Source organism: Atractosteus spatula, chromosome 16, assembly GCF_055471065.1.
Source record: "Atractosteus spatula isolate fAtrSpa1 chromosome 16, fAtrSpa1.hap1, whole genome shotgun sequence".
NCBI classification, from domain to species: domain Eukaryota; kingdom Metazoa; phylum Chordata; class Actinopteri; order Semionotiformes; family Lepisosteidae; genus Atractosteus; species Atractosteus spatula.
The window spans coordinates 5572793-5702575 of NC_142721.1; the positions used below are offsets into that span (position 1 = coordinate 5572793).

Consider the following 129783-nt stretch of genomic DNA (forward strand, 5'->3'; position numbering starts at 1 on the left):
AATACTCAACAATTTAAGTTAATTAAAATTATAAAATGGATGGATGGAAAAATCAGGAAAGATTACACATCCTTTCTTATTGAAAATCTGGTGCACTATCTGTATAAATTACTGTATGTTTCCTTTGGAGAACAAATTAAACTTTATGGAAAGCAAAGTGATTCAGCATGAACTTTACAATCAGCCCAGTCTAATGCCTTGGGTGATGCTACCTGAGCAATAATGAGAAAACAAGGTAAAGTGGTAAATGTTTCTAGGTTTGGGTCTTGGTGGAGAGTAATTCAGAGTAACAATGAATAATGAAGCATTTTTTCCAAATATGTAGACATATCGAACACATCATTTACAGAAACACATCACAGAGCATCCAAGCAGATTTCTTTAGGCCCCTGCTAACTACTTGACTCCCCTTGTTGATTGCACCCAGCTGAGCACAGAACACACTCTCTCTTAACCAGAAAGGTGTTCCAGATAACACTAATCATTTACTTAAATACCAGCACATTAATACCAACTTAAACCCTTAAGAGGATATTAATTATCAATCAAAATTGTCAAGTCTACAGCTTGACAGTTATGACCAGGCAAACATACACATATATATATATAGTATATGGCTGTTGGTACAACTCAAAATCATACATCATTTGATACAACTCTATCAATTATATTAGCAATATTTGATTTCCACAACGTGTGCATAACACATGGTCCTAACTGTTAATTTTATGATTAATAAAGAGCATGCAATGAACATCAAGTAAGAAATTGTAACCTTACCTTGAAACGTCTCTTCTTCCACCTTGGCTTTGTCTGAAAGGCCAAAACCTTTGCTCAATCGAAGACTATGAGTGGACCTCAAACACACTGATAAAATCAAATCGATGAAGTTTTTAAGATACAGCAGTGAAAGAAAAAGAAACACCAATGAAAAGTATGGGTAAATGCTCTTCAAACAGAGAACACACAAAAGCTGTCAGAGTCTGGAAGTTACACAGCCATATTGTTGAGCCTGGGTTCTCTAATTAAACAACCAGATGCATTATCTCAGATCAATTATCTTCTAGCAATGGAATGAGATAAATGAGCTGAACAACCTCCTTTCATTTGTAACCTTTCTTATGTTCTATGGTGGAGCAGAGTGGGCGAGACCATGGTAAGTGAAAAATAGTCCAACTAATTGCCACTTGTCAGGTTAGCGGAGTATTGGTGTTTAACAGGAGGACTGGGGTTCTGTAGGGTTAGAACAAAGGACAATAATGGGCTCATGTGCAATAAAGTACTTGTAGCTGCAGGTATCAAGGTTAACTTTGACAGCTAAACAAAATTACAAGTAATTGTACTACAAGGATTAAGTTTCTTAGTGATTTAGATTGCACTTTTAATTAAAGTATCTTAAACCCTGCTAATTGTATTTCATACTGACTGCATGAAAACAAGTGATGAGACAGATAAAAAGTCCTCAATTCTATCATTGTATTGAATAAAAACTCACATGAGGGTTTTTATATGCTCAAAAGCAAAATGAATTCCTTTTTACCTGTGATTGTTTAAAGTCCCAAAACTTCAAAGGAAATCTAAAAAAGTGTCATGTTTGTAATCCCTCCCCCTAAAGGGTGCTCAGGCTCTTTCACATTTTAGTTGATTTTGTGCACCTGCTCCCTGTTCCAGCTTCCCTACAAAAGCCAGACTCTCAGTCTCTTCTGGGCTCTGCAGTGGAACACAGATACACCTGAGGGCTGGCCTACCACTGAGTCTCCCTGTGTCCGTGGCTCGAGGGCATTGGAATCCTATTGGTGTCCTGACCAGCTGAGTCCGGGACTTGGAGTGCCTGGTCCAGTTGCCCTGTTTATCTCCCCAACCCTTCACCGGCTCCCTCTCTGGTTTTTAACTTTGTCATGTCTGTCTTGGATTGGATCACCCGGCTCTGGACTTTTGTCTGCTCTGGATTTCCCTTTGGACTCCCCTTTAAATGTTTGCCTGGACCATGCCCCCCCCCCGAGCACCTGCACACCTTTGTCACGCCACCTAATCATCTACCAGACCTGTTGCTCATCTCCTCCCCATGTCTGTTCCCTCCCTTCCAGATTCTGCTGTCTGCATAGGGTCCTGAAAAACACTTTGTAACAAAGGAATGTGCAGAAATGAAAGATGTTTAACTTTGATACAATTTGAGAAAGTAGCTGAAGTTTAGTGGGAGAAAAAGAAACAGATGGTTTAAAAATGTATTATGCAACTGCTTAATTAGCAATGCCAACAGACTCAGTAAAAGAAACACACTGAGAAAAATATTACTGTAAATCGCACATTAAGAACAGGCACCATCACCTAATGAAAGACTGTAAACAAAACACTATGTGATACCATGGGAAACGTGAGACACGACAGCCCAGTTAGGTCACTAGTGATATCGGCAGATCAGGATTAATCAACAGTCCTGAGCATCTGTGTGGAAATCGGTGATTATCCACATGCAATTCAGTTAAGGGACGTTTACAGAAACGCTAATCCCATTAATTGATTTGTGCACTTATAAAAAAGGATTTTTGTTTAACTGAAACATTGATATAGCTCAAGCCCTGATGACTGGCACAGCTAAACACCATTCTCTTTAATCTCCTTTGCATTCGGTAGGTCCTTCTCTCTCCTCAGTCTCCCTTTCTTACAAACTATTTAATGAATGTCTTTTCTCCAATAATTCTCATAAGAGACCCTTCATCTTTCCTTTCCTTAAAATAATTCCCTGAGATATAATGCTCAGTTCATTGATGCAAGAACAACATATATTTGCATTGAAGTTGAATTACTGCCCTGGAGAAACCAATATAAAATATTTTTGGCTGAGTTTATTTCTGGCTTTTGTTCTAGAACACAAAGTATAAAAAAACTCCCTGATTATGTTCTTCAAGAGTGTTCTTCCAGAAAGTTTTATTTTTTGCAGCTCCTATGTTCCCCTTCCATCCAAAATTTCCACATCCCCATCATCTTCTTTTACTCATATTATATTTGATGTTTTCCTTGACTAAACTAAACATAGAGAAACAGAATTAAGTTTTTTTGGGTGGTTCTATTTCTAACATGAAATGGTCACAGTGATTTAATCTCCCATAATTAATGGCACTTTTTTTTTGATACCCTAACTTTGAATGTTGCCCACTAGAAACAATACTCTGCTATGCAGATCAAGTACTAGGCTAAGTAGAAGCCAGCCATTAGGTAAATCCATCCCTTGAAGATGGATCAGCAATGTATGGTATTTAAAATAATGTGTTTACAAATGCATACATTTCAGAGAGAAAATCAATGAAAGACATTTTCTGTATTATATTTGTACTTTATGCCTGATCCAAGGCCCATGGTACCTATGATGCTTGCAGTCCTAAATTCAAACTTTAGGCACTGGGCAGTTTTATGAATCAGGTGAAGTTTGCCAGTGTATTATCATGCGTAGTTAGGTTCTTTGACAGTAAATGGCTTTTCTGAACGGAGTACTGTCACTTTGAAAAACCATTACTTGCCCGACATAGGAGACGGCTGATTTTATGAATATAGGCCTGCGTTCTTAAACTAGCATTGATTAATTTAATTGTCCACTTTCATTGTGTACCCTGGGGACACTGCTACAGAACTGATTGGCAGGAGATTAAAGAAATACTTCAGAATGTACAAAGCCTAAAACATGAAAAGAAAGTTTGGATTTTTTTCTGAGGAAACGTCTTACTTATTATGCTTTATTTCACCTGCAGTCTATGTGAATAGATGCTGTTGTTTCAAAATTAAAATAATTCAGAACAACTAAAATAAGAGATGAGGCCCATGTGATGGTAAAATGTAAAGCATTGAGTGCTGTTCTCAAAGTAATAAAGGGGAGATGTTAAAATGAAAATAACAATCCAAGGTTCACAACTGACAGGCTGTAACCAAGGGAGAAAAGCAGCTGTTCTTCAGGAACATTTACCTTTCGTGAGACAGACTGGACCCCATCCCGGGAGCAATGCTGACTGGTCCTAGCTGTAACTCTAAGTAACATACCGATTCAATTGTACTTTTGGTATGGAGTTCTTTGTGTCTTAAGCAGTGCTCACATGATCTTGTCCCTGGTGAAAAAAGGGGTTAGGAAACACTGAGGAGGATATCCTTGACTTGTCACTCAGGATACAGATGCTGTGACTTGCACAGTGCATGAGAGCTTGCTATGACATCAGAGACTTGTCACTTCACCAATCAGTGCTATCTCTCCTGTAAAGCACTGTGGAGCTTATACAGTATCTTGTCAAATGACTAATAGAGCAGATTGCTGGAGGACAGTGCATACAACTTCTCATTCTGCCACTGATTGAGCAGGCTCAGGCTGCTGAGCCAAGGCTGATTAGCAACTGGTGATTTCATAGTATAATTGTATGTTTCATTTATAATTGTACAATCCAAACTAAAAATGTTACAAAGCATCACTGTCAATAATGATGAAACAGATCATTTTTATTTCAAAGCTTTTTCCATTTCAGGTTTTCCCTGTTTCTGCAATACTAAGTTCTGTTGAAACAATGAGTATTTTTTTTCAACTGGAAAACATGTGGTTTAGGAAAAAAAAGCTATGTAACTGAATAGTCAGGAACTTGTGCATTGGTGCATATTAAAGGCACACACCTTGTACTTGCTGTGTCAAAATTTGTGTATTCATTTTTTTTTCCTACTACAGCTAAAGATGGAATCTTGATATAAAAATAATTTAAAAATCATATTCTATACAAAGCACACAGCATACTAAAATTACTGATGATTCTAGATGTTTCATGAGGTGTCTCTCTCACACATCTTTCAGCACCTAACACAAAACAGCACCTGAACATTTCACATGACTGAATACATAAGAACTTCACATTTCAGGCAAAGCACATTTACAGTAAGTCATGTCTGGGCAACATGAAGGTCCTCACAGGTCATAAGGGGACAGGGTCCTCTTAAAAATGTAAGCAGGAATAAGGGTTCTTCATGTGTTCATAGTTCAGACACAGAGGGGATCCTGAGTGGTTCAGCCAGTAAAGATGACTGGATCACAGGTTGAGCCAGACAGATCAGAAGTTGCAGGTTTGAATCTGGGTAATCAGTATGGCAGACATCTGGACCAGCACCACCAAAGCTGGCTGGGTTTGAGTCAGTCAGAGTTCCCTTGATTTGCAACACAACAGAATGTCCTGACAGCTCCCCGTTAGCCCTGCATGCTTGCACTGCTCCAGTGACAGAAACTTCTTCAGTCCATGCCCTCTCAACTTCAAGGCACTGGAGAGCTTGCAGGATCCATCAGAGGAGTGAGTACTCAAGTCCTCCTTCTCCTTGTGCACTACACGTTTTGCAGCCGTGAGTCAAACTGCTTCACAACTGGCAATTCCTGATCGGATGTATATATAATAAGTGGAATTGGGGAATAAAACAAAAAAAATGTACTTCTGACAGGATCTTTCAAGAGTGACAAACTGATATTTCAAGACTTGGTCATTTCAAGTGAAAAATACTCTGGTGCTTAGTAACTTTTCTTTTTTTTAAATAAAAAAAAACATAAGTTTAAATGAAAGCAGTAAAAAATGCTTCATGAGATCAGTCCTAATAAGGTAATCCATGAGGTACAGTAAGGGGAAGTAAAAAAAAAACCAGGCAATGAATGACTCACTGCTAACACTTCAGTCTAAATGTTCAATGTTCTCAAGATGACAGATAATGCTCATTTTTCTAGAGCACAAAACCAACACTTCTCTTCTTCAAAGGCTTGTAGGTTGACCAGCTGCTAGACTTTTACTTTCTCAATGTCCAGGTCTGTAATCTGAACATCCTCGTCCTGAACAGATACTGTGGTGGTATGCTGGCCACAGATGTGCTGATGCTCCTTCCAGTCCTGGAGAAAGCAAGAAGGAAAGCTCAAGGTCAACAATCCGGCATCATCAGACAGCAAGAGAGCTCCACTGCCTGAGCAGACTTCATACTTGCTCCGCAGGGACTGAAAGCACAAAGCTGTGGAGTCTTATGTTTGTAAAGAAAAGCTCAAATATTATACTGATCCTCTAACCCACTAATTGTTTTTAAAAATTGAAATAGTTAAATTGTGGAAACTTCTAAATGCAAAGCCACAGGCTAGATTTCAATTGTAAATCCAAACAAATGTCTACAATATTACAAGTTTTGCGCAATTACATACTTGCAATTTCTAGGAGCATCATGCACCCCTGATTTTCGTTAATTTGATCATGGAAAGAAGTTTCTTCAGAAAAGAGCAAAGATGCACTTTTATGTAGTTAGTTTCTTCTACAGAGTTGCTGTCAGCTTTTAGACGGCAATGAAGAGGTTCTTGGAACTGAGGGAAATGAGACACAGCAAAAGTCTTCCTTTACCTTTCTTTGGCAGAAAATTGAACAGTAATTGACCTTGTGGCAGCCAGTGCATTCATTCATGGCCTCTCGCCCACAGTTTACACACATTTGCTGTAGAAACAAGCAGAACAAAAGAGAATTTAAACACTCTACATTTCAATCGAACATCAGTTCACCCACTAAGGTTCAGACTTCAGAATCGCCTCAGCTCCCATACAAACACGTGTTGGCTTAACACCATTACATTTTAGCTCTCTATTTTTTTTCCTATTTCCTCAGTGTGGCATGTTTTTACAGAACCCTAAGCAATGTAGAATATTATAACTTTACAAATGGACAGCATTTGTGGAAAAAAAAAACAAACGTAGTGTGGGAGAAACGTACAGTACATGATCAGGACTTCATGAACCGCAGATACTGATCATTTTGTTCCCATCCATCCACTCTCTAACCTCTTTTTCCAGGGAGCCAGAGCAATGGGCATTGAGGCGGGATACACCCGGATATTTTGTTTCTTGGATTCGATCAGGGCGCTCTGCACGCACGTGAAAGGCATTATCTAGCCTGGAAACATTATATACAGAACAACCCCTCAAGCCAAAGGTGACTAGAGCAGGGAAATCTGTTGACATACAACAAGCGCCAATTGGCCAAAGGTGGCTGGTGATGCTCTATCCTCTCAGGCACGGCCTAGTACAAAAAGTGAGCTAAGAAGTAAGGTCCTGCACGACTCACGCGCAGCTCATTACGAGCAATAATGATGTCAGTAGAGCTATAATAAAGGACATTAATTCAAGTACCATCTTCCACCATGAACTGGTTTTACCTAAAAGGAAACAACAAGAATAGACTTCTTATTCTCCAGCTTAAAATGTGTATGTATCTCAAACGGTTGGTTTGGTGTTTTTAAAAAAAGATGCAGTATACTGAAGGCTGTCCCACAGCAGACAGAGAAAAGACTATCTCTAAAGCTGTGAAGTCACTGTAGTGTAGCAATGTCCCACCACGTTTAAGATGCAGTGATTCAAAAACTGGTTTCTGAAAATTGCCCCAAAATTGGACTAATTTACACATTTAATTTGAGCTAAAATACATTGACACAAGTCAGTTTTACAGTATACTAGAAAACGAAATTTATGAGCACATAAGCTTATTGATCAAGTATCTGTTTTCACATACCATTCTTCTTGAATAATTGCCCTAATTACAGCACAATTATCCATCAAATGCTCAGTCTGATCGGTACTTATTATGAATTTCATAATATATTAAGAGACAATTAGATAATGCAGTTATCAGCTCAGATACCGTTGTAAGGGTCAGCTTGGAGCAGGATTATAAAGCTTCCTCAAAGTTTACAAAGTTACAAGGCCAAAACCCAGCCACTGTGCACTACAGCAATTTTAGTAACCTATACTAGGGAACAATCTTCCCATGTTGGATTCAAATGGAATGAGGGATTCTTGAGGAAATAAATCTGTAGCCTTTGTACTCTTCTGCACACCTGGTTATTAGTTATTTGCCACAACAATTTCATTAGTCTTCAAATACATCAGATTACCTAGTTGCATCCCTGTGTTATAAATACCATTCAGAAGCATTCAAACACAAAAGGTATGGTAGTTGTTCAGGCCAGGCAAATATTTTTTCTGCTGTTTTTCCTGCACATAAGAAGACGTTCAAATAAGGTGCTAAACAGTGAAAACGTTATGCACCAATGACTAATAATAGTGAATTTTATTTTTTAGCCCACATTGTAACTTATTTAAAGGTAGATTTACAAAAAACACCACATGGGAGATAAAAAGCCAGCAGGTTATTATTAGCCTGTTGTCTGCTTGCCTTAATGATGATCTCAGTTTTTACATCTGTGTCCTCTGTAGGCTGAAATGATATTTGATTCTGGAAGGCCTGCAATGAGAAAGGAAAAAAAATCAAGGTGAAAGAGTGGGTAAGAGGATAAATCCAGCTATTTTCAGCATCCGAAGAGGGACACAACCAACTGGAGAAGCCAATTAGAGAGTAGTAGCTATTTCTGAAGACAGTGAAGAGGGTTTATCTGTTCTCTGGAAGAATATAAAAAAATCCAATTTGAGGCTGACAGCTAGCTCCCAGTCTTGATTGAAATGCCTGGCATCATTAAGTAGTAAAAAGCAGTAATGCCTTTATTTTTCTCTTTAGGCCCACTGCATTAAAAGGCTTTAACGCCTTCACAGGACCCTGGTGCTAAGCTAAGTTGTGTAATCCTCCTGCTCAATAAGACAAGACTACAAACTCTTGGCAAATATAACAGCCCCACTGAACCCTCTTCAGACCTATTTTAATCAGGGTACAAAACTCACTGAGGTGACCTCCTACGACTTCACTCACCCATCTGGTTCAGAAGAGAGATCCCTGCGAGCACAAATGATGGACTTAACAGTAGTCTCTGAACTAATAAATCTATATTCATGATGTACACTTAACTTCTCTGCAAAACAAAAGGACTGTTTAGCTAGTGGTATAAACTCAGCAAATACAGAGGACAGCAAATGAAGAAAAGGCTAGCATGATTAGTTATGGTAAATGTGCAAATAGGTTTTGACAAGCTGTTACAGAACAATGTGCATTAAAAGAAAATGTGAAAATATCTGTGATAAATAAATCACAAACAAGGTTTCTGGTAAAAACTTCTTTGATTTTCTGTACTCCATAATCAGTTCATCTGTGCTGGAGAAGATCTGTTATTTAAACTGATTTATATCCTAATCCAGATAAATATGATGTGGCATTCTCATTTAGAGTTTCCAAGCTTTTATGGAGTCAAGCCCTGGCTGTTTTATTAGACCTTACTTCTAACTATAATATTTATATAGTCATGTCAGGAAATATGAGTCTAGCATCTAACTATCCATTTATCAGCCTCATAAGTCGTTTTGAAGATGAGGCACCAATTTAATATGCAAGATTTTTTATACTTTAATTTCCAAGATTATACAAGCAAAAATAAAAAAGTAAACTTTACGTCTCAGTTTTTTTTCAAAATCTAAATATGAAGCCAGACACTTTTTTAGCTTGCAGCTTAAATACTAGGCTAGCTGACAATGTTATGAAAAAGTCCTGTAAACGTAGCAAAACTCCACTATACAAATACCACTATACACATACTGTAAGATCAACTGTGGAGCTTTTTTGTAGTTTTTTCTTTGAAACCTATAACATAGCTACAGTATGTCAACACTAAAATGAACAAATATACTAAAAAAAACTTTTCACCAGTGTGACTACTAGTAAATATTCAGTCATTTCTCTCCTATTTTTTGGAATATTGAAAATGGAGAAACTGCACATGTTAGATATTTACTAAGAAATGTACAATATTTATCCTTGGTTTTTTTCTGTGAGTACTTTCACCTTCCGTTTATAACTGGAGCTCAATCCACAAACGGGTTTCACTCATTTTAGGTCAATGAATCTCCCTTTGGTTTGAAGACTCAACGGACCACAGCAGACCACTGTGAAATTCACTCTAAAAACTTGATGAAACGTGTTACATCAAAACCAGTGACAATGATTTCAGTCAAAAAAGGGGAGGAACTGTATATTATTGCATTAGGACCTCAACATCTGCAAATTCGCTTAGTCGTGACTCGGTCTGGCTGACAGGTTCTCGAATGCAAGAAAAGCAGAGCGGGATGAAACCAAGCTGAAGACTGTCAAGTACAATTTTCAACTCAGCCGCACAACAGACTAGGATCGTGAGAGGAATCCAGCTAGCAAGCCTCTCCCTGCTTCCTGTCCACATACCCACATCTCAGTGGGGTCTTGTTTTTATACTGGAATGAACTCTCCCGGTTCTGTACAGGCCGCGTGGGGAATGACAGACTGGAGATGACTTTACAGGCTCGCTGACAGTTGTATTGCCTTTTGCATTGCAACCATAGAGCAGAGCAGTAGCTGTGAAGGCAGAAAGAGAAAGTGCAGGCACCCTCTGTAAGGATTCATATGATTTTAGCTGAATGCTATATGATTACTGTTGTTTGTTTTATTTTAACAACATTATTTTAATTAACTTAAAGCCAATGCATTAGTACTTTAGTATCATATAAGGGAGGGTTATTTTATACCTTTTAACCACACATAATATATGCTGTAGTACATTATGTGACAATATAAGACGGACGTGGTTATGAAAGAATGTGGCTATTCACAATGGTTTTCAACACCTCACGCATTTCCAGACCATACTGTACATTACACAAGATTTTCAACGAGTGTTACTGTGACAGACAGACCTTAAGAGCAAGTCTACTAGTGTGACAGAAGAAGCTTTTAAGAGAAAGGAAAATAGTTACAAATAAACCTCGCAAAACAGAGGGAAGATGGTTTAAGGTGAAATGTTAATGCAGATCTTACACTTTCAGCAGACTTTTGCCACCTTTATACATGCCCAGATTTGAAGTGACTCTCAGAGGTTCTGTAAATCCCACAGGATTCCAGGAGATGTATTGCTATTTGGAGGTTACTACCAGCAAACCTGCAGCACCCATTTACTGTATTTTATTCAGTGAACATGCAACAGCGGGCCTTCCCAAGCAAGGCAGGACCTGAGGGCACGAGCAGGAATCACACTGAGGAGCAGAGGGGCAGAGGACTGTGGGAGTCCCATGCCATGTTGCTGAAGCTGTCTCCATTGGATCCTTTAGGATATGACTACAGCTACAATAAATCAAATGAGCCAGAATGAATGACCTCTTCTCAGTAGTAACGTTGTTTTGTTCTTATGTTCCAGCTGTGTATTCTACAATATTTGCACAGGCGTGACATGGTCCACCTTGGACTACCAATGGGATGTACCCAAATGTACCCAATGGGAACACTTGAATGATTTAAGCACACACACATATATATATGAGGGTGGAATGGTAATGCAGCGGTTAGCATTGCTGCCTCGTAATACTGGGGCCCTGGATTCAATTCCTGGGGTGGTTTCTGTGTAGAGTTTGTATGTTCTCCCCATGTTTGCGTGGGTTTCCTCTAGGTGCTCCAATTTCCTCCCACAGTCCAAAGACATACTGGTATGTTAATGGCTTCTGAGAAAACTGGCCCTTCTGTGAGTGTGAGCCCTGTGGTGGACTGGCGTCCTGTCCAGGGTGTATCTTGCCTTGTGTCCTTTGAATGTAGGAATAGGCTCTGGCTCCCCTGTATTGGATAAAGCTGTAAGAAAATGGATGGATATACTCTACTGTACACGTGATAAAAAAATTCAATTACAATGATGATTAAACCTTTCAATTAGTCTCCTTTTCCCACTTCTTCTGTTAGGTCCCTTTTTTGTATTATTTCGGATTTTAATGTTAGTGATTTAAAAAAAATGTTGATCTTTACTGAAGATTTGACTTTCCAGGTAAATTACACCTTAACGATATACACGTGCACTCATTTTGATAAGGTTTGGGCACTGTGAACCATGTGCCTTTGCCCCATAAAGGCGAAGAATAAAAAAGATGTCAATGGAAGACTTTTGACCACTTGTTGAACAGTACGTCACCTTCAAGACACACAGATGACGCGTAGATACCAGCACGTGAGCTTAACATAAGGACAAAGAGCCTGCCGCGACACAGCAGTGCTGGAGACCGGAGTCCAGGGGGTCTTACTCACGTCTTTCCTCTCCTGCGGCCCCTTGGCTTGCGTGAGGGCCACCTCTCGGCTGGCCAGGCTGGCCTGCTTGGCCTGCTCAATGAGGACCTTCAGCTGCTGCGCCGTGCTGATCAGCGAGTTGGCCATTTCCTCCAGGTACAGCCAGTTCCTCTGCTCACTCACATCCAGGCCATTGACCAAGCTGGGCGACACAGCTTTGGCTGGGATGGACTGATTCACGGCCAGAGCAGGAAGGGATGTCAGGACTGGATGAGGGGAAAAAAAAAAAAACAACCACGTTGATTTTGAAATTGCACCAGAGCACCTGTTACTCAAACCCATCTTCAACACGGAACATCAGCACCGGCAGGGCAGACGGTGCAGTTATGATGAGAAACTGCGCTTCAAAAGATATTCCAGCGGACCATGACAAAAAAAGATTTCAGACACCGACTTTAAACTGTCACTGCTTTGTTTTATATTAACCAAGTAGAACATTTGACTGCAGGGTCTGTGTTCCATCAAGATGGAAACCTTATAGATAAAAGACCTTTTAAATGAAAATAAAAAGAAGAAAGAACTGGAATTAAGTTCTAGGAATTCCCCCCCACACCCAGTACGAGACATTTATCAAAGAACATCACAGTCTAACTAAATGCTTCAAAGATCACAGATACTGCAAAGAGGTGCTTGATAGTTAAGGTAATAAATATAAAATAAAGCGTAATTCAATCATGCTTATGGAAATTTTAGACAAGATCTGAAAGGACTGAGTTTAAACCATATTTTATCTTTGACACTGTTACCGCTAGAAATCTCTGTAAGACATAACCATGCAAAACATAAGAAAGGGTATAAAAAAAGAAGGTCATATGGTCCTTTTCAGGTCATTTAAGTTGCTAGTAAGTAACTGATCCAAGGATCACGTCCAGCCGTTTAATGGAAGAAGCCATCGGTTTCAACGGCATGATGGGTAGCTAGTTCCAGAGTTCCCAAACCCCTAACAAGTGCTGCTGTTGTCAGTTTTAAATGTATGTCTTACATTACATTTACTTTATATGTCTTAGATTCTATTGGTGTCCCCTGGTTTGTGCCTCCCTCTCAATTCTGTACTTTGGGTTTGTCAGTGCCTTTTTGCATTTTAGGTACTTGAAGCAGTCTTCTATTTTTGATGAAGTATTCAATGTATCTGGGACAAATTCACTAACTTCTTTAACAAGTAAAATGAAAGTAGGGAGTAGAAACAAACTACAGTACATACAGTACAGTTTCATTACAGAAGGACCACAATGGAATTGACGTCTTCTGTCACATTTTCACTCAATATTTATTCTACAAATTACCACCTTCAGTTTTGGTTCAATTCTAAAAGTCAAATATCAGTTCCACGACTACTGAGAAACCAGGTTTTATTTTGCAGTGTTGCACAGTAAAAAACTTTTTTTAATTTGTATTAGACTTCAGAGGGTTCTTCAGCTACCATTTTCATCAGTAGTTTCTACATCTCCTTACGAAAACAGTCAAAAAATATATGACCAACTACTGGAAAACCTGAAGTTTTTTAAATCCAAGTGAATTAAAAAAATTGTAGTTTTTCTTCTATTTTTAAACCTTTTATTTGCTAAAATTACGAGAGGGAAAAAAGTCAGTGATTAAGTAAAATGGCACCTTGCTTTTGTGAAAAGTGTTTTTATCTGCAGTTGAACAGAGTCCATAATGATTTTGCAGATGAAGTTTATTTCAGAACTACAGGATGATAAGATGAGTAGCAAAATAACAATAGCAGTATTATATTTAAAGCAAAATGTAGCCTTGCTAAAAGATTAAAGTAAAATCAAAACAAAAAATAACTGAAAGCCCCATTTTCAGCAAAAGCATCAATGCAAATGTTAATTTTAGCATATATACACCATTATTGATTCACTGTTCCAACTATATTTGCATTATTCTTCTCTTTCCACACTGCTTTCACTCTGCAAAAACAATTCAGTGGTGATCTGCAACCATTTTATGTCAAACTAGCACTTCATTCTTGTAGATCCATATTTTCCCGCACAAAAAAGGAATTGTTTGGGTTAATGGCTGTTTAGATAGGAGCAAATTATATTAAGGACAAGGAATACCTAACAATGAATCAATTAGATTTGATCTATAAATGTGATGGATTAGTGACTACAACACTTCACGTTAGCTATTCATGTATAGTCTACTTTTGGTTGCTGTGATAATGCTTTTGAAGATTCTGCTCAAAGACTGGTGATTGCTAACAACAGGCTTAGCTTCTTCGCACCAGAAATAAGCAGCGTTAGTAGCACTCAGCATTGTTATTATAATAGAAAACCCCAGTGGGGCTCTGAATAAAAAACTGCCAATTGTGCACACATTGTAGCTCTAGATGTAGCTCTTCAGTGATGAAGGGGTTAGTCTTGCAAGACAAAGGACCAGACTTTAAGAGACGTTAACATTACCGACTCAGTGTAACATTAGACCAGTCACGTCAGTTGCTGTTAATGAGTGGCACAATCTGGATCAAGCTTCCCTATTTCAAGTTTCCAAAAAAACAGATCTCCAAAGAGTGTATAAAATTAAACATTGAGCACAGTCAATACTGTAGGAGCTACATTTTCAGTCTTTGGAGATCTGAGGGCTTGAAGTTAATTCATTTAGGGAATTAAGTTAATTAAAAAAAAGAGAAGAATCTTACTTGAAAGAAGGAAATTCCCAGTCCGAGCAGAGATGTCAGAGAAGTTACCATCATAATCAGACATGATTTAGAAACAAGACAGATTCAGATGACACAACCCATGAAGTCTTCTCAACCTCATCTTGATCTATGAATCATTTTACAGCAATACCCAGGTTAGACACCCAGGGGCCTGTCATCTTCCTGTGATTGAAACAGCTATTTTGAGACCGGTTTTCCCTTTTCTGAAATAATAAATGACCATCAAAGCAAGCAGATGTTCCTCTCAGAGTTCAAAGGGATACTCAGTAACAAACTAGAGAAAATATGATAACAGGCAGAAGTTCTTAGAGTAGCAAGTCAAATGTGTCTTTCCTATGCCTTGTGCTATAGTTTTAAAGTCTAAGATTCCTTCAAGTAATTACACTCTAAAAGACAAAAAGACCTTACTAATTACTAAACACAGGTTAACTAAAGAAGTTTAGAAAAGATGTCTATTTTAAGATCTCCTTACTGTGAAGTGAGAAGGATACAGGAGAAACTCAGTTGTTGTTTTTTTCAACTTTAATGGATGCAGATTACACTTAATTAAAAAGCCTTACAATAAAACTAGAAACTACTATTAAAATACCAGGCTCCGTGTAATTCTGATTACACCAGCTTGCATAAAGATTGGCAGTTCTTATAATAAGTTATTATATATTATAATAATAGTTTTGTATTTAAAAAGCTAGATAATAATAGCATTTTAATAATGATATCAGCAGCAATAATAATAAAAATGACTGAATAACGTTTACCTTGCATTTTTCCACAGGAATAGCCATATGTACAAATCCAATGAGATATTACTTTGCCCTTATGGTCAAAAGGCTTTGAGTGCTGTTGTACTCTGAATATTAGGTAATCTAAGACAGAGCTAGAAACTGAATTTGTGCTGCAGTGTAAGTGTAAAATGCCAAAACAGCCTGTATTTCCTCAGCTCCAAAATAACAGGTCATGGGAAAGATTCATCACCTCATCAAGCAGCAAGACAGAACCAAAGGGTGGACAAATTACTTTGTTATGTGGAATCAGGCAACAATGATTCATTAGACACTCTGAAACCAAACACAATGCACCCTTGGGGTACACGCTGCCTGGAGTACATTAATAGCTGTTAGGGCACTGCCAGTGATGGATTTCTAAAGCAGACACTGACATTTCTGAGCCAGTTCCTGCTTAAGAAATAAATAAGAAATACAGATGATTATCAACTGATGAGGCTGGGACAGACTGCCATTAACATTTAATACTTGAAAGACAAATAGAAAATAAGACACAAACATACTAATACTGATGCCTATTGTTAATGTTCTTCGGCTCAATGGAAACAAAAGGTGGTGAGGGGAATGCTATTTACTGCAGCATAAAACTGAAATTGAAATCATGTTCCTTAAGTATGATTTTCTCCTGATATTCTAAAATTCCAGCATTGAAATAATCCTGAGGTGAATTACCAGTAATCAGCATATATGTAATGCTTGACGTTAATATTTCTAAAATACCTTAAAATTAATTACACACCACATAAACTAATGAACAAATAAAATAATTTATGCCTCAAGTGCAATTACATTAAAACAGAAAAGAATGAATACTTCTCTGGGATGAACTAACATTTTTGCTTCAGACGGTTCAGAAATCCTTTTCTTAGACCTTTAAATAATTAGAAATCATTACTATACTGGTGTCATATGTACAGCAAATCAACTAGCCTTCTCACACACCCTAAAATAAAGTGTCTGTCTCCTGTTTTACTTGTGCGAACATTGAAACCAGGTTCAGAAACTTGCAAATTACAGAGAAACACGTGGCTGTGCCCTGCTGTTACCACAGGGAAAGTTCAGACTCGTTTTTCACAGCAGAGCTGTAAACGAAGTAACGAGTTTAGAAGTGGTAGAAAAAGTGATAGCTTGCACCTTGCGGATTGTCAGATGAAAAGCTTGTGATCAGAACTCAAGTGCAATATTCTAACACTGCAGGGGGGAAGATTAACATTTGCTGTGGCAATGACAGAGACCACATCTTGAGCTGAAGGCTGTACACAAGATGATCTTGGAAAGCCCTAACTAAAGGAGATCTAAAGGACAACCTTAAATGAACAAAAGCCTTGTGTTTGAGTCTTTCCATGCTATTTCAAACCTTATTTAGCATACACACCATCATATATTGGTAATACAGTAAATGTCAAGTGTCATCACTTAATTCATCACTTAATCATGTGTCCTTATGACTTTTGGGAACGTGCTTGTCTTGCATTCTGAACGAGTCTAGCCAAGTAATTTTCAGTTGATCATGTGCTAATAGTTGAGTCCAGTCTATATCAGACAGGCTGAATTTTTGTTAATCTGGGTTCTTTGAAAACAGATCCTCAACAGGGCTTGGTCATTAATCTTTACCATCGTCGCATCTATGCAATGCCACTTATACCCCTTTTTAGTCAGCCAGGACCTTCTTAACATTCATATTTGGTCTTATTTTCACTTATATTATACACATTTCTAGCTTCATGGCTTAGTCTCATTTCTGTACCAGAATTTATAGCACAATTGCAGCAGTGAAAGCACAACATTGTTCAAAATCCTTACAAACCTCTAACTGACCATTTTTCACACCCGAGGAAAAAAAAAATCCTAATAAATGGCACAGAGTAAATTTAAAGCAAATAATTGGAAAAAAACTAAATCAGCCTCATTGTAGGACCATGCTGCCAAACAGAGATATTAAAAACAATTTATCTTCATAGCATGCTGAGTTTATCCTTTAAAGATGATGATGAAACTAATAGCATGTCCAAAACCTATTCTTCAATGCACTTCCCTGGATATCTCATTAAAAACAGACACAAATTCTGTCATCAAGGGCCCCAAGTAGCTCAGATCACAGATTGAGCCCCACCACACAGATATCACAAGTTCAGATGCGGACAGTCATTAGCCAGCTGTGGCTGGGATTTCCCAATAGGTGGGCTTAGCACCACTGAGGTTTGGTAGGCTTGGAGTGGCCAGAGTATCAGAACCCTGGGATCTACCAGATGCCTCTGAGCTTGCAATGTTGCCCATAAGAGCTGCCTCACTCTTTCCAGCCGAATCCAACTCTCCTGTAGACTCTGTGGGGCTGACAGTGTGACAAATAGCAGACAGCGCACCAGTGCACATTTCAGAGCAACACATGCACAGTCCTCATCCCTCCCATGCTGGTGCAAGAGTCATTGAGCCCAGGATTGAAGAGTGAGCCCAGGCGATTTACAACAGCACGTTCCAAACTGGGCGTGTGTGTGAAGGGGGAGTTATACAGAAGAGTCACAAAAAATCTGCAAATAAATACCACCCCATCACACTTTTCTTCCACTAAATAAAAAAAAAAATGATTATGGAAAAAAAAGTGTTTTTCCATAAACTTAAATAAACTTCTCGTGAGCACACAAGAAATTAAAAGTTAAAGATATGAAGCTGAGAGCATGATTGCTCAGGTACCCCACTGTAACACATCAATAAAAACAAAGTGACTGGTTTTGCGCTGTATTACTGTTCTGGATTTCATTTTGGTGAAAAGCACTCTGAGAGGCATTAAAAACACAACAAATGCTACTGGTTCCAGTTCTCATTTGCTACACATTTGTACCTTTGTATAATAACAGCTTAAGAATGGTGAACTTAGTTCCTTAGTTGAGGTACATAACTAAACAACGTCATTATTCTATCTAATATCTAATGCATAAGAAGGACCAGCCATTGAAAAGAGATTCTAGTCCAGAAATCCAGAGAGTTTAAGTGATGGGGGAAATCAGTTAGTTTAGAATCCTAGCAGCATGTGACCTTGCTTAACCTTGACCTACGACCTGTTTGCCGTTTGTTGTGGGAGAAAGGTTTATAGACAAAAGGAGAGGAAAAACGATAAATATTCCCAATGAAAAGTATTCTTCACTTTTTATTTCAAGATACTGTATGAAGCCCCTAGAACAGTTACAAATCCATGCCATTTAAACCTTTGACAGAGAAATATGTGAAGCCTCACAGGAGGCCATTAGATCAGGCAAGCAAACTGCACTGTATTGCCATGAACAGATTGCCTTTGTCAAACTCCTAGGACTTTGAGGAGTCTGTGAGATAAATGCCAATTCTACAGAGATCTCACGTGTGAGTGGAAAATCCATTTTAGACCCAAAGTGCCGCCATTCCTGAGGGTCACTTAAAAAAGTTTACAGCACGCCCCTCATTCCTCAGACCCCTCAAAACAAACCTGAAGCTGGGAGGCAAAATAATGGAGTACATCCAACAGCCTTTTACACTTCCAGTATACTGCTGTTTATGTAGTGAGGAAGAATTTTAGCGTTTACCTTTACTATAAGTGTATAAGGTAACTATTTGTCCTTGCTAACATGCCTTTTTTACCTAGCAACAGTATGAAAGAATAATTGCAAGCGCATTACCTGACCTTTTGATGCTAATGCTATATCCACAGAATGTCTAGCTCAATTTCACACCTTCTATTTAGATACTTCCTTTTGTCTATAGAAAGGGTAAAATTGCTTCTTAAGCATAAAGTGGTCAATTACAAAGAAGTGTTTGTAGAGAGAAAAACAACTCCTATTATGGAAATTTGGAATGAGCTAAGTGACCCTGAATTTGCTGTATAAAACCCCTTACCTTTGCCATCATCACTGAGAGGCTGCTCTCAGATCTGTATGATTGTATCCTCTCCATGCACAGGAATAAAAGACACACCTAACCTGAGTGAAGAGTTTTCTTCATAGTAGACAGTGCAAAAAGTAATACAGATTACTTAAAACCTGTTCAGACAATTAGCTAAACATTTATTTTGTGGGACAGATTACTTCTTAAAGATAATACAACTGGATTTCACTGAAAATTATTAGTTAGAGCACTGAATTCCAATATTCAGTTTTTTTATCTTGAGAAAAAGTAATGAAAAATGCTAGTGTCGCAAAAGTCATACAGTATAGCAGAATCACAGTCTGAAGAAACTAAGGAAGGAAAATATTGTCTTTATGTATGTTAAACAAGGCTGATGGCTATAGTCAGTTGTTACATACAAGGCCTTTGGAACTGTTCATAAAGCAGTTATGAAAAGTTAACTATGTTTTCCAAATGATGCAGTTACCACTGCATTTTTAATATAGTATTACAGTATCTGAATCTCTTAATGAGGTGGTAAAAGTCAGTACTCACAGAATTTTGTTACAGACATGTTTTTAAGTTATTTTACCTTTGGATACAAAACTGATAAATTACTCATATGCATAAAATACTGAAATAACTATCACCATTATGGAACAGAGTTCACAGTTATCATAATTTTAGAGCCGATCAGAACATTTGAAGAACCAGAACAAACATCTAACACTATTTACAGCTTTTTGGTAGTCCGGTACTTCAGTTCTACAGTTCTATTGACAAAATCTTTCGTCAACTGCATTGTTAAGCGCCTTGGGGCAACCTTGTTGTGAAACATCACTAATTATGTGTTTATAACTTATTTATAGGAGGTTATAATACATACCTAAAGATTGATACGTTTCTGACTTGGATTGTTAAATTGCTAAGGTTTATGTCTCTTATATTTTATATGTCTGTCTTTAAAAACATTATTAAGGAGCTTAAGACACAAAACAATGCAATTAAATCACTTCACTGCTGTACAATTGTTTTTCCATATTTCTTGATGTTTATGTGGTTTGCTTATTGGAATCCCTATTAAAAACGTGAATGGGCAAAAATGATCCTTTGTCACGTGTCCTTGGGTTAGCAGTAAAAAATGCTTTAAGCAGAATGCATGATACTGTATATTTCCTCCGTTTCTCTTGGAATAGTTTTTCAGGCATGAGCTGAAGAGATCTTGTGTCGATGTAGATTCACAAGGTGATGGGCACATACACTTACAAACGCAACTGACTCCCTTGTGGCATGACCAAAACTATCGAGCTGTGCATTCATCTCCATCTAACATATAAATCGCTATCATAGACAACGAACCGCTGTCCAAGGACTGACAGCTTGAGAAACCACAGCCTCACCTGTTGTCCCAGTGAACACATCTGCTTGTGCTGGGCTCTCAGAAATGATCGTTGTGGTGTCACCTGTGGACGCTCTGTCAAAGGTCAACGTGCCTGAGGTCGTGATCTGCCCAGAGGGTGAAACTGTAACTAAGAGAAAACAAAAAAAGACTACAGATGCAACTTTAGTCTGCACACCCTGCATGTTATATCATAAAGCACCTTCTGTATCAACACAAATTTTTCAGAGAGTGGTCTTTGGTTTTGCAATCACACAAGGAGCACGTGTGATAAAAATTCATTTTCAATTTAATGAAGAAAAAAACTGCTGTTCTTGATATAGCTGTGTTATCTCCAGTCCCTAATTTGAAATTAAAACTTGTGATCCAGAAAAATGAGACAAAAGCTTTAAACAATGTGCGGCCAGTCCAAAGGAACTAAATTTTGTGTTTTGATGCCAGCTACAGCGTGCACATTTCAAAATGAAACGAGCTATCAGGTTCAAGAAAAAAAGATAAGGTTTAATAATTAACTCATCGAGGGAGACTGGCACTTACTCACTCTGTTAAACTGAACTTGTTCTGAACTGGAAACTGGTTCAGGAAACCAGAATACAACTCAAAAAGAAGTACTGCTCCATTTCTCTTATAGCTAATGGGTTTTAATCTTAGCCCCCAGCATAGGACCTGTGCCAGACACAATACAAACTTCTCAAGGAGCCAAAAGACCTTCCATTTTAATTGCTCACTCTGTTCGGACAAGCCATAATTGAAATAACTCCCTGTTATGAGATAGTTTTAAGTAGAGAGTCGAGGAAATTGAACTGGGAGCTTGGTTCAGTAACTCTTAGCAATGCCAGACCGCATATTAAAAACCCAAGAAGTAATATCAGGCCGAAAAAAAGGCAGAACAGGAAAGAAATAAAAGACGTTTTCAAATCTTTAGCACATTCAATGGGATGGCTCAGAAGAAACATGAGCTTCTTCTCAGAATATTGATTCACTTTTAATAGAAATGTAGCTGATGTGAGGTTATATTTAATGGCAATCGGAAACACATTAGCAATAGATGACAAAGTTCTTCTTTCTCCAAGATAATAACCACAGTCAAGACACCTCTACCCCAGGCTTTCGGAAGCTCCTGGGTCAAAATGTTTCTCAATACAACAAAAAAAAAACACAAAAAAGCCAGTCTTTACAGTTAGAAATATTCCTTGCAGATTTTCACTGTTAATTAGTGAATTATCATCATAGTGGAACTCACCCAGCAAATGCCTATCTCCTTTCCAACATTTATGTTTCACAGAAATATCCTTGACAAAACAAAGTTATTTGTTTATTGAAGAGGACTCTGATATATGTTAATTAAATTAACCCTCTATCCTGAGAGTGGGGATATTATCTGCTAATTTAATAAATTGTAACTAAATCTTTTTTTACTTCTTAAATGGTTTGAATCCTATAACTACTGCTGACATGCATAATTATGTTTCATCATACAGAAAGTGACACACACCTTTGTAATCTCTCTGGTATGATGGGTTACATTAGAATATAAAGTGATGATTATTAAACTGATTCAGTCCATCACTCATTTTTTAATATGTTCAGACGAGCACAATTATACAGGATGACAGAATATTAAACCAGTGAAAAGCAGAAAAACACAAAAGATTGAATGTATTAGACAGTACGTGTTCTTCCTGCAGCTGGTTTATGCCTGGTTACCCCAAGTATAACTAGAGTTATTCCTCCTAGTGCATAGCTAACAGTCTAATTCTTATTAAATAAAATATTGAATTTCAACTTCATACGATGTAACAAAACCGTATTCACTCTTCAAGTGCAGAATATTTGAATGCCAGCAGTAGTTACTGCTTGACAATAAGCAGCAAACCATTAATTCACTCACAGGTCGTCCCAGCTGCTGCGGGGAGGAGGGTGATGTTCTTGGGGGACTGGGACTCCTTCTTCTCCGGTATAGATGGTTGCTCATTGTCTTTCTTCCGTCTTTTGTATGGGACAAACAGCCTTACAGGACCAGTCTAGTCACAAAAAAGAACATACAGGTATAGACATTCTACTTATTCTGCCATATTAATAACCCCACCACCACAAGCAGGTCGGTCACACTAAGCAGAGACTTACAGTGGAACTAAGAGCAAAATACAAAACTTGTGACCTTTGTGTTTCACACATGACATGTTCTCCAGAGCAGAATTAGTTTTCTCAATGTACCGCATTGTTACTATGGCTCAAAGGATACTTCACGCCAGAAAGCTACATTGACAATAATTACAGCTACTAGCAAACATTTTCCCATTCTTATTACAAAAAAGAAGTATCTTTTCAATTGTTCCTGTTTCTATTTTGACACTGAAATATATGTACGTACCAAATGTACTGCTTTGTTCTCAAACAACTAAAAACGGATTTTCACCTTCACTGCAATAAGACCTCTTTTTCTCTCTCTTTGGGCCATGTCTGTCACACAGTACGTTGTCAAATTTCTAAATGCTGGCATTCACGAAAGTGAGAAAAAAAACCCAAATGCTTCGATTCAGCCCTGTGAGTCCTGTGTTAATTTAACCATGCTCTATAAAAAAGTCTTGGAAAATAGCTCCTATATAATAAAAAAGTAGTCAAAAAACATGTAGCTCAAAATAAAACTGCAAGAACTTCTACTAGTTGTTTCAACCCCTGTGGCTTACAAAAATTTAAACTTCTATTTCTCTCTCAATATACTGTATAAATGTTCATGTGGGTCTGCTACTTTTCCTTTGGGGTCTACTACTTTTCCTTAGATCTCTGTGTCATTTTTAGGGTGGGTAGATAATCACGAAATCCAATTACCATATTTATGTTCTCCCCTCTCAAAGATGGCCCATCCCCATTCTTGGTGCACTGAAAAAATATTAGACAAGGCGCATAAGGGGAGAGACTGAGCTCGATATTTGATACCTTCACATTCAGAGCTAACGTCAAATTCAAAACTGATTTGACAGTGGGTTATGTTAATATGTACTCATTACTACCACAATGAAAAGCTACATGTTTTGAATGAGATTTCTGATTTACACACTGTTAGCACATGAATGAGAGCTTTGAGATAGTTTTACTCTCAGCATTTACACTGCACTGTCTTTGAAACCACCACAAAATATCAAGCAACACATCCATGATAACCACTGTGCTCAAGGTGGACCACAGAGGCATGTGTAGGCAACAGGATGAATGGAATATAGCACCATCTAGTGGACTGAAAAAAAAATAAGTCATACATTTTCATTTTCATAAATATGAATGTTCCAAAGGAGTAAGAGGTTAACTTCAAACAGTTATGTATTCATACTTGAACTACTATGGTCTAAGCAAAAAACTTCACTTTAAAAACTCACAAGCAAACAAAAAGGGCCATAGAACAGCTCTGAAAATCCAGGTTCGTGTGGCAAAAACAAATGGAAGTTTAGCTAGCATGATAAGTGTGTATAAACAGTGTCTTAGAACAGATGGATCATTTTATTTATCACAGTATATTTCAGGAGCTCACAGGTGTGGGGTTAACAGCAGTGTAACAGCAGTAACAGCAGTGAGAAAAGCCCCCACAACAGAGCAATGATTTCATTTTTTTTTTATACAGGATGCTTTGGTCACAGCTGATGTCTGCTGCCATATTTTCCAGATCGTAATCTCGGCGAGTCTTTTTCATGAGGGGAAGCATACAGGAATAAACCCAAAACAACCGAAAATGAAAAGGGAAAAATCAACAAATACCCAAAGTCACAACAGGTGCTGAGGAAGGACTGTGGTGACAATAATACTGAGCATTGTTACTTCTCAAGTTGGATAGTGCACCTATATAAAATGGCTTTACATGAAATCTTGGACATTTTATAGGTCTGGGAAAAATACAAGTTATGCTAAAAAAGAGACGCAAAAGGAAAATGATGAGTGCTTTCTTGGAATGTAGTTGAAATTTGAGAAATCCCAACTCCAGCATTACTGCAGGTTTTAAAGCGAGAGTGGACTAAGACTGCTCACCAAGGACAGATCGTCACAGCAGGCAGCACAGGTACATGAGGCAGCATGAGGATTCAGGATCCCATCCTAGCAAAAAAGAATCGGCCAACTTTATTCCCAGCTTGCTTTATGACCAGTGACAAAAGAAACTCTTCTCACTGAAGAACTAATTCTGATCTTATAAATCCTTCATTTGTTCCTTAACACATCTCACAATAATAACATGACGATTTTTAAGGTTGATTAAAAATTATTGTTTCTGCTTATATTATCCAGTGCGCAGAAGAGATTTCTTCATATTAACGGTACAGATACTAATTGACTTAGTTACAGTTGCTACGTATTTTAAGAATGGTTGTCTACACAAAAATATTTATTACTTTATTACTGCTTATAATCTGTGTTTATACATATAAAAAATTATTAGGCAAGTAAAACCTTTTTTTTCAGGTTATAATGAAGACTGTAAGAAAAGTTACAAACAAGAAGATGCTAGTCAGTGCATCTTCCCCAAACGTCCTGTTAGATTCTCTTGGTCTTGCAAAAGCCCACAAGAATCTCTCAGCCTCAGTCTGGGGCTGCTGTGTAACATATCAGTTTTGCCTTTGTCAGACTTGCTCCTCTCACCTGGATCAGACACTGCAAAGGTCTGCCTGCGTAACGAATGCTCCTCTTCCAGTCTTTGCTACTGGCTCTGCCAGACATGCCCTCAAACTCAGTGGGGGTGTACCAGTTATTGTTGTGCTTGATACAGCGCCCTTTCCCCCCTGTGGTGAGGAAAGGAAACAGGAAGCACTGCCTTGTCACCGGCATTCACTCCTCATTCAGGAAATTACAAACATTACCCATTAGCAAACATTTTCCACAACACAGACACTTTAGAAAATGTACTCCTTTGTTTTCAAACAACTTAAAACAGATTCCGCACAGACGTACTGTACGGTTCACTGCAATAAGACTTCTTTCTCTCTGCTTGGGCCATGTCTGTCAAACAGTACATGATTACATTTCTAAATACTGACATTTGTGAAAGTGAGGGAAAAACAGAACAAAATGCCTCAATTCAAATTGAGCCCTGTCCTAATTGACCTATGATCTGTAAATTGCTAAAAAAAAGTCCTCTAAAGTCCTCGGTTTCTCTTGCGTCCACCAGATCTCAGTGAGAACTCTTTTTTCCTGCACAAATATTGCACTTGGCCTATAAAGATTAATGCAATTTCATAACAGTAGATAAAACTATCAATAAATAATTATTGAACAAAAACTAACACTATATGCAATGCATTCAGGCTATTGTATAGCACTGATGATATGTACTTTGGAAGCCTAAGACAGAGCACTTGAAAGCGTAATTGTTTTATTTTTATTCTTGCACCATATCTTCATATTACAAATGAACATTTCTGTCAGAACTCGCAGGTTCCTGTTACCACTAAAAAAAACTTCAAATCATTTCAATTAGCAGACTTGGGGATTTTTAATTAAAGCTGTAGAGTTCTGAAAAATCAAATTTAGCCAGAAAAACACTTTACAAATAATTCAAGAACATAAGAGATGTTATTCATATTTTGAGGCCATTTCAATCTTAAATAAATATGAATTTATTTTGTTAGTTGCAAATGTACATAAATGACACAGGTTTCTTGCAATGAGGCAACTGAAAGCTACAAGTGTTGAAAACCTGAAAGCACAGCAGAAGCAAATTTACTTTTCTAAAAGGGAAAGTGTTATCACAGACATAAGCATTGAAGGACAGCGTGCATGCTTTAATTTAAATAACAGAAAGAGAAAGCAAGTGTCCAAATACCACTTCTCTTTAGTTGTGGTCCTAGAACTCAAGTAACTTACCAGAGCCCAGCCTGTTCTTATACAGCAGTCCACTGGTGTTTCTGCATCTTACAGGCAGCTCATTCTCATACACAGAGGGGTCCCAGTTATACTTTGTCCCATCTTTCTCAGGACCTGGTGTTATTGGAGTTGATGGGGTCTGTGGACCTTCAGAAGAAAACAAAAAGTTGAAAAACTTCACACAGGGTTTAGAACATCTTTCACAAACAAGAGAACACGATTATCTCTCTGGTGAGATTTTGGATCACATCGTACCACTTTAAGTAACGGCTTACCCAAGGCCAGGAAGCCAGTGCATCCCCAGGCAAACACACAGACAAACATGCACACGCTCACACCAGAAGCCAATTAACCCACCAGTATGTCTCTGGACGGTGGAAGGAAACTGGAGCACCCAGAGGAAACCCATGCGAACACAGGGACAACGAGCAAGCTCCACGCTGATAGCACCCAGGGCCCCAGCACTGCGAGACACAGCAGCAATGCGGACCTCATGCGCCACCATGCCACCAAGACTTCAGATAATCATCAAATATTTGTTCATGTTTATGGAGAAAATGTCAAATGTAAAGAGAACAAACTGGTTTATCTGTGAGTCAGGTATTGATTGGTTCAAAACTGGGTTATTTCACGTCCTTAAACTGTGACGCACAAGTGGCCAAGCGCCAGTGGGATAGGGTGGACAGACTGCCAGGAGCCTCTCAGATTCCAGAGATACCGCAGCTCTTTCTGGATCATTAGCTGGCTGCCTGCAAGCTTGCAGTGGCAACAGTGAAAGATGTGCTCCTCCTCTAATAGGAGATACAGTATCTCTCCTGTAAGGCACTCTAAAGCCTGCTCTGTGTCAAAACACAAATAGCCCTGACAGACAGGAGTGGGTCTGTCAACCCCCATGCAATACAGAGGTGTCTGCTGTAAAGAAATGGCCGTTCACACTGAGTAGGCAGATACTAAAACAATACAAAACAAAATCAGGTTTATAGTTCTTAAAAACACTTCATACCTGGGGAAATCGGTGTAGCAGGTCCTTTCAGCCCTGAAGTATCTACAATGCTACCATCGGTGTGAACCACAATCAGAGTGGCCTTCTGGGTGTTTAGAGGGTCTCCTATCTGCAAGGTAGTCCTTCCAGTCTAAAATACCAAAGCAAAACAATGAGACCTCAAGATGAAATTGAAATTAGAAACCCTGGATTGTGATAATAACTGTGCAAAGAACAGACATCTCATGAATAATTACACTAGTGAAATACAAATGGTCTTAATTCTTTGCAGCCCCTCACTGGTACTCCAGCAGGCCCTGGAAGTGCAGAAAAAGAGCTGGGGCTGGTTGATCTGCAGTCCCGATGGCTTGGGTCACTGTAGGTCTGCAGCAGTAATCTCGGTCTGAAACTAGATTCAGTCAGTCTGTGCCTACAGTGATGCCGAAAGAGTACAGCAGGTTTACTGAAGGATGTACCCCAGCTCACACCACTCACACAACACTAAGTGAAACAAGAGGGAGAGTCCATCGTAGTCCGCACAGTTCTGGGTCAGGAACCACCTTACAGTACACCCATTTACCAAGGGTGTCCAAACGCAAATTCTATATGAGGAATTAAATGCGGTCCTGCGAACCAGAATATCCTTAGGTGGCACCACAGAGCACTCATCACACTCTTCTTTTGATAGTGCTGTATTCTGTTCAGGGACAAACAGGTGCTCTTTCGCAAACTGTGGCCTCTGCTTCCATTCGCCTCTCTAGGTATCCTCTGACAAGAAACTCCTGTACTTCTGTTAACAATACAGTCATCCTACTTGTGCTGACCACAAAGTACTTTTTAACACCTTCAATTTCTAACTGCGCAGATCAAGAACTATGGCATTTGAATCTTTTTACACGGTCATACTGTAATTTAGTATTTACAGTGTATGTGTACTGTACATTACATTAACCACTGTACATGCCCAGGTAAACCTAGGCTGTGAGCAGGTCTACACTGCAAATATGGAAATATTCACAACTCTTTATTACAAAAACAAGCCACTCAGCTCAATAGAGTTCTCCTTTTTCCAGTGATTCAATCAGAACTGCAAATATAGTCTTGTAACCTCCACTTCAACAGTACAGATTGGTAACTTACCTTGGGCAATTTTGTGTAATAGTTTTAAAACAATCTTCTTCACATCTCTGCAAAGAGGGAATCGCCTTTTTTTTTCTTCCTTTTCTTAGCCCTCCAGTTTGGAATTACTGATTATTGATCGACGTGGCTTATCTCAAGCCTGTCCCAGAGAAACTGCACAACCACAGAGAAAATCCTGGTCTTGGTCAGCTCAGACCAGCGATGCCTGGACTACAGGCATTAACCCATGAGTCTGGAACTGCCTTCTGTTAAGTTTTCAGTGATGTGCTCAAGGCAGCTTGCAGAGTTCAACACAAAAGGACCTCAAGGGTTAGTCTTATGCATTTGCTTTAAAATTAAATTTACAAAAAAATACTTACTGCAAATTATCACATTCCTTAAATCCATCCCCATAACTCATCCCCTTAAGCCTTTGCTTTTCTTCTTTGCCGACTTTTTATTCTGAGGAGAAAGCTGGAGGCAGTATGCTAGCTGTTTTTGCTAGGGCACCGTACAGCTGCAGCACCAAGGGGACTACCTACCAGAACATGCTCAGAAATGGAGGCTGCGCTCGCAACTGAAGTCGTGAACACGTTATCTCCCGGACCTGCCACATCTGCCACAGTCACAGTGGTCACGTCTGTGAAACGAAACAAAAACGTAATTAACATAAATCTTCATTTTCTGAAAGAAAATTCGCGCCTTGAAAGAAGAATATATAGGCACATCTAATGGTGAATATATACATCAGTAAGAGAGAATCATCTACGTATCAGAGGCGGCTGAATTGAACTGAAGTGTGCAGAAAAAGTGTGACAAAGAGAAGACGTTTAAAAACGATTAGGCATTGTTACAGGACGTTTTAGACAGCAACTCTTCTTCCGACACAGAGGAAGGACTTTTGTCCCAAGGTCCAGTCACAAAAATGAAAAATCCCTTAATCCTTGGTTTCAACAAACGCTGATGTTTTCTTTCATCTTTTATCTGTATATGACGAAAGGGCTGCTTTAATAAGATGAAGTTGGTAGGTTACAGGAAAGCCATTGATTAAAGGCGTTGTTGTAGATTTGCTGTGAAAAATAAATACAAAAAATGGCTCATGACATTTGTTTATATTAAATGTAGTCGTGCAAGTAGAGCTGATTTTATATCCTGCACTCTGAAACTTCTTCATATACGTTTACTATTTTTTTTTTCCGTAAAGATGTTGATCAATCGGTAGGTTAATGTCAAGGTTTAGGCGTATTTAACTGTACATCTTGGGCATTTTATGCTGTATGCACTTTTGCAAACAAGACAAACCCCGCACTCCCGAAACCAACAGCCAAATGATGTGCATTTAATTTTGAATCACGTACGTTGCGTGGACAACAGTAAATCCCAAGTATTTTCTAAACCGTATCGGAAATCTGAGGCTTTGAATCATTCGAGACCTCCGCGGCAGCGCACTGCAGGACGAGGTCTGATTTTTTTTTAAAAAAAAACTTTCCTGCAAACGCCGTTTCGGCCTCGTCTGGGTTCGGCAAGGACTCGGCTCCGATCTCGATGTGCCCCGGTTCACCCATTACTGTCATCGCTGTAACTTCGGCCTCCGATTCAGTATCCGAGTCCTCCCCCTCGCCGGGCACAGCAGCAGCGCTTTCGGGCGCCTCCTCTAACCCGAGCCCCTTCGTAGCCAATTCAGATTCATCCATTTCTCCGGCCACGACCGAGTTAGGCCGAATATGTCCGAGCGAATCCGGGAGGTAAAGTGTCCACTCTCCAAAACAGCGTAACGGATGATAGCCCTTATTCTTAATAAAAACCCAGATCGACAACGTGTTGGTTCGCAATAGTACGGGATGTTTGTTTTTTTCTTTTTAAAGTATGTCGAGAATAAACAAAGCCGATAGGAAATGGCTTCTTTTTTTTTTTCTTTTTGCGGGATCAAAACACAGGAAGGAGGCCTAGCGGAAATTACCGAAAGAAAACGAGTTTGTACGAAAGAGAGGCTTCCGAGCGCAGCCAATACGGAACACACCAGTGAAGTGTTGTTTTATTCATCGATACGTTAACCCGTTGAAGCCAAGGAAAATTAGATGCGTTACGCCAATTAATAATCATCATAACTCCTTTATGTAGATTTTCCCAGGCTAAAGAAGTCCAACGTGCTTGCACACAGAAGGGGACCCACTTCACCAACCTTTTGTGCAGCACCCTTCTGCTCTGTGTGTAGGTGACAGTCATTCAGCACCAGCAACCTACTGCAGACAGCAAATGGAAACAATCCTTCACCACTTGAATTCAGGGGGAACTAGGATTTCCAGGTTGTACAAGAGTGTACAAGGGTAAACACCTCCTACAGCCCTGAGTCCCCAATCACTGCTCTGGAACATCGTCCTGGAAATTCTGATCCAGATGGAAGAGTCCACCAACATCATTTTCAGCAGTAACCTGAATTTCCTGCAAGGTTTTGTACCCCAGTGCTGATGCCAGTAGCTTCTAAGATCCGATGAGAAGAGGCTACAAGTTTGAAACCTTACTGCAAGTTGTTTAACAGGTATGCCATTTAGAGAGTCTCGGCTGCAGACGTGTGGAACAAGCTGTCCAACCCCACTTTTGAAGGTGATAACCTTGTCTTCTCTCAAGAAGCAGCTGGATGAGCACTTTTGATCAATTAGCTACAAACTACCAAACAAGCCAGATGAACCTAGCTTAAATGGCCTCCTCCTGGTTGTGACTTGAATTACTGCATGTATTTGTACCTTCAGTTGTGTTCATGTTTTTTAAAAATCTGACAAATATTTTTACCTCCAATGTAAATCTCTTTGGGATACCCCAACTTATAAATTACAATTAAATTCTACCCTATGCATTCTAATCATGATCAGCTTAATTTTAATTATCTTCTTTAGCTCAAATCTCTGATTCCCTACAGAATTAATTAACCATACCACGGTAGATTTTCAACTCTCTGTGAATGCAGAAATGGTAAAATACCACAGATAAATGTAAAGAACCATCCAAATTCTAATAATTTACAAAGAAGCTAAGTACTACCCATTTATTAACATAGCTAGCCATATCTGGTGCAGTGGACATAATGTGCAAGACAATTGTGCTAGTAATGTTAATTTCTATTTTAAGCTGCAGACACAAAAAGCACTAACAATGGTATAACTGTAACAATAAAAACAAAGAAACCAGGAATGCCTGACTAGAATATAAGAAAACCTCAAACTATTTAATCCTTAATGTTCTTGACCTGAAACTGACTTTATTCGACATGTTCAGTCTAGACAATTGTGCTTCAGAACCTTTAGCAATGTTAACAGTCTTCAGTTTTCTGTGATTTTGCTACCCCAAAATACTTTTATTTTAAAAAACTACTTTTATTTAAATTACACTTTCCTTTAGAAGGAGCGTTTAATAAAACATAATACATTGTGATTTGTATTACAAGCAATGTTCACCACCATGGTGACTGTAAAAACCCAGAATATTACACATTTTTGTTTCCACCTCACATATTACAGACATTTGATAAAGAATTAAGCAGGCACAGAACATATTAAGGGCTTGACATTTTACCCTCACTGAACACTTATTTTATTTTTTAAGAAGTTTATTACAAACATTCTATACATTAAAAGAAATATAATCATTAACATGTTAATGCTGCTCTGAAAATTCTTTCAAGACTGACAATCTGACAAATTCTTAGTCTGCGCTGTTTCAATATTTCAATGAAATAACACAAGGAAAGTACAAACTTAGTCAACGAAATGCATACTCAGTACCATATGCTTCATTTGCCTGCTAATGGCATATTTTTCTTAAGCAATCTGTCATACTAAAGGAAAACAAATGACACAGCAGACAACAAACTTGAACGCTGGTTTTACCATTCAAAAATCAACATTGCTTTGAAGCTTTTCTTTACTTCTCTTTGAGGTTTAAAAATATTATAAAAAGTATCATGTAAGATTTACCTGAAAAACAACTGACAAAACAGTTGGTATCAATGTAGAAACCTGATATATGTTCCATCAAGAGCAAATCACAAAGCTGATTATGAAGCTTGTTTTATGCTATGCTTATTTGTTAGAAGTCATTGAGACTACTGTTCTGGGTCTCTATTACTTTATTTTTGAATAAAAGCCCCCATTGATTGTAGATGGCACAGCTAACAGCATCAAAGATGTATACAGAAGTACAATATTTATTTGTTTAAACTTTTCATATAGCTGAAGTTTGACCTTTTAAAACCTTTTATCTGGAAAATAATTACTGATCTGTTACTAATTAGAATGAAGCCCTTTGATAATGGTAAATAGATTATCTGTATCCTGAACTTCTACAGTCACTTTCTGCATAGAAACAACAAAGCTGCCTTATTATCTGTGTGTTCAAAGCAGCTGTTCAGATCTAAACCAACTGCAGTTAAATAAGGACTTGTTTAATTTTTCCAACAGCCAAAACTGATAATCACCTTTATTCTAACAAAAGAAAAAAACTTCCCGATTACCCAAAATAAAAATATAATTATCACAGTTTATAATTTAAAATTTAAACTTAGAAGAATAAATATTTCCATGTAAGTGTATTCTGTATTATAATAATAACCTTGTGCCAATGTTGAAATATAACAAGGTCCTAGATGTAGCTGCAAAATACTGAATTTCTTTTCTACAGCACACCTTCATTCACCTGCCACATTACAGCAGCTATTAATTGTGTACTCCCCCTGTCTTAAATATTTTAAAGACAAACAGATCTGCTTCCTTCTTTCACCACTCTAAAAACAACCAGTAGTTCTTCCCATTCCTGCTCCATTTATCATCTAGGATGACTTCATAGGAGTATGTTTTCTGGTGCTCTCTAACCTTCGTTTTCATTTCTTATAATCTTAAAATTACTCCTAGGTATGAGAATATTCCAGAGAAGCAGAAACGCACATGAGGAACACCCACTCCCCACAAAGCAAACCACCAAGAAGCATTCTGCAATCAGGATACCAGCAAACTTTCTCATTCTCTTTCACAGGATGGAATTTCAAATTTAAGAACGCACAGAGAAATGTTACTATAATCAGGGTTAAAACTAGAAACCTTTGTGTTTCAATGTACAGATTATATTGCGTTCTGTGAATTTCAGTTTTACTGGGAAAAAACGGCGGTTTTTCAGTCTTTTGGGGGCGCTTCACCAAAACGATCAGAGCTTGTTAATGAAGCCTGTATCATTAGGAAATATTTTCAATTTCTCATATAATTGAGAAACTCATTGCAAGCCCCTTGTCAGTTAAGGAACAAAACTTTTTCCCCTTGTCCACTTTACGTCTGTGTCCTAGAGACTAGGTAGTAAAGTATAAAAAAAACTAAGACCAGTCCAATTGAGACATAGCACAAAATCTTCCGGTTGTCCCTTCCAGAGCGAACCATTGTAGAAAACCTCTTCACACTTCCTGTCAAGAGCCCTGTGGTGCTCAAAAAGTTTGAGTCCTTAAGAAAACAAAAAGAATGTGTGAATACAGCACAAGTCCAATTAAAAACAGGTTTTAGCTTTTGTAGGAATACATGTTAAGGGTCATGTGATTCACAAAATTCTAAAGCTCTAGGTAGTTAGAAACGAGTGGAATTAATATTTTATTGCTAGTCTGCAAAGAAGATGATTCTGTGTAGGAAAAAGTGGTTGAACAAAATACACCTCAGTATATAACACACCCCTATATACCCACAAGTGGGAGAGAACATAGAGTTTGTAGGCATAAGAATTGACACGACACAAGTGGAATATTTCAGACAGGCAAACCAAAATAACCGTTACTAAGACATCTGCAAAAGTTGCAAACCAGAGCATGGCTTTAAAACTCTTAACTGTCATGACTCCAGCTCCTATTATTCCTATTATTATAACAGTACTATAGAGCTGTTATCCCCCATAGCTGTTTCCATAATGTTTAACAATCCCCCAGAAATGTATGCAATGTAAAAATCCCCCAAAAAATGTTACTAATCATCAAAGTCATCAGTTTTTTTTTTTTCTGGTGGAGTATATTCTTAGGCCCTGCAAATTGCTCTTACCATGCCATCAAGATAGGAATTTTGGTCCTCAGCTTCTTTATCTATTTCAAAAGCCAGCTGTTAAATAAAAGCATAGAAACACTTATTAAGGAGTACGCAGCAGCAGTATCTGATAAACATTCATCTTATGCAAAAGAGACCTGTAGTAAATCTTTTGTTTCTGTATCATACGACTGGTAAACTGCATTCTTAGTTCTGATAGTAAAAATGCTGTGAAACAAAGTGAAGCCCGGGTGAGCAGTGTATTGGAATTCAACACTATTAGAGAATATTAAGCTTGTCTCTGTATCGGTCTTGAAAACGGGCCGTTCACAATCTACTTTTGCAAATAAAAACATTGAGATCATAAATCTATTACCATGTTACTGATAAATGTTTTGGAAAGCTTTAAAATCATTTTAAAAACACACATATGCCACAAGGTGTAGTAAGAGTTTTAAATACATACTGATTTTAGTCTGGAGACTTTAGTGGCCAGATTGTCTGCCAAGAGCTTATTCTCAACATCCAGCATCTCATCCACAGCACCAGAGCCATGTCCTTAACACGAGGAAAAACAGCAAGAAAGAAAAGCATCACAAGCTTAGTGAGCACCCGTTTCAAAGTCTGTCTCAAGGCAGCACGAACACAGTTCACAGTGATAATATAAGCATGTTTGAAGACAATCAGACACACTAGAAACAAATTATATAACGTGGAAAAGGAAAACCATTTGAATTAATTATGACCAAGTGTGCGTGCCAGACGAAGCCTTAAAGAAAGCAGAGCTCTGCTCACCCTTAATTACTCCGGTTGATGCCACAATTTAACGACCAGAAACCAGTTTGATACAAACTACTCTGTGTGATCAGCGTTCCTTGAGTCATTTTAAGTAGATTAAACGAAGTAAAAAACTGTCTGAATAATGTTTAGGACGCTTACAGCATGCATATCAACAGCTAAAATGCTGTCTTTATTTTTATGTCACGTTTGTAACAACCATTACACTTGTTACATTTATCAGTTATTAGCTTGATGAAGCATAATAATTCTATTTATTTCACTTGTTCTAGTCTAATTTACAACACCTAGTATCCACAACTTTATATACGTTTAACACACTTGTCAAGAGAAACTTTCAGACTATACAACCACAAAAACACTATTAAACCAATAAAATATTATTTAGAATTGACTACGTGTCCACTTCCTACCTCTATTCCAGTCAGCCATCTTTGTTGACTTCCTTCTTCTGGGAAGAGGGTTAAAGGTCAAGTAACGGAGACGTCACATCCTGTTACATTAACAGGGTAATTAATGTTTGAAAGGAAAAATGTTATTAATGTCTCGTCCATATATAATGCTAATTTTATTGGAGTTGCCCTTTGGAATAAATAGATTGGAACATACATTGGCCTTGTCTTTCAATAAAAAAAATAAGTGCACTATAAAATAAACCTAAAATATACGCAACTAATCTGATTGCTTCGTTTCTAAATTTAAAAAAATACGTCATATTTGTTATTTTCGCCAATCAGGAAGAAAGAAATATCTTTTTGCAAATTACTGTGACAATAAAACAGAGTAAAATTATAAAATCAATTATAATTTAAATTCATTTTGATATTAAGCAGAACTGCCTAATTTACAATAATTTTGATATATTTGTAACTATTAATAGTTAGAAAAAAAGCCAGAAGACACATCATCCTGCAGCTCACAACTGGCAGCCCACTGAAGCTAAGCAGGGTTAATCCTGGTCAGTACTGGGATGTGAGACATCCTGGGAAGCTATGGTTGCTGCTGGAAGTGGTGTTAGTGGAACCAGCTGGGGGCGCCTACCCTTCGGTCTGTGTGGATCCTAATACTGTAGTGGGTGCTGTCTTTCGGATGAGACTTTAAACCAAGGTCCTGACTCTCAGCGGTCATTAAAGATCCCTGGGCATTTCTCGATAAGAGTAAGGAGTTATTATAAAAAGATATAATAACTATAACTGTATATAATAAAAAGGTTTTTTCAATGTTACAACAGCATAAGAACAGATACAGATTTAAATTTCAGAAGCTTTTAGGAAATGAAACAGAAAGAAGTGATATATTTCTTATTTTAGAAGGGTTGTCATCAGGATAGAAATCAACAACATTCCTCAGGCTGGGCAAAGGCCAAGATCTGTATTAAATACAATTAGCATAGAAGAAGTGGTGGAGTTGCAGGGATTAGAAGCTCCTAAAATTAACAGATAGGCCAGCCAGGGCCTAATGGCATCCTACTAATTGGTTTTAAGAAAAGGAGAGAGTAACTATTAACCCTGTAGTGCCAGATTAATTATGTCATCCCAATTTGAGTATACATCTCTTATTTATATCTCTTTTTTATCCTTATGACCAATTTTCATTTCAAGGCTAGAATCTGAGACTCAATCTTTTATGAGGACCATTATTAAAAACCTTTCTGAAAATCTAAATATATAATGTCATATGTCACATCCATAGCTGCTGTTGTTTGTTCAAACAAGTCAAGCAAGACAGGCTTAACTAACTGCATGGTGACACCCTGGTTAGCATTGTGGTCTTGGACTGCTGGAGCGCTGTGCTCAGTTTTGGACCTGGGAATTAAATACAGATCATTTATGATACAGACTTACTGTAGGTGTGTACATCATTTATATGTGGGGAAGGCAGAGAGTGAGTTAGAAATTATGATTAAATGTCTAGAATGTACTGTAAATAAAGAGATGTTTGGGCAAAACAGTAAAACACTTTAGCTATTTTTTTTGTAGAATATTGTGAACATTTTGTTTTTATCAGCACATTATAAGAACATCATTACTGCTCTTGAATCATTCCAGAGAATGGTGCCCAGATACATTCCCATACATCTGTGAGTGTCATATACTGACAGGCAAAATATTTTTAGTCTTGAGCAGGGAATACTACAAGGGGAATGCAAAATCCTTAAAGGCAATCCAATTGACTTCTTCAGATTCAATACTGAAACACAAACCAGAGAACATCAATTAAATTTAAAAAGCAGAATCCTACACATTGTATAAACCCACAAGTTTAATACTACCAGTAAAGGATCTCCCTTTCCACTAATACTTTCCATTTTTTACACTGTATTGACCAAAAAGAAGGAAAGAAGGACACATAACAACTGAGAAAATATACAGACCTCTTGGTTAGTGCAACTGTTAATTTTGTTAAGGAGAGGAGTAAAATGTGACCTGTTAAGTACCATATGTTTAGTACCACGTACTGATTGGAAAATCATATTTTTTTAATAAACAATGTATTTTAAAAAGTCTCTACAAGTCCTTTGATCCAACACTTAACTATCATACACATAGAAAATCGGGAATCTTTAGGAATTTTTCCCACCTGAGAATTGATATTGAAATACTTTTGTACAAGTCGAAAGAATGTTAAGTGACTGGCAACTTTGTGTTTAGTATAGTTTTAGCTTAGTATCGTGATGAGTTTCACTCTGTTTTGTTGCAATAGAAGTGCTATTCCTTATTCCAAGAGGGATAATTAAATGAGTCGTGTTGTTGAATTCAAATGTAAAAGCTCATCAAGTGTTTGTTAATAAGGCTGGTGAATCGCAGGCTCACTTTTCCAAGCACTTTTCTTTTATATATGACGATTTGTGGACGGTATATTCACCAGTTAATTGTAAGAATAACAGCAGGGAGAAAGGGAAGAGATACACAAGAAAAAGAGCAAAAAAGAGTGCGTATTTGCAAACCCTAAATGTACCCTTTTTTGAAACAATGTGAATATGTCTATCTCAACACCTCGCGTTGTATCAATACATCCCCAGCATATTGTAGCAGTATTACACCTAAAGACTTGCACCTGATCGTGTAGAAACAAAAACGAAAAACTACATTTCCCAGAAGTCCTTACGCACGCTTACAATCCTGCGTTAATCTTGTTCCAGGACTTTCGAGTTTCAGGGATAAGAGCTGGAAGAGTAAGGTACGCGGTGAGACACATCGGAATATTACCCAAAGCAAGGCGTGTGTGTGGTTGTCAGTTTGACTTGAACAACAATAACTGCGTCTGAAATACAGCAATGAAAATGGAATTCAATGCCATCATAGAAACGATGCGAACAGGAGACCAAGATGCCGCATTGAAGGCACTGCAGGCTTACAATAAGGAGGTATAATTTAGTATTTTTCATTTTTATACGTATTTTGTTAACATCTTGTATTTCTATATATACGATTCGTATCCGTTAACCGTGTTTCCATGTGTGGGGTTCGAGATACAGGATATACAGTATCCGTGATTTGTTAGTCTGTTTAGCCGAGTACCGTCTATTTTTACAGAAATGCATGTTTTCTGTCATTACCATCCTGACATGATGTGAACATCCTAAGTGTAACAAATTTAATAGCATCGATGTGATCTGGATTAGGGAGCCCTGCGGTTGTCAGCTTTAATGCATTTAATTTTATTGAATGAAACTGCCATTCACAATGATACAGTTTGCATTTTTAAATTTTTAATGAAAATAATTCGCCATAACAACAGTGTAATAAAACGTGGGCGTATATTCTTGGTAGTAACTTTTACATTTATTTCACAGCATTATTTAACTATGATTATTTTACATAATGGTACATCCACTCCCTGGAATACAGAGTTTGCCCAGGCTATTTTGTCATTGATACCAATGCTTTTGGGTAGTGCAATGCAGGCAGAAATTTAACATTATTTTTTATATCAATTATCACCATCACAACCTTGAAGAACAAAACGTATTAGTGGTGATAATACTTAAAATTATCTAGATCTTTGTTGTAAGTGACAGGTTTTGAGATACAGGAAGACTGGGGAAATGGTTTTGGGCTGAGAGTGCAAGATACAGGTCTGTGTTAATAGCAGGTGTGTATAGCACCTTCACCATAGTTGCCATTCTGATAGTGTAGCAAACTATTGATTTATTCTGTGCAGCTGTTACTTCAAGTGTAGTAGTAAATATCTTAATTGAAGTCATTATTATTTTAATATGTAGCTCTGGAACCCAAGCTTCACTCCAAGTTCCTTCTAGCAAGCTGAATAATACATCAGCAGGCAACTTTTTACTAATATTTTTACTTAATGTTTTTTGTGAACCGTTTTTAATTATCAGAGTAGGTACTCCATACAATTGCTTTGATGCAAGTACTGTATATAACGGTCTCTGAAGTTGTGAAATCTGGTGTTGAAATGAAAATACTTTGTGTGTATTTTTTGTTTCTCTACATTGTACACGGTATGACTTAAAGATCATTTAATGCAACTAGTTATCACTGTTATAATGAGGGTGTAAGAGCCTCTTATACTTTTAGTGCCTAAATCTGATAAACGTTTTAAAGAATATTAACAGCCTTAGAGTAGATCAATACCATCAGATGCTTTTAATCAGCAAGGAGCTTGAAATCCACAGTTAAGATTGGGGTTGGGCTTTGTCCTTTTCTTTTTCCATCTCTTGTCAAAGGACAACAGCATTTAAAATGCCCAATGTCGGCATTTGTTTATGAATGTATCTACTGAAAAAGGTTCAGCCATTCAATTCTGAAAATGATAAAAAACGGTGGAAAACAGGTCAACTGTCAACATGATAAAATCTGATTTAAATCACACTTAAAGATACTTCTGCAACAGAACATTGAGGTAATTCCTCAATATGCTGCCTTTCTTTGACCTGAATGTCAAGGAACTCCTTTCATCCTGCCCAGGAAGTTTCTGGTCTGTTCTGCGTTGCGTGTTGTGAAAATTGGATTAGATCATTGAGCCATGTGCTGCTCAGCTCATCTGAACTGTCCTGTTATAGACCAGTAAGTCACCTGGTGCCTCACAGAAGTCACGTTGACTACATACCCCTGAACAGTATCTCTGTTGCTCTTCTTCTGGAAGGAACGCTCAGCAGAATGTGATGCTGCTGGATCTTTTTGCCCCTAGCACATCTCAAACAGCAACAGACAGAACAAGCTGTTCTTTCAGACTGACACCAGCAGTATCCTAAAGCCATATCCTAATTGGGTTAGAAATGTCATTTCCTGTTGCATGTTGATATACCCTAATTAGCTGTACATAGTGTGGGACTACATAAAAGAGCAAGCATTTACTTTTGTTGACATTATGTGAAAAGTTGTTAAGTTTACATGAATGGAAGACAAAAACTCATCCCCAGAATACTTCTGGCTTCAAACTTAACTTTCCTGTTCTACACGATGGGTGTCATCTAGGTTATCTTTCTTGAAAGGTTAGAATAAGGCCTGCAAGGAGGTAAAACGGAGATACCCCCAGACCAAAAGAAAGAATAAACTTTTTAGCAAGTCTCCACGATACAAAACTGAAAAAAAAGTTTTTGGTTTTAGACAATTTGAAGAAGAACAATGCAAAGATAGAAAGTTGTGGATTGTAACAGGCCATACGTAGAAAGTGATACCCCTATTTAAACATGATCCCAAATTTAATCATGATCCCTAACTAATCATTATAACAAAGTAAGAGTTGCAAAAATAATGATTATTTCTCTTTCCTGAGACAAAGCATTAATTTGTAAAACATTCTGCATAATTAACAAAAAACATTTTGTCAGTTATGAGTGATTGCTCTTAATAATGCATGAAGGCAGAAAACAAACAAGCTGTTTTTTTTCCCAGCAGGATGTATTTCTCCCATCAGTGGTGTTTGTACACGAAGTTGTTAATCAATATCTATCTTTATTCATGGCACCTTTATGTATGTGCCAACAAAAATGGTTATTTTTTTCTTCTTGGTGTCTCTCATAAATGATGACATTACCTGGATATAAAATGAGTTGCCAAGAATTGTTTATATATATTTTTTGTGTCTCTGTTTTAGAAAAGCCAGTGTTTCACATTTGAAGCAGATGAGTGTGAAGAAAGACAGGTATGGTTACTAACTCTTGTTATTCAGTGCAATTATTTAACAGGCTCAGAGAAGTAATAGATTAGCATGCTCTGTCATCACTTTTCTGACTCTTGAAAAGTATGAAGGCAATGTCTCTATCCTCTGCTTCTTTGTCTTTTTGTCAACTAACCAAATTGCTATAGAGAAATGCTGCTGAACAACAACAAAAACAATTGTTTTAATTGTTTACCAGATGAATTATTTAAAAAAATCAAAACACAATACTTCCAGAAAGCTTTTGTCTTCAGTTTAGAGCAAAGCCCCTGATGATTAAAGGAGTTCATTTAGAAAATATCTATCAAATTGTTGTTCTGTATATCAGAAGACATATTTACTAACCTTAAACTTTTTTTCTTCCTTTTCTTGCATGCTTTTTTGTTAGGAAGAGATCCTGGAAGAGGTATAACTGTAGAATAAATAGCAGTTATAGATAAACTTTTATAGAACCCAGGGCTTATTTTATTTAATATTGTTGGATAATTGTATAAAGTAGTTATCGAATATGGATCAATTTGAACTTATAATGGATATGGACAAATAAGCTGCATCAGGCCACACTTCACATTTAAAGGCACAGTGAATGATATGGTTGTGGTCATAAGAGTAAAGAAACAAGCAAAAGCATCAACTTCCGAATGGGAAGAAAAACATACACAGTCACCTATCATTGTGAGGTGGCAAGTTTAGTTTGTATGGGGTAATAATAAAATAAGGCCTGGGTATCCACACTCCACTTCAAGATTTTGAACTAGTCAGTTTACTGTCTCTGTAGCTAAGTTTTCGAAGCTTTCAAGCAGGTTTGCTCTGTTATGCGTACACAAACACGAATCGAACAAGCTAATTGAATGTCTGTAAATATTTTCCCCATTTGGCACTGAAAGTTTTTTTTTTAATATGCGATAGATTTGCCTGTAACATTTCCTTTTTTCAAAGCACCACAGGTTTGTAGAACTGGTGGAACTACATCGACACATGCTAAGGAATCGCATTAACAACAGCTCCCCTGAAGTCCCATGATCCCAGGGGATTATTCCATTTAAATAATTGTTTTGGATGCTATTTATGTCTTTCGACATTCATATTGGTTTTATTTCAACATTTGTTTTATAAGTGTTGGTTTAACTGGTTTTATTTAACAGTGTCAGTCTTATAAACCAGGCTATGAAATAGGGTAAACTGGACACTTTTACTAAATTGCAGATTTCTAACTCTAAGTAACTTTAAGTAAAAGCATAAGACTGACAAACAAAAATCTGCCAGCAAGTACTCATTTGTAGTTTGTGACTGGTTTGAAGTTTTGATTTGATCTGGTCTTTAGTATAATAAATATTTCTCTCAGACTGGATCCTTGGTGTTCATACTGTACGTGATATACTGTAGATACCCTGTGGTTTTGTACTGCACCTTGTCAACAGAGGTCTCCAGACAAACGTCTCTTCAGCTGAAGGGTTCATTTTCTTCTAATCTAATTGATCTGCAGGATCTGTTCTCTTGTCCACTGGAGCAACTTGAGATTGTGTGATGTGAAACTGTAAGGTTGTTTTGCTGATGCACAAAGAGGCAACGTCGTGTGCAGAGCATTTTAAAAAGCATTGTACTCAACACTCGGAGTGTTCTAGTCCTGCAATTATACACCATTTTTCCATGTTATTACTATATTGATCTAAGCTAATCTGCAATATTAGCAGCATTGTAAGGAATTCATTTAGCTGAATACTTCTGGTCTTTAACCAAAACTTGCATTAGCAACTTGTGCTTTGCCACACGCTTCTGCTGAGGCCAAAATATTTCAAATGTGGGTTTGTAGTTTTTGTCATCATTCTTATTCCATATGTGGCCAGCAGGGGTCAGCCGTTACGGCAGGCTGGAGGATGGGAAAGTGGTGTGGTTCGTTGCCTGACTTATTAGGACACTCGGGCAGATAGCTCACGATGAGGCCACACTGCAGCTAATGAATGTTCTTCCCACCTGACTGGATCATCGGTAGCAGAGTGAAAGTCATTAAGCATTTCCAATTAGCTGATACTCTTAATGTGTCAGGATTTGTTGGTCCTAAATGTACCCAATGCATTCTACAGCCAATCCTACTGTGGAGATAGGGGATCATTCCGCTTAAATTATTTTGTTTTTTGGACGCCTGCTGTGTTAAAACCCCTAGTGCTCTATGTGATGTCCCTGCACTGTTTGAAAGTTCTTGCAAATGTTTCTTAAATGGTTACCTATTAGTTGCAACATTTAGTAAGGGACTTTGATGTGACCTAGATAAGAAGCCCCATTTTAATAGCATTAACTGAATAATTTGTTTTGAAATAGGAACAGAAGAAGAAGAAGAAACTTCTTTTTCCAGTGGCATAAACAGTACAAAGCAAACATGATCATCATTACATTAAAAGTTGTCAAAGTATGATAATAATTTAGTTTTGTTTGATCTGAGAAGCTCATCTTTCTGTTTCTTGAAAGAATCCAGGGTATGAAGCAGAGTTTGGAATCTGGGTCTCCTTGCTTCTGCATTACTGCAGTCTCAACAGTACGTTTTGTTCACAAAGTTACCATCAGACCACAGAGCCTCCATCTGTGGTCATGTTAATGAAAAGAGCCATTTGGCAACAAGCATTAGTCGTTAGCATAAAATCTTTGTCTGAAACATACTTACAAGGTCGGTAGCTCCCAAATGTTCTACAGTTTTGACTCATGGTTGCCCATCGCTGAAAAGAGTGCATGTAAGAGAAACTTTCAACTTTTCCATACCTTTTCTTGTGGAAGTCTGGTTCAAAAATGGAAAGCAGTCAACCCTTCAATACTTCACTCCAATGGAAAATGTACAGTAGCAGACAACACAGGTTTAGCTTTACTTGTCAGTGCCTCTGCCCCAGTAGTCATAATACTGGTATGCTAAGTGGTGCTCTCTGAGCCTCTGGCACTGTGCCACTGATATCCAGATTGCTTTCCCTGTTGCTGATACGCTTTTACACTGAAGATGTAAGAGGGTTTACCATGTACAGTATAATGGATCTGTTAAGGTGATTTGACCTACAGTAGAAGGGCACAGGTTTTGGCTGTCTATCTTAGGCCCTTAAAGATACACTGCACTCAGTGGCAGCGGTAGGATTCTAAGGTCCTACTGCATATGTTATACAAATACAGTGTGTAAGAAATTATACTGTACATTTAATGAATGCTTGATCTGGATCTGTAATAATGTTTGTATAACCTTCATTTTAAAGTCTTCCCTGGATGTCAAACTTTATAACTGAGAGACAATTTGAAGTTAGCATCTTTAGATTTTTAATTAATTGTCATTAATGTTTATATAAATATGTACTATTCATTGAAACTTTAACATTTTGGTTTTTAGGGTTTTAGTAAAAAGTTTAAGATTACTGTAGCGGGTCACCAGCTATACTATAATCTTGTCACCAAGATTGTCACTGGTGTGTTTTTTGTTCCAGCCACACGATGATTTTTAATTCCTTTTTAATCATGAAGAGCAGAAGAACTGATTATAATCACAGCTCTCCCTGAGGCTAGCAACTCAATGCATCTGCGCTCAAATGTGAAAGCTCCTGATGGTGTAACTTCTGCCCTCCACTGCGAACTGTTCATTGCTGTAGCCATTGTTCTGTCTGAATCCAGTGTGTATCTTTGACCTAAACAACCATAAAATAATTATTTAAATTTATTTATTGCTATGATTTAATTGTAATATGTAAAAATGTTTTTTTTACAAGTCAGAAAATAAATAGAAAACTGAGAGAAACACCTCCTTATGCACCCCAAAAATACAAAGGAAGCAGAAGGCAGTGAGTAGTGCTCATCTTTGCTTGAAACAGTAAGTCACTGATGTTGGTGCTGGTGTTCCAGAATGAACAGATGGTGCACAGGAACAAAATGAGCTCCCTCCTGGCTCATCTTTGAACTTGCAGGCAGATTTTGCTTTGATTTTTATACTTTTGCTGCTTACGTGGTTTACTTCTTGTGGTGTAATATTTATAATTTTGCTGTCTCTGTGTTCTGCAGACTGACGATCTTCATATTTTCATCCCTGCACCCTGGAGCTTGTTTGTGATTTCACTGAGGGTTGTTTTAGGGGGTTCCTTAGCAGCTCTGTTTATTTCTGGGTCATCAACTGGTCAGCCCACTCTTGTCTGAATAATTACACCTGTGGTTTCTTTCTTCTTCAGTAGTTTCCAAATTGTCGTTATTGCTATGCAGAATGTTTGCCATATAGCTGAGATGTGCTGTGGTGCCGTAATATGGTCAAGTTTTTCATTTCTTTCACTTTCTCCAAAACACCGGTTGAATTGCATTATGTTGATAGGATTGTCCAACAGCAAACGTCTCTGACCGTCAAGAGACGTTTGTCCCCATAGTTTAGTTCCTTCAAAATAAAGAGGTTCATAATATATTAATATATTATTTCACAAAATACTTAGAAAGTGCATAAATAATAGAGTTCATAGTGAAAATGAGAGTTTAGGCATTACTGTCCCAATACATTTGGGACTGATACAAATATACATATTAGTGAGTAACATTCAATAGATCCTTTAATCAGCGTTATTTCAGGCCCTGAAAAACAATTAGAATTGGTAAATCCAGTTTGACCTCCTTCAAGAAATGGCTGGACAAAATCTTAGTATCACTAAGAAAATAAGAGGGTAGTGACATGGAAGACTGAATAGCCCCCTCTTGAATGAAACCTTTATTATTATTATTATTATTATTATTATTTATTTTCATCCCAGCCAAACCCAGTGACAGTCAAGTCCTTTGTGTCCCCAGCGGGATCCCAGTCGCAGACGGCAAAAGACAAGGCTCAGATCCTGCCCCTCCACCCTGCGCTATAAGCCATGACCTTTACTCGCCGAGCCACGCTGGAGCCCCTTGCTGTTGCCATCTGCACTGAACAGTGCTAGTATCTCCACACTACCATGTCAATAATAGACAACTCAGTGCCTCTCCCAGGAATTCCTTTTACAAGAATGTGGACCAATTTTGTTTTATAATTGTGCTTTCCTCGGTACAGTATATTTTACTCTGGCCAAGCATCTGTTGGCTAAACCGAGCTGAATAAGATGGTGTTTTTTTTTTTACTGCAGAATGATGAATCAGAATGATGTCTTTTGTTAATGTTCAGTGTTTTAGCTTTACAACTAATCTTATTACTTTTCCGAAAATGCTTTGAGGATTACAAAGCTGGTCCAGATCCCGTTCCTGTGACCTCTTTGTGCAGCTCATCATGCTTATTGGTTTAACATGGATTTTGTTGGGGTTTTTTGGGGGGGTCCTCCAGAGGCTGGGTGAGCTGGTGTTGGGGTTCCTGGAACGGGACCTGCAGCCCTCCTGCCAGCTGGCCTGCCTGGAGACCATTCGGATTCTGTCGCGCGACAAGAACTGCCTGGGGCCCTTCACCACGCGGAAGGCCATCCAGACGCTGAGCCGGCACGCAGGTATAGAGCACAGCGAGGGCGTGACCCCCGAGATCCCGGACCTGGACGTGATTGTGGAGGCCCTGAAATGTTTGTGCAACATCGTGTTCAACAGCCCCACCGCGCAGGAAGTGGGCGCGGAGCTGCGCCTTATCGTGGGCCTGACCGAGCGCCTCAAGCTCTGCCACGACCGCCAGTGGACCCACGAGGTGCGCTTCTTCGACCTGCGGCTCACCTTCCTGCTCACGGCGCTGCGGGTGGACGTGCGCGGGCAGCTGGCCCACGAGCTGAGAGGCGTCAGCTTGCTGGCCGACGCACTGGAGAGCACCCTGGGCCTGCGCTGGCTGGACACCTTTGAGGTGGCGCGGGCCGATGGGAGCGATCCCGATGTCCCCCTCCCGCGGCAGGAGACGGAGCGCGCCATGGAGATCCTGAAGATCTTCTTCAACATCACCTTTGACGCCAACCGCCGCGATGTGGATGAGGTAAAGCGGGACAGAGGGGGCGCGTATTGCCCATTTTGCACAAGTACTGAGAGGATCGCCTGAACGCTTTTACTTCCTCAGAAACACTTTCTCCATCTCATCAGTTGGAAGACGGACGCCCTTGATTTAAAGAAAGAAAGATCTGTTCAGGAAGTAGGAAAGAATTATCAGGGAAATTATCATATAGAAAGTGTAAGCGAACACGTAAAAGACCACACATAATCCTTAAGACAAATTTCTAAAGCTGTTTCGTGACACTTTTGTTCACTTTCACACCCTGGGCATTATCTCTTGATCTGCAGGAAGAAGCGGCGCTGTACAGACGTCTGGGAGCTATCCTGAGGCACTGCTTGATGAGCAAAGCAGATGGTGAGGACAGGACAGAGGAATTCCACAGGTAACAGACTCCCTTTTCACAAAGCAACAAGCAAACCTGTTGCTGCTTTTTTCAATTCAAAATAGGCTATATGATGAATACTTGCATTGGATGATTCAGTTAACAGAAGGCTGTTTTAAAATGTTTTAAATGTTTTTCAATCAGCAAAGATTAAACAGAACAGCCATGAACAGAACTAACAGCATTCTAAAATAACCATGGTATTCCCTTTGAAAATGTTCTAATTTGCCTGTTCTACTGCCTATTTTAACTTCTTGTATTCTGGGAAGTTTAACCAGTTTGGGGAAAAAAACATGAATGAATGAAATGACGGTTGGGACGATGGGCAGTCCTGACAGCTAAGAGAGAGTTTCTGTTTGCTTTGAAATGGCTAGGCTGCCTGGAAGCACTTTTCAATAAACACCATCAGCAGCAGCACCAGGGGAGTTGCAGCTAACAGCACAGCTCCAGCTTGTTTACCAGAGGCTAGTAAGGCGCTTGTCTGCTAAAGAGACTAAACCCTAGCAGCCATCTGTTGGCTTAAAGACCTGCTGTTCTGAAATGAGTGACTTTCACAGAAAAGCAGGTACGGCACATTCGACTAATAACTATCTTGTGCTTGCAAATCATTCTTCACTTAAGTAGATGATTTCTTTGTCGGTTTGATTTTTAATTCACTGATTTAAAAAATCTGCAAATCTGCTGCATGGAAGACCTATGTAGAAAAAGAGAAAAAAGGAAATAAATGGTAAATAATAATCTTCTCCATTTCCAAATACAATTTGAAATACAGTTTGAAAAGAATTTGACTAGTTCTGTGCAGGAAACATCTTTTTGTCCTGTAAAATCTTATCTTATGCATTATCTAGTGCATTTTTCTGCACTGGAGTACTTAAACTACACCCATAACTAGTACATTTCTGTGTTTTAATTTTATGTAATATAATATCTGACCAAGTTGCATATTAGAATCAGATGTTAGTGTGGGGAATTGAATTTTTGTGAAGGTTATAAAAGTAATTAGCAGAAAATTTAAATTTCCTTGTCTCTTAGATAAGGACAGTTTGTATTGGGGTATCATGCCAGTCTAGTGTCTGGTGTCCCGTCCAGGGTGTACCCTGCCTTGCGCACGTTGCTTGCTGGGATAGGCTCCGGCTCCCCTGCGACCCTGAACTGACCCGTAAAGCAGTTAGAAAATGGATGAGTGAGCAGGCTAATGTGGCAAAGCAGCACCCTTTCTCCTAAGAACGTTGTGAACCTTACATATCATAGCTCAGCAGAGTTTCTTGTCAGTTTCTTTGAGAATTCAGCTTATTTTGTGGCATCATTTAATTATCAACACACAGCAGGAGCTTCTTCCAGCTTTTCGTAAAGAAGCACATTTACCTCGTGAGGATACCCTGTGCCAAGTGACTTTATTCGGGGAATTAAAATCAATGAATGTTTTTATTGATGCATATGATGCCATACTAAGGATAATTTCATCATGTTATTCTACACGAGACAATGCGGGTCATATAATAGTGTGTGTTGTCAAAGAGTGAGAGTTAAGTCTAATGAAATGGTAGAATTGTGCCCCTACACTGTGCATCTCTCTTTTCCTGACTTCCAGTCCAATTGCTCATCCAGGCCGAGTAACTAAACAAGAAGCAGACGGTAAAGTGCTTATTAAATCATTAGGTAATGTTACCATATAGTACCACAAGCATAGATCAAAACAAGGATAGGGAGGGGGGTCACAACAAAATTAAAACAGAGAAAGACGAAAAGGCAAAACAGGTGCAGTGCCCTATCATCAAAAATATCACTTACAGCATAAAACATTTTTGAGGACTTTGGCAGAGAAGTAAAAGGCCGTGAATTAGTAATTAAGAGAACAATATTCCACATTGGTGAAAGTTTGCAAAATTTTGACTTTGCCAAGAATGCCATTGACTTTTTTCCAGATGTCCAGTGAAATTTTGCTTTAATTTGCTCTAATTAATCTCACATCAAAAGAGACAGAGTCCTGCCTCTTAAGGGCTAGAAAACGACTCTAGACTACATTTCTGATTAGACAACAGTCTGAAGCACATCTAGGTTTAAAGAAATCCAGTTTAGATGTACAGAAACCCACCTTGGCTCAGCTATGATCAAACACAATGTTTGTTTATGAAGGCCGAATTTCACAGTCTAGGATTTCACTTCCAGCATCTGAGTGCAGGGTCTATGTCTCAGTCACACAGTGAATCTGCTGGGGAACCTGCCCCTGATGTGCCTGGACGTGCTGCTTATGCCCAAGGTCCAGCAGGGCTCCATTGAGTACATGGGGGTTAATATGGACGCTGTCAACATGCTGCTGGACTTCATGGAGAAGAGGCTGGATCGGGTGAGTCCTCCGTTCTGGGGTTGGAGATTATTCCCCCACAGTGACCCACAACCCTGAATTGCAAGAAGAGATTAGAAAATGGATGGACGTAAAATTAGCTGTTCATGGTTTTTGCTGTTCTCTGCAATGCATATTCTTACATGAGATTCTGTTATTATCTTACCGTCTCCTTGCATCTCTCAGTGAAACTCGAACAACATACAGTAAGCCAAATGGCCTCATCATGCTTATCTTTTTTTTAAAATGAAATATAAATGTTTCTTCTCAAACTTGGAGTTTCATAAAAGGGTCTAAATACAATTTAAATTTAAATTTACAGTTTGTCTCTGTAGTTTTTTCAGTCTTTTAAGCTTATGAGGAAAGCTGAAGGAGGTAAATATGACAAATGATGGTGTTCAAACCTAAGGAAGCTGTGCTTGAAAGCCTAGGTTGCCTTCCAGCTTACTGAATCCCTCTGAATTTAGGAAAAGGCACCCAGTGAGATTTTTTTGCCTTGGAGAGTATCATGTTTTTGTACGAGAGCATCTGCAAGGAGCTGCACTGATTATTTGCTTGATTGCCTGTGAGTGTTTTTAAGGCAGGTATTACAACAGAGACTGCATTACAGATGGGCCCTGGGTATTCAGGAAAACAAACAGGAGCTGGAATTCTCATTAAAAGCAATTTCAGTATTAGCTGGGTTAGTGAATAACTGTCTGTTGTACACGTTTCTGGTTCTAATACCTTTTTTTTACAGAACACAGATTTTCGTTTTTAATGCATCTCGGTATATATAGTCCATTTGAATTATAAATGAAGCCCTCGTCATGGGGCCTTACTCAAACTGACTGGAGATTCTCATTTTAAAATCTGCTTTAAAACTTGTAAACATTTTTAATATACTATATATATCTTAAAGATGACATGGTATAGAGTTTTTAACTGACAAACTTGTAAAACATTTGGATACAAGAATTCTGTACTCAACACCAGCTCTGTCTGTAGTGGTGTCACCTATCTTCTTATGGACAACACTGGCTCAGACCACTGCCCGGTACACAACTGTGCATGACTGTTTCTCCTTTTCTCTGTTACTTTTTCTAAATCGAATGCTTTTCTTTTTGTTAAATGCCAGGGGCACAAGCTAAAAGAGACCCTCACCCCCTCCCTGAATCTCCTGACAGAGAGTGCTCGCGTTCACAGAGAGACCAGGAAATTCCTGAGGATGAAGGTGAGGCCTGCTTTTCTGCTACGACGCCTTGTACTTTGTTAACCAGTGGAGGCACTGTTACCTTGCAGTGTTTCTGGGGGCAGCAGCCACAAATGACTCCCTGTTCACTGTGGTTAACTTTCATAGCTGTAGGTCTCTCACACTGCCTCCTTCAGCTCAAAGCCATCGTATTTGGCCTTCTGTTTTTCGGCTGTGCGTCCCGGTAGGTTCTCCCTCCACTGCGCGATGTGAAGAACCGCCCAGAGGTGGGCAGCGCCCTGCGGAACAAGCTGGTGCGCCTGATGACACACATAGACACCGACGTCAAGCACTGCGCTGCGGAGTTACTCTTCGTGCTCTGCAAGGAGAGTGGTGAGTGGAGCTCCACAGCTGGAGCACAGACTGTTATGTATTTGGAAACTGAAAGAAATTCAGTTATTGTACAGTGCTCTGCAAGAATGACCTTATGACCGGGCTGGAGTTAGCCTTGATGCCAGGTGTGCTTTAAAAAATATATATATTTTCCTGAACACTTTCTTGGTTTGGTTTAGATCATTAGTATTTACCGTGTAACATGCAGTAGTTTAACCTTTTTCATCGTTTTTTTTAAATGGGAACCCTTTTGTCTTTTTGTATAGTTTAAATCCCTTCTTAAATTGTACTCTATCAGTGAACTGAGTGAATACAGCTCTTGGTTAACATCCATATGCATTTTTAATCATTGAGAAAGATATTTGATCTTGGCTCATTGTGAGGTGTGTGCATTATAAGCCATCCTACTATTCTGCTTCAAGTTTCTGTTTGTGAACAGTCACAGGTCTGATTTGTTTGGAAACACTGTCTGGTTGGGTTTAAAGACCACAGGCTAGGAGAGCACACTCGGTACAGTAAGTGCTCGTTTGAGCTGGGACACTTGATATTGACCGTAAAACAGTGTGGTCCCAGCGGGTATCCACTCTTGCATGGTCAAGCTGTGGTTGGCTGTTTGTGGAGAACTGGCCCGGCTGCTCCTCAGGGCCTCCCTCTGTCCTGCACTCAGTCTCCAGGTTCGTCAAGTACACTGGCTATGGCAACGCCGCGGGCCTGCTGGCCGCCCGGGGCCTGATGGCAGGCGGAAGGGGCCAAGGCAGGTACTCGGAGGACGAAGATACGGACACGGAGGAGTACAAGGAAGCAAAACCCAAGTAAGCAGCACCCTTTACCCATGACGAGTGAAAAAAGGTCGAGCGAAAGTCCAGACCAGAGCCACAACAGCTATTCTGGCGTGAACATATCCTGGTTTCTACTGCGTTAAGAGGAATAGAGAGCACATGTTCTGCCCCCCGAGCCTGGATGGACCACTAGTCCATCACAGGGATGACCCCCGCAATGATGCTCCCCACTTATACAACGGGGTGACCTGGAGCAACTGGAGTACAGCACCTCACTCAAGACAGCAGTGTCTGCATGAGGGACTCGAACCCGCAACCTGCCAGTTGATAGCATGAAATACAGACTTTGTATGGTCTGTATTGCATCAAATGCAGTGAAGTATTACTATTTAACAATTTTCACCATTAATATAGGATCATCATCTGTGGTTTCACATCAAACATGTGCCTTGTGATGGTGACCGAGAAAGCTGCTTTCAGTATAAATTCCATTTCTGATTGTGTGATTGATGATGTACAGTCAAGTTTAAAATGGAACCTTAATCCAGTACTGAAAAAAGCTGCTTTCGAAAAAGAAGCAGTTCATTTCTTCGAGATTGGACCCTCACCATTAACTGAATTCAGGATGATGTGTTGTAATAGCAAATGGCATTTTTTCAATCAGATCGAGCGAGCGCTGTGCTAGCTTTTTCCAGCACACTTTGTCTTCTTCGCCTTTAACTTAGAACTTAGTAAGCACATCACTAGAATATTTCATGGCACATTACTGTATGTATTAACTTCAAAGTCTATAAATCGCCTTTAGGTAAATTATTATTTTTTGTTGTTCCTTTTCAGCATTAATCCAGTGACAGGCCGTGTAGAGGAGAAACTACCCAACCCCATGGAGGGAATGACAGATGAACAAAAAGAATATGAAGCAATGAAGTTAGTCAATATGTTCGACAAACTCTCGAGGTAGGAAATTGCACTACTGACAGACAGTAGAACAGATGTCTTTTGAATCATTTTCAAAATTAGCAAATGTTGTGGACAGTATAGAATTTATGCTTTTCAATTTCACAGCTGTCAAGCAGAAGAATCTTTCAATCTTTTTGAATTCTGTGGCCCATGGTGCCTTCCTCGTGCCCTTGTATGTGATGACTCTCAATTACATTGAGAGGATTTACATAGAGAAACTGAGAGCAGATGAGCATAATTTTAGAAATGTCAGGAGGTTTCGTAACACATTTGTCAAGGTCTCCAATGTTGGCGTATTTTCATATCCACGTTGAGAAAACGTAAGGCACGGTATGAATATCAACTACAGCACATTGCATCTGACATAAATTGTCATCTTTTTTGCTGAAGGAAAATACAGAAATCAAGAGAAAAAATGCATTGCAGGTACCTACAGTAAGCTATACATTAACTGTACAGCTTTTAAGTTCCATACCTGTAATCAGCAATTGATGTTCACTCATTGTTGCAACACTGCAATGGGTGGAAATAACAGAAGACTACACTGTCATGCTGTCTAACACGAAGTGTACAACATGCCACTGGTGCTGCTGGCAGTTTTTGCGGTCTAATTTCTCTCCAAGCTCAAACATGCTCAGTATTGATTTTGTTCATACTAACCCTGGCCTTTTTGTCTGAACACCCTGCTCTTCAACACGCTCTCTTTCACTTTCACATTGTGAAGTGAAAATAAACATCCAGGAGCGCGTTGTTGACTTCTGATGGAAAACAAACACTGTTTGAAGTTGCTAATGAAGCTCTGTGTGAGACAGGATGGGCTGCAGGGTATTATCCTGATCTCAGGTGTTTGCCTCTTAATCTGATATGCACTGGGTAACATTGCCAGTCAGACATAGTTACCAATAAATACCCCTCCCTGTGGATTTCTGCATATTTCAAAACTTTCAGCATCCTCTAGGATACCATGGAAGTACAGTATGTCATTCATAATGCAAATAAATTATAACGTGTCACCTCTGGAGTACAAGTCTTTGATTAGCCTGACAGCCCATGTAATGTGGAGTCTGTCACATCCCAGGCTGTCATACACACTGATATGTCGTCTCCTTAGATTTAAATGTCATACGCACACCATGCCTTTGCTAATAAACAAGTGCCTGCATGCAATAAGACTGTAGATGTATAGGACCCTCTCTGCAGGCAGTGATGTTGTTACACTGTACCCATTAAGAAGCTCTAGACAATCAATATACCAACTCTATTTTTATTCATTCAGTGCATCTGCTTATCATCAGGTCTGGAAAATGTCACTCCGACTGCTTCCTAAGCTTTCTGCACTGACGGCTTGTGCAACTAACACGCTAACTTCCTGTATATGGGGTAGCAGCTCATGGAAAACGACGCTGAATATCCCAGTTTAGACTCAAATCCAGGCAGCAGAGCAAATATTGATTTTCCATTCATCAGGATGTTTCCTAACGTTTCCTAACGTTGTTAAATATAATTTATTATTATGACTTAGATGAAGATCAGGTCCCATTTTAGGAGCCATTCATGCCGAAATCCCGATAATTCTCACAACTGTAAATCCTGCCAGCTGTACTGTCCTAGGCAGACAGGGTTGTGTCAACCAGACATTTGGCGCTGATGTTTTCAAGTGATCCTCTTATGCAAATGGCTCGCAGCGTGAGGGACGACTGGAGTGAGGGGCAGCTGTCACTCCGGCATGACTGACGGCATGTTAAGAAGGCAGGGTGCGTGGCACTGCTGCTGTCCTTTAAGCACTCTGCAGGGTACAGCTCACCTGCTGCTCTGGGCTGATATACTGTATCATTAATGGACACTATGCAGTTCAATAGCAACCTGCATTCAGCTGAGAAAAAAAGCCCCCTGAAGCCGATACTGTAGATGAACATACCGAGTAGATTAAAAACTGTTTTTTTTTTTAAAAAAAGGTAAATCCTCCTTTATATGGGCAACATAAACATTTGGTGTAGTCATCCATCCATTTTCTAACTGCTTTATCCCATACGGGGTCACGAGGGGGCCAGAGTCTATCCGGGCCAGCAATGGGCACAAGGCTATCGTCCTGGTCCATCACAAGGCAGGGGGATCCACACTCCCACCAGGGCCAGTTTTCCCAGAAGCCAGTTAACCTGCCAGTATGTCTTTGGACTGTGGGAGGAAACCGCAGAACTTGGAGGAAACTCATGTGAACATACAAACTCCACACACACATAGCACCCCAGGAATAGAACCCAGGGCCCCAGCGCTATCCTCTGTGTCATTGTGTGCTTGTCAATTAAATCTTAACCCTACAGATTTCATGTTGATTTGCTTTTGGTTAAAAGCTGCTCTCTCTCCTTTCAGAGAGCAGGTGATACAGCCTATGAGAGTGGGACCGGATGGCAAGCTGGTGACGTTAGAAGAAGACATGCACAGAGTGGCTGAGCAGAGGCTGTCGTCTGACTCGGACAGCGATGACAACTAACTGGAACCACACTTGTTCAGAGTTTGCTCCATACAATACTGGTGCTGTGTAACATGAGCCTGAAGGGAAAAAGACTTCCTGATTCCGGTTAATTGATTTTACCTTTTTTTTTCTGGTGTCCTGTCTGCTGTACATTGCAGAACCCATTCCAGCAAGAGGATAAACACAAGGTGTTCATTAAATACAGCTCCCATCGAATGCTTCCTTAAAAGTGTAAGGAATGGCATGGAGTTTCCAGAAAAAAATACTGAGAAGTGCTGAAATGCTCAAGTGGTACTTTGCATTTCTGTAACGAGAACTGTACTCTTTCCTCTACGCTTTATAACTCTAAAAAATCCTGTTTTGGTTATGTGAAACTTTTGAATCTTTGGCTAGTCATTGACAAAATACAGCTTTGTAAAGAACATGAACTAGCAAATGTTTCTCAAACCTTTCTCAGTTGTGCCTAGTAAGTTGTGTTTTAGGTGCTTAATTCTTTCCTTAAGATTAGGCTGTTCCTGATATGGCTGAAAGAGTAATGTAAAATCAAAAATGTTTTTTCTGCATGTCCGTTAACTATTTTTTAGCGATCAATCCCTCTCGCCAATTTTGAAGAAAAAAGGAACAAAACTGTAGTTTTAGAATCTCTTTTCACAATTCTACTTTATGCTCTGGCTTCACTCTATTATCTTGTACTGTATTTAACATTTATGTTGAAGATGTTTAAAGTAAAGAGCAAAAAAAACAACAACAAAGTATGCTTTCTTCCCCATCTCTGAAACAAAGGAACCTTCCTCAGCAGGCTCTGTTCCCTGTAGCACTAAAACCTTTTCACCAAAGTTTTGTAATCTTTTGCAGTTCCGATGCTTAAATGGTGTTGATGTTTTCTTGCCCTTTTATGTTCACTATAAGGACTTGGCACAATCCGTGACACTCTCTATCTTCAGTGGGTCTTGCAGGCACGCTGAAGCTGCAATATTGTCATCTCCAAGATACCTGCACACAGTCGGTACAACCGGAGGTGCCGAATCCTGTCTACATTGTGACGAGCCATGACTCCTCTCCTAATGTACCTGAATTACTATGGGAATTGGTGGCTTCATTTAGAGCAAAAATAGACATCCTCATTAATTTATTAATTTGAAACAAAGTCTAATGTGAAATATTGAATTAAATGTTTTTGAAACCCTCTTCTTAGAGTTGTTCTTTCTGGACATAATAATCCATTCAGCAAGGTCTAGTATGGCACAGTGAAAGTATATTAAATCCAAATCAAGACTATTGTAAAACCATAGTAAAAGTGCAGAAATTCTATAGTAAATTAACCACAGTAAACCTTAATAAAGACATCTTGACTGCTCTGCCAGCAATTCTGCGACACTCATTCAACATGAATTCACTATCCTGGTACCATGGCAACATCCAGGATATCGGTCAGCTAATCACTAGTATGAGTTGCTTCCCTTGCAGGGGTTATAAATCCAATCTGTACAGATCACCACAAAGTACTTCAGAGCCCAGAACAAGTGAGCAGTGGGTTCATTTAAACACTGTACCTATGCTTGCATTTATACCTGTTATATAACAGTTACGTACTGTATGAATAAAACTGAGTACCAGTTTGTATAGAAAAGAGATTTTCTGTTAATTTGCCTTCTTTTGAATGTTTTTGAGTGCAAACCAAAAACAGTGGGAGCAGGTCTCATGGACCTAAAGAAAACAAAATGGCTCCTGAAAACAGGTCTGTAAAAATCAGCAGTTGCTACTGTCTTTATCCAGGTGCTGGGACAGCTCAAAATATACAGAATGGGGTTAGTTCAACACAACTGTGTAGTTTTGGAAGTCATTATAAAATATGGCAACATGCTGGAATTATTGTTAATGAAGAAAGATATTCTACACGTATGGCTGTATTATAGCTTGGGCCATACTTCCCAATTCTTTTGGGCTAGTTTCATGAGGTCAAAAATGAAAATACAAAAGTATTAAGTAAAAGGCATTAGTACTTCATTTTTTTGGCAAAGCTCACTGAAAGACAAATTATTATTAGCTCAGTTCCTATTTTTTTCTAGTTTCTAAGGTTTTTCAACTAGCATCAAAAACAGAATATGAATGAAAACAATTCAGCTACAGGCCTTTCCATTTAATCTAATTATGCTACCTATAACAAAAGAAATAGGAAGGACATTATAATGAACCAACCAATGAGGACTATTAACATACTATATTGTATGTTAAAAACATTGTAGTACTTGAAACAAGGTGATAACACCATTTTGTGAGACGTTACACATCTTAAATGAGGTTTGTCCAGGATCAAATCTGATTAGAACTACATATTGGACATTAAAACTATTATTTTGATATATAAAATAAAACATACAGGAGCTCTATGAAATCAACATGCCCCCATTTGTAACTTCAGAATAGGAGTGTAATACAAATGACAAATGTCCACAACTATATTTACTGTAGCTATACCAGATTATGATTGTGCAAATACAGTATAATTATGTGCAAAATTCCCTCTGTGCCGAAGTACCTGATACTAATGGTTTCAGCCCGAAGGACTAGCTCCAGCACCAAAGGAATCACTTTGTTCTCTCCATTTGTAGAAGTGTTTTCTCAATGATCATACAGATTGAGGGGGTAAAAATCATGTCAAGTACAAACACGCTGAGTCCGGTTTAAACTCCTTTCTTCCACAGCTGGCACATTCATGGGGAAGAACTTGAGCTTCTTCATTTCTCCTTCTTCTTACCCATCTGCAGCTGTAAAACACACACAGTAGGCTCAGCTGGTGCCATTGAACCTCCTCCTGGTAATTATTGTCAGCTATGAGATTTGTGCTGAGGTTAAGCAACAAGAAAACAGAACAGTGATCTCTGGAGCTTACAGACCCCATTAAAATCATGTCTCTGCTTTTCCAAATTAATTCTGGAGTTAAAAGGTAGATTGGGAGCTCCCATCCTCAATCAATAAAATTTCTCCTGTGTTGCACACTTAAACTCTATGGTCCCGATATCACCACTCCAACTTTGGGATGTCATAAGTCATCTGTAAACGGCATTCCTCAGACAGCAGGATACAATAGGCTGATATTTCAATCAAAATTGCCCCCCAGGATTTCTGAGATGTCTGAGATACAACACCCTTGACCCTTGCAGCTGGTCAAAGAGAGCTTTCTCACCCCCCCAGTCAAGGCAGCGCTGAAGGGCTCAGGACTCCAAACCTGAGGGTCACAAGTTCAAAACCTGGCTGGGATGTTGCTGTTGTACCCTTGAGAAAAGTACTGTGCTCAGATTGCTCCAGTGGTTGCTTTGCTGTATGAATAAGTCTCCAGCTTGTCTAGTTGCTATACTTCAGCAATGTGAACTGTCCTAAACCACAAGATCATGATAAGCACACATCATCCCAGGTATCTCTAATCAAAGGAAACTGCTAAAACTGTAGTTTGGTAGTCTTAAAGGCCATGGTTTTCTACTGTTGGATCTTGCATCTTTGCATCATTCATTTCTCATAAGCCTCATAACCCATACTGCTGAAGATGTTTAAACTCCACTGAACACAACAGGAATAACAAAGAATTGTTTCTCCTGTAGAGGCTGACATACAACATGCACTGCCACTAGATTAACATTGACTACTTTAGTCATCAAGAGATTTCTAGTGTTTTCTGTATTTCCAAAAAGTCTTCACTCATGCATAATTCTGTTAATGTAATACCCAGTTATGTATTAATTAATCCTTGCAATACATTCACTGCATCTCAACAGAATTTATTCATGAAGACCTTTTCTGAGCCCAGTATGATACTGAACACTTTCCATGTCTCCTCCTAATCCTGCTGCTAAACTAAACTCACCCAAGGCTTCACCCACAGGAATTAATTACTAAAAAATTATAAACTATTTAAGAACCTATATATTCAGCCACAGAGTCATAAGAGGTGGCAATGCACTACGGAAAAGGACAGGTTACCACAATGTATTTAATGAGTTGTCATAAGATGCAATATATCATATTTAAATGTATGTACTGTTCTTGGATGTAAAGATAAATTGTAAAATTAAATGCACTACATATTACATGAAGTATACTCAAAGGCTTGGAACTCATACTTAAACATATATACACCCAGCTGCCTTGAAATTAGTCTCTAGCCTTTAGTTTGGTTGTTTGCCGTCATTGCTATTCAAAAGAAAAAATGTGATAAAACAGAATAGGTGAAATGCACTGTTAATATAGGCATGACTGCTTAAATTAATGTGAAAAAATGTAAAGTACAAAATGGACATGCAAAGTTGGAAAATGACATGGCCCAGTCTCAGACTAATGTTGTACTGTAGCTCTGAGTAAAAATCTTACTGAGTCACTAGAGATTCCTTGTATTAGAAATTTGCCACAAATAAGAGAAACATACACCAGGACTATCATTCTCTCCTTGTAAGTTAACCTGCTATTCCACTTTCTTCCTCTCATAATCACTGGCTGAGATGAACCGAAGGAATAATAGAGTCTAAAGTTTAGCAAACCATTTTGCTAAGAACTAAGCCCTCCGTTAAGAAGCTGAACTTTGGCAGCAAATTGCTATTCCAGTAGGACAATGATCTTAAGGTCACATCCAATTCTACAACAGGATGACTAAAAAGGAGAGAATATCAAAACAAAGACAAGAATCGTAAATGTTTTAACCAAGTTGATCTGTAAATGTAACACTTCACAATTGATTTTACCAATGATAATACAGTGTTTCATTTTCCCTTTAAACTGTGAAATGTGGCCCTCACATTCAGGAGCTCATTACACTAAAGCCATACCTTTTCGGTTTCCACGGCAATGAGCTTATTCAGTTCTTCTCCCCAGCCCAGGGTGTCCACGAACTTCTGCACCCCTGTAATCACGTCTCCCTGCTCCACCACATCGTTCGGCCTGGGGGAAGGGTAGGCAAAGGGCCCCACCAAGTCTCTGTTGATGAGAACTCGAGGCACTGAGCTCCGCACCGCACCCGCCAAACTGGCAAAGGGCTCCACCTGCACAGGCAAGGAAGAATTCACAATAAGTGGCACCAAAGGAACGCTGGGAATTTTTTAAAAACAAATGGTCAAGTAACAGGAAGGCCAATGTTCCATCCATTTTCTAATTGCTTTATCCAATTCAGGGAGCCAGAGCCTATTCCGGGAAGCAACAGCAGAACAGCAGGATACGCCCTAGACAGGAAAACGTTCCATCGCAGGGCGCAACAGACACAAACACAGGCACGCGCACACTCACACCAGCGCCAATTTTTCCAGAAGCCAATTAACCTACCAGCATATCACTGGACTGCAGAACGAAATCTGGGCACCCAAGGAACCCCACAATACCAGAGTGAAAACACACAAACTCCATACAGAGAGCACCTCAGGTCTGAAACTGAACCCAGGGCCCAGCACTGCGAGGCAGCCATGTAAACCACCCACAAATATTCCAGCATTTCTGATCATTACAAAGCTTATTATACCAATTTCCTTCACATTTTAAACAAAATGTAATATGAATATAAAAATATTAATATTAATATATAATAATATTAATAAAAATAAATATCTGCTATTAATATGCTATTAAATTAAATATGCTAATATTTTTCCCCGTCCTTCATTTTTCTTAACAGTATACAGTATTCATTTTAGTAGCCTTGGCAAGTCACATTAATGACTAAATTAAATTGAATGCTGGCACTAATTTAAGATGAAAGAGGAAGCCCTTATAATGGCTTAAATAAAGGATGGGATTTTAAGTTTTTATCTGACTGGTCAAGTCTCCAACATGGAGAGATAGCTCAGTATAACATCAATAATTCTGTACAAGTGTTGCTGTTTGATGGAACAGAAACTGTTTTACCAGCCAGTTCTCAGCAACCCATACAGTGTATCTGTCCTCTCCACACACTGCTGGAAGTGTGAGAACAGCATTCAGAAAAGGTCAATCTCTAGTCATTCAGCCTGTAATTATTCTAAACTTCCTCTCATTTGTGTTATCTCTTTCTGACAAGGGTGTCTTGTTAATTTCATGCAGATTGAATCCATTGACTTTTACTGTAAAACAGAAAAGATGTCAGTCTCTGCCTTTTCAGACAGTTTCTAAATATTCATCTTAATTTTCTCAACACGGATACACTTCTGATATTGAACCAGAACGTTGCCCAGTTAAAGTCTATCAACAGAGTGCACGGCGTAAATACTTCAAGGCCAATATAAGAGATGTAATTATAAATATTAATTTTATTTCGAAATATTAAAAGATTTTTACCTTAGAAAATACTCTTGCAATCTTAACAGGTAGTTTACTTTTTATACAAAGGAGCGGATTTTACATTATCCCCTGAAAAACATGTTTCTCCAATACATAAGCAGCGTTTGAAATAGATTCGGTTTATAAATTACATGGTTAAATTGCTTTTGCTCACCTAGATATGAAATAGTTCCCGTACCTAATCTAGGCCCGAGCCTCGACTGTGTCTGCCCCTCACCTCCAGTGAGGTTCCCATGACGATGAGCAGATCGGCCATAGGGAAGTCAGTAAGGTACAGAAAGAACTGCTGTGGGAGCTCCTCCCCGAAGAACACAATGTCAGGCTTCAGAACTCCTTTACAGCTAGGGCATTCTGGGATTTTACTCTCCAATATTTCCGCCTGACAGAGAGAAGACAAGAAAAAAAGCAGAAAGACAAATAACAAAACTAAAGAGGAGGCCAAAATGATTGATTTCAGAAGCAAAGCACACACCACAATGACAGGTTTGTGGTGTGTAGGCTACTAATGCTAGCAACAACATTTCTTTTGAGAGAGATTTTATTTACAGTTTAGCGTGAACAAAAGCTAAATGGCTGAACCGTTCATAGATTCTCGGAACCATGTGAAATCACTTGTAAAGCCACGAGCAGCAAACACAGTACTATGCATCATCACCTCACCTCTATTTCCCCCCAATATTTCTATACAAGCAAGATGCCTGTGCTGGGAGGATCACAAATCAACTTTTGTCATATGCATCTTGCCAATAAACAGGGTTTAAGAGAAAGTCTTCCATGCTTTCAGCCTTGAGCGTACTGTTACCCGACTCTGACAGAGCCTCTCTTCAGCCCTTTTTGACCGGGACAAGACTAGCCCTTCAATCTAATCTGCCACTGCCAGGCCAGCCACATGCCAGGGGGACGGCACCGCGGCACATCACCCACTCTGAGGGCCTCCCCGGGGTACGACGTCCGGCACACAGTGCAGGTGGCAGTTGCAAAGGTCCCGTGTGCTTCCACTAGTTTGCTGGAAGGAATACCTGCCACTGGAGAAAAAGAACAAGAGCAAGACCCCATCACAATCTGTCAACAGACCGACGATGGAAAACCTGAAATGGGCATTCTTGTTTTACAGGACAGATTATAAGATGCCCACAAAAGTGTTGCATTGTAGCATTTTCAGTATATTTCTCTTTCTTTAAACACTACTGGTTGACACTTGCCTCTGCCCTCTTTGTCACAGCTGTCTGAAACACTGTATTTGTAGTGGTCAGCCCTCATCAGGCGGAAAACCAAGAGTTCAGCAAATACTCACTTCTCTCTAATCCATCTATGTTCTGGGTGTACATTCTGTGAAGGAGCCCCTTGTCATGCAGGAGCCTGATGAAGAAGTGAGTCAGGTTGGGAAGATAATTGCCTGGATAGAGCTCTTTGGCCAGGGCAAAGAATGGCTTTGGGTTGTGGTGAAAATAGTTGATCTCAAATATGGCTTCAGCGTAAGGCAGATCATACTGCTGAAGGTTATCATACAGGCCACTTCCAGGTGATCTGTGAAGAAAGTAATAACACACTGAATAACACAAATAAGATATGCATACAGAGCAGTATAAATACCAAAGCTGCCAACTGCTCAAGAAGTGCTCAATTCTACACTTCATCTCAACATTAACAGTGACATAAATCACAATCCAATTAGACATTTATTCATTGTTAAAAAAACTGCAGCTTAATGGATCTTTTCATGAAACATAAATAAAAGAAAGCATCTTTTTTATTCAGTTTGCGTTTCTTGGTGTCTGTGGGTCAAGAATCTCAACAGTCACTACATAATTATACATGTACAATATTGCAACAGTCTAACCCTACTTTAACCTTGACAAAGCCACTCCTGTGGCATCAGACCAATAGATACCCAGTCAGATGCGGGTTGACTACAGTGTGCAAATTCCAGTTAGACTACCTGAAATCTGGGATTCCGCTAGGCGTGCTTATGCCAGCCCCAGCCATGACCACGATCCTCTTGTACTCCTGGTCTCGGATGAACTTCGCAATGTCCTGCAATGTCTGCTGCTTCCGGCTGCCTCCCCTTCCTCCAGACAGCCCTCTTGTGAGGCAGTGGGTGGAATAACATCTCCTGAGAACCAAGACAGGGGGCTCGGACAGAGGGAGAGGACTCGACGTACTCGCATCACGTAAAGAAAGAAATGTTTTGTACCGTATGGAGACAAATTCCAATATCCAAAGACAAAGCACGAGAAACACATCAAGACAGATACACAATTGAGCTTTTTGGTTTGGTTCTTATTTCTTGAGTCGCCTTAGATTGGATTTCAGCAGTAAAACATTCCCAGTAGGTCGCTGCGTCAGCATGCGTAGGCTGCAAAGGAACAGGTAGAAGTTTATTCCATGCTGAGAAGAGACACAACAAGCACCTGGAACACTGTGTCTTTTTGGTTTCAGCATGGAATAAACCTTCACCTGTTCCTTTGCAAAACATTCCTAGCCTATACTTTATAATAACCTGCAATGCAAATATTTCTCAATACTCCTTATAATTACACACACCAATTCCCCAGGTGTACTGCAAAAATGCCTTTAGCCTTAGCTAGTCCCATTCTACATACTGTACTTTTTGCATTCTTATTATAAAATGTTTTGGTATTAGAGTGGAGCTGATGGTGGTATTCATACTGCTTCTACCGGACAGTTAGGTTAGCAGAGCGGACAGCGGCAGGGGTGACCAATACCACCGTACTCACCGACTACACCATGCTGCCTGGAGCTGAAAACCGACACAGCCTTGGTGCCAGAAACAGCCTGTCTTCTTTGGTGTGACATCAGCCAGTCTCTTAGACTTTGGACCATGAAGCACTGAAACAGAAAGCGAGGAGGCGGCATAGCCTTTAAACGTTAAAGTATTTGGTTGAATTTCCTACTGAGACACACTCATCCATAGATGCAGACAGGCACTGAAGGCATTCATTAAGCAAGAAATCCAATTAGTTTAATTTGATAACCCAAAGTTCGGCCAAATAAATTTGTATTAGATGTCCCTATATATGCGGACTTTATGAATACATACTGTAGCACGAATCGAGCGGGCAGAGAGCGCGTCTTGATCTAGCTAAAACCAAAGCAATCATTTTTGTTATTTCCTTATTGTGTCATTATTTTGGGGTGATCTGTAATTTGACGTATGTGTGGAAGGCAGCCCTACCGTTGAAAAATTGCGCATTTCACTCTTTTTTTTTTAGAAGTGGCATGAATGTAATTTAGATTGACATTCGGGACATTTAATATGTGTTCAGCTACGTAACTGCAAACTGTGTTTTCCAACGAAACAATACGACAGGAAAACGAAAACCATTACAAACATAACGACACAAGACGTTTACGTCTGACACTGCAACAGTGTTAAGAAATAAAATAACCTTTACCTTCAGACGAGGTTATTCCAAATATTCTTAAACTATGGGCTATTTTGTTAGGGACTAAGAATCTACATAGCTCCTTCAATGAGGACGTCATTTCTAGTCAAATTAGCAGAACCTCAGAAATTAATGGCATAAATTAAGAGCTTTACATTGATAGATTCGTTGTTTAAGTGCTAACCGGATACTCTTTTAAATAGTGTGTAAATTAAAACGTCCTAATACAAGTCTTTTCGCAAATTACAGCTGCTTGCATGACCTCTTGACGAAATCATAACCTTTACCGTAAAACTGATACACCTCAGAATTAGATAGACCTAAGAATTATGCATTACATTTGAGTCTTTTGATATTGATTCTTTACTAGGTACGTAAAAGAGATACGTGTTTTTTTTTATTACAAAAATATCTTTTGTGCATATTTTATGTTATTTTCTCCCTTTGTAGAACAGGAATGTTATTTACAACGACCATATAGATAGATACGAAGAAAGAATCGTCAAACCGTACCATAAATCAGACAATAGAGAAAATATCCATGAGAAAGCCAGGATTACATTTTCGAATATGTGTTTCAGTGTTTGTTTTAGGTAGTTTGTTGCTAACTTCACTAAATAAACTGACTGAAGTCAGTGAGGTGGACAGCTGCCCGTCCATTAGAAGGACTACGGTAACAATGGCGGTCGGGTCAATTCCCGGCTTGCTTTGCAGAAGCAGTGTGTATGTTTGGAGGGGTCAGGACTCTTCTTGTCGGACGTTTTCACAGTTTGTAACATTGTTACGATTCGACTGTAGCAATGAAGGATGTCATCGGGTACCTCAAACAGCAGCAGAGCAGGAGCTCCACTCCTGAACTGGCCACAGAGTGGCACACGCTGGAAGAGCTGCACAACAAGAAGTAAGAGAAATTAAAATGCACTGATCCAGTCTTTCGTTAGACATGCGCTGAGTCATGTAGCAGAAACCGGTAGAAAGAGCTCATCAGAACAGGCCCTTCGCTTGAGAGTGCAGTGTGAAAATGGGATTTTAAACTGAAATAAAAATTCATTCTGAATAAAGTGTTACCTCTTATTGCAGTCCACAGTAATGAATCAGAATCGCGGTGAAAGTGTAGCGATACACAAGGGTTTTCCTTGGACTGTACCTTGAGACTTTAGTACGATGATAATGAATCTTCTATAGCTACACTTTTCACTTAGCGACTGTTTAAGATTTAGGTACAGTGTTTTATTAAAATTGTTGATTAAACTACACAGTTTAGTTAGTAAGTAAACCGTTGAAATAGTGTTCGCACGTTTTAAAAACATTAGCAAAGAGAATAAAGGATATTGTAGCAGAGCCACATTCTTAATTACTACAACAATAAAGGGACTCTAAAGACTGAAGATATCCCCTATGATCTCAGAATCCGTTAATAGAAGATGACAAAATGGTAAAGGTCCATTCATTTTCATTCTGCTCGTCTCATGAATAATTGGTGTCTGGTGGTATTTTCCAACTTGTATTTAAGGAAATGAGGGACGGTTTTTAAAGACCCCTAGACAGGCTATTTCACAGCAACATCTATTTAGAAAATGGTGAACAAAACAACTGTACAGCCCTGTGAGTCTTCTGCTGCAAAAAAAATGGTGGGTTAAAAGATAGAGACCTACTGTAGCTCTTTTAAATGTACGTTGGCTAGCTTGCAAAAACGATACTTGATACCACCAAAGTGAGATCTGTATTAATAAATTAACAATATAGATTCGGGCATAGCCTGCAAACTATATTTGTAGATACAAAAAAATTATAGGAAGTGACATGACACCAAAACAGCAGCAAGAGACTAATACTACATAGACAAAAGTGATGAGTTCTGGTGACAGCTTGAAGATGAAGTTTAACATTTAGAGGTGCAACGGCAATGAGATTTGTGCAGGCAAAAACACACTCTGCATATCGCATGGGAGATTTTGAACTAGAAAAAGCTGTGTTTGGAAGAGATAGTATAGCAGTTGTCTGTCCTTTCCAAGATGATACAGAGAAGGCATAAAAAAAGCAAACAGTATTCTTTCTGTATATCCAAAATGTGCTCATTGTCTGCAATTCCACTACTTAGAATATTGTGTTGTGGTACAGCGGATAGCTTTGTTGTGCTACCCTTATTGACATTTTATTAATCTTGTTATTTATTTTATTCTTTCCTTTGTTGTTCTGCTTAATCCTAACATTTTCTAAAAATAAAAAATATGAGCTGCTAGAAAGGTTTCCAGAATGGCATAAGACAGAGAATTGTCTTGTAGAGGCAGGCTACAACAAATTTTTTTGGGTACGGCTTCAGACTTAGTTGCCGAAGCAGGGCACGGCATCAAGTCTGGAAACTGAAACAACTTTCACTGATACTGGTGACTGTAAAGACAATTGATTGAACAATTAGTTCTGATGATGACAAACTGAGCACAGATGATAAGAAAACCAGATTACCTCTGTGCTTTTAGGGGAGCAGCCAGTCAAACATTATTTGCACTTTCACTCTGATCCGGTGAAGCTGGAGATGGCAAACTTTAGACTTCAAAGGTTTATTTCAGCTGCTTTAGAAATTTGCTTTCCTTCCCATGTCTTCAAGCTGGACATATGGATTTAATTGATCACTGTTCCTTAATAGAGGTGTGTTTGTGTTGCAGGTGATTACGGTACATGAGGTTCTAATCAGTTCTGTTTCTTTGGAAATGTCTAGGCTGTGGCACCAGCTGACACTCAAACTGACAGTGTTTGTGCAGAACCCTTGCTTTGCTGCTGGAGATGGCTTACTCAAGGTGAGATGCTACGTCAAGGACCAGCAATCTTTATTTCTAAAAACAAGTCGGTTCTTAAAGAACATTAATAGCTCTCTGTATTTCAGTGATTTCACTTATTTATTTCTTATTAAGAATAACAGGATTGAAACAGTTTAATGAAAGGTGATGTATAACTCAGTTTTTCTTCCATTCACAAAGCCACAAGTTGGATTTCCTGCCTCTGTGCTGTTGACTGTGACAGTCCTTAGTGTGAGTTCTGATACACCCCTGTCTTCTTTCCCTTACAGCTGTATGAGAATTTCATCAGTGACTTTGAACACAGGTAAGTCTTGCTTCATCTATTCCGAAGCAGTTAACAAATGACAGTCCATCTGTGTACTCTACAATGCAGAGTTTTATCCCCTTCGATATAAAGTGTGTAGAAAGCAAGCATCTCAAAAAGCAAAACCTTTAGAAAGGAACAAATATCGGATGGTACACTGTACAGAAATACAATGGATTTGTTTGTATTGGGACTGTTAATGTTGTTTATTTTCCTTTCAGAATCAATCCATTATCCCTTGTAGAAATTATTCTCCATGTGGCAAGACAAATGACAGGTAAGAACATAAGAAAGATCATTAGGATTCCACTAACATTCCAGGACTTAATAATTATTTTAATGTTCTGTTTATATTTCCCTATTTTCCTTTTTATACCTGACCAATTGTATTTATTTCCAACTGGTGCTTATGAACCCCATGTACTACACTGCATGGTAAGGATGAGAAATTGTTTACCTGTTGCAGTTATTCATCATTTGACAATCTGCAAGCTGCACATTGCTTTACAGGAGAGGTAGTATATCTCCACCTGTCATACGAGCTCATAGATGCCCAGCCAGTCCCAGGACTCAGTGTTGCATGGCAAGCCGAAGAACCTCTAGTAGCACTTGGTCAGTTGTGGATCAATATGTGGGGAATCCTGATTTAGAGGTAGCTAATACCCTAGTTGCTTTGAGCCAGCAACATCTGGAATCTAAGACTCATCCTGTATGAGCGCCTCTTCTCCTTGAACTACTGAAAAGACAGCACAATTTCTGTTAATAATTTTGGGGGCTTTTTTGAATCCCAGTTGTGCTCTTGAAAGCTAGAAGACGTTCCTGTGTCGTAGCTGCAAATTAAATGAAAGGATTCTGCCACTAAACACTTTTTTCTTTTTCCAATTAAGATCCCAATGTTGCCATTAGTTTCCTAGAGAAGACAAAGGAGAAGGTAAGAGCGAAGCTCTGAACCAGCTGTGATTTACAAATTTGCATCTGTTACATTCCAAATAACTAAAAGCATGACTAAAGACCTGTGTGCCATTTCTGTGATGTCCTCCTTATTCACAGGCCAATAGCGCTGCTGTTTTCTAAGTGCTACAGTGTGATAGGCTAAGTACTAAAGTGGCCTGTTCTTCCAGAGTTCTGAGGCTAGGTTTATGTATGGATACCAACAAAATTGGGCTAAGACAGGGGCTTTTACATAGTAGGATTTTCAACATAAATTCATAGACACCAGAACCCCATAAACAGAACCTCGTAATGTTTGCTCCATTATATTTGTTTCAGGTCAAAAGCAGTGATGAAGCTGTAATTCTCTGTAAGACAGCCATCGGAAGTCTGAAGCTGGAAATAAATGACCTTCCAGCGACAAAGGTAAAAAATCTTACATACAGTTAGTAATTCTGAATGCATTAAAAAAAACAACAACACTCCCATTACTGAAAAATAACCTGAGGTACAATATCCTTTCCCTGAGCATTTCAGTGTTTTTCTCACTGTATTTATGATATTTCAGTTCTTATTTGACTGTGTCAACTTTTTGAAAATAATCATAATTGTAGGAGTACAATTACTGGCACATTGTATGAGATTATTCTCTAGTTTAGTGAATTAAATACTATTTATGAATCCTGTTGGTTATACCTTTAAATTAATTGATTACTCATTCATTCTGACAAGTGATGTTCTAAGTAATTTAAGATGCAGGATTCCAATACTCTGTCAGTGTGTTTGTGTGTGTAACCATCCATATATGCTTTGTGTGTAGAAGTTAATCGAAGAGGTTGAAGAAATGCTGAATAACTTGCCTGGGGTGACATCAGTCCATGGGCGGTTTTATGATCTCTCCAGTAAATACTACCGCATCATAGGGAATCATGCATCCTACTACAAAGATGCTCTGCGCTACCTGGGCTGTGTAGATGCCAAGGACTTGCCAGGTAACATACAGCACCATGCACATTTTTTAGCATCTCTTGACAGAAAATGTAAATCTGAGCTTATGGCAGTAGCAAGTCTGTCATATAGGTGCAGTCATGCTATATAATATTGTGTGTGTCATCAGAAGTACCTGCAGGTAATATAATGAGGGAACTGTCAGATAATACATTTGTTTGAGAGATGGAGTGCTGTAGAATCTAGACCCTCTTTTGTTAAAGCCGTGAAGTAATATTTTGAACAAGCTTCACTTATAAAAATAAACACTACAGTAGACCAGAAAATGTAACTGTAATTTGGGACATTAATTACATGCTTTCCACAATAGTCTCCAGCTCCTCCCAGGACCCTGAGTTGGATAAAGCAATTAGAAATTGGATGAATGGTTAATTTGGGACATAACAAAAGACCTGTCATCACAAAATGTCTTAATTTCGGTTATATTCTCCAATTAAAATAGGATGTTTTATAGATTATCTTAAAATGTTTAAATATTTAATTGTGGATCCTTCAGAAAATGTGAAGTTGACAGGAAAAGAGGGTGTCATGACATATACTCTTATTGGAGGTAGAGTTGTGTCCAAGTCTTTATCTTCATGATTCTGCTGTGTAATGTATTGTGGTCTTGAGTACAAACTATGAAACTTCTAATACAGCATATTGTCCATGTTCCTGTCATGTTTCTAATTAGAATGTCATCCCTCAGCATCTTGCTTACTGTTCCAGTAAAATAACTGCGTGTTTGGTTTGGTCTTCCAGAGGCCGAGCAGCAGGAAAGAGCCTTCACCCTGGGGCTGGCTGGGCTCTTGGGAGAAGGGGTGTACAATTTTGGAGAGCTTGTAAGTTACAACTTGCCTGAAACACATAGAATTTGTAGCTAATGTTCATATTACTTAGGCTTGGTAAAGACAGGCAGCTCGCAAGGCCAGTTAATAGCCTTCAGAAACTGTTATTTAAATTAGTTGTTGAAGTGAAAGGGGCTAATCTTAAAAATCAGGCCTTTTTAAGAACATTTATATCTACACTGAAATTGTTTTGCTGGAGAAACTCTCAAATTGCTGGTAACTGTGTTGTCTTGTCCAGCTGATGCATCCAGTACTGGAGTCCCTGAGGAGCACAGACAAGCAGTGGTTGATAGACACGCTGTACGCTTTCAACAGTGGGAATGTTGAGAAGTTTCAGGGTTTCAAATCAGCGTGGGGACAGCAGGTGAGGGTCTTTGTACTATAACCCCCAGGCATGCTTTCAGCAAAAAACTAAAATATATATATATTACAACCACCCAGAAATACGTTTCCCCAATTAAAGAAGCTTTGGGTATGACGCTAATTGAACAAAACCACCAGACTGATCATCTGAAAGCCTTTGTCTGATTTGTTATAAAGTTTTTCTGGGACCCAGCCAGTGCCACTGGGGAAATCGAGGAAGATTTTTTTTCAACTGGTAGAGTAAGAAACCGAGATGAGAGAGTTCTTTCTCCTATTAAGAAACTGTGGGACAGGCAGTGGGCTGTACAATAGCTGCTTTCCTGACACGTTGGAAATGTAACTGTGGCTTGTTCACAGCCCGATCTTGCCGCCCAGGAGTCCAGGCTGATGAAGAAGATCCAGCTGCTGTGTGTAATGGAGGTAAGTTGTGATGGGGCTGGTTGTGAACCTTTGAAAGAGGGTGTGACAGCTGTGTTGGCTTTTCTCTGATCACCTCAGACGGTTAAGGCTTAAGGCTTAAGTTAAGGCTTAGAACGTTTTCCCTACATTTGAGTACTAAAAGTTTAGTTTTGCTTTCTGGAAGCAATTGGCATGTATTTCTAAAGAGAAATTGATATTGTCATGACACGGGTCCCTGAAATCAGTTGTGTGGAGAAGCAGTGTGAAGAAATGCAGTGGAAACAAAATACTTATACTAAAATAAGCATTCAAAGACTGTTTTTCTATATATACAATTAGGAAGAGTAATGTTTGTAAGACCTAAGTTAACATTTTAAAGTTGGTCTGTCCACATGGTGTTGTATAGCAGTGGTAGGAATGATGAGTGATGTTTGTTTTTCTTCTAGATGACTTTTACCCGTCCAGCCAATCACAGACAGCTGACATTTGAAGAAATTGCCCAGAGTGCCCAAATTCCACTTGATGAGGCAGGTTGCCTATTTTACACCCTGGACTATTTTTGAACGTCATGAAAATTCAGGAAACAAAAAGAAAAGACCTAAAAAAAACTTTTTTTTTCAGCAGTCTTTTAGAGTCATTGCAGTTTTACTCTGTAAGGGTATATACAGTATGAGAGCTAACATGAATTGTTCAGTCACTGTCAAGGTGTGCTTTTTCTTGAACTCTGCAGGAGAAGAAAGTTGACAGTTTGTTCTGTTTAATAGTTGTAAGTAGTACTTATAGGCAGTGGTAGACCTCATTAAAAATCCTATAAACATTTTGGATACAAGCAGCTTTCCTGTCTTTTTCAAAGGAGCAGATCTTAAACGCTGGAGAACTCTTTGGCAGTGGGACTTTAAATACATTCTTCCACCTTTTTCTCCAGCTCAATGTTGCTGATCTGCAGTGATCCAGTTACAGCTAGAGTTGTGTGACTATTTTTCATTATAAAGTTTTAACTATATAGTCAGAAGGCAGAGATGGACCACTCCAGTTCTTCAGAGCACAGTGATTTCTGTTAAATCACTTTCATCATAATTGCTGAATTAAGTTCATGTTATGGACAAGAAGTTACAGAACCTGTTTGTCTCAGGAAATCTAGGATGTAAGATGTCATTCTTCAAAAATAGGTTTTCCTTTTTCTTGGAAGCATCTAACTCTGTTTCTGCTCCAAGTAGGAATTCAGCAGCTTAATTGGTCAAACTGCCAAATTAGCTGGGTGGTTTTAATACTTCCATTCTTTTTGATAGCTTTACATGTGTGGGATATAATAAAAACATCTGTTCGATTGGATTTTAATTGTAATTGCAATTAATAGATTCTGAGCTCCTAGAAAAATGCAAATCATCTTGTCAAGTTTTTAGTTATTAAACTTGTTAAATTAACAGCTCTGGGTATATTTTTCCTTTCTCAGGTGGAGCTCCTTGTGATGAAAGCACTGTCCGTAGGGCTGATAAAAGGCAACATTGATGAGGTGGATCGGAGAGTTCACATGACCTGGGTGCAACCGAGAGTCCTGGACCTGCAACAGGTTAGAAAGGGCAAAAGTCTCACTTCTCCAGTGGCTCTGAGGGTGTGAGCATTTTCTCTCAGCAGTTCGTGGAGTTCAGTGTGTGCACTCTGTTATTCTTGTCTGTCAACTTACAAGGGTTACAGTAACAAAATGCAATACAATTATAAATAGAACAAAAATTAGGTCCTGCCTAGGTTACCTAATTTGCACAGTGCAAAATGCAGGTTCACAGGACAGTGTGCTGAAATACAGAACTAATATACGCAATGCGCATTGAATGGGAATCTCAGCAGCAAAACAACTCCACAAGGAGTAAGTAGGTTGTAGGTCTGAACAGAGTGATTTTAAAAAGGCACCAGAAGGCGTGACAACAGGTGCTTCCCTCATGAGAAGTCCAGGAAATGGGCAGGTACCGTTGAGCAGGGTACTTCACCCGGATTCTTCCAGTAAGCAATCCCCAGCAGTATATATGGGTGCAAATGTAAGAAGCTCTGGATTGAAGCACGAGACAAATTAGGTAGCAGCAAAGAATGATAACCACCAGGAATGGTCATAAACAACTTTCTTGCTGCAGCGAGAAATCAAAGACGATGAAAACCTTTATCAAGGTGTGAGTTCTATAACAATGATTGAACTGTTATTATTTATTAAATCAATGTTTCAAATGCACAAGAACAACAGGCTTGGTATTAAAAATGTTCCTGCTGGGATCAGTCTATCAATGAGATCACTTCCACTTTTCACACGATGAGATTATGGTATGTGTAGTTTTAAACTTTTTAGTTATTACCTGCATTCATTGAAAAATGTAGAATTGTGAATAAGATCAGTTTTGTGAGCAGTACTTTGATTTTATTAGCACTACTAGATCAGTATGCAAAAGCTTTGACCTGCAAAAATAATGATGAATATATTCACAGCAGTAGTCAACTTGTTACAACAAACCTTCATGAATCTTTTACAGCTACCATTATTAATAATAAAATAATTAGTAATGCAGAAGGGTAAAGTTGTCCCTACCGTCCAGGGACTGAGGACTCATGAGCTGTTGTGGTGTTTCAGATTAAAGGGATGAAAGATCGGCTGGACCTGTGGTGTGGAGATGTGAAGGACATGGCCATGCTGGTGGAGAGCCAGGCCCATGACATCTTGACATAAGGCAGCTAAGCATCCTGGGAAGATATTGTGTGTTGTCAATAACCTGCATCATGGCATCTTGGGGTGTTTTTTTAAAAAAAAAACTATATGGGAATTCTCTCATACAGTTTTTATGTTTTGGAATAGTGACTTTAAGTGATAAAGAACAGCAGCACTCAGTACCAGATAAAATAAGAGGACCTCTTCAAGGTTTGTTTTATATAATACTTTGGGTGCCATAATATGGCTTTGTTATTTTTAATTTTTAATGTGTTCCTTACAAAACCATCTTCTGGACCATACTCATTTTTTTTTTTGTTTTGCATTCTCAAGGAGAATTGATTTCCACAATAGTTTTATGTAATACTGTAATTTACCGAGGACAGCCATATCCTAAACCACCAAACTGCACAATGTAAATCATCACTTCCCTGTTTCATATTTGGGTTTGTGGAAAGAAACAAAAGCTGCATAAACTGTCAATTCACATCATGTAATATTATTGCTTTTTATACTGTACATGATCAAAGTATCACAGACAAAAACTAATACAGTGACTGAATTGATAATACTCAGAATTACTGGTGTTTAGACCCAATAAAATAAGCCCATTCAACCATGCCATTAATTTTATCTTCATAATTTTTTTGACTTTAAAAAAAATGAGTGGCACATCTGAATCGTCATGGAAGATGTTCTGCAGCAGTTGTGCTGAGCAGATTGGTTCATCATCATTTGCTGGGTTTTCATGGTCATCTTCCATTCATGTGTTGAAGAGCACCTTGTTCTCTCATGGGTTAATCAGGCTCTGCATGGCAGCCTGTCATCCCAGCTCCTGTTCCACGCAGTAGGGGCCACAGAAGAAAGCTACCAGCACAGTGATGACATGGCAGGAGAAAAAAATGAAAGAGTTTGTGCACTCCATTTTTAAACTTTTTTCACACACTAAAAATGAATGACCTTTGATCGAAAGATACATTTTTAAAATAGATCTTTCTTCTGTGCCGCAGGAGAAATTTTAATCTTTTTTTAAAGGTTTTAAAACATAAGACACAAACTTTACAGTCAGATGCTGGTCTTCTGAGCAAAGTCATTAGTGTTTTTTTTTCCTGCCAGGCTGGGCTGCATTATCCTGCCCATGCTCAGAGAGCACCCAATCTCTCTCTGCTCCGGGCTTTTTATTCACTGGAAAACAGTCTGTCGGTTTTAGAACACATTTTCAAAATCAAATAAAATGTATGCATGTTTTCCAAAGTCGTAGTAGTCTGTGTTATACTGTATGAAAGATGTTCAGATCTGTGAATGAGTACTATGGTTGGCCTGCAGATGCTACATTTTTTAGCTCTAAGCTATGAGAATTTTATATTGATAAATCAATAAAGCATCTAATAGCCAAATAACTTTTCAAATAACGTGAACGTTTACTCCACTCCTCAAGAATGTATGATGACTGATTTCTTTTTATTGAAGGGCATATACACTTATATGGAAAAATATTCTTGGCCTTGTTTTCAGAATTGAATTAGCAGACACCTTCAAATATGTCTGTAAAACCTACTGGACTTCAGGTTTTGTGAGTGCAGTGGGATTATATTAAAATCTAGAGAGCAGTAGTAAACCCCTTTATTTATTTTCTGTAAAAAAAAACTTTAGTATTAAAGAACATATAAATTGTAATTAGGTAATGGATTAGTTTTTTCTGTGTGAACATATTTAACCTATTTTTTTGTGTATTCATTTCATTGAACACTTTGTAATGTGAAATGTCCAGACAGTTGTAAATATACACTCATTGGATTACCTGTACTGTTTAATACCAAAGTACTCTACATATCACCCTGCTCACAAAAGAGAAAGAGAGATCAAGCACAATCAAGATGAGTTTACTAGACATTGCAGCTCTTAATGGCCTCTAATCAACCTGAATTCTTGTTTACCTAGTTATCTTTAAACACATGATAAAGATTAAAGCTATCATTAAATACTTGAAACACTTGGCTTTCAGATCTATATTGCTTCATGGGTTTTATACCTTAAGCTTTAATATAACCCCTGTGGATTAAATTTATTTTTTGTGTAAAGTAAGTCATGCTCATGTACTGCATTAGAAGAATGCTTCCTTTGATAGAAAAATAGCTCAAATTTTTTGCAACAATGAAAACCTTTGTAATGCAACTCCAAAGTTTTTATTTTCCATTCACAGAAAGAAAAGCTTTGTAGAGTATGCACCTTGAAAGTGATATATATTAGTGGTGCACAATCAACATCTGGCTCATTTGGAGAGAAACGGTGTCCTTAACTCTGCGGGCTTATGTCTTTTGACATTTTTCTGCAGTCCCACCAGGCCAGATGTCCACATTAAGAGTTAGTAGGCTTTTTCTATGGGCGTGACTTTCAAGTCTCCACAGGGCATGAAGTGTGGGGAGAGCTAATAAAAGTAATACAAATCCATATTAAGCAGCTGAAAAAAAACTGCAAGGGCCCTGGGCAAAAAGAAGAGACTAGTTTTGTGCATGACCTTCTGGTGCTCAGCTGTCTGTGAGAAGCTGCTGGTCCTTGTGCCACAGTTTTAGTCCCTGCATAACCAGCTGTCAAAAGCAAACAATACTGAGTTACAGAGGGTATACTGACTGTATACTTAGTGTACATGAAACAAATCCACAGAGGTTTTTCTCAGGAAAATGGTACTCTTTTTTGTAACACTGATGTACTATTGAAAGCTTACAGTACATACATTTTAACATAAGCTCCTTAACCTGATTAACATCTTGTAACAGACCCCAGCCTTGGCTGGGTGGATGGGTTCTGTACACTGAAACTCACAGTGTCTGTGAAAGCACAGACATTCTTCCAGGTATTGTGGGTAGGTGTGCAGCCTCATCTCTCTGGTGTGTAAGGAGAGTGATGATGTCAGCTGTCCTGCTAGAATGTAGGAATGTCAGAATGATTTCCAAGGAAGGGGTGAAGGTGGGATACCAGAACTTGATTAATGTAGCATCATACAGCCAGATTGCCATCAATCACTACGTGTGCAGCTCTGTAGCACTAACCCGTCATGTCCTGCCCATCAGATCTGGACCACTCCTTCAATCGTTATGAGGTGTCATGACTCATGGTCTCCCAGTTGGTGGCCTTTGTGAAAAATCCCTGTCTTGGCTCCAGGCTCGTGTTTGCAATTTGCTAAATAACCACAGAAAATCTTTCTCAGACATCTCACAAGTTCTCAGAACAACATCACAAACACAACTTGCTAGTCACCCTACACCAGCCATTATATTCACAATGAAAACCCACAGGAAAATGTGTTATAATAATACAGCTATTACACCCAAGTGACTTATCAGGAAGTCTTTGAGAGCTCTAGTGGCCCCTAGTGGCAGGCTGATGTAGATGACAGTTCACTCAAGGGACAACATGCACCTGTCGTTGACAAATTGAATTGTGTTCGGTTGTATGATCTGTCCGTGGTAGAAATTGCTGGCTGTGAACACCCCAGTGAGCAAAAATGTGTTGAGTTACTTTATCCTCAGTCCTATCGATATCACATGAATCTAAACAAATGGTACACTTTGGAAATGGCCCTTTTTGTTATTTCACTCCAACAAAATGCCAGATTTTGTTGATAGAATATTTAACCTTATGTGGTTGGACATTGGGTAAATAAACATCTCGTTAGATTGCAGATTTAAATCAGGCTTGAGGACAAGTTAGACCAAATGCAATAATGTGTACATTTGTAATGTACAATATAGCACAGCTGCACCATCTTCATGGAAATGTGAGAATGCAGACATCTTAGCTGCTTTTAATTGAAGAATAAATATGAATAAAACCAGCAACAAGCAATGCAGCTGTAAACTTCATTCAGTAATACAGGGGGCTTTCTAACTCATCACAGGCCATTTTGTGTTCTTATCATGAAAGCAAGCCAATTACAGATGTTTTTATTCTTTCCAAAAAGGGTGGTGTAAATAAACTAATGTAAATCTTTTTACTCTGGGAAAATAGGAATCCATAGTGTGAATTATCCTCATAAATTAGACTTACAAAAGGGCCATTGGTTTTAAAAAAACTATCAAATTGAAAAAAAACCCTTCAAAATCAAATTTTAAAGCAAACTGAACATTTACAACAGTCTGATCCATTTAATCTTCTTTTTATGACCAGCATTTTAAAGCATTACATGAAGAAACATTTACATTGATAATCCTTACAGCACCAGAAATGTATTCAAAAGAAATCTATTCCTACAACTTTTTTATGTGTTGCTACATATTTCTCCAAAATCTGAAAGCTAATGAGAAAATTTCTTAGATCATTAAACTGTAACATTTCTGTTGCAAAATGGGTTTTAACAAAGATTACTTATCGGCCAGACTCACCGTAGCCACAATAATATCAATATCCATAGTCCATTAGCTTTTACCGTTTATCACAATGCTTCAGAATTATAAGAGCTCAGGAAATACTGTATAATCTAGAATAAGGACAGGCACAAGTATCATTTAAAGAGATTTTAATTATAAATTCAGCATTTTAGTGCTTCAGCACCTCGGCGTCAGACAGGGGAATGCATGAATCTCAGTAAAGCCTGCTGGTCTTCAAATGGACATCAGTCTCCTCACAGATCACTTCCGGCGCTTATAGTCGTCCAGGTGAGACAGAATCCAACCAGAGGGCACCAAGATGGCGATGAACATAGCAACCAGCGCAACAGCTTGTTCCTGCAATTGATGAATAAGTGAAATCTTCATGCTTTGGGCCCACCAACAGCATACTACAGCAATAGTACAATAGGGATGAAATGAATAACAGCAGCAATGTTTTTCATCAGATGAATGGTTAGAAATCCTCAAATCAAATACAGATATCCTGGAATACGCGCAGCAGTTTTTCAAAATATATGAAAGTGAGCATGAAATTATTACAGCAAATCTAACATGGAATTTGAGATTAAATGTAATGTGTAAGGTATCGTCAAAATTAAGATTCTCTAAATTAAGATATTGTTAGAATGGCCACCAAGGGTTAAAAAAGATGGAATGATAGTATACTTTATCATCTTATATTCATATTACCCAGTGTAAAACTTAATAACGCAATAACTTTTATTCCTTAAACAAATGGCATGCTTTAATGCTTAAGACAATATACAGAAAGCATAAGTATTTATATATTAAAATTTGAAATATCCCATATAATTATGTTTGAAGATGATTATGGTAATGTTTTGAATCATCATTAATTTGCAGAGGTCTAGCAGACAAATACTGCAAGAATACGCTCTCCGTGAGTTAGGTTGCTTGGCATCAGGAAGCACCGAAAGCAAATGCGACAACAGGCAACCATTCAATTACAAACTTGCGGATGTTTTTGGAAGCACGCAGGGAGGGATCCAGTGTGTTAAAGCGCAATGAAGTGAAAGAGAAATGTGTTTGCGATGACTGTCAGATGGCCTTTTACTTATGATCTACGTGAACGGAGTTTCGTGAACAATGGCGTCTTATCGGCCGAGTTCAACGGCTCTTGCTCATTTCTCAAATAAAATTACTTTGCAGAAAGGCATCAAAAGAGAGCATGAATCGAAGTGTGCAATAACTTTCCTTCTAAACAGTGTGAGAAATATAAAGAGATCCCATACAACAGGCCAATAAAGTTAAACAACTTTATTACTTGGTATTACCTAGAATTACCAATTAAAGGATGAAGCTTTATTCTCTAATGGAAAGACAAATTACACGAATTTATGTAGGGCTACACGAATATAGTATTCTTTATGTATAGATTAAAATGTAATAAAAGTATTACGGAGTTTTTGTCTAGGTAAAATACCTTCCTACACTAATTTCGTTCATATGACGAATCGTAGGTGATTTTGCACCTGTACGGTCTCCTAACAACCCGTCCAGTCAAATATTCAGTGACGTTATTTAAGAAACCCGCATTTTCACCTTTTGAAGCCAAGTGTTGCTGCTCTCCACTTGAAAATGTGCTGCAGGATACTTACCCCCGGAGTTATAACCTCCTTCGGAGGCTTTGAAGTAATGCTGGCTTTAGGGGTGATCTGCTGGCGCAGGGTCCTTCCGAGGAGTCTGAAGGTATGATTTAACCCCAACATGACTGGATCCTTCGGGCTTCAGACGCGATTAAACTTCCTTAACAGCTTTTACTTTGCAGGCCGGAGTGCAAACGTTGCTTATTTGCTGCCCGGAAAAGTTTCTGAATGACCTTCAACAGCTGCTCGAATTGTTTTTCCCCTCTGCCAAATGTAATATAAGCGGCGCATATTCAGACCCATGAAGGCGAATATGGACTTGCTGCTTTTCAATTGGTTGGCTTCAACTGAGTTACACCTTCAGCCTAGGCAGTGATAAATTGTTAACCAAGAAACAGTTTCACTTCTGCAACTGCGTGCTACAGTAAACACTCAGATCGCATTGGCTTAATTCTTTAAAGACACAAGTTTTAGCATAAAATCTTGGTAGAAACTCGAAGTGATGTGTTGTACACAAGGTTTAAAATGGTTAAGAAGTATTGTTTCAGATATTCCAATTTTTTAAACCCATAATCTCCTTGCTTTATCCCTTGCACCTTTGTACTCTACAATTACACCTCTTCTAAACACTTTTACAGCTGTCATTGATTTAAGTTATATAGACTATTAGAAAGATATGTTCACATTAAAATTGGTTTCATTGCAATGGTGTAATTCCTGAATGTATTACATTGAAGAAGAGTCTCATATGCAATATATATTTGCAAAATGGAAAGACAAGAATTGTTCTAGTTTTAATCATTTTGTACTTGTTGTACAGTACTTGCTTTGTATCATTTGGGGGAAAAAATAACTACCAGTGCCAATTGCAGGGCCCTACAAGATCACTTGTTTTATGGCCTTGAACAAAACCTTTGCTTGTGGCTAGTATTCTGAAAGAGCTGAATCTTACTGTATACAATACAGTGAATCAAAGTGTTTCTACAGTGTTTTTCTGGTGTTGAACTTTAATGTTTGTCTTAAAAGCCATTCTTGCTCTCTATCAGTGGTTAATGATTGTAATGGGGAAGTCAAGTCATGATGGTTGTAATGTGCAGTAGCTTGCTCTACGCTACAGTAGGACACTGCAGCTGGCTAATAGCACATAGCCCTGCTCTGAAAGCGCTTTGAATGTATTCTGTGTTTAATTGGACATTTTGAAGCCCATGAACATTTACATTACTGCATGCCTTTGCCCCATTGAAAGAATTGGCCTCTTTTGCTTATGTTATTCTGCATACAGGTGGAATCTAGGTGTGTCATACAGTACATGTGTTTAGCACAATATTTTCCAACTGATCTCCAAATTCCTACATTAAGAGTACTGTGCACCTTCATTTTGAATGCACCCTAATTTCATGAAGCTTCTTTTTCAGGTCACCACTGAATGTAAGACGATGTAGTCAAAGTTTTATCTGGTTGAATAAATACATTTAATTTAATCCAAATTTCTAAAGAAAGTGTGCTGAAGAGGTTGGAGATCAGATGGTGTTAAAGTGCAGATAGAGCTTTAACTGCCTCCGCACAGGAATCAACAACCAGACCATAATTAAGGATGACGTCTTCAAATCCCCCCTCAGCCTGATTTAGCGTAATGATCCGAGGAGCCACTGCTGCAGGGTGTTGATAAGGCAGAGGGAGGAATGCAAAATGATGAATGCTGGGAATGAAGAGATGATTAGCCATATTTTTACAGTACGTAGATGAGCATAGTGGAGGCTTAACTTTTGCTTTCTAATTTCCACTCTAACTCCATAATTAAGGAAGGTTTAGACATAAATGAAATCAAAATACTGCTCTTGCACAGAAAGGTGGGAGGTAAATGGCCATTATACTCAAAGTGAAAGATACTGTGACCACATAATTTACTGTTACAAGGTTTAATTCCAGACTTGGGGTGCAATCTGTGTGGTTTGTATGTTCATGTGGGTTTCCTCTGGGTGCTCCAGTTTCCTCCCACAGTTTAAAAACATTCTAGTTCTGTAGCTTCTGGGAAAGTTGGCCCTGGTGTGTGTGTGTTTCTGCCCTGCAATGGACAGGTGTCCTTCCAGGGTGTTCCCTGCCTTGTGCCCGTTGCTTGCCGAGATCAGCTCTGGCTCCTCACACAACCCTGAATGGACAGAAGAGTTAGAAAATGGATGGATAGTATCTTGTGCAACCAGGTCCTCTTTCTTTGTTTGGCACAGTTGTTTTTGTTCCGCATCATATTTGTTTACAGCAGAAAAGCTATAAACACACATTTAATCACAACATTGGATTCTTTATTAGTTTATATTGATAAAGTATTTTCTTGCCAGGACAGTCTCCATAGGACAATAGCATAACTTACAAAGCAGGAATATATCTGAACAGGACCTGAGAGTCCTCATGCCTAGGAATGAGGTATTCAATAAGCTAAATGTGCCAACAAGCCAAATGTGCTAAAATGTCGTTTCATAACAGGGTATATAAATCATTATATATTCTTGCTTTTGACACAGTTTTGGATGTTATTTAATAGCATTACAGTTAATGTTCTCTTAAACAGACAAGAACACATTAAGTTTAAGTGCAACATTCAGTGTCAATAGAAGAAATGATGTATTACACAAAAAGCAAATTGAAAGTAAGTGTTGCAAATTACACTGTACAGATGTTCCGTTCGTATTCCGCAAATGGATTTACATGAACACATAACTGACCAAGACTGACTGGCAGGCAAGGCTTATCCACAGAGTGAGGACCCTGAGCAGCAGCAGCTCCACTGGTGAGGTCCTTGACTTCGAGCAACAAGACAGAAGATCAGTCATTATTGTTGTTATGCTACTCGAGGTACCGAATCTCTACTTTTTCAGCTGTCAGCATTCTTCTGATGTTTTTATACTCCACTGGCCTTAATTTTTGGTATCCTGCAGTAAAAGCCAAGGGCACAGGTCATTTCATTGGGCTCAGCAGGTGTAGCAGCAGGTCATTTTGTTCTGACACCTTAATTTGTACTGCTGAAGAAAGCTACTTTGTCATATTTTACAAACAGTGCTTTTATAAAGGCATGGCATTTGTACAAACAATACATTTTTTCTAGTTTCATACACTGATTTTTTTTTTTGTGGCTGCAAGGTTTTGCCATTTCTGATTGCATCTGTATGAACAGAAATGTCACTTAGCACCAAAACTCTTCCCTGCATTGCCTCTACCTATTCAAGCATTTTCAGAAGCATTATAAAAGAGGCAATTTAAATACAAACAAGAAAAAAAAACATACAAGCAACAAAGAAATGGCAAAAAATACAAAACCACTCATTTATTATCTTGGTTGTACAAGTTAACGATACCTAATCTGTTCATATAAAACAAAAGCCTTGTCATTTCATGGAAAAGTTTTTTACTTTTAAGCAAACATTTTGTAATAAGCTACTTGAATGATATTTTCTGAATGATAATTCTGAAATTATTTTTATTGTAGTTGGCTTTTATAAACTGTTTCATATACACTAATAATGACTGCAGGACATAGGAATGAATGCTAGTAGCTGGAGACAGAATCTATCAGTTTCTCTCAATTAGAAAGGATACCTGTTCCAGGAGTATGAAAAAAAATCTTTTGAAAACTAAATCAAAGGCATATATTTTAATTGAAACACGTGGTTTTAACACATACCAAATACATCTAGTTATCATAACTGGGACAAGGTTTAAAAAAGTACAATGGAATAAGGCGTAAACACATCAACTTCTTTTTACTTTTCAGTGTGGAATTTATAGTGTACGTCAGTTACAAAAGTAACCCAAACTCTGCCGAAACAAACACGTCAAAACATACCTTTTAGAAGCGCGTTCCAGTTATTCAACCCAAATTTCTCAAATTGATCTTCATCATAATCGGAAACGTATCTTCTCCCATCTGTAAGACATTCAGTTATTGCGTGAAGAGTGTTCTATTATAAAGTACATTAGCTGCTAATTTGACAGCACCGTACGAGGAGTACGCCTTAAGAAAACCCTCTATCATACAGTACGCAATGTATTGCATCTGCATGAACTGTGGTTTCCATCTTCAGTCCGTAGGGACCAGAATCAAGCAGATTTTTGTCTCTTGAAATTATCAACAGTTTAAAGCTACGGAAAAAGGATAAATAAGTCAGAAACCTTGACTGGATCAATTCCATACTTCTCCCAAAAAAAGAGCTGGTTATAAATCTGAGGAGACAGAAATTCTTCCAGATGTTAGACGCCGATGAGCATATATTCAGTACATATTTTACTTTTGCATTATTGAGAAAGAAAAAAATATTATATGAAAACTATTGTACATTTGCAGTGCCTACATTGTTCTATGGTACTCTTCTTAGCTGAAAATACTTTGATAAAACAAACACATCCTTAGCAAGCCAGATGAGTGATTTTTTTTTTCGGTTTTGACAATAAAATAAAAAACTTACATTTTCCTTTAAGGTACATCATGGACTGTGGGCCCCAGTTTCTAGAATTCATCTTATTCTGTTGAGATCATAAACAGTTTAATTGTTAAGTTACAGTCGTGAAGCAGGAAAGGAAAAGAAGAAGAAGTCATATGCATACCGGTGTCTTTGAAGCTGAAGGAGATTCCATCACAATAAAGATAATCGCAAAAGTACAAGTCCACAGAAATGTTGCCCTGGGTTTCTAAGACGGAAAGAATAGTTTGGCGCGTTTGTTCCAAATAACCAGTTCTTAATGAACATTTTTCTGGTTTATACAGTGGAAAAAATAACTTTTCTTACCATTGCACCGGAACAGCGAGACCTGCCTGCAGATGTACAAGTCCCTACTGCGCCTGGACTGTGGTGCTCAACAGCTTTTTTTTTTTCTCCACGAAAATGAAACGCCGGGATCTCAGGTTCGATTCTCCCTCCCTGAGAGACGCATCTAGCAGGTCGATCTACCGTGGAGCACAAGGCATTTATATCAACTTGACAATAAAAGCTTACGTCAAGCGCGGCCAACACAACATCTGTAATTAAGATAAATAGTCCAGTGATGTGCTTTGGACCTAGTCTTCTGCTCCTCGTTTTCGTTTATTTAATTGTTTAATCAAGGTTTTCCACAACATTGGCTGAAATGTGAATTACGCAATGAAAACCGTCACATCTCACAAGCAGTTAGTTATTCTGATGAGATAATTACCAGTTAGTGTTGCGTGGTTAGAGTAATGACTTCGAAGGCTTATCTTCTATATGACTGGATGAAGTGCATAAAGCCACAAATAAAGATTTACAGTAGTATTTCCGAGGGGGAAACCCATGAGTTGGATTTAGGTTTCAACTATATGGATTTCAGATACTTGCGCTGAACGAAAACTGCATAGTGTGTGAACGAAATGTTTGCCACACAGAAGTAAAAAAGGGATCATCGCTGAACCTGAAAAGTTTTTTACATTTAATTTTAATATTAATAATCTTAATTCGGTATAGAATGCAGTTATCCCTAGGTCCGTTGAGAGCCTCATAATCCACATGGTCACAGTATGACTCAATTATGATAATATTTTACTATACTTCCATTAATCCTTTAGATTGTCAATAAAATAATTGCCTAACACACAGTTTATTGTGAAGACAGTGAAACACAATGCTACTTTCTTTACATGTGATTTTCTACTGGGATGGAACTAAAAGCTTAACGAGGCTCAATAATTATATTAATTTAGAATGTGTGTTGGTGCAGTAAGCAGCAATTATAGTAATAACTGCTTCAGTATGCAAAGAAAAGACTACTCATATTCGCGTTGTCTGCTTTTCTCCTGTTCCTTTATACATTACTACTGAAATGAAGGTGAATCTAATTACAAGCAGATAATGCTACATTACTAACACGCATCCCAAATGAGTTGTATAATGAACTGGACAAATATTATTTCGCTACTGACTTTTGACATTAATGCTTCAATAGTCTGATTCACCTCCGAACTAAAAAGTTTGAAAATAATTATGGAAGTCCACGGTTATACACAACATAAAAGCAATAGAAGAAGAAATATTTCAGCATTTTCCTTCCACTCCACTGCAGTCGTGTAGCTATAAAGCCGGACAGAATATTTCTATGACTACGCCATATCAAAGAATTCAAGCCCATTTCTTCTCTTCCAGTCTGTGTTATGGTTAATTTTAATTAAATTATACTTTACAATTGTAGAATCGAGGTTCAATAAACGATTAAATAGTTGTACAATATAAAATTGCCATTTAACGTACAGATAAACTAAACTAAACTTATTTCACACTTGACAAGTGGAAAACAAAACTTGTTGGCACTTTACAGGGTATATGTATATTTTTAAGGTTATAACAACATAACATAAGAAAGGACAGTCAACACTCATTTATTCACTAGGAATTGAGGCTAAAGAGACGGCACTAGTTAGACCCCACATGCAGTACAAGACTGCATACAACTCGGCATACAAGCGGAATGGAAGGAGATCAATCGTACAGACATAAGGATTCTCTCAGTATCCGTATCCGTAACTGTTTTTTCGCTATCCGTAAAGGGGGGCTAAAGATGTTTGGTTTTCAAATTTTCAAAATGACCCAAGTAGTTATCTCGATTTAAGCACGGAAACTTTAAAAGGCGCAGCGTCGTATTCGCACTGAAACTGATAATCAAGCCGACGCTGTCGAGACGGTAGGATGCAGGATCCCTTTAAAACAGAGCCTGGCGTGGTCATAACAAATCACTTTTATTTATAGTTAAAAAGGAATAAATATCGCTAGAAAATAGATTACCTAACAGTTCTACCTTTTTGTTTGAAAGCAGTTGCGCGCTTTGTATCAGAGGTGCACAACTCTGGTCCTGGGGCTTTAGAAAGTTCCCGGTTTCCTTCCACCCTACTGTAGTTGGAACTATTTGGACAAGTTGAATTCTTACCTTGATCTTGAGAAGCGGGCCACCTACAGTATAAGAGGCTCGTGAAATGAATAGCCCCGTTTGAAACGGACATGGTAGAGTTAATCTTAACCTCAAGTCTTTCAGAATCCTTAAACATAACCTAATGTGCTCACGTGGGAGAAAAACAAAGCAATTTCCTTACCTTTTATGTGAATATCAAGCACCTTATTGGTTTATAACAGATATGCATGAGCATTATCAGTGCTTTGCAGTTGCATTAGAATGAGAATGCAGTTTCCTACTGCACCTAAAATTGATCAAATTCATATTCAAAGGGCTTTTTTTGACATGACCAATGAATTACAGAATTGCCAAAGCAATAACAATTAGCACAACATTTACAAATATTTACAACTATTTGTCATACCTAATGATGAGAAAGGTTCTGTGTACAGTTTTCCTCTGGATGTGAGTTTGCTGACAATACAGTCATACTTTTCCATCGCCACATGTTTTATTAGACAGCAGTTTCACATATATTACATATTACAAGACATCGCAGTGTTTTTAACAATCACAACATTATCTTATGCTAAGATGGTCACATGAACTATAAAGTAAATTATAAAATATGCCTAAGGTAATGTAAGATAAAGTGTGCTGATTTGTTTTTAATAAAGACGTGCTAAAAGTGGTAAAAAGATTTGTGCAAAAAATTCAATTGTGAACAAAATATTTAAAATAAAGAACAAGGAATGTTCTTTCAAGAAAATAAAATACATCAATAGTTGTATAATATAAATCTAAAATACATACTCCTGCATCAGAGGAACTAAGAGCAAACAACAAAGAACAAAGTTCTTGGTTGTAAGGGTATTTTATGGTATCCCTAGGGATTGAAGTTACCAGATTTTAGCATTGACTGAATGATTTGCGTTAAACACTGACCAAACTCTTCTAAAATCATTTTCTCAGCTTGATACAAAGAATAATTGGCCTTTTCTGCTTCCTCGGCTCGAACAAGGAGACATCGGCAAGTTGCTTGGACAACATCAAGTGTGACACATGAAAGTGGATACCTAACAAAGATATAAGCAGTAACCAAAAAAGACATTTGGTATTATTTTTACACTTTCCAAAAAAAGCAATTCCTGGTTTTACAGAAATAGCATTTCTTTTGATGATTTATTCAATCTTATTGTTACAGTACATTCATTATCTTGAATGTATCTTGATCTAAAAGGATTTACAACAAAGACATGTACAGTAACATCATTTTTGAAAAAGCAGAGAATTGGAAAGCAGTTATTTGGAACCCTCGGTTAACCGTGTGTCTGTCTTGAGGAGAACAAGAAAGACTTTCAGCACCTTCCCTATATGAGTTCTCCATATCTCAGCCCCACTGGAAATTACTGGAATCATCCCATTACCCTCATATCACAATGTCAAATGAAGGTGATCAACCTTGTGCCGTACATGACACAGTATGTTCAGACTGTGTTTCCTTTTCATGGAGACCCAACATTTAATGTTGTATGGCTTTTTAATATTCTGATTAGTAAGTGTATTACCATATAAATGTATACAACTAAATTATAGACTTAAATTCCTTTAAAGATTCTATTGAATGGTGACACTACCTCTTTATTATGTCTGTCGATATTTTGTAGGGTCTTGTATTTATCTTCTCCCCAAAGCCTGTTGACCCCATCATCTTTTGTTCAGGACAATCTTTATAGTTTTTGCATCCAACACACTTACAGGTAGTTGAGCACATGATCTTGGCCTAAAAGGATTTGCAACAAAGACATGTACAGTGAAGTCATTTTCAAAAAAGTAATTAGACAATGATATTTTTTACACATAAAGAGAAAGGCTAGTTAGCAGGCACAGCATGTGTGCATATACCAAGAAAATAGCTGACGTATTAATGCGTGTTGGTTTACCTCTGTTCAGGAACTTTGTCAATTCAGTACATGCTGTAAAAATACAAGAAAATTCAAGAAGATGCTGGCACAGATGACAGGTTACATCTTCTAGTTCAATATATTGAATACGAGCTGGTTTGAGCCCAGGCAATTATTAGCCGATTGGAACTGTAAATCAAGCAGAGGTGCTGGATGAGCTTCAGTTGGCCGCGGTTTGTTAGGTTTACTGCATTAACAGTGTTAACAGCGTCAACATTGTTGAAAGATGCTAACTGTTCCATCAGAGATGTGCAGTTCCTGAATTAAGGTGCACCATGTTTTTTTGCCACGAGGCTACAAAAGGCATGTGACATTATATGTATCTTCTGTAGAGGAAATCTCGGATCAAGGGCAGCATCGGGGGACACGCAAGGGAAACGATGAACTCAGATGAACTCAGATGAACTCAAGCCAAATACTGATGGGGACCAAGTGGCAGAGCAAGAGTGAGAAATCCCTCCGAAAAAAACAAAAACTACTCCATTCCCACCCCTCTCCCAGAAGAGAAAACCAGAGCACTTTGACAAAACAGCGTGCAAAAGAAAAACATACACAAGAGGACCCAGAATAACGATGTACAAAAAAAGGGGTTATAAATGTACATAAATTAATTATAAATTAATGACCACTGAGAGTCAGGACCTTGGTTTAACGTCTCATTTGAAAGATGGCGCCCACTACAGTATAGTGTCCCCGCCAGTATACCAGGGCATTAGGACCCACACAGACCACAAGGTGGGCGCCCCCCGCTGATCCCACTAACACCACTTCTAGCAGCAACCATAGCTTCCCAGGAGGTCTTCCATCCAGGCTCAACCTGCTTCGCTTCAGTGGGTCGCCACTTGTGAGTTGCAGGGTGATATGGATGCTGGCTGATGCTTCAAAGTGTACAGCCAAATTTGGCTGTATACTTCTGGAGTAGAACTTAACATACTGTAAGATGACCTTTTTCTGATCTAGTAAGCATGTGTAATTTTCAGACGAATTAAAAAATAACCCTCTGCTGAATTCTTCATCTCTCTCTCACCTCATAGCACTCACAGTAGTTCTTAAGGCACCCAGAGCGCTTGCAGTTACAGCCTTTGTTGTGTCGGCCTTTGATCTCCCCATGTTTTCCATTTCCAATCTTTGGCCTAAACGCTTCAGGATTTCTGTCCAGACAAGTCTTGAGAAAACAATAATGGGCAAGGAGATCATGCAGAGCCAGCCCCAATACAATTTATAGACAACCCGTTTTTAAAGATAGGCAACACTTGTAAGCTTGATGAATTAACCAAGTGGTCTGTTCAAGTAAGGAATCTCTGGTTACTGAAAACTGAAGAGGATATTAGTCCTAAATGACCTCTAAATTACTTAATTTAACAAATTAGCTGTTTAATCACAATTCATCACAATAGAATTTGTCTGTATATTGGAATAAAGATATGGAATTATTCCATATCTTTGGAAAATTGTGATTTAATTGAGACTTGTTGGATTGGAACTCCCAGGACAAGGGTTGGAGATCTCTGTATTAAATATTTATGACTTTATGCCATGGTAGAATCGGAGAACAGCATAGCACAAAGAAATTCTATTCAGATTCAAACATCCATCCATCCAATTTCTAATTGCTTCTTCCAATTCAGGGTTACAGGGCAACTGGAACTAACCCAGCAAGAAATGGGTGTAAGGCAGGGTACACCCTGGATGGGACACCACATCGTCACAGGGCAAGACTGAAACATCAGCAATTTAGATATAAAAATGAAATCTTCTGCCTGTTATATGTAATTTCTTTATTCCCAGTTTGTCCTTATTTTCTTTAATTAGATGCACATTGCTGTTAAAACTGCATTTCCTTGCTGCACACAAAATACCTTAATGGCCTTGTATCTTTCTGACTCATGTTCTACATTGTTGTAGCAGTTAATGCAGTTGCAGTTACTACAAATTTCTCCATTAGCAAAGCAGTCACAGTACCTGTAATAAATCGACACCAAAACATTTAGTTACTAATGATGATGAATATTCTTTTATGTAATTCTGTCATTTATATAAAATGTATCTATGTATTCTTGCAACAAACAAGGAAATAGGATGTTTTCTATTGTAGATAATACATATACAGTAGCATTCAAGGGTTTAAAAGTATCATATACAAAGAAGCTGTGGAAGACAGTACCAATATTTATTATTAACTGTAATATCTAGATTTACTAACATCATTCTTCTCCTTCATTAGAAGTTGCAAGCATTGTAGAAGAAAGCGTCTTAGTGAGATAGTGGGGTAACATCCTCCAATTACTAGGACGCTTGTGCAACTAGACGGGGTGTGTAATGCACTGTATGTTGTCTTCATCTTAGTATACTTGCACTGTACTGGGTTCTCTGACATTTTTACTTCCTTCTATTTATTACTATGGGTTTGAAATGAGACAAAGTCCCTTTTCGGTCCAGCACAGCAATCTGGAAAGCTGGAGATTTATTATTTATGATTAATTTTGGTATATTAAATATGACCTTATTTTTTTTCAGACCCGAAGAGACGTTTGGCCATCGGTGGTAGGGTTATGATTCTACAATGTCCATATGTGGATGAAAATGTATGTCCTTTCTGGCAATTATTCTTTAATATGTTTTGACTTCATAATTTATTATAAATCTTAAATAGCTGCTTACATTTTAAGACACTGGGACTTAGTACAGTTACAGGGTTTCTTGGATTTAGAATCCCAGGAAGCTCCTGCAAACCTGATTAAACAGAAAAAAAGCATTAATATTATTTAAAATTCTATCATTGTTGTTGTTATTGGTAATATTGGAATAATTCAGCTTAATTCTTACCCAATAAGAGGTCTTTCAGACTGGCCTTGTGTGCAAGTGTCCGCCAGGAAGCCAACAGTGTTCGAGAAAAAAGGACAGGCCTTTTGATGAAAAGTAACAATTAATAATGTCTCTACCAAACAAGTGCTTGGGAAATGTGTCCAACTAATTCACATTTCTGTACAAAATTCATCTGATGGCTGGGAGATGAAAGACCCTTCTGAAAATGCACCTCAGTCAAAGGTGTGGCATGGTAATGAAATTATAGAATCAATTTCCATGGATTAGCTCAGACTTTTGCTGAACCACTGGCAACCTGATCTGAAACTTATTTTATAATGTACAAGTATAAAAAAAATAACAATAAAGTAAAATAATCCAAACAATACAAAGTCAGTTAAGCCTAACAGCATAACTCATAAACATAAACATAATGTTTGAATGGTCTCTGCTCTGCTAATTAAAGTCTGTTTAAAGATCTGTCTAAAAGATCTCTCTCACACACTGCACTTTTTCTGGCTTTGTGTACTGCCATCATAGATTGTGTTTTCAAGGACCGTCTTCATCAAAATACTGTACTTCATTACTCAGTCGTGTCAGTAGTAGGAGCCCTACTGCATGTGAAGGAAGAGTGAGAAGTCAATGCTGTCTAGAAACTATTCTAGTGTTGGCATATTTTTTTAATGTCAACCCGAGCTCTACATATTTATGAAATGATTTACAGATGATCTTTTAAAAGATTCTCCATAACTGATGTGCTGTAAAGACAGTGATGTAATTCTACAGTAGCTGTGTTTTCAATTCAAGTATAATTCCTTTGAAATACAAATATAGGAATTTATTTATAGAGGGTGACATTCAAACTATGTCCATATACTGTATCACAGTTTTATCTGGAGTTAAAATACTCTGAATCATTTGATGCAAAGTTTGGACCTTTTTCTGTAGGGGAACAGACCATCTAAAATACATCTGAAAATGATTAGGATATAGTGAAAATCAAGTTGCTAAAAATGACAGAACAAATTTAATACCACATACTGTATACTGTACAAGATGCATCTGATTATTTACAGCACTTCACACCGCACCCAAGCAAGAGCCGTTGTATGAACCTTATTTGCAGTACCTGTGGGAAGTAGGAGGTTGGCAGAAGATTGTATCCAAAGCCACTGTTTACAGGTGGAGGCACCATACAGCCGGGATGCAGGAATTCTTGTGGTGGTCTGGGGACAGGATGGCCAGCCCCAAACAAGAGTGGCTGAGTGAAGGGAGGACCCACCCTCAGAAGAGGAACGTCGCTGGAATGCTTCTGGAACATAAAGAGAAACAAGCCTGCTGCCAACAGAGCTCTCCTGTAATTTGAAGCCAGATCTTCCTATTGCTATGGAGGTCAATGATTTCAATAATTCATTACAAAATCTTCAGATCCATGCATTTGTTTTATGTACACAGTTTTACACAGGTCTTCAAATAAATGTGCGTGTTGGCTTTTGGGCCTACCTGTGGTATGTTCAGGCATGACGTCTGTACGGCATTGGTAGGCACCCTTCCCAAAGGTGCTGAAACTGCTGGATGAGCAAAAAAGAACAAAAGTAAAGCTAAAGGATCATTTTATTTTCTATCACAGAGAAGAAGTGGGCACTTGCTGTTGCCTGAATCTTTAGGGGCTGTACATTAGAAAACTAAAGGTGAGCTCCTAACACAATCGTAAAATCTTTGTATGATGCATTTAAATCCTTTGTACTTTTTATACATTATATATTTGTATCAATATATGCTGCATATATTTTTGCACATGCAGGTACACAGAATACATATAAAATATAGCTTAAGATAAAGTAGATGAAGTTAATAAATATAATCATGTTTCATTCATCATTCATAATTTGCCTATTAGGTTTTTGAAAGTGGTATCAGTTTGGGGAACAACAAAAGGGTTTTGAGAGGTGATGACCTTTTCCAGCTGTGTCGGTCAGGAAGGGAGTGTGCGCCTGAGGTTCTGGGTAGGGTATGGTGTGAGAGTGCTCCACACCATGTAAGGAGTTCATCTGCCCCTGGTTACAGCTGTTTACAACCACCAGCTGCGGTCCTCCCTTTGGGTTACACAAAAACTACAGCACTACCATTTTAAGAAATAACTTAGCAATACAATGGTTATGACATCATGTATTATAAGTTACTCTATTCTTAATAAATACATGTCATGAAAGTGCAGATTTTATATTTATTCTGTTCCATTCATATACTTTGTAAAGCCTTGTTTATCTGATGCTTGAGATCTTTTGTGACCAGCCTATAAATATAGCAAAGTCACAGCTACTGTATAGGTCTTAAGAATTAACTTCTACATCATTAACCACTACACTGTCTCCTACAATTTCAAAGACCTTTCTGATCCAAAAAATAAAAGTCACACCCACAATCAATTTAGACACACATTCATTGAAGACATTACCACTGAAGTACAACTATTGCTGCTAATGATCAAAACGAGTTAATGAAATGACCTTCCTGTATGTTACCTTAGTACTGTTTATATTCAAAGCCACACTATATTATTAAGCAATATCTAAATATTGTGCTTATTTTATTTTTTCTTATTTAACAATTAAGGATGTGAACCTTATTGGGTCTAAATAAATCCCATATTTTGTATACAACTCAACTCCACTCCAGGATTTTTACGATAAGCAACACTTTCAGTTATTAATTATATTCTTTTTTTGACATTCTTAATGGCTTTTAAAACAACACAGACTAAAGTTAAATATATGAGCACTTCAGTGATATTCATTGTAAAAAAGCACAGCTAAGAAATCATCATTGTGAAAACAGGTTATGCCAGATCTGGCTAAAGCAGCTCTTCATAAACTTATGTAAGTGAAGCATGTTGACTTTAAAGGTGTCAGAAACTCACCTGGCACAGACTGTGCCCCTGCTCTCTTGGGTGGTCAAATGGTTTGAGAATAGATGGCACTGGCTGGGTGAGCATCTTCACAATGCAGATGACAGAAATAATCTCTCTGAGAACTTGTTTACATTACAGTGTAATGTTAAGCAAGCAGTGTGTTTATAATACAGTATGCGTGTAGCAATTTTAAACAACAATATTAACAATAATGAAAATGCAACAACCCTTTATGTTACAAAGTTAAGGGAATGTTTTTATTAGTCCCCGTATTGCAATATTTTCTCCAATCCACTCAACGTACAGTAGGTTACTCTGTAAGTGTAAAGAACAATGTTGTAACGTGTTCTCAAGAGCTGAATGGATTGTTTCATTATGGTTACAATTTATCTGACCTCATTTACTGTATAAACCATTTAAAATTATCCTGCAGAATGCAATTTATTAGAAGAGGATCACACCACATAAACTCATTATATTGAGATATTTGTTTGTTTTCATTTCTTTAAAGTCTGTTTAAAGCATAGGACCTACCGGTTGATTGTCCACAATACCTAGGGATCTTTGTTCTGCTGCAATTTCTTGTTGAGGAAAAAACTTCTCATATAGCTGCATATCATAAGAAGCCTCCTCTGTGCTGTCAGATGTAATACTGGCAACAGCCTCCATCACTTCTGCCTTGATTTAAACAACACAGTGGAACAGTGAAAACGCTAGACACATTCAGCAAAGTACACCTAAACATATAGTTTACCTTTTGCTTCTGGCACTGCTCTTAAATTTTCACAAGTAAAATAATTTTCAGCAAATTCTCTTTAAGAAAATCTATTAGAGGCACTGTATTACTGGGACAACATTTTTAAACTGAATTTCCAAAACTCTCAAATACATTTGCTTATCCAACGTCCATTCCTGATGGCCTAGTTTTAAATACATTTAAAAACGGACCCAGGAAAGCCGCAAGCTGGGGACACTCAAGGTCCAGTGTTGGGTTCCTTTCAGTAATACTTACAGACATCGCTCCAAACTGACTGGCCTCATCTACAGACCATGTTCCCCTGGAGCAGGGGTTAGTGCCGGTGCCCAGTTGAGACACCACTGTTGGATGGCACTGCGAAGACTTGGTCCGAGAGTGCAGGAGGTCAGAGTAAGGAGGGAGACGCAGCAGCGAGGATGCAGGCTGGAAGTCAGGTTGACGTGCACTGTGAAACCCATAACTGACACCAACTGCCTCCATCTCACGGCCACTGCCCAGCCTGGCACAAACGCTGGCACCCTCTCCACAAGATGACGGTGATGCAGACTGCTTGGACGATGTGCTGTCAACATAGATATCTGAGGACGCCTGCTTTGCAATGGAGTATGTCCCTTCTTTGAAAACGATTTCCTGATTTTTCTGACATTGGTTTGTTTGAGAACAGTCCACGTCTGGGTTGGCAGTCAATTTATTCTGACTCACAAGTTGCACAAAGTTAGTCTGTTCTTCCATGTTTGGCTGTCTGAAGAGATGCCTAGATTAGTTTAGTCCTGCTGGTATTTACCGTACAGCGATACAGCTCGGTGGTTGCACTGTAATCTACAATATTTTAAGTTCAACAACACGTATACTATGGTTTTAAATAAAAACAAATATTAAAAGTAAATATAACTGTAGTGGAAATGCGTTACATTACCTCAGCGAATTGTGTTAAACCGCTTCATGTACTAATAATTAGAAACTTAACATTTAATAAATCTCCAACTGGAAACCTAGAAGCAATGTACGATCTACGCTCACCTCACTGTATGTCGTAGCACCACCACTAAAGCGTAGATAAAACGAATCAAAAGTGACTTCAACTTCACGATCACTACGTTGGTAATGAAAAAGTGATCAAGTTGCACACATAACGATCACCATCCTACGCTGCCGATTGAGAAATACAACAACCTAAACATAAAATAAGAAGCTCGTTCTTCCTCGACGTTTTCCGTAGATATTATTTATTTCTTCGTTGTGAAAAAAACTGAGAACTTATCATGATTTATCTATCAAATAAAACTGAGTTGGGACTCTTTGGTGATTTTTTTTTTTAGTTCAATCAACACCATCAAACCTTTACATTTGGACTTTGACGTCTTACCGGTATTTCTGCTCACAGTCAAACCCTTTAAACGCCAAACGGCGACCTCGCGATTCCAACTTCCTGTCGCAGTTCACACGTGCTCGTCGGCCGCCCAGCCCTCAATGTGCGCTTGTGAAATAATATAATAAGGTAATAACATAAGCGCGTTTATTCAGTCTCTTACCAACCGTTTGTAGTAATAACGTGTAATAAGGAACAGGTAATAGGTCTATTCCGTGCTGAGGAGAGAAGAAAGAAAACGCAACGTTTCGGCCGTGGAGCCTTCTTCGGGTGTGAGAATGTTTAATAGTCGATGTAGTTACAAACGAGTAGTGTCATCTGTGTTATTATTTTTATTGTTCATTGGTGTAGCAAGTACAGTGCCTTAACAGCATTTAAAACATTTCTTTTTTTTTTTAAATGACGGCTTTCAGAACATTTTTGTTTCTGAATTCCCGTCTGTCTCTCTGTCTTTGTTTCGTGATGAAACGCTCGGCAAGTTTGTAAAGAGCTACCGCTACTATACATCATAAAAATCTCCCCACATTTTTCATGACAACAGTACAGGGTTGTCCATGTGGCTTTGTAATGGTGAATGCAAGGGCTCGTGTCTGCGTCTGCGTGAAACCCCAGGTTATCGTTAATTTATCTTAATCTTATTTTTTATTCCGTTGTTAAGAGACTAACAATGATGAGCACAGTAATAAATCGCTTCCAGTGTCTTGTTTTACGCAATGTAAACATCTTTAAAGTCTTGAATGTTATTCCATCTGATTGGATAGCAATAGGATCATAACAGTAGGAACATGGCATTTTATCAGCATGACGACGTAGTCACTTCGTAAATTTACCATTTTACAATTGAAAAATGTCAAGGTGGTGCTGATATTGGTGGTGCTGTCACTTCTTGGAGAATATGTCAGCTGTGTTTTTATCATAGCAACAAAGCAGGACACTCGATTTGAGCTTCATAGAGCTGCTTTCATCAGTATCACATTGAACTTGGATTCTGTTCAGTTAGCATTTTAAAAGAAATTGTTGACCAGTTCTGGATGAGTGGATCCAGTCCTTACACAATTGCTGCAGGCTTCACTCTTCGACAGGTACTGTATGATATCCAGCAGGGGTTCATCAATGTCCAAGAGACTGTCGTCTCTCAAACAAGCAGTCCAGTGAGAAAAAGGACACTGTCATTGTCCCAGTTCCATTAGTTTGAACTTTTCACCCAAATAGAAATCATATTTTGGTATATTCCAGTTTTGTCTTAAAGATTAAATTGCTACCTTGGGGTGAATAAAGTATTTTGAGCTCAATTAAATTGAATTAAAGATGTATTCTGTTTCTTGCTTTGTACAAGACGAGCTGTGTTTTATTAGATTAATGCATACTGTTCAATTGATCATATTATTTAAAAAATAAAGAATGGAACATGAATGTTTAAACCTATATTTTGTATCTTTTTCAATGCAAACAAAATATATACTATATATAAATTGTATCAAATGTAATATATTTTATTATTTTATACACTTTATTAGCTTCAGCTGGTTCCTATGTGGTTGAATGAGCTGAGGCATACCCTCTGGGAGGAGGTACAGTACCGGATTCCACATACAGTATAAAGGCTAAGAAAGAGTACTTCATTCATACGGTACATAAAGCATTCAAATGTTGAACAATGAAAAGATTATTTGCAAGTAGGGATCTTAATATTATTATTGTTGTTGTTGTTTTAGACACTTTACGAGCTAATTGCCTGTTTTTTATCTTATGGTGCGGGATTAAGTTCTGGTTGAGCAATGTTGTTAGATGTTGTTTTGTATAATGGTATCATACTGTTTTATTGGATTATTGTCATATGTTTATGAGTTCTTGATGTGCAGGACAAATTCCCTTAGGAACAACAAAGGCAAATTCAATTTCCATATCACACACGCAACCAAAAGCTGCTTTCTGTTGATATTCTGGCATAACCTTTATGTAAAAGCCGGTATGGCCCCCAGTAAGGCTCTATGGTCATATGCACAATGCTCTCGTTCCAGTTACACCAAATTATTAGTTTCTGTCTGCCTCAAAATCTGAATTTAAGAAGTGTGGCTTAAGAGGAGTCTCAGTTGCAAAAACATATTCTTCTGCCCACACTAAATCTGAAGTCATTGCATGCAATCTGTAATCTCTGTTCTTAGATGCTTTTTGAGACCCTGTACAGATACGACATGCCAATGACATTCCTGCTTGTAACAGCTGTTCAGAGCATTTCCAGGCTCCTGTGAAGCGTAGTTCAGGACCCTATGCAGACGGTATAATCTGGAAGTAAGTGGAAAAGGACAACAGGGAAAACACGTAGAGGATCAGGACGGGCAGACAGAGAGGAGGGCGTGACGACGGTGATCCGGTGCTCTGGTGGCGTGGCGAAGGCAAAAGAGTCCAAACAGTCCAAGGGGGAATCCGGGGCGCAGTCCAGGGTCCAGGAACTGGGAGATCTATCCGAGACGAGACAAACAGGGCTAAAATCCGGAACGGGATCCGGAACAGGAACATGGAGTAAAAACCAGGGTAACAACGCCAGGCGCTCCGAGCCCTGGACTCAGATGGTCAGGGCGCCGTGATGAAGCCTGTGCCGTTGGGTCTCTCCTGGACCCACTGGTAGGTGGGCTTCTGGGCATCCATCTCCCAGTGCTGAGCCAGGAATAGCGAGAGCGCCAGGCTTAAATAAAGACAGATTAGGGTGGAGCAGTGGCTCTGTGGCTAAGGATCTGCGCCTGTGACTGGAAGGTTGTCAGTTCGTATCCCTCGGCCACGGCTGGCAGAGGAATCCTACTGCGTTGGGCCCCTGAGCAAGGTCCTGAACCCCAACTGCTCCAGGGGCGCCATATAAATGGCTGACCCCGCGCTCTGACCCCAAGCTTCTCTCTCCCCATCAGTGTGCCTGTGTGTCTCATGGAGAGCAAGCTGGGGTATGCGAAAAGACAAATTCCTAGTGCAAGAAATTGTCTATGGCCAATAAAGTGATATTATCTAAAGTGGCGGATATTTGTAAAAAAAAAATAAAGACAGGACAAAACATTGGGCAGGTGCATGTAATCAACTAAAATACGAAAGGGTTGGAGCGCCCTTAAGAGGAGGGATGACGATCGTTACATCAGTAGAAGCAGGACTTTCTAGACAGCCTTTTTATCTATGGACCTTGTGAAGTGCCCTGTAAAACACTACCAAACTGTGTGACGTTTTTGGTTTTTAAAAAACATTGTAGAAAACATACACAGTACTTTTGGAGGTTATCATACAAACATCAATTCTGGGTTTTCAGTTAAATTTTATGCTAATATTCAACTAGGAAGTTTTAATTTGGTTTAATTTGTATATGGTTTTGAATATGTTCTGAATTTCTAAGCAATAAAAGATATACAGTGTCCAGGTGTTTGTATCAATGTGTACATTTCAATTTACATTTGTACTGTATTTCATTTCAAGTGATCATGAGGGAAAAACATGTTCAGATGTTGTGTTTTTCATCATCTACTGTAGTTCGATTCTGTCCTGTAAAATGAAAATGGTAGACTTCTCTAAATTCTTGAAACCTTTGGTTTATGAATTCTGAATTTTGAGCTTTACATGTCAATAATATATTGTCTCATAATCATTTAGTTTATTCGCGTGTTCCCTCCTGGAAGAACAGCGAGTTGCTTGAATTTGATTAACATGGTCTGCATACTGTTATTTACACTGGCACAGATGTCCACAGGTTACAAAATCAATGTATGTGTGTTCCCTCCTGAAAGAACAGCGAATTCCTTGAATTAGACTAACCTGGTCTGCACGTGTTATTTACACTGGCACAGATGTCCACAGGTTATGAAATGTAATTACAGAGATCCCACCTGACGTACCCTCGGGCGATTGCAAAATACTGAAGTACAGAGCTGCATCTGAAGTGGTGAAGAAAGCAGTGGTTCTCCGCGGACGGTGCAGTCATGGGCGCAGAGTTTCAGAACTGCCGCACGGTGCTGATTACCGGAGCCAGTCGCGGCCTCGGGCTGCAGATGGTGAAACAGCTGGTAACAGGGAACCACAGACCGCTGAAAATAATCGCAACTGCCCGGGACCCGGCAGCAGCCAAGGTAATTAGATGTGAACGTAACGTATGTTTTATGAGTTTACAGATTATTCGGTAGCTCTTGAGTCCTGCGAGTGTGCAAAATACCGTATTTTATCATTAACTAGAACCTGCGATCTCAGGTTGAATTACTTTATATAGTAGAGTTACAGGTCACATTTTTAAAGTTTATTCTTATAATGGTGAAATTGTCTAATTCTACGTCTTATTTGAAACAGGAACTGCAGAAACTGTCTGAAAAACACGAAGGTCTATATATTGTACCTCTTGGTAAGTAAACCATTTTCTGAGAGAGACTATCGCAACAACCGTTTCCCTGGTGTCTTGAATGTCGCGGTCAGACATTTCGTCTGTTCTTGGGAGCTCTTAGCTCAATAACCCTACAATTTTGAAAAGCTCAATAGTTCCACTTGTCTCAAATCCCTCAGAGTATTACTACATAGTTACTAATACCAACATTTTCAGGAGGAATAAGAACTGTGAAGATATGAATTCAACCAGTTCCATCAGTTCTACAATACTTGGCAGTAATTTGCATTCAAGTCTTAAGCACTGAAGTGTTTTTCTTCTCTGTGGCAGATGTTGTCAGCCAAAGGAGCATAGAGAAAGCCTTGCAAGAGGTGGGGTCTCTGGTTGGAGACGAAGGGCTGAACTGCTTGATTAACAACGCTGGGATTCATATCTCTGGAGACATTGAGACGGTGACAGCCGAAGGCATGATGAAAAACTTCGAAACTAATACCGTGTCTCCTCTCATGATCACCAAGGTCAATGCATGTGAAGAAATGTGCTTCAAAGTGCCGCATGCTTGTTTAGCTCTTACAAAGCACTCATACATTGAAGCAGAGTTTGATTATATATAGGATAAAGGTCTTTTTTATATCCAACCATTAAAAATCAATCAGTAAAAGCTCCAATTTTTCTGGGCTGCCTGGATAATTTTGTGTTAACTTACAGCCTTGAGTCAACAAGGTTTTGAAATCACCCGTCACGCTGCAATGTGTTAGAATCATCCAGTTTCACTCATGTTTCGACCCAGTGTAGGACTGGAAACAGCACATCAAAGAGACAGATCCTCATGGTTGTAAGTTTTAACATGAATTAGAACATGTTCTTTAATAAATATTTTTAATTTTCTATTGTTCTTTTTTTCTGTAGGCATTTTTGCCCCTGTTGAGAAAAGCTGCAGCAAAGAGCACAGGAATGGGCATCCACAGAGCAGCCATCATCAACATCTCCTCCATGCTGGCGTCACTAGAACTGAACTGCCAGCCTGTGGCAGGGTCGAAGAGTTATCCCTACAGAACATCAAAGGTAGAAGGAGTCTGTGCTTCTAGATGGTCTTAGAATAGTATGTTTTATGTTACCGTGAATATGGTAATTTGGGACTCTGAATTATTTTTTGAGAAAATGACATTTAACTTGAGTATTCTCATTATGTATCTTTGGGTTTTTTCAGCTTCCCAGATTATTTAGCAAATTTTACATTGATTTCAAAGTACCTTTTTCTATTTTGTACTTCAGACTGCTCTGAACATGGTGACTCGCTGTCTGGCTGTTGATTTAGAAGCAGACGGTATCCTGTGCACAGCCATCCACCCAGGCTGGGTCCGCACTGATATGGGGGGGCCAGAGGCAAGTGTTGTTGCATGACTGTACTTGTATATTTTAAAACTGGAATCTTTGTTTTTGTCTGAAATAACTGTAATGTATTACCTAAGAGAGACCAATGAAAACACAGCCAATGAATATTGGAAGCAACAGTCAGATTTTAGTAAGATGAACTATGAAGGTGGATTAAATAATGTAGGTCTGTGAATTATCAAGCAAATATGTGTTGCTTGTGGGAAAGAAAGACACACTTTATTTTTCAACAGTCCATTTCCATGTCCTCACACATCTCCCAAAATGTCCCAGAATGTCCTCGTAATACAATAGCGTTGGCTGGGCCGCTCCTGCACTGTCACCTAGACCTCATTGTCACCACTGACGCTCCGTTATTGGAGAGTTTCCTTCCCAAGGCCAGACACATGCCAGTCCAACATCACAGGGCCTGGGCTCCATGGTGGGTGGGGTTAGAGTTCCTCAGGGTACTGCTGCCCTCACCATGAGTGGGCCTGCCTTAGCCTGGTACAAAGTCGCACTGCTGGTGAGTGCCCACACCACTTCTTGCGTGTTTGCAGCCTTGGTTGCATTTGCAGTGGTGTTGCACCGGCTACCTTTTCGTGGTTGACAAGAAAGTCCATGAATATCCATCCATTTTCTAAATGCCAGAGCTTATTATGGTAAGCAAAGGGCATAAGGCAGGCTACAGTACACCCTGGATGGGATGCCAATCCAACGTTCACACCAGGGCCAGTTTTGCTAGAAGCCAAATAGCGGTGTTGAAACATGTCTTCCCCGTTATCTGTTATCCTGTATGAAGACAGAAAGGATAAATGGTTTATAGTTATATGATCCATACTTTCTTCATAAATAATTGTAAGTGAAGTGTCTTTAATGTGTAAATATGAAAAGAAAAACACTTATTGGATTCCTTCAAAAACACTTCATCGTGGAACACTGTTAACAAATGAGAGGAGGCTCTTCAGGCCATCTTGTTTTGCCTGTGGCCTAAAGTTTCAAACAGTTTATTAAAGGATCCACCAGAATTAAATTCAACAATATAGCTAAGACGTTTATTGTGGACTCTTTATGACTATAGTTTAAAGAAATGTCTTCTACTTTCTATCCTGAATGTTCGTTGTCTTAATTTTCAGGACCTTCTATCATTGTTGATCTCAATCTTATCCCCTGGTTTAACATTGTGCATAAATTGTTGGATTTTCAAAATCTGGATCAAATTCCCACATCAGAGTATGAGAGTTCTTTCATAGCAGGAGTGAGTCTGGTTGCTGAAAGAAATATTTTGCTCATGTAGGCTGGAAATTGAATTTTCAGTATTTAGAAATAAAGTAAAACAATATTTTTTCATCTGACTGTAAATATGATCATAACCAAATTATAGTTCACAAAGAGCTTTTGTTTTTGTGTTAGTGAATAAAATCAACAGGTGTGGTTATTTTGAGATACTCTGGGTTACTAAATAGTATGTTTTTGTGCATGTTTTTACAGGCTCCTTTGACTAAAGAAGAGAGCATTTCTTCACTTTTCAAAGTGATTGCTAGCTTATCTGAGAAGGAAAATGGTGATCTTCTGAATTATGATGGAAAACCCTTGCCTTGGTAAAAATGTCGCAGTCGTGGCTTGCCAGCATTAAAGATTGTATTGGGAAACTGTGTTCTGAAGTCTGCTCTGTATTGACTTGGTGTCCATTCCAACATATACCCCACTTTGTGCCTCTTGCTTGCTGGGATAGGCCCTGGCTCCCCTGCAACTCTGAACTGGATTAAGCGGTTAGAAAATAGATGCATAGATGGAATTAAATTACATACTGTGGGGAAAAAATGGTTTTGAAGTGTTCTTTAACATAAATGCATTTGATCTACCCTCAAAACATTTGTGGAAATGAAGAGTTAGAGGCACTCACAATATATCATTTAATTATTATGTCAATGTAAATGCCTACTGGGCACTGTTTGACATGAAAATGTACTTTGTTCTATTTGCTCTAAGTGAGTTATTCAATTCATGTTAAAATACAACCAGTCAATAAGATTGATAGGTTCAGTTCTTAGCCCAGCTGAAATCAAGACTCACACGGAGCTCAGGTGCTGCCACCTGCTGGGGGTTTTGAAGAATTGCAGCCATTCTGTGCCATTACACATTACAGCCCCATTAGAATCACCGCCAGTCCAGGAGCCGTACTTTGTGCTGGACAGGGGAACACGGTATTTGCACTTCTATGAATTCTGTTCCATGCTTCTGTTTAAAAGACCTTGTTTCTGCGTTCGGTCTACCCCAACCATGGGGCCAAAGCTGTGGGATTGTGTACTTCAACACGGGTATGAGACACACAAGCAACTGCTTGTTTCTGTTGATGGTCCAGCATAACCTCCTCCATGTAGACGCCTGGTCATCTTCAGATAACACTCCAAGGTCATATGGCTGCACAGTGCCCCTGTGGTTCCAGTCACACCAAATTATTAGTTTTTGCCTCAAAATCTGAGTTTAAGAAGTTTGATTTAAGTGGACTCACTGAAAATCTAGAAAGTATTTTTTATCTAAAAAGATCTAATGAAGTACCATGTAAGAAACTGCAAAACTGTAAGATATGTACTGTATATGTTGAAGCACCAATTATTTCTATTTATAAAAACACAGCTCCCAAGTTTTTCACTATGGAAATCTGTGATTAGAAATTTATATTTCCATCTGTTTTTCATTTCAGGCGCTCATAAGAAAAGAAGTACTCAAACATTGCTGACGTTTCTCTTCTACCAGTTCGAGTCTTTCATGCAAAATTAATTTCTCTCTAGTGGTGAACTCCTGTGATTCTTGAAAACAAACGGTTCTAGGTTTAAATTTTGAGCTTTGCGGGTCACTAATATGTTATCATACTGTTCATTTATTAAGTCTATCGGTGTGTTCCGTCCTGAATGGACAGGGGGTGGGTGAAATTTCAGTTCCCTGGATTTGAATAAGCCGGTCTGCGTGTGTTACTTGCACTGGCACAAGCGCCTAAGGGCACAGCAAACGAAGACGCTGTGTTACGAAATTAAAATGACAGAGACTCCCCCTTCAGTCTGACGTACCATCGGGGGGGTGTGCAAAATACTGAAGTACAGAGCTGCATCTGAAGTGGTGAAGAAAGCAGTGGTTCTCCGCGGACGGTGCAGTCATGGGCGCAGAGTTTCAGAACTGCCGCACGGTGCTGATTACCGGAGCCAGTCGCGGCCTCGGGCTGCAGATGGTGAAACAGCTGGTAACAGGGAACCACAGACCGCTGAAAATAATCGCAACTGCCCGGGAGCCGGCAGCAGCCAAGGTACAGCAGACGTGAACGTAATGTATTTCGTAAGTGTCCGGATTTCATAAGTGTATGGGTTATTGTAGTAGACCCGTAGAGGCCGTGTGTTGGCGGTTGAACACTGCGCATGTAAGGGTGGGAACTGCATGGGGACGGATATTCTATCCTCGCAGGTTATTTTTCACAGTCACATTTCCACCTTACTTCATTCCTTCTCTCTCTCTTTCTTTCTCACATTACCCAGTATGACCAATCGGAACACAAGGAAATGTGTATTTATTAAAGTAAAACCTGTTTACAAACTGAAGCAGAGAAGTCGATATACCGTACTGTAACTTAAACGTACATTAAACTGCATAAAATAAGAACAATAGAACTCCTACTGCACAACCGAATAAAAAATTAATAACAGGTCAAAAGCTTAAAATGAGTAACACTTGTGCTGCAAGTGTATTAAATAATGAAATTAATTAGCAGAATTTGCAGTGCAGGTCGAGTTACTTAACGTTGTAGTTACATTTTTAAAGTTAATTTTTTAGAAACTGACTAATTCTATGTCTTGTCTGAAACAGGAGCTAAAGGAACTGTCTGAAAAATACAAAGGTCTATATGTGGTACCTCTTGGTAAGTAAACATAATTTCCTGAGAGAATTACAACAACTGCTTCTCTGGTAGCTAGAATGGTGCAGTCAATAGTGCAGTCACTTAGTTACAATCCCTTAGGGTATTACTACATGGTTGATAATAGCAACTTTCTCAGGAGGAATAGGAAATGTGATGTTCATGAATGCAACCAGTTCCAGCAGTTCTACAATACTTGGCAGTAATTTGCAAATTTGTTTTTCTTCTCTGTGGCAGATGTTGTCAGCCAAGGGAGCATAGAGAAAGCCTTGCAAGAGGTGGGGTCTCTGGTTGGAGACGAAGGGCTGAACTGCTTGATTAACAACGCTGGGATTATGAACTCTGGAGACATTGAGACGGTGACGGCCGAAGGCATGATGAAAAACTTCGAAACTAATACCGTGTCTCCTCTCATGATCACCAAGGTCAATGCATGTGAAGAAATGTGCTTCAAAGTGCTGCATGCTTGTTTAGCTCTTACAAAGCACTCATACATTGAAGTAGAGTCTGATTATAGGATAAAGGTCTTATTTATATCCAACCATTTAAAAAAATTATTGGAGGTCATATTTTTCAGGGATGCTTGAATAATTGTGTGTTAACTTTCAACCTCTAGTCAATTAGCTAAACGGTTTTGCAGTAACCTGTCACACTGTAATATGTTAGAATTGGCCAGTTTCACTCTCATTTCGACAGAGTTGTAAGGGTAGGACTGGAAACTGCACATGAAAAAGAGAGACAGACCCACTTGGTTGTGGTTTTAACATATGAATTAGAAAAACGGGCGGTCAGAAATGCCCTTTTATTTTTTTAAGTTTTCTTGTTCTTTTCTTCTGTAGGCATGTTTGCCCCTGTTGAGAAAAGCTGCAGCAAAGAGCACAGGAATGGGCATCCACAGAGCAGCCATCGTCAACATCTCCTCCATGCTGGGATCAATTGAACTGCACTGCCAGTCTGTGGCAGGGTTGAAGTGTTGCCCTTACAGAACATCAAAGGTAGAAGCAGTCTGTGCTTCTAGATGGTCTTAGAATAGTATGTTTTATGTTACTGTGAATATTGTACTTTGGTACTCCACCTCTAAATTAATTTGTGAGAAACTCACATATAGCTCAAGTATTTTCTCATTATATATTCTTGGGCTTTTTCTGCTTCCCAGATTATTTACTGTAGGAACTGAAGAAACTTGAAAGTGTGAGCTTTATGTTTCAACACCCCAGTGAAATTGCCTCTCCTTCTTTTGCACAGCCATGCTTACTTGCCGTTTCCATCACTTTAACAGCAAGTTTTCTATTGTCCTTCAGGCGGCTCTGAACATGGTGACTCGGTGTGTGGCTGTTGATTTAGAAGCAGACGGTATCCTGTGCACAGCCATCCACCCAGGCTGGGTCCGCACTGATATGGGGGGGGCAGAGGCAAGTGTTGTTGCATGACTGTACTTGTATATCTTAAAACTGGAATCTTTGTTTTTGTCTGAAATAACTGTAATGCATTACCGAAGAGAGACCTATGAAAACACAGCCAATGAATATTGGAAGCAACAGTCAGATCTCAGGTACTTCATAAATGATCAAACTGAATCAAGTAAAGAAGGTCTGTGTTGCTGGTGGGGAAGACACGTTTTATTTTTTTTAAAAGCCTGGACTGCAGGGGGACTCAGTGGACTGTTGCCCTCACCATGAGTCACACTGCTTCTTGCAGGAATGCGGCCTCAGCTGCATTTGCAGGAGAGTTACTGGCTACCGTGCCAGTTTCCTTGGTCCACGTCAAAGTGGGTGACAAAAAAAGCCGTTCATGTCCATGAACATCCACCCACCCATTTTCTAACGGTTTCCTCCAGTTCAGGGTCGTGGGGGGGCAGGAGCAAGCGAAAGGGCACACAGCAGAGCGCACCCTGCACAGGAGGCCAGCCCATCGCAGGGCAGGCAGACACACACACACTCGCTCCCGGGCTCATCTCCCCAGACGCCAGTTAGCCTAGCAGTATGGCTTTGGACTGTCAGGGGAAACCAGAGCAGCTGGAGGAGACCCCTAGAAACCCAGGGAGAACATACAAACACCGCACCCCCCCGTCCATGAACAGTACACTTGGAAATGATTTGGACCTTTAAGATATTGGTGAAGACATTTTAAGACTTTCTTTCATCTGCTCAGGCTGAGGAAGAAAGCTGCGAACGTCAGTGATAGTAACGAGGTCCGGGCAGTACCCTGTGAAAGGCTCAAAGTTCATCCACTATCACTTAAAGATGAAGGCTTGCATAGCTTTGTGAAGTGGGGGCAGAAGAGTATGGATGTGTTTAAACTTCTGTCTTCTCCCTTTGTACTGCACGCCTAGTGGACAATTCTCAAAATAATATTACCTTTTGACCTTCCCTCTTATGTTATATAAAGTCAGAAAGGGAAAATGCTGGCTTTTGTCTTTCACAATCCATACTTTTTCATGAAGAACTTTTATTGATAGTTATGACATCTGTTGTATGTTGTTTTATAATAAAGTAAAACAACAATTCATTCTTAAATGTAGAATCTAGAAATCATCATAATCAAATCATTGTACATGTATACTGTAGCTGTGTCAGTGAATCAAAGTAACAGGTATGGTTAATTAATGATACTCTGGGTAACTAAATAGTATGTTTTCGTGCATGTTTTTACAGGCTCCTTTGAGTAAAGAAGAGAGCATTTCTTCGGTTCTCAAAGTGATTGCCAGCTTATCCAAGAAGGAAAATGGTGGATTTTTGAGCTATGATGGAAAGCCCCTTCCTTGGTAAATATATCATAACTGAATCTTGCCAAGATTAAAGGTTGTATTGGAAAACTGTGCTTCTGAAGTCTGTTCTTTTAATACCTTGCACGAGCTGGTTCATGATCTTAAATTCAGCAAGTCTGTAGTTTTGAGGTTCCACAATTACATTTTTGTTTAGAAATTTCATACATATTGATGCAGCCTTTTCAGAAAGAGTAGAAATGTAAAAACACAAGAAAAATCCAAATGAAAAGGATGAACTGTTTTTTAATTGTCTGTTCCATTGCTGGGTTGTGCACTATTGTATGCGAGTATGCTGAAATACAATATTAACCTTTGTCACAGCCGATGGCGGCACACCGGCAGAATATCCAAATACATTTCTTCATTTTCATAAGGGAAATGGGATTATTATGTCAGGAATATTTGGTTTTAGAAAATTTTAAACCTCGAATTTTGTTGGGAAAAATTATTTAGATTATGGGACAGCACAGTGACACAGTGGTCAGCATTGCTGCCTCACAGCACTGGGATCTGGATTCAATTCCGGACCTGGGGTGCTGTCTGTGTGGAGTTTATATGTTCTCCCTGTGTTCTGGTGGGCTTTTGCCAGGTGTTCTGGTTTCCTCCTACAGGACATACATATTGGTACTGTAGGATTATTGGCATCTGGGAAAATTAGCCCTGGTGTGAGTGTATGTGTCTGTGTTTTCCCTGCAATAGTCTGGTATTTATTAGAAAATGGGTAGATATATAAATATGGACTTAAATTACATATTGTGGGTCTGTAGTGAAAAAAATGGTCTGTAGTGTTCTTTGACATAAATGCACTTGATCTACCCTCAAAACATTTGTGGAAATTAAGAGTTACAGGCACTCACAGTATATCATTTAATTATTATATCAATGTAAATAACCTACTGGGCAATGTTTGACATGAAAATGTACTTTGTTCTATTTGCTCTAAGCGAGTTAGTCCATTCATGTTAAAATACAACCGGATAAAAGTGCTAGGGGTGTTGGGAAAGTATCCATGTTTTTGTATTCTACAAGAGCCGTGCACGTTAGATGAAAAAAGTGAAGGATGTCACATAATATGTACACCAGTTAACTTCTGTGTTCAGTATACGTCCTCCTCAACAGCACGTTTCACTACTTCAAAACAAGCTGTCCCATACCTGAGACATGTCGCTCACCTCATTGCATCAAGGCAGTCCTGAGATATGTGGTGATCTGAAGTGTCAAATGCTTAGTAATTCACTGTACACACAGCACAACATCTGGGCATTAGGATGGAGGAGAGATTACACCCTGCAGTATTCTTTTCAGATTTTTAAAACGAGAGAAAAGTGACAGCTGACACTTTTGAGGGTTCAAAAGACATTTTAGTTCATGTAAAATAGAAAGAAATACTTTCAACAAATAGGACCAATGCAGTTACCTAGTTTATTCAACAAGACATTGTTTTATAACAAAAAAATCTTTGTCTTGTTAATGTACATTCTTACAGAAAGCAGTAAGCAGATACCATGAAAGAGTCACCACCAGATGGCATTATAAGAGTAGTGTAAACAAAAATCAGCTGGACCACCAAGAGTATCTGAGTTCACTCAAAAGCATTTCAAAGGGTCTGGACTCCCAGAACAGCAGCTATACACAGGGCAACATGCAGGCTATGGCTGAGGGACCTCTTCTGACGTGAGCGAAGGGTGCAAGTTGTCAAGAGCTCCCATTTCTGAAAGAATGAGGAAGAGAAATGCCAACAAAACACCAAAAACATGGCAAAACTTGGCAGTGTTTCACACCCGCAGCCATAACCTTCACTATTATAAACTGTCACAATGTGGAAACACTGGATTAAAATATCATACAAACAAACAGGTTGTTATGCTTTCATTTTTCCCGTTAAATGTGTTGTGAATGTTTTATTCATGTATATACCCAGCTCTATAAAAGAGTACAAATGTAAGCTGCTTTGGATAAAATTATGTAATAATAATTGTCCTAATGCTGCTTATTATTATTCATCGGTTTTGCACCAAATTATGCAAGTCATTGCTTTTGGGAAATTTGCACACTCACTCGATATGCTCTGTACAGGTCATGCTGCTGACCTTAACACTATAATTCACTTCTGGTTGCAGCTGGTCTAGAACAGTGAAGTTCTAATTACAAGCAAAATAGTGGGCTTACCTTTCAGCCTCAGGTAAGTCAGGAAGTCAATCACAGTACGTATTACATTCTCATCGCTTATTCTTAGTGAACCTGCAAAATTGGATAAACTTATTGTGTGAATTGAAAAAAAAACTGCTGAGCAGAAAACTGAAAATGTCCTGCCAGTATATCGTGTTTTGCTCCCACTAACTGCAACGGTCTACACTAACTGGTGATGCTTCAACTGAATGGAGTCCTCCACATTCCGAATATGCCTGTTCCACAACAGAGGAATTACAGGCTTTTGACCAATTTATATTTTTAGCAAAGTCTTTATAAAACTACATTGGATTGGTGCATTGGAAAAACAGCCTAATGTACCAACATGTTGTTACACATAAGGGGCTACGAAACCAAAGAAATATCAGGAAGTGACTGATCGGATTAATCAATAAGTAAATTAAATAATCATAACCCCCCACTTGTAAATTATTTTGTCAGGATTATACCCATGTGGTTGGTATAGTTAGGGGCATGTGAATTCTTTGTTCTTTGGCACAGCTTAGGTAAAAAGAGTAATAATTCAGGCACACCTAGTTAAATATATATTAACAATGACAGTACACACTCTAACCAACACAGAACATAAACATACAACACTATGTCACACTATGTACAAACTTTCAAATAAGGTATCCAGAGGCCTAATGTCTTAACCACCCAGAATAACCCCAGACTTACCAATTATTTAAACTTTTATGTAATAACTACAAAAGCCAAAATAAGATATAAACTGCCTTATCAACTATATGGAATACAACCTGCAGTTAAATCTTCTCTCTGTAATCCCCAGATGCCACCAAATGAATGGGAACCTATTTCTCTATTCTAAAATTCACCCACAAACCAGGAGAGGCTGTTTTTAACCTACATGTACGGATTCCGGGTACACAGGAAATCGGAGTTCCCTGAAAACCACAGAATAGCAAGCTCTCTTAACAAGTTCTGAACACTTAGCTCCAATCTGGTCTTTCAGGGTCTGATCTGGAACACAGAACACCCCCCCCACCCTCTCACCCTCTCACCCCTTCTTCCTTTTGACACCCTTCACTCTGCTTCACCATCCTCCTATATGGTGTCTCCCTGAACTGTTGATTTACCCAGAACTTAATTAACTAAGGTAAATCTTACGATCGCTTTGATCACAGAATCTGGACCCCTTACATCACAACCAAACATCCCCTTGCTTTGAAGTTGGAAATGTTGACACCAGGTGTTACCCATTTTATGTAGACTCTCAGAGACACTTCCATAGCCACCTATAGCTATAACAATATGTTTGTTGCTCATACACGTTAAAACTGGATAAAACTGTGGCCAAGAACAAAGTTACCGAACATATTTATTTTTTCATTCTTGGACATTTTCTCGTATTGAACTGCCTCTTACCTGATTTGACGTCATCCTCCAGCTGCAGTTCACGTTTGCCAGCAAGGCCATGCTTATCACTTAGAGAACGGTGATTGTCCACTGCATCTATGAAAACAGAAGAAAAGACGCACAAGATTTTCGTACTGTGTATACTTTGGAGTTTAAAACCATATAGCTCCAAACAGACCTCCTTATATGCACATGACAGTGCTAGTTTAAGGAATATATTTAATGGACCAATTCATTCCACGTGTTTAGACAATCCAAATTAAGGTTCTTGAAGTAAACACTCCTTATTATATGGATGTAAGTCAGTGTTATTTTATCTGCAATGCTCACAAGTATATACAGTTGTTATAAACCAGTCCTATCACAGTCCTGGAGGGCTAGTGTGCTTCTGCTGGTTTATGTTCCAGCTCAGCTCTTAATGACTTTAATCATCTCATTAATGGCGTAATTAGACCAACTTAACTACTTCTCTCCACTCTTTAGTCACTACTGCTTTAAAGAGACATTCAAAGCCTACAGAAACACCAGCCATCCACGACCAGGATGGAAAATTACAGTCAATTTAAAAAAGTGAAGGCTCTCAAAAGCTTAAGTAGTGTAATATACATGAAGAAGCAAATTCTGATCTCTTGGTGCTCTAGCTCCTTACATAATCATTTTGAATTTTAGCTTACTAGTGATAAATGGAAACACAAGCAGAGACATGAAAAATGCAAGAAATCTTTTGTATTGTTGTAGGCTTGGAAAGGGAGAACTGAAAGAAGAATGAAGCCTCTCACCAGGGTTTACTTACAGTATAAGCATGTTATTATGCAATTAGTCATGTTTTTGACTGCATGGCCACCTAGTGTTAGTCCAGGAGATTTTCTTGGTAAGTCTGTTTTAAGTTGTAAAAATGAAACACAGCGTTGACCCTTGAGTGAGCCTCATTAGACAGCAGAATGAAATGTAAAGAAAGGCCAAGCATGCGTGCCAAAGTTTGTTATTTTATAACTCAGTTCTTGCATAAGCTAAATTCTATCCTTCAGTTTATAACTCCCCACCGGTTACAGTCAGTTATCTGAATCGAATGCCAGCATATCATGCTTTTCATTGTGATCACTACATACAATGTTTTATTTAGTTTGCCTGCCAAACCAGAAACAGTCAATCTTTCTAAAGAATCAACAACAACAGCACATACTGACTTCTTTCAGCTCAGGATGGCCTGCAAAGGCTACTGGAAAGCTCTCTCACAGACTGATTCAGGTGCTCAGTCAGTTCACCACGCCTAGCTGAAGGAATGGCAGCCTAACTCTGAGGATGAGGCTGACCGAGCCCTCACCCCCACTTTCATAAAGAATGAGCCTGGACACTGCTCAAGGGTGAAGATGGGGTGAAGGGAGGGATGGGAGAGGGATTTGTAGGGAGAGGATCCAGGGAGGTGAGATAAATACACATAGGACAGCAGACGCAGGAGAGATTAGAATCTGACCTCCTCCCGAATTTCTGTTAAAAACTTAATTTGAGCAAGGATTGGGGAGAAATCAACTAGTGTTTCACTGGCTGACATTCAATGCACTTACAACTACCACTTAACTACCTTGTCCTTAGGGCGTGAGAGGTCTTTCCAGAGGTCACTTTGTGCTGAATTCGGTCATTTGTTGTTTCAAATATAGACAAAAATAACAACAGAGGAGAACACGGAACACATAATAGGCAACACAGAAAAAAACTATAACCAAGGAATTAAAGTACATTTATGCACTACTGCTTAAAGACTGTTGGCATGTTCATTACTCTATTAGCTTTTAGGTTAACAAAAAGTAAAGCAGAGCTAATATTTTACGTTTAAAAATACAACATGAACAATACAAATGAAGTGTAATGAAGCATTTTGAAGTCATTTCCTGTTGTCTTTGAAAAATTAGAGGTCTTATTCACATGCATAAACACCAAGAAAAGACTGACGAATTTCTATGAAAAAGACCTTGCTTAGTATAATGTCAGATAAGGTCCAGAACTGAACCCAGGGCCCCAGCGCTGCGAGGCAGCAAAGCTAACCACTGTGCCACCATGCCACCCTAAGACTTTTTTTAGTGTTTATTCCTTGTGAATATTAACAGGTAACATTAAAAAACACGACAGACGACATTTCAAAACGTGATGCCTCAATCGACTTTAGTAACCTGCAGAAACTATCTTACATTCACCAAGCGGCTCTTCTCTCCCCCTTGCACTGGGAGAATCCTTTATCTGTATAAGGTGTTCAATACGACCTGAAACAAAGGGATGATGGCATTTTACCCAGTCTTACACAAACTGGAACCTGACCTTCCATCATGTAGGTTCCTAGGAAGGGTTTCGATGCAACTACAGCACACTGACATTCACTCTGTGCAGAGGCTGGGAATGCACAAGTACAGATGTGTGTTGCATTTCAAAGCAGAGCGGAATGTGGATGACACTTTCATTTCATGGAACTGTTAAAGTTGTTAAAATAGGTTTACCCTTTAAATGGGGAAAAAATAATTTTAGTTACATTCTTCTTTTCAAAATGCGGAAGACCAGCGTTTATACTGTATGTGGAAGGCCAGGTCTGGCTTAGTAATCATGCTTGAGGTTATCTATTTTTTTGGCAGGGACAGCTTTTCAACAGCGGCATGGAAGAATAGGTCATTTATTCATGTGTAATTTCCGGAATATCGAAAAAAGATAAGAATGAAAGAAATCTGAAGGATTATATTCAGGATAAGATACTTGCCGCTGAAATGGTAAAGAAAAAAATCATAGCTATCAAAAGGACAAACAAAACCATGCTCGCAGGTGGCTCCAGGTTTTTCATTACGTAGCAGCTCCTAGGGGGAAGGATGCTATATTGAAATATTTGTGTCTGTGACAAATAATGGAGTTCTCACAGAAGTGATTTTCAAACAGTGGCTGGTTATCCATGTTTAACAAAAGGTTAGAGATGGGGAGTAAACCAGTATGCAGTACAGCTGCTGAGTTGAAAAACAAGATATAACATTATCTTCATCAATCCTGAAATTTCGTCTGAATTTAATTTTTCAATATTAATTCAGTTGCATCACATTTATGATGCCGAATTAAATTCTTATTTAACTGTGAGATTTTTAATGTGGCTGGTGGATACTGGATACTATTATTATTTGGCTCTGTGGATGACCTTGACTGGACATTACATGCTTCATTGGAAAATATACTGTAGGTAACATTAAACAATATTTATAACAAGCAAATTACATGATTACCAAATTATATGATTAGGTCACATTTTGAACATAATGAACTAGGAGAGCTGTAAGTTTAAAAACGTAATGTAGAGGAGTTGGACTCTTAGTTTAATAAACACACTCATTACTAACTTGCTTGCTCGCTAATAACTGAATTGAAGATAAAAACTCAGTAATGCTTTCTATTTATTTTAATACCGCAAAGAAATCCTTTTGTTGGGTAAATTCACATTTCATTTTTACCCTGCATTTCAAATGAGTGATACATAAACGTAACAATTAAAATAGAAAGTCTGTATGTATAATTTAATTTGGTATGGCTTCCTAACACATAACAACTTTGAAAAGGAGAAACAATTAAAAGGAAATTTTGATCTGACGATTGTTTAGTTTAACTGATCTAGATCATTTTAATTGCTGGCCAAACAAAGTGAGTGTTTTTATTACTCAACTAATCCCTCTGTTTGAATTCATTTCTATCTGAAGTTGGTTTGATTTGTGAAAATGGAAACACATTAGATTAGGGGCTGCAAATGCAATTTATAAATGTTTTAGACATGGAATATATTAATAATGTATCAAAAAAGAGATATAAATGTAATAATAACCAACCTTTTTTGTAGCTTACTTGCATAACAGTAACTAAACTCTGATTCAAGCCTGACCGACAGCACAAAACCTAATCCCATGGTTATTTGCAGAAAGTAGTTTGTTTCATCTATAATACCAACAGCTGACTTACTATCCATTTATAAAGTGTAATTTTACAACCTCTAACCCAAAGTGTGATCACAAAAATAGCTTTTACTCACGAGGCCCCAGTAAATACCCGGCGCTGTTCAGAGTCCAGCCTCTCTTTTCTTTCGCCTTCAAGAGGGAGAAACAAAAAGTCATTTTTGTCACAAATGGAGATAATGCAGCAAGCGCCAGTTGCTGTGTAGCATCATGAACAGAAAGATAAGTGCAATAAAAGAGTAATAAAACATTACAGAGTCTGCAGACAATGTAACAGATGTCGTGTAAATGCAGCTCTTTAGCACAGAATGCCTGGATATTATTTAAGCACAGAAATGAAATCAGGATCATGATGCAGCAGTGCTATACACTACACCACAATACTGCCATACATGCAGATGATTCTGCTGACTGTGTTAAACATTAAACATTACTTATCTGCTTATCTAACAATATGCTAAACACTTTCTTATAAAAGAGAAATGGACAGATTGGTACATAAATCCGATAACACTGTTTGTGTCAAAATGTTTTCCTTTTGAATAAGAATCAATTCCACTCAACTGTGGAGCAGCCAGAGAAGGACTGGCTGGAAATTACCTTGGTGTCAAGTAAATCTGTACACCAAGGAAATGAATGTGATCAAATGCTCTTTGATATGAGGATTTGCAGCAGCAAGTGGTCTGTGTAAGAAATGTAAATGTGGTTGAGTAAATCAACAGGCGTCTGGTTGTATTAATGGTTATCATCCGCTGAAGTGTAATGCTTTGTGGAAGAAGGTAACCTACAGTTTCTGTCCACCTCTTCAACAAAAAGTTACCAGGCTTTAGCCTGGCTATTCACATGACATAAGAGAACTGAACACATTTAACAAAGCTTTTCATTAAACCTGACCATCCTGATTCATCATTCTTATTCTGTGTCAGACTTGAGCATCAGTCTCGAAGACCTGGACTGCTGATCTCATCCGTGTGATGCAAAAGCAGATCGTAGTATTGCACAGGGAAAAGTTCCCCACTTATAGTATATATAATTCAATTTGTTTTCTAAACTTGGCTGTATAATTACTTGCCAAGTGTCTGTAAATGCTTTACAAAAAATTAATTGATCTTGTTCATTGCAGATCCCTCAGTGTTAGCTCCTCAGAAAGATGATTTTACCTGCTGGAGATAATGCATTCATTTTAAAAATTACTTTAATTTTGTGACAAATTATTACTGAAATGACATATCTTCAGGAACTCATAATTAAGTCATCCAGATATTTGCCTACTTCTGAGTGCATTGACGGAGCCACTGATATTTAAATATTATCCGGCACATTTCAAGCAAAAGATCGCTGACATATTAACGTGATTATTTCATAACAGTTTCCGTTGTGTCACTCTAGGCAGTAATAATATAGTGGAAAATCAAGATTGGGCTATATACTGCTGCATGTTACAAATTTAATATACGAGTCCTAACACTCTCTATTAAAATTAAAGGCAATAAGCATCTTATTATCTCGTACAGTTGTATTTTGTCCATTGCAAAGCAACTACTTAATTGCTGCAGGAAGTTTCAAGACGCAGGTAACATTGCAGTTAATTAGCATTCAAATATTTCTTCTCTGTAAGATATAATTGTTCTAATAAAAGTCTAATGGACTTGCTATTATGAGCTGCATACATTTCAGAACAATTACAATAACAGGATAATATTTCTCAGGTGTCTAAATGTCCTTTGTGCAATTTCCTACAGATTAGTTGCAATCATAGGCAATTATTGTGTTTTAAGAGGATTTTTTAAAAGCATCCTATTCACATACTACTACAGTATAACTAAAATACTGTATTGAAATATAGTGCCAAAATAAAAATAATGTTTGACTGCTTCATCGAGGTCTAGAACAATGAAGTTGTGAGGTGTGGTTTTAAGGGTTTAATGAATTTAAGTTACATTTTTGCAAGACAGTGTAATTTTAGATAATATAGACAAAATAAATATTTCTCTTAGTTTATCTCTTAAGTCACATAGACAACCAGGATGCAAGGAAGCACGCAGGATGACAAACCAGTATCAGTCAAGTTAATGAAAAGAAAACCTACTTGCACAGGATAAGCTCGTCAGTAAAACGATAAATCGGGAGCACATTTTAGACAGCATACTGCATAAATAATTATAACAAAAGAAAATCTGGAAGAAATACCGAAAGAACCAATCCAAACGTCTCTGACAGGGTGGCACACAGTACAAGTGATACGCAAAGAACACCAAAACACTTCTGCATCTGTAGAGAAACAGGGGTGGAAGAGTTTAAGACTCACACATCAATACGCTTTTAAGCTAAAAACTTTCTCTCTGGCCTGGTGTAGTTTTAAACAGTATTTAATTATTTTACACAGTATCTTCAGCCTGCAGTGCGGCAGCTAGGATTATTCGTTGTAATATAAATGTCACTTTCAGGACTTTGCCCACTTCATCGTGAATTAAGTACAAAAACAAAATAAATATGTGTTCTCAGTAATATTACTGTAGCGAAGTACATTACGATGTTATTAGGCAAAGGCAAATGTTTCTCCAAAATCTCGCTCGATGCCTGCTTGGCTGCGAATTTATTGTTAATTCCCTGAACCAGTACAAGATTTAAAATCTTACCTTGAAAAGTTTGTTACTTGTAAGTGCCTCTTTCCAGAAATCAGATGAAGAGTTGGTTTGTGGAATTTCAGCAGACAGTTTATAGTGAGAGAAATGCGAGGATTACAATATATTTTCTTCCATTCTGCTCTCGGTGCCGGGAATTTCGGATGGAATGAGTAAGGTCTATCGGTGGCTTTTATTTACCTCTCCCCTACCCCCGCCAAGAAAAAGAAACTGATGTCCCCCCAGCTTCTCGGGTTAGACGTCACCCCTAATTTCCTCCCGTTCCCCTCCCATCAGTACATGTGGATGAGAAAAAATTGCTGCAATGCAATTATGCTCTCATGGAAGTGATTTAAGAGCCGAAGATGGATAACAGCCGGATAATTGCATTGGGTAAGCATTTGGCTGTATAGACCTTACCTTGGGGGTAACGCTTACGAGCTACGGTACCTGACGTCACGTATTACAATAGAGAAGGAAAAGTAACTCGCGGGATGCATGACACATAACACCTAACTTTGCCCGTGTTCAACGGCAAAACAAAAGAGTACGGGAAAACAGCAAGGTCTCCATTCACCTTAATTACTCCGGCTATATTTGGATTTATGGCAGGATACGTAAGGGTCTTCTGATCGTCACTGGCTTCATTAAAAAGTATGTGCATCAAATCCCACGTGATGAAACATCGTGACAAGGAGAACTTTTAGAGAATATTGTATTCTGGAGTAACAAGCGGCAATAAAATGCTTGTAAAAAGCCCTTCTCAATGGTGCTGAGCACAGTTACAGGCGCTCACAAGCTGTAAGAAGCTGATCTATACAGCAGAACAATTTACTGTCTATAATGCTAACAACGTAATGAATCCTTTGATTATTAAATTATCCTGCTCCGATTAAATACATTATTAAACTTTTAAAAGAGAATATAATACGTAATACGAAATAAGTATATGATGAGACTCAAACCTGCCATTTACAAATGCAATAAATTCAGAAAATGATTACCTCGAAGATTATTAAGTCTATCTGGTAGCTGGGGAACTGACATTTTGTTGAACAGAAATGAGGTATTTTTAACGTTTGCTTTGGGCAAAGCTGATGTCCAGTGGGCCTATCGCTGAAGCCCGAGTATGAACTGCCCAGACGACAGTGTACGACTTGATGAATTTTTAATAAAATGAAACGACATATCTCATACGAAAACATCTTTAAAATGTTTCTATAGCTGTGTCCCAGTTCTGTATTTAACGCTACAGGGACCTAAGGAGAAATGTATATAGAAAAAGATAAATGTCTACAAGTTACCTATGGGTTATTTCCCTGAAGGACGATTGGTTGTTGTCGATTGTAACGCATACAATGCTCGGTAATTATATCATGGGCTGTAAATGACAGCATTAGACTTAATTATGAGTCACATTAATGAGGGATAACTAACACTTGGCTAACTAGTTCTATTCAGAACACCAGGAAAGACACAGAGGATTGAGAGAAAGGCTTTCCACTCATTGTGTTCACCTGGTTCCTTTCTCTGTAGTTCAGCCAGTACGGGTTAAACTGGGGTGAAAAAGCAGCCCAAGGAAAGGAACATTACAGGGTAACTAATCTAATCTAACCTAACCTGCCTGGCTTTGGGAGACTGGATGAAATTGCTGCACCTGGGCTACCAGTGCTGCCCATACTGAAATAGATGGCACCATGAGCCATCTGCACACACTTCCATTGTCCAATGTAAATATGTCCACTGTTCACACAACAAACATTATTTTGTGGACTCATGCATAAAAAGACTAAGTGTGTTAAATACGTTATTATTATTGTCAGTCACCTCATTATGTTTATTGAGAAAATGCAAAGGCTCTTTCACCCGTGTTGCGACTGCAGCTGTGCAGTCTTCAGAAGTAATAATTTGCACTGTTTATATCAAGGTAATACGGTTATATCAGGCTCACACCTGAAGAAGGCTCCACGGCCGAAACGTTGTGTTCTCTTTCTTCTTTTTTTCAGCATGGAATAAACCTATTACTTGTTCCTTTGCAAGGTAATACTTAGGTGCTTAGACTGTCCTTTTTGGTTTAATGATACAATGCTTTCCTCGCCAACCCCTGTGAACTGACACCAGTTACTTGCTTTTGGAACAAAGTTGGGTTCCAGCTAATGTACCATCTACTGCCTCCCAATCATTAGCCTCAAGATTTTTTTCTTTGTCTGACAAATCAGAGAGGCGTAGCACGATGCTGAAGGGGTTAGTATTGCTGTCTTGCAGCTCTGGGTTCAAACCCTTGTGTTCTGTGTGTGGAGTTTGTATGTTCTCCCCATGTTTGTGTGGGTTTCCTCTCACTGTGTAAAAACATACTGGTAAATTAGCTTCTTGGAAAATTGACCCTGGTGTTAACGTGTCTATATCTGGACTGGCGTGCCATCCAGGGTGTATCCTGCCTTGTGTCCATTGATTGCTGGGATAGGTTTCATCTCCCCCGCGACCCTGAATTGGATGAAGCAGTTAAATGAATGAATTAAATGGGTGACAGAGAGCGAGACAGGATACCCCAGGCACTGGTTTAGACACTCAATTCCTCTACAAGGCAGCACAAAGATTTTTTACACTCCAGGTGATCAGTACAGTATGTTCAAGATTGACATTTGTAGCAAAAAAGTTTGTTGTGGTGTTCATTTCCCTCACATTATTAAGCTAAAACACATTTTATAAGATCTGAGATATTTCATTTCATGCTGGCCTTCATACCTGGAAAAGTGTTCAATGAACATTGTTTTAGAGTAGGCTAAAAGCAGAGTTTAATGCCTATTAAAGCTCTCACCAACCCATTTTTCAGATAAAGGACTCACAAGTATCACAAAAGCCCACTTCAACGCTCTTTGATTTTTATTCTACATACACTTATGTTGGTTTTATTCCCTTAGGGGTGAAATACTGTGTCTCGAAGCAAATGTTACTCCGGTAACAAATACAGTAGAAAGATAGCACCAATAAAATACAAGATAGAGTGGTGAAGCATATTATGTGAGGAAATCGGCGTATGTTCTTCTGAGAGGTCTGCGCTCTGTGTGATCTTTGTGATAAAGCTGTGCTCTCTGGCGCAGTGTCCTCTTCCTGATCTTTCTCGCAATCCACTGGGTTTGGGCTCACTTTCTCTGCCCCCTGCATCCCTGCTGCACGTGCCTGAGCAGAGCCGTCCCTGCTCACCACAGCAGCATTCCCAACATCCTCTGCCGAGCTGCGTGGCAGACTGTCGACTCCATCACAGGGCCCTTTCAGTGCTGCGCCTTGGCTGCCTGCTTTCATGTGGATGTTGAGGCTAATGCGAACACATTCGTGAGACCTGTCAAGCAAGTCACTGGGTGGTGCACTCCTAGAAAGAACTGCAGCACATTAGCATCAGCCAAATCAATGAAAGGTCCATTAACATGATATTTTATACACTTTATCCCATAGTTCCAGGTACAACACACACAGGGCATGGTTACTAAATGACATTTCATCTCTTTAAGGTAAGTGTAAGGGAAGTGAAATTACTTAGATCAAACTGACTTCTTCTTTCAAAATTAAAGTTACCAAAAAAACAGTCCTGAAGGTGGACAGAATAAGGAAAACGACAGTGACATTTTTTCAGATAATCCAGAGCCTCTGAAGAAGGCTCCACGGCCGAAATGTTGTTTTCTTTCTTCTTTTTTTCAGCATGGAATAAACCTATTACATGTTCCTTTGCAGCCTACGCGTGCTGACGCAGCTACCCACCTGAATTTTTTTCAGATATTCTGGTAGACTACTAATACTGTATTATCATTAAAAATATAAAGGTAATTATCTGGATACTATCGAAATATGTTGTTACAGCAACCCAAAAAACAGCACTGACTCAACAGTGCTGACTACAATGATGATAAAGTAATTACCTGTGGCAATCCTTTGCTTTTGTTCTCTGGTTTGTGCACCCTCTATAATCGTCAGTTACACTTGAGTCTAGGGGACTACCACATTTACTGGTTGTACAAGTCTTGCCCTTGAATACAATAACTGTGTATTCACCACCATGTGCAACCCATAGGGCATCTTCCCCAGAGTCGCGGCCTAAATGTGCTTCATTCTTGTGCGCGCAGGGTTCGTGTCCCGACAGAGGCGCGGGCAAAGCCCGAACTCGGTGGTCCCCAGCGATCCTGACTCGCCGTCCTCTTAAGTGCGCCAAGTAATTGGACAAATGGTCAACGTCATCATCGATCATTTCGTTAACTCCCCCTATATCCACGCTGACAGTGGACAGCACTTTGCTGAGCTCCTGAAAACACACAGACACTTTTATGAGTAAACGAAGCTTCTAGTAATTTTAACATGTGTATCGCTAGTACCTGGGTGCAAAAGGTTTTGTGCGCCGTCTCATCAGTTATAAAATCTGGAAAGGTGCAGCTTACCCTTAATTTTTTTGCAACCCCAAACCGTTTTTGCCTTGTGCGATCGACGCAACTACTTCGACTCTCCGAGACTTCCCCAGACTGCTGTGCTACTCCAGTCCCACCGCTTGGTGCCATCTCCCTGTAAGAATGCATGGCATTTGGAAAGATGTTAAAAACCTTGACAATCTGGCTGCAAGGTCAAAGTTGAAAAGTTGTCTAGCAGGAACAGAAGTGACAAATGCTGGATGCGTCGCACTGGCTGTACGCGGATGATGCACTTGCTTGTGCAATAATACCCCCCCCCCCCCCCCCAAAACATGCATTTTACGCACAACGGTAGACGTCATCCACAAAACGTGGTAAGAGTAGAGCGGTACCGTCTCCATAACAAAACAACCAAGTGTTTGATGTGTATTACAAGATAATAAAAATGTCGAGTGTCGCTGTCAGCCACATGACGTAATTAAATCAGTAGAGCTGTACAGTAGAGCCGCAGCACCTTTTCACAACTCGGCGGATTTGGGTGCGTAAATTAAGCAGACTATTGCATTACACGTTCAACGAAACGGGGGGAGGGGGGGGGGGGTCAGGTACATCAGGATCACAAGATGGCACACACCGAGCGTCCACAGTGACCAGACTGATTTAAAGTTGGGAAAACGCGTACTGTAAATGTCCCGAGGAAAAAAAAAAACATCAACTGCTTGGCGAGCGGCCTCTGCGTCATGTTTTACGCCCCGCCCGCGCGAGGGGCGGTTGAGCCCGTTTGAACCCGGGGTCCGGGTGACGTTTCCCAAAAGCGCTTGAATGAGAGCACCTGGCGCGCATCTCTGACTGGTGCCCGCCACCCCCGGGAGGCGTTTTGTTTTTCCCCAAACGTGTGCTCACGATGGAGGAGAAACGGTAGTGTACGGTAGCTCGTCAGCCGACGACGCTCAGTTAACGCGCGACTGACCGAGTCGGCCCCGGGTCCCGTCAGCGGTCTTCTGCGGGTCACTTTGATTTTATGTTGTTCATTTTTTCACCCAGCGGAGCTTTTGCCTGTTTTTCTTTTTCATTGGCAAATTCTAAAATCTGGTCAGGTTTTTAAAAGCGTATTTCTATTCAAGGTTGAAGCTACGGAATGGGGTATACGAACGCGAGTCAGGGCGGAAGAGGCCTGCCGCCTCCTGGTGGGGGCAGCAATAACACGACTTTAGCGTCGCGGAATTCAGCCATGTCTGACCATTTCCACTGGGATATGTTCGGCTCCCACGACCAGCCCTTCATCCTGCTCGTTATATTTGGATCCTGTATCTGCGGAGGTATTTTTTTTTTTTGGAATCATTAAACACATAATCATTTAAACAGGAAGCGGGCTGTCGGCATCGGATACTTCTGAAAGTGAAAACTATTCTTTACCTAATCAAATTAAGATTTGCATAAACAGTATTGGGGCTGTAAGGTGGTGACAGTGACTAGTATTGCTGTCTTGCAGCACTGGGCCTCTGGAATCAGTTTGAGATCCTGGGGTGCTAATCTGGGTGGAGTTTGTATGTTCTACCTGTGTTTGCATCTGGGTTAACTTGGCCCTGGCGTGAGTTTGTTAGTGGCTGTGTGTGCCCTGCGATGGACTGGTGTCCCACCCAGGGTGTATCCTGCCTTGAGTCTGTTGTCTGCCGAACAGGCAGCTAGTGTTAGAAAATGGATGGTTAAAAAAGGACAGATGTTATTGATTGCAATGAATCTTGCCAATTATTGAAATGCTGGACTATTCCATATTACATATAATAGTACCACATGGTATTGATGAAATACAGGTTACACACTGCTTAACTGTAAGAAGGACTTTTTCCACTCATTCCTAGCAATTATCAGGACCCTTGTGCAGAAGGTGAAGCTGCCCTATACTGTGGTTTTAGCCATGTGTGGTATCATTCTGGGAGTGCTGAGCCTTCATTATAAAGAGGTTTGTATGTTAGCGCTTTGCTAAATTAAAAATATCTACCTTTGAATAGAATACTACTAAGATGAAGTTCGTTTGGAACTAGTTAATACTAGTCCTCATTAACATACTGTAACTCACCTCTTTTTAACCTGTTAGGTTGGCCTACAAACTCCCTGTAGTATAGTAGAATGGGGTACTATACTACAGTATATTATTATATGATGACACCTTATTTTTCATGATTAATGCAGCATGTTTGCAGAATGCAGGAATTCATTTAAAATGTATCCTTTTACATTCAGAATCTCCTACAAAAGTCCTATGTATACTGATAATAGACTGAATTTATGATGCATTTATTTTTAAAATTTTAATTCGATGATACATTCACTTAACCTTCACTTTCCAGTTTCCCTTTATGTTTTGCTCCTGTTACACTCTAAATCTACATCCTACATATTGTATATACGGAGCATCCAAAAAAGAAAAAAAAACACTTATAACTGCAACAAATTCACAGGGTTAGAATCAGGAAAAAAACTCTTTTTTTTTGTGCCAGGTGTACTGACATTTTCCTGAATGCACATGACGTGGGTAAATTAATTGTGCTGAACTGTCACAGGTGTAGCGTGGCTGGCCACTGCTGCATGCAATACAACCTGCAAGTCTGCAACACATGCTCCGTACCAGGATGCAGATGCTGTCCTGTGCAGTTGCTCGTTCACTGGTCTCTGAGCTCCAGATGCCACTTTGTTCTAGCTCATCTCACAGTTGCCCAATAGGGCCTAAAACTGGACGTAGGGCATTCAGAGCATAGCTGTCACATTCCCGTACCAACAAAGCTGTTGTTACATGAGCAGAAGGCTTTGAAGCATTCTTGTTTTTATAGGCAACGATGTGTTTTTCTCTTTTGGGTTTCACCAAGCTTGACATTAAACAGGTTATCTCACCTCGCTTGTGCCCATGCAAAACTCGCACTAGTAAGATCATTTATTTCTTGCACAAAAGTCCGAGTCATTTGGGTGTGTCACACTCAGTCATTCATGATCAGTTTAACAAAATAACGCCAGAAATGATCAGTAGATATGCATACTGTATCAACATTAGATTTGACCGAGACCACATTTTAAACTTAACATTTATACAGCCATTTAAAATACCTTAAGTACCTGTGTATATTACAGACATTGCATAATATTTTAAGTGAGGAGGTGGATTTAAATCCCCAAACCACTTTTCATGCATTTTAACCTAAAGCTAACTAAATATTTTAAAAATCTAAAAGGAATATAATTATTATATATTGGTGTTGTGAGTTATATTTGTATATTTATATATTTTTTTGTTACCAGGTTAAAAAATATACACATGAAATAGCTGACATCAGCCCAGTGCTATTAATCCACACCTTTATGCCAGTGTTAATATTTAGCACAGCCTTTGAAATTGAATCTCACGTGTTTTGGAAATCCGTGTTACAGGTAAGAAGCTTTGTATCCTCTAAGTGAAATTGGACAGTACCTTTTAACAAGTGAAATGAAAATGAAATGAATACTTAATACCTACCCGAAACGTTTGATTGAATTGTTTTGCACTTTTCAAACATTATTAGATTATCTTAATGTTGTGTCTTTCTCAGCATATCTGAGATTTTACATTTTTGATGCTGCAGACATAAACATCTTGATAAGGAGGTAAAAACTAGAAAGCATTATTTCAATTTCTTTACAGCAAGCAAGAAAGTTTTTTTTTCTTGACATTTTTGAAGAAATTAGAGTTTGTTTAAAATTCATTTATAATCATTTGATGTTTCTACTATGTATATGGCAGGTACTACTGCTATCTGTCCCAGGTTTTTTAATTTCTTGCTCTCTGACTGCATTGCTTGCTGTCAAAATCTACACCTACAACTGGAACTGGTACATTGGAATGATGTTTGGAGCCATTGTTGGGAACACAGACCCTATTATATCTACTTCTTTGTTAAGAAGCATTGGTAAGTGATTTCTTAATGTACAAAGCTGTCAAAACAAAAAACAACCTGCAGATCTGCATCACAAAGAAAGCACCTTTTAAGAAAAATCATTAGTAGGAAAGAGATCATATTTGCTTTTCCTTCCTTTCAAAAATATCCTTTAAGTTTTAAGAAGAGCAGATAAGCAGAGGGATTTCTGCAGTGACTTGAGTGTACATTGTATAAAGAAACACAATAACACGTTCTGTTGGGTTTTCTATCTCTTTTTAGGTACTGCAAAACCTCTTATTCTTCTAATTGAAGGCGAGTCACTATTTAACGATGGGACTTCCATCATTATATTTGAAGTGTTCAGAGATCTTGCTCTTGATTTAGCATATGGTAGGATATAATTATTTGAGTTCCAAGAATTAAAACAGTTACTGGGTACAGATCAGCTATTCAATTTTAATTTTTTTTTAAATTTTTCTCCCTCTAGAATCCCACCTTGCTGTAAAACTGGTTTTGAAGATTTTCGGAAGTCCCCTTTTGGGATTCATTGTCTCAAAGATCATAATGTTATGGCTCTCATATATCTTTAATGATGGATTGATTGAAATAACAATCAGTCTGGCAATGACATACATCACATTTTATGTAGGTAAGAATTGTTTCTACAGTATATTTATATCCTGTATTTAAAAGAAAACCAACAAATTCATCTTTTAGACTGTCTTGACTTCAAACAATCATCTTGGCTTTGATGCTTAAAGGATTTAGAAATGTTACTTTGATGTAATGAAATCATCATCTTATAAGGCACTGGCGTACAGAAAATTATAAAGCTGCATTTAATATGCAGAATGTTAAGGATTGTTTTTATGCTCATAGTTTTCCATTTATTTTGTATTCCCAACCTAATAGTCACCCAGCATATTTGGAATAATGCTTTTTATTCTGTTTAGCTGAATGGCTTGGAATGTCAGGAGTTATTTCAGTTCTCATAATGGGACTACTTTTGGAAACTGTAAACTTCAGTCCAGAAATTGAAGTATTTCTCTTACGGTCAGTATTGGTAATAGTAATAGCAGTATTGTTTTAAGAAACATTTTATGTATGACATCTTTTAAAAGTG

At 38.7% G+C, this 129783-nt stretch overlaps 12 protein-coding genes across 16 annotated transcripts; 4 read left to right on the top strand and 8 right to left on the bottom strand.

The window, feature by feature from the left end:
• Window positions 1-4654: 4654 nt before the first annotated feature.
• Window positions 4655-30468, bottom strand: deaf1 (DEAF1 transcription factor). Of its 2 annotated transcripts, XM_088934558.1 has the most exons (13): window positions 30186-30468; window positions 29236-29336; window positions 27596-27725; window positions 26593-26739; window positions 25372-25511; window positions 24766-24831; window positions 23578-23628; window positions 22637-22769; window positions 20747-20875; window positions 12006-12250; window positions 8205-8273; window positions 6384-6473; window positions 4655-5890 (listed from the first exon to the last, which is right to left on the bottom strand). In XM_088934558.1, exons 1-13 carry the CDS (start codon window positions 30385-30387, stop codon window positions 5783-5785), a joined length of 1611 nt encoding a protein of 536 aa, XP_088790684.1. In that variant the 5' UTR covers window positions 30388-30468; the 3' UTR covers window positions 4655-5782. The 2 variants fall into 2 exon arrangements, with proteins under 2 accessions (XP_088790684.1, XP_088790682.1); XM_088934556.1 differs by lacking the exons at window positions 8205-8273; window positions 30186-30468 and having other exon boundaries at window positions 5707-5890; window positions 29236-29400.
• A 1556-nt stretch (window positions 30469-32024) lies between these two features.
• On the bottom strand, window positions 32025-37258 carry bet1l (Bet1 golgi vesicular membrane trafficking protein like). The gene is made up of 4 exons (XM_088934693.1): window positions 35949-37258; window positions 35204-35295; window positions 34756-34812; window positions 32025-34173 (listed from the first exon to the last, which is right to left on the bottom strand). The coding sequence occupies exons 1-4, from the start codon at window positions 35965-35967 to the stop codon at window positions 34006-34008; spliced, it is 336 nt and encodes a 111-aa protein (XP_088790819.1). The 5' UTR covers window positions 35968-37258; the 3' UTR covers window positions 32025-34005.
• Window positions 37259-38589: 1331 nt separating this feature from the next.
• On the top strand, window positions 38590-56850 carry ric8a (RIC8 guanine nucleotide exchange factor A). The gene is made up of 10 exons (XM_088934694.1): window positions 38590-38902; window positions 41599-41664; window positions 46961-47581; window positions 47884-47978; window positions 50175-50325; window positions 51440-51535; window positions 51742-51886; window positions 52554-52698; window positions 53503-53622; window positions 55996-56850. The coding sequence occupies exons 1-10, from the start codon at window positions 38813-38815 to the stop codon at window positions 56114-56116; spliced, it is 1650 nt and encodes a 549-aa protein (XP_088790820.1). The 5' UTR covers window positions 38590-38812; the 3' UTR covers window positions 56117-56850.
• A 1233-nt stretch (window positions 56851-58083) lies between these two features.
• Window positions 58084-66030, bottom strand: LOC148819428 (NAD-dependent protein deacetylase sirtuin-3-like). Of its 3 annotated transcripts, none has more exons than XM_088934803.1 (8): window positions 65809-66030; window positions 65131-65242; window positions 64332-64505; window positions 63687-63919; window positions 63317-63417; window positions 62610-62771; window positions 60916-61128; window positions 58084-58866 (listed from the first exon to the last, which is right to left on the bottom strand). In XM_088934803.1, exons 1-8 carry the CDS (start codon window positions 65897-65899, stop codon window positions 58837-58839), a joined length of 1116 nt encoding a protein of 371 aa, XP_088790929.1. In that variant the 5' UTR covers window positions 65900-66030; the 3' UTR covers window positions 58084-58836. The 3 variants fall into 3 exon arrangements, 2 of the variants coding, with proteins under 2 accessions (XP_088790929.1, XP_088790930.1); XR_016094311.1 differs by having other exon boundaries at window positions 58218-58866; window positions 62547-62771; XM_088934804.1 differs by lacking the exon at window positions 58084-58866 and having other exon boundaries at window positions 61052-61128; window positions 62571-62771.
• A 442-nt stretch (window positions 66031-66472) lies between these two features.
• Window positions 66473-76371, top strand: psmd13 (proteasome 26S subunit, non-ATPase 13). Its single transcript, XM_088934802.1, has 13 exons — window positions 66473-66700; window positions 68519-68597; window positions 68867-68901; window positions 69123-69178; window positions 69789-69832; window positions 70171-70257; window positions 70652-70823; window positions 71581-71660; window positions 71905-72030; window positions 72387-72449; window positions 72875-72955; window positions 73882-73998; window positions 75043-76371. Exons 1-13 carry the CDS (start codon window positions 66600-66602, stop codon window positions 75136-75138), a joined length of 1137 nt encoding a protein of 378 aa, XP_088790928.1. The 5' UTR covers window positions 66473-66599; the 3' UTR covers window positions 75139-76371.
• A 3247-nt stretch (window positions 76372-79618) lies between these two features.
• On the bottom strand, window positions 79619-81396 carry cox8b (cytochrome c oxidase subunit 8B). Its single transcript, XM_088934942.1, has 2 exons — window positions 81125-81396; window positions 79619-79841 (listed from the first exon to the last, which is right to left on the bottom strand). Exons 1-2 carry the CDS (start codon window positions 81233-81235, stop codon window positions 79746-79748), a joined length of 207 nt encoding a protein of 68 aa, XP_088791068.1. The 5' UTR covers window positions 81236-81396; the 3' UTR covers window positions 79619-79745.
• A 2557-nt stretch (window positions 81397-83953) lies between these two features.
• Window positions 83954-86670, bottom strand: LOC148819431 (spexin prohormone 2). The gene is made up of 5 exons (XM_088935189.1): window positions 86665-86670; window positions 85709-85792; window positions 85570-85627; window positions 84951-85031; window positions 83954-84039 (listed from the first exon to the last, which is right to left on the bottom strand). Exons 1-5 carry the CDS (start codon window positions 86668-86670, stop codon window positions 83954-83956), a joined length of 315 nt encoding a protein of 104 aa, XP_088791315.1.
• Window positions 86671-88803: 2133 nt separating this feature from the next.
• tesmin (testis expressed metallothionein like protein) lies at window positions 88804-97166 on the bottom strand. The gene is made up of 12 exons (XM_088935247.1): window positions 96690-97166; window positions 96212-96355; window positions 95687-95761; window positions 94724-94862; window positions 94270-94337; window positions 93896-94078; window positions 92788-92867; window positions 92623-92694; window positions 91821-91923; window positions 90989-91126; window positions 89635-89780; window positions 88804-89073 (listed from the first exon to the last, which is right to left on the bottom strand). Exons 1-12 carry the CDS (start codon window positions 97164-97166, stop codon window positions 88884-88886), a joined length of 1815 nt encoding a protein of 604 aa, XP_088791373.1. The 3' UTR covers window positions 88804-88883.
• A 4538-nt stretch (window positions 97167-101704) lies between these two features.
• On the top strand, window positions 101705-105179 carry LOC148819433 (uncharacterized). Its single transcript, XM_088934951.1, has 6 exons — window positions 101705-101903; window positions 102118-102169; window positions 102479-102666; window positions 103058-103213; window positions 103424-103534; window positions 105014-105179. Exons 1-6 carry the CDS (start codon window positions 101757-101759, stop codon window positions 105125-105127), a joined length of 768 nt encoding a protein of 255 aa, XP_088791077.1. The 5' UTR covers window positions 101705-101756; the 3' UTR covers window positions 105128-105179.
• A 153-nt stretch (window positions 105180-105332) lies between these two features.
• On the top strand, window positions 105333-110244 carry LOC148819434 (uncharacterized). Of its 2 annotated transcripts, none has more exons than XM_088934952.1 (6): window positions 105333-106826; window positions 107381-107432; window positions 107667-107854; window positions 108269-108424; window positions 108731-108841; window positions 110084-110244. In XM_088934952.1, the coding sequence occupies exons 1-6, from the start codon at window positions 106680-106682 to the stop codon at window positions 110195-110197; spliced, it is 768 nt and encodes a 255-aa protein (XP_088791078.1). In that variant the 5' UTR covers window positions 105333-106679; the 3' UTR covers window positions 110198-110244. The 2 variants fall into 2 exon arrangements, with proteins under 2 accessions (XP_088791078.1, XP_088791079.1); XM_088934953.1 differs by having other exon boundaries at window positions 107667-107788.
• A 1364-nt stretch (window positions 110245-111608) lies between these two features.
• gal (galanin/GMAP prepropeptide) lies at window positions 111609-120526 on the bottom strand. Its single transcript, XM_088935003.1, has 7 exons — window positions 120374-120526; window positions 119925-120005; window positions 117812-117866; window positions 115953-116024; window positions 113776-113862; window positions 112366-112437; window positions 111609-111907 (listed from the first exon to the last, which is right to left on the bottom strand). The coding sequence occupies exons 2-7, from the start codon at window positions 120003-120005 to the stop codon at window positions 111846-111848; spliced, it is 429 nt and encodes a 142-aa protein (XP_088791129.1). The 5' UTR covers window positions 120374-120526; the 3' UTR covers window positions 111609-111845.
• Window positions 120527-123256: 2730 nt separating this feature from the next.
• On the bottom strand, window positions 123257-124920 carry LOC148819436 (uncharacterized). The gene is made up of 3 exons (XM_088934618.1): window positions 124786-124920; window positions 124273-124652; window positions 123257-123728 (listed from the first exon to the last, which is right to left on the bottom strand). Exons 1-3 carry the CDS (start codon window positions 124918-124920, stop codon window positions 123257-123259), a joined length of 987 nt encoding a protein of 328 aa, XP_088790744.1.
• Between the last annotated feature and the right edge of the window lie 4863 nt (window positions 124921-129783).

Excerpts from the sequence above, each read along its gene's own strand:
- bet1l (XM_088934693.1), bottom strand. Across the intron at positions 34,813-35,203 it reads AAGTCTCCAGACTAAAATCA|CTGGCTTTTGAAATAGATAA; the intron begins GTATGTATTTAA and ends TTTATTTAACAG. Across the intron at positions 34,174-34,755 it reads ATTCCTATCTTGATGGCATG|GACTCAAACTTTTTGAGCAC; the intron begins GTAAGAGCAATT and ends TGTTTTCTTAAG.
- gal (XM_088935003.1), bottom strand. The coding sequence starts at position 120,005 with ATGCAGAAGTGTTTTGGTGTTCTTTGCGTATCACTTGTACTGTGTGCC. Across the intron at positions 113,863-115,952 it reads AGAAGAGCCGCTTGGTGAAT|ATGCAGTGGACAATCACCGT; the intron begins GTAAGATAGTTT and ends CTGTTTTCATAG. Across the intron at positions 111,908-112,365 it reads GACTTACCTGAGGCTGAAAG|AAATGGGAGCTCTTGACAAC; the intron begins GTAAGCCCACTA and ends TCATTCTTTCAG.
- deaf1 (XM_088934558.1), bottom strand. The coding sequence starts at position 30,387 with ATGGATGAATCTGAATTGGCTACGAAGGGGCTCGGGTTAGAGGAGGCG. Across the intron at positions 22,770-23,577 it reads GAGGGGAGAACATAAATATG|ACTGGTCCTGTAAGGCTGTT; the intron begins GTAATTGGATTT and ends TTTTGTGACTAG. Across the intron at positions 20,876-22,636 it reads CGCAGCAGCTGGGACGACCT|TTACAGTTTCACCCTCTGGG; the intron begins GTGAGTGAATTA and ends GTTTTCTCTTAG.
- LOC148819428 (XM_088934803.1), bottom strand. The coding sequence starts at position 65,899 with ATGACGTCCTCATTGAAGGAGCTATGTAGATTCTTAGTCCCTAACAAA. Across the intron at positions 63,920-64,331 it reads AGCGGAATCCCAGATTTCAG|ATCACCTGGAAGTGGCCTGT; the intron begins GTAGTCTAACTG and ends CTTTCTTCACAG. Across the intron at positions 61,129-62,609 it reads TCATGGGAACCTCACTGGAG|GTGGAGCCCTTTGCCAGTTT; the intron begins GTGAGGGGCAGA and ends TTGCCTGTGCAG.
- LOC148819431 (XM_088935189.1), bottom strand. Across the intron at positions 85,628-85,708 it reads CTTCAGCTTCAAAGACACCG|AATAAGATGAATTCTAGAAA; the intron begins GTATGCATATGA and ends TGATCTCAACAG. Across the intron at positions 85,032-85,569 it reads GATGTACCTTAAAGGAAAAT|ATGGGAGAAGATACGTTTCC; the intron begins GTAAGTTTTTTA and ends AATGTCTTACAG.
- LOC148819433 (XM_088934951.1), top strand. The coding sequence starts at position 101,757 with ATGGGCGCAGAGTTTCAGAACTGCCGCACGGTGCTGATTACCGGAGCC. Across the intron at positions 102,170-102,478 it reads TCTATATATTGTACCTCTTG|ATGTTGTCAGCCAAAGGAGC; the intron begins GTAAGTAAACCA and ends TCTCTGTGGCAG. Across the intron at positions 103,535-105,013 it reads CTGATATGGGGGGGCCAGAG|GCTCCTTTGACTAAAGAAGA; the intron begins GCAAGTGTTGTT and ends ATGTTTTTACAG.
- LOC148819436 (XM_088934618.1), bottom strand. The coding sequence starts at position 124,920 with ATGCATTCTTACAGGGAGATGGCACCAAGCGGTGGGACTGGAGTAGCA. Across the intron at positions 124,653-124,785 it reads GGGTTGCAAAAAAATTAAGG|GAGCTCAGCAAAGTGCTGTC; the intron begins GTAAGCTGCACC and ends GTGTGTTTTCAG. Across the intron at positions 123,729-124,272 it reads AAAGCAAAGGATTGCCACAG|GAGTGCACCACCCAGTGACT; the intron begins GTAATTACTTTA and ends AGTTCTTTCTAG.
- cox8b (XM_088934942.1), bottom strand. The coding sequence starts at position 81,235 with ATGTTGGGGTTAAATCATACCTTCAGACTCCTCGGAAGGACCCTGCGC. Across the intron at positions 79,842-81,124 it reads AGGAGGTTATAACTCCGGGG|GAACAAGCTGTTGCGCTGGT; the intron begins GTAAGTATCCTG and ends CATCAATTGCAG.
- ric8a (XM_088934694.1), top strand. The coding sequence starts at position 38,813 with ATGAAAATGGAATTCAATGCCATCATAGAAACGATGCGAACAGGAGAC. Across the intron at positions 47,582-47,883 it reads ACCGCCGCGATGTGGATGAG|GAAGAAGCGGCGCTGTACAG; the intron begins GTAAAGCGGGAC and ends CTTGATCTGCAG. Across the intron at positions 47,979-50,174 it reads AGGACAGAGGAATTCCACAG|TCACACAGTGAATCTGCTGG; the intron begins GTAACAGACTCC and ends TCTATGTCTCAG.
- tesmin (XM_088935247.1), bottom strand. The coding sequence starts at position 97,166 with ATGGAAGAACAGACTAACTTTGTGCAACTTGTGAGTCAGAATAAATTG. Across the intron at positions 95,762-96,211 it reads GTATTGTGGACAATCAACCG|ATGCTCACCCAGCCAGTGCC; the intron begins GTAGGTCCTATG and ends TGCATTGTGAAG. Across the intron at positions 94,079-94,269 it reads CATGCCTGAACATACCACAG|AAGCATTCCAGCGACGTTCC; the intron begins GTAGGCCCAAAA and ends TTTATGTTCCAG.
- psmd13 (XM_088934802.1), top strand. The coding sequence starts at position 66,600 with ATGAAGGATGTCATCGGGTACCTCAAACAGCAGCAGAGCAGGAGCTCC. Across the intron at positions 68,902-69,122 it reads ATCAGTGACTTTGAACACAG|AATCAATCCATTATCCCTTG; the intron begins GTAAGTCTTGCT and ends TTTTCCTTTCAG. Across the intron at positions 72,450-72,874 it reads AGCTGCTGTGTGTAATGGAG|ATGACTTTTACCCGTCCAGC; the intron begins GTAAGTTGTGAT and ends TTTTTCTTCTAG.
- LOC148819434 (XM_088934952.1), top strand. The coding sequence starts at position 106,680 with ATGGGCGCAGAGTTTCAGAACTGCCGCACGGTGCTGATTACCGGAGCC. Across the intron at positions 106,827-107,380 it reads GGGAGCCGGCAGCAGCCAAG|GAGCTAAAGGAACTGTCTGA; the intron begins GTACAGCAGACG and ends TGTCTGAAACAG. Across the intron at positions 107,433-107,666 it reads TCTATATGTGGTACCTCTTG|ATGTTGTCAGCCAAGGGAGC; the intron begins GTAAGTAAACAT and ends TCTCTGTGGCAG.